At 47.7% G+C, this 140421-nt stretch overlaps 6 protein-coding genes and 1 long non-coding RNA gene across 14 annotated transcripts; 3 read left to right on the top strand and 4 right to left on the bottom strand.

Annotated features, from left to right (window-relative positions):
• Nucleotides 1-7625: 7625 nt before the first annotated feature.
• GARIN1B (golgi associated RAB2 interactor 1B) lies at nt 7626-20535 on the bottom strand. The gene is made up of 7 exons (XM_055307358.1): nt 20287-20535; nt 18672-18856; nt 17175-17427; nt 13324-13445; nt 10834-10871; nt 7843-8010; nt 7626-7663 (listed from the first exon to the last, which is right to left on the bottom strand). Exons 1-7 carry the CDS (start codon nt 20533-20535, stop codon nt 7626-7628), a joined length of 1053 nt encoding a protein of 350 aa, XP_055163333.1.
• Nucleotides 20536-37180: 16645 nt separating this feature from the next.
• On the bottom strand, nt 37181-80342 carry GARIN1A (golgi associated RAB2 interactor 1A). 4 transcript variants are annotated; one of them, XM_055307470.1, is made up of 7 exons: nt 80225-80342; nt 79702-79892; nt 76663-76754; nt 44929-45113; nt 43747-43996; nt 41936-42054; nt 37181-37528 (listed from the first exon to the last, which is right to left on the bottom strand). In XM_055307470.1, exons 4-7 carry the CDS (start codon nt 45090-45092, stop codon nt 37333-37335), a joined length of 729 nt encoding a protein of 242 aa, XP_055163445.1. In that variant the 5' UTR covers nt 45093-45113; nt 76663-76754; nt 79702-79892; nt 80225-80342; the 3' UTR covers nt 37181-37332. The 4 variants fall into 4 exon arrangements, 3 of the variants coding, with proteins under 3 accessions (XP_055163445.1, XP_055163443.1, XP_055163444.1); XM_055307468.1 differs by having other exon boundaries at nt 76663-76736; nt 79702-80319; XM_055307469.1 differs by lacking the exon at nt 76663-76754 and having other exon boundaries at nt 79702-80318.
• HILPDA (hypoxia inducible lipid droplet associated) lies at nt 58570-60491 on the bottom strand. Its single transcript, XM_055307471.1, is given in 3 exon segments — nt 58570-59276; nt 59279-59493; nt 60318-60491. Coding segments are annotated over 2 exon segments (189 nt in total). The 5' UTR covers nt 59430-59493; nt 60318-60491; the 3' UTR covers nt 58570-59238.
• Nucleotides 60593-66610, top strand: LOC129498208 (uncharacterized). Its single transcript, XR_008662088.1, has 2 exons — nt 60593-60744; nt 66336-66610. It is a non-coding gene; the product is annotated as an uncharacterized LOC129498208 (long non-coding RNA).
• A 3094-nt stretch (nt 80343-83436) lies between the features above and the next one.
• Nucleotides 83437-84703, bottom strand: LOC129498222 (malate dehydrogenase, mitochondrial-like). Its single transcript, XM_055307503.1, has one exon. It carries the CDS (start codon nt 84639-84641, stop codon nt 83625-83627), a length of 1017 nt encoding a protein of 338 aa, XP_055163478.1. The 5' UTR covers nt 84642-84703; the 3' UTR covers nt 83437-83624.
• Nucleotides 84704-97505: 12802 nt separating this feature from the next.
• On the top strand, nt 97506-113917 carry IMPDH1 (inosine monophosphate dehydrogenase 1). 4 transcript variants are annotated; one of them, XM_055307596.1, is made up of 15 exons: nt 97507-97754; nt 101994-102092; nt 104193-104241; nt 106434-106535; nt 106668-106742; nt 106984-107190; nt 107344-107431; nt 108254-108453; nt 109092-109182; nt 109432-109527; nt 110887-111030; nt 111137-111281; nt 111604-111747; nt 111853-111936; nt 113148-113917. In XM_055307596.1, exons 1-15 carry the CDS (start codon nt 97573-97575, stop codon nt 113167-113169), a joined length of 1728 nt encoding a protein of 575 aa, XP_055163571.1. In that variant the 5' UTR covers nt 97507-97572; the 3' UTR covers nt 113170-113917. The 4 variants fall into 4 exon arrangements, with proteins under 4 accessions (XP_055163573.1, XP_055163571.1, XP_055163574.1 ...); XM_055307599.1 differs by lacking the exon at nt 97507-97754 and adding an exon at nt 102541-102584 and having other exon boundaries at nt 101931-102092; XM_055307598.1 differs by lacking the exon at nt 101994-102092 and having other exon boundaries at nt 97506-97754.
• A 15612-nt stretch (nt 113918-129529) lies between these two features.
• On the top strand, nt 129530-138509 carry PRRT4 (proline rich transmembrane protein 4). 2 transcript variants are annotated; one of them, XM_055307477.1, is made up of 4 exons: nt 129530-130384; nt 130470-130574; nt 130928-131047; nt 136159-138509. In XM_055307477.1, exons 1-4 carry the CDS (start codon nt 129733-129735, stop codon nt 137988-137990), a joined length of 2709 nt encoding a protein of 902 aa, XP_055163452.1. In that variant the 5' UTR covers nt 129530-129732; the 3' UTR covers nt 137991-138509. The 2 variants fall into 2 exon arrangements, with proteins under 2 accessions (XP_055163452.1, XP_055163453.1); XM_055307478.1 differs by having other exon boundaries at nt 137426-138509.
• The last annotated feature ends 1912 nt before the right edge of the window (nt 138510-140421 follow it).

Raw genomic sequence — 140421 nt, forward strand, 5'->3', positions numbered from 1 at the left:
GTCCCGCTGCACAGCGCGTGACTCGGCCGCCACAGCGCTTCTTGGATTACCCTGCTAGTTGTGCCCATGCCCACGAACACACAGGGCCGAATTACTGCCCCTGCCTCAGCCGCCGGCTGTATTGAACAATCCCTCCCAGCTTCTTTCCCTTGGGCGCTATCGCCCTGATGGAGGCTGCCGGAGGCTCTTTACTCGTTGGCTCCAGAGTATCTTTGAGCTTTATCTCCCACCACTCCCTCCGCCTGTCCTGTGCTCTGGCCATTACCACCTCGGTGATTGCTAACAGCCTGCCCTTTCACATCTCTTTTATCCGTCTTCATCAAGTGACCTCCTCTGCCTGGGCTAAGTGCATTTTCCTGATTCTCTGCCTTATGGTTGCCAATAATAGTCCCGCTTTCAGTCCCAGTCAACTTTAGTAGTCTTTCCTGACCCTACTAGGCATAATGATAATTCTTTTATTTGCCTTCCTAACACTTTGTATCTTCAATGCGCTGTGCCAAATTTTGCTATATAGAAAGCTTTTTCTCCACATGTCCTCCTCTAGGCTAAGCTCCAGGCTAGAGATCTGCCTTATTCGTCTCTTTATGTAACAGCTGACCTTGCTGTCCAGTTCAGAGTAAATGCTTAACCATGTTAAGTGAACCGAATGGGTGGAGCCAATTGCATGTCCCTGATTTAAGAGGCATAGGGGAAATGTTTCACTTACTCATTTTCAGGTCATGAAATTCAAAGAAACATGAAATGAGGACTACTATGTTTCCAACACAAATGGAACATAAACCTACTATCTTCTTAGCACACAAAGCCTCGATTCTTTAATATCCGGTTCAGATGTAAGTGATATGCTGATGAAAGAGTTAAATACAAAGCCATTTAATGCACTTTTAAGTGCCAAGATGAAAGGTTGAGGATGAATGCTGTGAAAATTCAGACAAAGGAGTGACAGTGACCCTTGGTGCTAGCCTGAGAGGTCTTCCTAAGAAAGTGTGACTCAGACTGGACTAAGGAATTCCTGAATGCAATTATTCAATTGCAACAGTAGTAACAGGAACTAAAGCAAGTAGGGGTCAGAGAGGGGAGGTAAATTCTTAGGCCAGGTAGGGGATGAGGGAGGTAAAAAAAAGAAAGAAAAAAAAAGTAGAGGGGGCATGAATACAAAGCAGAGATATGTTTCTCTAAATAATACAAAGTCTTAATCTGAGGAGCCTGAGCTTGAAGGCAGTGGGAATTGTGAATCTTTTTTCTGAAGGTTTCTAAACTTGCATCTGTGTGGGTGGTACAATGAAATTGAAGGAGGTTCTTTCTAGGAGGAACATCTCCTAATAGGGATTAACTATAAAATAGACTGCATCAGGAAGTATTTTCAAAACTTTAAAAAATGCCTCTTGAAGTCAAGCACTGTGCCAAGTGCTGATAAACCCACAATGAATAGGACATGGTCCTCACCCTCAAGGAACTGTAGCCCAGTGGGAGAGCCACCCATCTCGAAAGTGTCCTAGAGGAAGCTGGATAAAGTAGTGCGACTCTGCCAAAGATGTAGCCCTCCAACCCTGAGATTCCCTGTGGTTAAGGGCTTGGACTGGGCAGAGCAAGGAAAATGGAAAAAAAAAACTCTTATATATGAGAAAAATTTAAAACATAAAGTGAAAATAACAAATCCTGGACTTAGTGATTGCACGCATGAAAGAAATGAAGGAGCTCTCAAAAATTTAAAGTTTTAATCATAGGAAACTGAGAGAATTAACTAAATGGGTGTAAGAAAAGGGGAATGAGTTCAAGATATGGAAAGTCTAAAAGGAGTCAATAGGGGCATCTGGGTGGCTCAGTCGGTTATGCATCTGCCCTTGGCTTAGGTTATGATCTCAGGGTCCTGGGATCAAGCCCCAAGTGGGGAATCCCTGCTCAGGGAGGTGTCTGCTTCTCCCTCTCCCTCTGCCTTTCCCCCCTACTCGTGCTCTCTTTCTCTCTCTCAAATAAATGAATAAAATCTTTAAAATAAAAATGAAAATAAAGGGATCCCTGGGTGGCGCAGCGGTTTGGCGCCTGCCTTTGGCCCAGGGCGCGATCCTGGAGACCCGGGATCGAATCCCACGTCGGGCTCCCGGTGCATGGAGCCTGCTTCTCCCTCTGCCTGTGTCTCTGCCTCTCTCTCTCTCTCTCTCACTGTGTGACTATCATAAAAAAAAAAATAAAAAAATAAAAAAAAAATAAAAAAAAAAGATTTTAAAAAAAAATGAAAATAAAGAGAGTTAATAGGATGGAGGAGATACTTAGAAGCATCATTGGACAAGGCAGCCATGAGAATAAGTGAGCTTTCTGAGGAGAGAAAAGCACATTATGCCTCAAGGGAGCCCCAGAGTTAGAAAGTAGGTGGTGAAGGAAGAGGACTTGAAGGGTGACACATGAGAAATGTCACCTTAGCTGCCCCCAAAGCCCATTAGTCCTGGATTCTGTCAGAGAAGTACTGAAGTACTGTTTATGGCAAGTATGTCAACCTCAAAAGGCTGATGTTCTTCAAGCATTCCCTACTCTGCCATATGGTACTACTGAACAGTTACTCTACAAATAAATGTGCCAGACACTGTTTCCCATGTGCCAGACACTCTTCTAGGCATATGCCAGACACTGTTCTAGGCATTGGGGAGACAGCAATAAACACAATGGACCAAATTCTCTCATGGTGCTTTTATTCTGGTCTGTAGCCAATAGTCCAGATAAAAAAGCAAAACCTATAGAATGTGAAGTAATGATAGGTACCAAGGAATAAAATAAGGCAGGGAAGGAGAGAAAAGAGTGCTGGGACTATCCAGAGTGATGATGCTGCAATCTTAGAGTGGCCAGGGAAGACTTATAAAGAGGATGACATATAAGTGAACATCTGAAGGTAGTGAAGAACATATGGGGGCGGGGGTGGGGGGTGGGAGAGAACAACAAGAAGAAAGACCCTGACCTGAAGCATGCTTGGAATGTTTGAGAGGCAGCAGGGAGCCCATGTGGCTGGACTGTGGTAATTGAGGAGAGTAGAGAAAATGAGGTCAGAGAGGAGGTAGCAGAGATTTCTGCAAGGAGCAAAGGAACAGCATGTAGAGCCTTTAGACTATTGTAAGGACTTTCGGTTTTACTATGACTGAGAAGACATGGAAGAGACTGGCTATTTACCAGACTGTTTCCTCTTCCTTCTATGAACATAGCTAGACTACAGTTCTAGTTACAGGATGGGTAACTGAGCCCTGGCCAAAGGAAAAATAGCAGAAACGTCTACTACTTCTAGTACTTGCCTTACAAACTTGCCATGTGCCTTTGTTCAAGATCTTTCTCTTACTGTGGTAGCCCTAGAACCCATGGTACATCACAAGATGGAAGGAGCCCAGGTTCCTGTTAAAAAAACTGTTCACTGAACAGAAACACCTTTTTTGGACTTTTTCTGAGAAATGAATTTCTATTGGCTCTTTAATGCCACTGATATATTGCGATTTATCTCTTTCAGAGCCAGCTTTACCTTAATAAGATGGGAAGACATTGGAAGGTTTTTTTTTTTTTTTCCATTGGAAGGTTTTGAGTGGAAAAGTGACATGATCTAAGATTTTTAAAGGGTTACATGTGACCAAAGAGGGTGAGATCAGAAACCACCCACCCACTTAGGAGGCTTTTGCAACAATCCAGGTGATGACAATCATGATGATGACTTGGTCCAGAGTGGTAGCAGTGTCAGATCCTGCATATATCTTGAAAGTGGTTTAAAAGGATTTCCTGGTGGGTTGGAAATGGGGAAGAGAGAAAGAGAGGAGTCAAGGATGACTCCAAAGTTTTGAGAAAGTAGAAAAATGGAGCTGCCATTTACTTGGATAGAGATGACCTTGGGAGGAGCAGGTCTTGAGGTATAATACTGAAAGGTTAGTTTTGGACGTGTTGAGAGCCTATTAGATATTCAACTAGAAATGTCAAGTAGGCAGTTGGATATGTGTCTATGGAGTTCACAGTGTTCTGGACTAGAGATATAAATGTGAGAGTAATTGGTTTATGTGTGGTATGTAACCATGAGTTTTGATTTGGAGATGGTAGAGAGTATTGATGAGAATGAAAACTGAGAAGAAAAGTCAGTGAAGGAGGAAAGCCAGGAGAGTGTAGTACTCTAGAAGCCAAGCGAAGAAAGCATTTCCAGGAGGAAGGAGTAGTCACATATGTCACGTGCTGGTAACAGTGAGATGAGGAATGATTAGCCATTGGGTTTAGCAATGTGGGGGATCAGCTTTGGTGGGGTGGTGGGTGCCAAAACATACCAGAGGGGTTCAGGAGAGAATAGGAAGCAAGATTGGAAACCTATTCAAGGAGTTTACTTCAAAAGGGTGGAGAAAAGAAAAAAAAAAGGTGGAGAAAATTGGAGCAGAGATATAGCAGGGCCAAGAGAAGTTTTATTTTCTTCTATTTTTAAATGGAAGAAATTGGTTTAGAAGAAATACCAGTGTATTGCTGATGACAGGGGTCTAAGAGTGAGGAAAAAAAATGATGTAGGAAAAAGGGGGAATTTCTGGAGCAATGTCCTTGGGTAGAAGAGATGGGATGGGATCTAGTACAAAAGGGGAAGAGTTGGACTTTGCTTAGAACTGAGACAGTTCTTCCATAGTAGCAAGGAGAGAAGGTAGATCTATGGGTCTCGATTCAGGTAAGTGGTGGACATGGTGGAGAGAGCTTGAAGTTTCCTTTCTGTTGCTGATGTTCTCAGTGAAAAAGGAAGCTGGGTCATCAGCAGGCACTGGGGGTTTGAGGCGAGAGGAGGTGTGAAGCAGCCATTCAGCAGAGAGGACAGATGAGGTGGGCATAGTATGATCTCCAGGCAATATTGAGGACCCTCCTGAGGCTGGAGACTTTGAGATAAGACTGGGAAGTACATCACATGGTTTTCTCCAGGCAAGTTTAGTAGCATGACGCAGGCATTGGAGCTGGTGGAGAGTCGAACTTGGCCAAGTAAATAGAACCAAGTGAAGGAGACACAAAGGTGTTGAAGGTGCATGCGAGAGAATGATAATAATAATAACTGATCCTAGAATGTAGGCTGAAGGGGAGGGAAATGAGGACATGAGGAGAGTGAGGGACAGTGAAAATTCAGCAGGAACAATAGGTTGTGGGATTAGTGGGTGGAAGGATTATTGGGCTCAGGGAAAGACAGGAGGTGGTAGAGCTGGAAAGTGAGAGTCATGGGGTGGGGTGCAGTTATTAACAAACTCCAGGGTAAAATCACAATGGCTGATGAGTATAGTGGGCAGGATTTTGGGGCAGCGGCTCAAAGAATAGCGACCCGGGGTGTGGGAGAGATCATCTAGGTAAATATCGAAATCACCAAGAATCAGGACAAAACTCATCCTTGGGAAAAGTGATGGTGATCCAGGAGCTTACTTTTTAGCCCTCCAACCACTTAAATTAACTCCAGTGAAGGAAAAAAAACCCTCGTAGGATATCTTAAATCAGAGCAGGACATCTAAGAAGGCTTTCCAGGGCAGCCTGGGTGGCTCAGCGGTTTAAGTGCCTGCCTTTGGCCCAGGGCGTGATCCTGGAGACCGAGGATCGAGTCCCATGTCGGGCTCCCTGCCTGCTCCTCCCTCTGCCTGTGTCTCTGCTTCTCTCTCTGTGTGTGTCTATCATGTATAAATAAATAAAACTCTTTCAAAAAAATAAAAAATAAAAAAGCTTTCCAATGAGAAGGTTGGTTGAAATGCTCATAGTCTTTTTTTACTGAATGTGAAATATTATATATTGTAAACAAAGAGGCTAGACACTCCTTTGTGACTCCCTTGATCTATAATCTGTGAACGGCTGATTTTACCTTTACTTTGAGCCTGGAACCTCTGACTTACCTGTTTTGAGACTGTACCTCCTCTCTGTGAAATCTCTGGTTTAATAAGCACTAACAAGTTATGTCAACATTTAAAGGGGGTGTCAATGCGAATTGAGCAAGTGTCAGTAGAACTGAGACAAAAGAGAAAGTTTGACCATAAAAGTCCCCCTACCTCACCCGCCTTGTCTTACACTGCCTCCTGCAGGAACCTTTCTGCTGCCTCAAACCCAATCCTTCATTCCACACACCAGGGTCAGGCTAGCAAGTCCAAGTTAGGGAATGTGCTAAGGAAGAGGGTGCAAAACTTGAAGCAGAAGAGGGGGGAACCTAGGTGGTTCAGTCAGTTGGACATTGCCTTCACCTCGGGTCATGATCTCAGGGTCCTAGGATCATATCAGGGTCCTGGGATGGAGCCCCACATCGGGCTTCCTCTCCCTCTGTTCCTCCCCCTGCTTGTGCTCATGCTCTTTCTCTGTCAAATAAATAAAATCTTTTTTTTCAAATAAATAAAATCTTAAAAAATAAAATAAAATAAAACAAGGGACTAATAACACAAAACTGGCAAAAAAAAAAAAAGAAGAAGAAGCTTCAGGAGAGGCCATGGGGTGGAATTGGTTTTTAGCCTTCTCATAGTTATCCAGAGTACTTGGCACAGAGAAGAAAACACATCTGTTTTGATATATGGCCTTACTTTCAAGTTTTAAATTAGATAAATAGAAGCTTAGGGAGGCATCTGTCAATGGTCTATTTCTTCTCTTGTCCTCCTCAGCTTCTCCTTCAGGGCTGTTCTGTTTTCTTCTGTCACCACCTCTCCGTGAGATCTCCCCTCTTGTCTTACTTCCTCCCTCTACCTCCTCTTCATTCCGCTTTTTCTCTCCCACCTGTCCTCCGGTCCTACGTTCATTTCCTTCCTTCTCTCCATCTCTTGGCCATAGCCCTTCTGAGAGCACATCTTCTCATGCTCACCCTGCGGTGGTAACGGAGGCGAGGTGTGATGGGTGGTGGCGTGGACCTGGAGTTATATGCTGGAATAATGCTTCTTACCCAGAGCCATGCTCCCAAATGGTTTTCCAAGGAAAGGCTATGCTGTCAGCGTGAGATGATTCTGGTTTTTCCTTAGTTGTAGCTTTCTCCTCCTCCACATCCAGAGTCCCTCAGAAAGCTGAATGCTGCAGAGTGGTATTGGTGAGGGCTGCATAGATTATCCCCAGTGCAAAAGGGTGGCTCAAATAGAATTTCCTGTTAGTGTAGGAGAAAAAGGTGTCCCATGAGATATAGCTTGCCTCAAAAGCTCTGGACACATAGACACTTAAGGTAATTTTTTTATTGTCTACTATTAATAACAGGTATTCTGTAAGAGTTGGTAATTTATTATTATTATTTAACTTGAGAAAACACAAACCACTCCTACTTTCTTTAGGGATCTATCTCTGGTCAAACAGAGGCACATATTGGCACTAATGAATGGTTGCCAAATGAATATATGGATGGATGGATGAACCTTTGGAACATGCAAAGATAAGGGCTGGGCTCCAGAGAAGTATCACTTCCACCCCACTCTTTCTGTCCTAGTTCCTTCTCACTCTCTGCAATAGAAGGTTGGGGCTCCCCCAAGAGCTCTGGAAAGGAAAAGGGAGAGCCAGCATTCCACTCCCTCAAAGGAAGAGCCCAGAGGCACTCTGTGGAGTCAGCGCCCCCCATCCCCCCACCAGGGAGAAAGCAGGTCTAGCCACAACAGTGTTGTCCAGGTCTCTGTGGCTTCAGGGCCACTTGCAAGAACTCCCAGGGGCCTCTAGGGAGCTGCCACATTTAGGATTTCACTCAACTCAGCTGGAGGTAGAGAAGAACAGAGCAGGAGCAAAGAGGATTGAGGTGGCTTTGGTAGGCACCCCTTCACTCCCACCCACATCCTCCTGGAATCACCCCCAGGACTAGGACCTGAACCCAGGCCTGAGATGGGACTCCAGGCCTGTCCCAGGAAGGCAATCAGATTATTCCCATCACGATACCTATGAGTGAGGTCAGCTGTGGCCTGGTGGAGGCTGCCAGGGTGCTGAGGAGTGAAAGGGGCTGGGGCCCAGAGGGGTTCTCTCTTTCCCACTCTCCATAAGTGAATGAATCTCTCCAACTGAGGTCACGCGTGCAAGGGATGCTGTCTTCGCTGGGAGTGTCTTTCTCTAGGTCAAAAAGGGAATGCATTTGTTTGTAATTTAATTCACAGGCAGTCTCACAGGTCATAGCCAACACTTATGGGGTGCTTATTATGAGCCAGGCACCATTCCAAACAATCACATGCATGAATACTCTTTTAATCCTCACAATGAGCCCGAGAGGTCAGCCGTTTTACTAGTATTCTGAGACACAGGGAGGTTAAGTCACTTACCCATGGTCACATAATGAGGAGTCAGAGCCAGAATTCAAAGCCAGGCGGCTAGGCAATAGAGCCCATGTTTTAACTATTATATCATTTGAACAAGGCAGTGCCAGTAAAAGAAGAGAAACAACATGGCTTGGAGAGGATCACTGAGTGAATTTCCTGAGATTCAGCTAGCCGAACTGGCAATGGCCTTGAACCCGGATGGCCTTAAGCCAGAGCCCATTCTTGGTCCAGTTGGCTTCAGCTACTCAGAGGGTGGCTTGCAGCCCAACAGCTTTGGCATCACCTGGGAACACATTAGAAATGCACAGTCTTGGATCCATCCAGAACTACTGACTCAGAATGTGCATCCCCCACTGATGGGGGAGTTGAATGGTTCAGCTTCCCCTGAATGGGGAAGTTGAATGGTTCAGATTCCCCTGAATCTTTTCCAAATATAGCTCTTTCTTACTTTTCATCCAGAAGTTCCCAGAGGCTGGGGTACAGCTGTCCTTCCAAAGTCAAAGAAGAAAAGGGTGTTCTGGGATGCCTGGGTGGCTCAGTGGTTGAGCGTCTGCCTTTGGCTCAGGGCGTGATCCCGGGGTCCTGGGATGGAGTCCTGCAGTGAGCTCCCTGCAGGGGGCCTGCTTCTCCCTTTGCCTATGCCTCTGCCTCTTTATGTTTGTCTCTCATGAATAAATAAATAAAATCTTAAAAAAAAAAAAAAAGGAAAGAAAAGGGAGTTCTTTCGGTTCCAAGGAAAGTGAAGGGTTCTGAGGACATACTGGGATAATTCGTTCAATCAGCCTCAGGACAGTTTGGGAGTGGTGGTAGTTTCCATGACACCACATGTCTTGTGACTCTGAAAATCAAGCTGTTCTCCCAAATCCTAGAAATAAGCTTGACATATTCTCTTTGTCTTCTTCAGCATAATTTCATGGGATATGTTTTGAGTATGTGTGTGATTGAATGTATGTGTGAAAACATTAATGAATCATCATTGTATTTAGTGGTCACATGACATGAGAAAGCACTCCTAGGTTTGGAAAAATGTGGGCCAGCTCTACTTACCATTTAGAACAGGGGCTAAATGAACTGGCAGCCTCCAGGCTGAATTTGGCCTGCAGATACGTTTTGTTTGCCCACTAAGTGTCAGCCTAGACTGTGTTTTAGTTTTTATGGGGCAGGGGGGTATGTCACATAAAAATCCAGATTTTTGCCTTTGTTGAAAAATCAGAGTATCTGGCAGCATCAGGCCTGTGTTCCAGCATGGTGACAATTGAAGTCTTCATGGAAACTTTCCATTTTCTTGTTGTGACCGTCCCCACCACTTCCTACTGCCTTTTCAGTGCTGCAACCAAGTGTCAGCCCAGCTATTTTTTAACTTACAATGGAGATGAAAGAAAGGTCAACCTTTCTTATATGATGTCTAGGCTCTCTATCTGTTTATACCACTTGCGAATGTTTGAGTTGTAATCCGTGGTTTGGACGAAAGTTGGCAGAGCTTCTCCAGGATCTACACATTCCCCTAAATTCCTAAATATAACATGATATTCTCATTGCCTTCTGAACCAATAATTTATCAGTAGTGTGATGCACGGATGTTTATTGAATTCCCATTGTGCTCCTAGCCCTGTGCTTGCCACTGCTGATAATTCAGAGGCATGAAAAGAATGAATATTGGTTGAAGACATAAGACTTAAGCCCATGAAACAATTAGGGAATAATTTAAAAGAAGTTATGACCAAGGAAAGATTCATCTAGAAGGATGGGTAGGATTTAGGGTGGAGCATCAAGGGGAAGGGAGCAGATGGGATGAATAAGGCATGGGGAAGAAGAGCTAAGGTTGACCAGAGCAGTTTAGGCCTGCAGAAGAGGAGGCACAGGGCTTCTGCTTGAGGGTGAGATGGTAAGAGGGTCATGCATGCCGAAATGAGTAGATTTGGGGTAAACTAGAACCTGTCAATAAATGGGGAACTGGCTGCTGTGTCCAGAATATGTCATGCTCCCTCATACAGATCCCCTCTGCCTCCTGTGTTTCGGCCAGCCTTGCCTGTGCTCCCCCTCTATGACTTGACTCAGATGCCCGGCCTTCCCCAACAGCCTCCTGGGAGTGGGGATGGGCCTCTGTCTTTGTGCTCCTGAGGCATCCCAGGCACGAATTTTGAATGTTGCCTAGAAAGAGAGGTTTTGTGATTTTAGGATCTACCCATCTGACTCCACCAAATTATAAACCCTTTCAAAGGGTTCATACAATGTCTTTCTTTCATTGTGACTCCAAAGCCTTCAACCGTGTTGGACACTTACCAAGGGCTCACTGCATGTTTTTGAATGAGTAAATGAAGAATGAACTAGTGGAAGAGTATTGGAGCAGGCCGGGCATGCGGCAGTAAGGTGGACTAGGGTAGAATCTGTGGGAGTAGAACTGAGGAAAAATATAAGAAATATTTCAAAGAAAGAAATTGGTAAGATATTTGCTGCCAAATTGACTATGGTGGCCAAAGAGCCTAGAGGCCTGGAAACCAAGGCCTGGAAAGACAACAGAGATCCAGGAAAGCTGGGCTGGGGAGCTGGAGGGGGACATATTCCTACACTGTGGTGCAGAAAGTTCTCCGAGAAACGGGTGCCCTGTGCCCTCTATTACCTGAGCTGTCCCATTTGGTCTGTGTCTTTTTGCTGCTCCTGGAGCTCCAGCCATTTCAGGATCAAGGAAACGAAGGTCGAAAGGAAAAGAACAGAGCATGAAACTCTCATTTCAAGTCTTGTTTCTAGTTATATTTTTCTCAATGCAAACACTTTAGAGGCAGATATAAATATGAAAAAGGCCAGCTGTGGCTATACTGGGTGGGTGTGACACATATTAAAGTACCAGAAGAAAAAAATAGGGAAGGGGGAAGGGAGGTGGGGAGAGCAGAGCCCATGCTGCTGTTTTTGCTGAGGAGGAGTGGGTGTGACTCCATCTGTTTGGTCCTTTGTCTCAGCCTTTTATTTTATTTGCTGTAAGTTGCTTGTTGTTGCTAATGTGCAAAAAAATGGATATAACTGCAACCAGAACCAGACTAGAACCTGCCTGAATGAAGAGAAACACCATCACTCAGGGCTTCGTTCTGGGAAATTAAAGAGAAGAAACCAAAGTCCATACAAAGCAATTACTGAGATAACAGTGAAGCAGAAATTCACTTCCTCCGATTTCTCACAACCCTCTGATCCATTTGGGACATGACAGCCCAGACTCGGTGGCCCTAGATTGCTGACTGGTCTCTCCATTCTCCATGCCTATACTCCCTTTCTCTTCAAATCAACTGTCACTGCAACAGAGGGGGTGGGGTGGGGTGGGAGGGGCGTGGGGGTGGCACGGGACCTTTCCAAAAAGTAGATTGGATCGTGTCACTTCTCAGTTTAAAATGAGGCTAAGGCTCCTGCGACACTAAAGTCTGAATTCATTCCCATGGCTCCCTGGACCCTGGCACAGCCCTCGGCCCCTGCCCACTTCAACTTCTGTCCATTTGTCCATCACCATCACTTCCCCATTGGCCTTCCCTCCTTCTTTCTAAAGTCACCAAATCTTTTCCTCAGGATGCGGTCTCATCTGGTCCCTCAACCTGTACAGCCTTCTCTACCCTTCATCTATTTAGTGGCTATTTTCCCTTCTGGTCTTAGCCTCCTCTGACCTTCCAGAAATATTATAAACTGTCTGTGCCAGATATTGCCAACGGGTCCCCAACATCCCTTCTTCCCTCTTTCCTTGGGAACAGAGGTCTAATTTTGTGTTGGGCCCATGGCCATGCACAATGATGAGTGTATTTCCCAGCTCCCTTGTAGCTGGGTGTGGCCATGTGACTGAATTTTGGCCATTGACATAAACAGAAGTTATCCTTCAAACAGTAATAATATTTTTTAAAAAAATCCATGATTTAACATTTTGAGACAGTCAAGAAGTTGCTTCACTATATCTTGCTCTATTAGAGTCCAGGGGTCTCCAGCTCCGCAATGTGACATCTTACCTAGAAATTTCTTAACTACAGATCTCTGTGAGTAAGGTTCTGATATACAGAGTGACAATCTCCAGTATAAATTCTCAGGCAGTGGGCAACTGAGTCTTTTTCTTGTGTTAATACTTTTCTACTTCCAGCCCACGTTTGAGTTAATAAGATAAGTTAATACTTATTGAGGCTTTCCTTATGTCTGCCTCTAAATCTGCTGAGAAGCATGCCAAGTAGTGATATGTATGAGGTCATTTACTCTTACAATATCTGGGTGAGGTTGGCATTACCATAATTTCCATTTTGCCCATCTGAAAATGTAGGACTAGAAAAAAATGAAGCAATGTGCCTTAGGGCTCATAGAGCAGTGACCAGGACTGTGTGAGCTCTTAACCACTCTAAGAGACGACCCCCTCCAACTCTACTTTTTGTCTTTCTTTTCTTTCTTTCCTTTCTTTCTTCTTTCTTTTCTTTCTTTCCTTTCTTTCTTTCCTTTCTTTCTTTTCTTCTTTCTTTTCTTTCTTTCTTTTCTTTCTTTCTTTCTTTCTTTTTTGTTTTTTCTTTGCATTTCTGGTCCCTGTTGTGTTCTCAATGCCTGTCTCATACTGTCTGACTTAAGACTCAACCCTAGGTCACCTACACATCTAGGGACATTTCCTCAGGCATGGAGAAAATGGGACTGTACAATGGAGCTTTCCAGAACATGTTACACGTTTAGAAAGCAACCACAGAAGCTCCGTAAAGTCCAAGCAGAGGCCAGGCGAGTAGGTAAATGAACTCAATCAGTAGACAATATTTTAGTTGTTTCTCTGTAAGGACTAGGAACTGGACTAGAAATTAGGTTTTACTTTCCCACCTGTGCCACTAATTTATTCTTATTATTGAAGAGTTACTTTTTATTTTTTATTACATTCCTCCTCTGGAGTCAAGTCTACATGCTTGCTGTGTGGAGGAGAATAAGGCAAAGAGAATGAGGGAAAAGTTTACTCTGAATCAAAGAAAAAAAAAAAAAACGTGGATACTGAGTGTCAGCATTTCATGCTCCTCCCTCTGCTCCTTTTACAAGTGACTAGGTTTCTGGATTGTATGGCCCAGACCATCTGGGCTGCAGAAGGGACGGCAGGCTGGCCTGATTTAAGGCATGTATGTACCTGAACTCATCGTGCTGGTGCAAGTCGGCAAAAATCTGAGAGAGTGCCTCACTCTCCCCCTTGGCCATCAGCTGCATGAGGCTCTCACTGGGCTGGGAGGCTTGGGGTTTCTTCTGTACTAACTAGATGGAGAGAAAAAGCAAAGCCAGGTGGTTAAGGACTCAGGGTCTCTGCATTTTCCTAATCATGGTCCCGACCTGAAAGTGCTGGAACTTGGAACTATTCCTCTGGGCTGCCATGTCAGCTGCTCAGAGAGGCCATTCTGGGGCCATTTCTGTTTGTTTATATCTCCTGTATTGTTACAAATATCCTTTGGTGCCTCAAGGTGTCATTGAAAACTTTAGACATAATTTAGTAGATAATCTATTCTTATTAACATACCTTCATACTTTCCTGAGTAGTCTATTCATAAAACTTTAATAAGGTTTTTGCTACTTGGTTTTATATTTAAATGTAAGGGGATCAAATATCTATTGTAGGAACTTAATGGATGCTTAAAAAAGTAATTTCTCTAAGAAAATCCTACATTGAGCTGCTTTTTACACCTGGGTAAAATTGCTTTCTTTCCTGTTGCCTGTGATACCCCCATAAGTACTCCAGCTGCTAATTCATTCATTTGATCATTCATTCAATATTTATTGAATGTCAACTATGTGCCAGGCACTAGGGATGTAGCAGCTAAGAAGACAGGGAAAACCCACTGCCTTTATGGAGTTTACATTGCAGCTCAAATTGGTCTTAGGGCTTGGGGCAAAAGTGCCCAGGTGGTTCTATTGGTAAATTCTACCAAATATTTAAAGAAATGGTAATACCAATTCTTCAAAAATTCAGAAAACAGAGGAGAGAACACTTCCCAAATCAGTCAATGAGGCTAATACTACTCTGAGACCAAAGCGAGGGTATCACAAAGATTTCTCAGGAAAACTACAGACTAATATCACTGATGAACATAGAAGCAAAAAATCCTTAACAAAATGCTAACACACTGAACCCAGCAACATATAGAAAGAAAGAATCACATATACCATGACCAGGTGGAATTTTTACTGCAGAAACACAAGGTTGTTTTAACATCTAAAACTCAATTAATGCAAGACACTATATTAATAAAGGACAAACCACATGATCATCTAAATAGGTGCAGAAAAAAATATTTGACATAATCCAATACCCAGTCATGATAAAAACTCTGAATAAACAAAGAATAGAAGGCAACATCCTCAACCTGATAAAGGACATCTACAAAAATCTCTCGGTTACATCATATTTAATGAAAGACTGAATGTATTTTTCCTAAGATTGGAAACAAGGTGAGGATATCTGCTTTTGCCACTTCTAATAAATATAGTATGGTGCTAAAGGTTCTGGTTAAGGCAATAGACAATAAACAAACAAAGAGATCCTGACTGGAAATGAAGTAAAATTGTCTTTATTTGCAGATGATATTTACATACATATATATGTAGAAAATCCCAAGGAATTTGCAAGAACTACTGTAATGAACAGGGTTATATACAAAAATCAATTGTGTATCTATATACCATCAATGAGTGATGCAAACATGAAGTTAAGAAAACATAATTCAGTTCACAATAGTATCGACAATAATAAAATACTTAGGAATAAGCTTAATAAAAGAAATTCAGAACATGTTTACTGAAATGTACAAAAATATTATTAAGATAAATGAAAGATCAAAATAGATGGAAAGATAATCTCATTTTCATGTACTGGAAGACTCAGTACTGTTAGGATGGCAATTCTCTCCAAATTAATGTGTGAATTCAACAGATTCTTGTCAAAATTCCAGCAGGCTATTTTGTAGAAATTGACAAGCTGATTCTGAAATTGGTATGGAAATGCAAAGGATCTAGAATAGTCAAAATAATTTGAAAAAGGATCAAACTGGAAAATGCACATCACCCAATTTCAAAACATAGTATAAGACTATACTAATCAAGACAATGTGATATTGGCACAAGAATAAGCAAGAGATCAATGGAACTCTCGATTGAGAATCCAGAGATAAATCCTTAATTTATGGTCAATTTAGTTTTGACAAAGATGCCGGGACAATTTATTGGAGAAAGAATAGTCTTTTCAACAAATGGAAAATCCTTTATTATATATAGGACAATTGTATATCCACATGTAAAAAAAAAGTACTTAAACTCTTACTTCCCATCATATACAAGTAGTAACTCAAAATAGATTATAGACCTAAATATAAGAGCTAAATCTATAAAACTTCTATAAGAAAACATAGGATAAAATCTTTGTGACTTCCAGTTGAACAAAAGTCTTAGCTACAACCCCAAAAGCCTGATCCAAAGAAGAAAAGAAAAAAATCGATAAAGTGAACTTCATCAAACTTAAAAACTTGCTACCCAAAAACACCATTAAGAAAATGAAAAGGAAACTTACAGACTGGTAGAAAATATTTGCAAAACATATATCTGATAAAGGATGTGTATCTAGAATATACAAAGAACTTTCACAATTCAATAAAAAGACAAAACTCAATTTATTTTTTTTGAAACTCAATTTAAAAGTAGGCAAAGAGTTGAATAGATATTTCACCAAAGAAGATATATAAGTGACTAGTAAGCCCATGAAAACTTTCTCAACATCATTAGATATTCAGGAAACAAAAATTAAATCCACTATGCATCCATTAGAATGGCTTTACTAAAAACCATAAATAATACCAGTGTTGGTAAGGATATGGAGAAAGTGAAACCCTCATGTACTGCTGACAGGAATGTAAAATGGTGTAGCCACTTTGGAAAATGCTTTGTCAGTTTCTTTAAAAGTTAAATCTAGGAGTGCCTAGAAGCACCTGCCTTCAGCTCCGGTCATGATCCCAGAGTCTTGGGATTGAGTCCCGTGTCAGGCTCCCTGCTAAGCAGGAAGTCTGCTTCTCCCTCTCTCTCTCTCTGCCCTTCCCCTCTGCCCATGCTCCCTTTCTCCCTCTCACTCTCTCAAAATAAATAAAATCCTTAAAAGTTAAATCTAAACTTACTCTATGACCCAGCTATTGCATTTTTTGGAGTCTACCCAAGACAAATGAAACATATGTCTGCACAAAAACTTGTACACAAATGTTCATACCAGCATTATTCATAATAGTCAAAAACTGGAAACAATCCAAATGTTCACCAATGGACAAACAAAATGTGGTATATCTATACAATGGAATGCTATTCAGTAATTTTCAAAAAAGATTTTATTTATTTATTCATGAGAGACACAGCAAGAGAGAGAGGCAGAGAGAGAAGCAGGCTCCCTGCAGGCAGCCTGGTGTGAGACTCAATCCCAGGACGCCGGGATCATGACCTGAGCCACCCAGGCACCCCTGTCACTCAGCAATATGGAGAGTTTGTGACTCTGCCACGGAGTTGACCTCATGCTACAATATGGGTGAGCCTGAAAAACATTATGCTAACTGAAAGAAGCCAGGCACAGAAGGCTATATATTGTAGGATTTAATTTATATGAAATGTCTAAGAAATATGAATTTATAGAGACTGAACATATATCAATGGCTGCCAAGGGCAGAGAAATAGGAACAATTGAATGACTGCAAATGGGCACAGGGGAATTTGTAGGGTGACAGAAGTGTTCTAAAACTGGTTTGTGGTGATGGTTGGACAATTCTCCGTGGTTACTGAGAATGTTGAACTGTGCTCTTCAAAGGGTTGGGTTTTATGGTTGTAAATTATACCTCAATAAAGCTGATTAGCAAAGGCCTAAGGCAGGGATCACCTTCCCAGGTTGCTCGCATACCAGCTCACCTAAACTCCATAGTTCAGCTCTGGACTTTACTGGAGGTGGCAATGGTGCCCACTTACGTTAGAGTCTCCCGAGGGGCTGCAGCTCTTCTTGGGTACCAGACAGTGAGTGACAAGAATCCTAGGGTCTTTGGTGGTGATAGACAGGCCCTTATGCAGAATTTGAACCAGTCGGATCCAGAAGTGGAAGACAGTTTCAGGATGGTCAGGGTGGAGCCTGAGATAGTAGATCTTCTCAGTGACTGTCCTCAACCGCAGGATGCGCTGAAGCTGGTCGTAGACTTGGAGCTCCACAAACTTCAATGGGAGAATCCTGGAGCCACAAGGGAGGACACAAGGCGGCAACCCTATCGCTTCTGATTTAACCCTGTCTTTGTTAAAATGAGAAAGGTCTTCTACAGGGCTGAGGCTTTTGGAGTAGGAGAGAGAATGCTTAGCACAGTGATACTCAAACTTTGGGGAGACCAGATTCACCTGGGGGCACCTGGGTGGGTCAGTCAGTTAAGCATCTGCCTTCAGCTCAGGTGATCATCTCAGGGTCCTGGGCTCAAGCCCAACATTGGCCTCCCTTCTCAGCGGGGAGTCTGCTTCTCCCTCTCCCTCTACTCCCTGCTCTCTCTCTCTCACTCTATATTAAATAAATAAAAATCTTTTTAAAAACCCTATTAAAATAAATACATAAATAAAGTGCAGACACCTGAAGATATCCCCTACAACTCAGATTCAGTAGGTCTGGGGGCTTGCCCTGACATCTGCCATGATTCTCATGTTGGTGCTCCCTGGGATCCTGTTTGAGAGAGGTAGCCCTAGAGTAAGGTGCCTGGGGTCAATTTTCTTCTTGATAGCATAAAGGGAACTGCCCTTCCCAGCCACAGAGTGGCATTGTCCAGCCTGTCCATTTGTTGACCCTAATGCTTTACTCTTTGAAAAGAGGCTAAAGTTCAAGAATTTGAGCTGTACTTCCCAGCCAACATGGAGAAATGAAGCGTTTCCCTGGATTTCTGGGACTCTCTAGAGATTCTTGAGATATCCTACAGATTACTTGAAGAAGCTCAAATATCCAAAAGAACCCTTTCATCCCAGAGAGGTCTGATGTCATTGTATGTCACAGTTCTGAGATGCAGTTCCACTCATTCTACCAGTAGGAAAACTGAGATGAGGCAAATAACTTGAGACTAAAAACTTTTTGGAGTCATTGGGATACCAGAGACTAGAACCTATGTCTCCCACCAGTGCTCCATTTGCCAGACCTCATTGCTTCCTTGCCCCTCGGCCCAAGTCGGAGAGATGTTCTATGTTCAATGGGGTGAGTGCAGCAAGAAGGGGCGTGTTGACTAGCTTCACACTGTGGACCACATAACTCTTCCCTTGGCCCTTCCCCACCCTGGCCTTGATGCTTCTGGTGCACCTTGTCTTGGGCTACTGTTGTCTAAAAAAATAATGTCTCTGCCAGTGACTTCTCTGCTTCTCACTACTTGGAGTTTAGTCACAAAGCAGCCTCTGCTTTGGGTCCACCCTTCATGCTACTCGTCCTCTGTTCCCATCTGCAATACTTACCTCTTCAGCTTGATGTTTGGGGCTGTAGATGGTCTGTTCCATGTCTGGCTCTGTCCCTGGTGCCATTTGACACTAGCCATGAGGAGGATATTGGGAAGGGGCAGGCAGGGCACAGAGGAGGTTACCCCAAGGGCCATGGTGTTGGAGGCTTTGTAGATGTCTATCCAGCTCCTGCCCTTTCTGACCTGCAAAGCAGCCCCACGGACACAGCCTGAGCATTTGGCAGAAGCAGCAGTGTATTCTAGCAGAGGGTTTCTCAACCTCAGGCCTATTCACCTTTGGGGCTGGGTAATTCTTTGTTTGAGGGAGGGAGCTCTCCCATGCATTGCCCAATTGTTAGCAGCAGCCTCGGTCTCTACCCACAAGACACTAGTAGCAATCCCTTCCCCCGCAGAGTTGTGGCCATCAAAAATATCTCCATTTGAGAAAAAAAAAAAAAAAATATATATATATATATATATATCCATCTGGGATTGCCAAATGCCCCCTGGCGGCGGTGGGCAAAATCAACGCTTGTTGAGAAGCACTGTTGAAACCTGTATTGGTTAAATACCTGTAACGTATTTATACTACCTCCTCTTAACAATTCCTCTCAAGAACCATAACCCAGGAGTTCCCTGACCTGTGTCACATTCCTGTGGCTCCTCCCCACACTGTTTCCTGGCTTTTCTTGGAAAAACTTGTCCTTAAGGTCATTCTTTGAGGGGCCCAATTATCTCCTGCACTTTCGCTGCACTGTAAGATCCCTTGCAACTCCCAAGGTCTGTTTATTTGGGGTTCCCCCAACCCCAGCCCCAGGAAAAGAAGTGCAGGCAAGGAAACAAAGATACGCTAAGGGGCCCAGGGTGGCACAGGTGGTTAAGTGGCTGACTCTTGATATGTCGGCTCAGGTCGTGATCTCAGGGTCCTAGAATTGAGCCCGGGGATGGGCTCATGCTCAGCAGGGAGTCTGCTTGACATTCTGTCTCCCTCTCTCTCTGCCCCTCCCTCTGTGCTGTCCCTGTGTGCGAGCATGCTCTCTCTCTCTAATAAATAAATATTTTTTATTAAAAAATCTTTTTTATTGCATCATTAAAAAATGCAAGAAGTGCCCATTGTACTTAGGCCTTTGCCTCCCATGTTTGCCTGTAACAACCAGGCCCAACTCCTTTTATAATAGAAGAAACTGGGATTTGGGGCACTCAGGTCACTTGCACAATGACACCTCCTGATAAGAAAGCAGAGACTCTTGAGCCTGGGGCCCTTTTGGTACCCAGCTCCTCTTTTACCAATCAGCATTTCTGTTACAAGCCCTCAAAGGGCAACCCATTTCACTGCCTCTTTGTTCATCTCTTTGGGCTGACAGCCTGGAGGAGGAAACAAATTGAGGGATTCAGAGACCAAATCTACTGAGAGCAGAAAACCCCTGACCTCTGTCCCCATGATGACAAATGCCTGCAGAAGAAGCCCTGTCTGAGGCTCTGCAAAGTCAGGGTCAGATGCATTTCAGGCCCACTGACTCCTCCTTGCCTCAGTTCTCACTCCACTCCAGTCCCAGGGGCAGATGCTCCCAGTCACATCTTGGGAACAGGGTTAGGAGAATCAAGGAATGCCATTCTGAGCCACCCAAGTGTACCTGGACAAAGTTGCTTTCAAATACCACTGAGTCAGGAAATAGGTTGAATTCTGGAGAATGAAGCATCTGGCAGAGCAGTCCCTCCTCTACACCCAGGCCCACTCCAGGGTTTGGCTCCCCATCCACAGGCAAGAGGCCCCTGACTTCTTCCCAGGCATTTAGGGGAGGGAAGGTTGGAAAAGATCTTGTGACTTTTACTGTCTTCTTTGATTTCCACCGAGTCTTTCTCTGTGGAACCGACGACAACATTTCTGCACATGCTCAGGGGCCTGCTGCAAGTTTGTCCTGGTATCTCTCTCTTCCCTCGTGGCCTTGGGCAGCTGGCCAAGGCCTGGGACCGCCAATCAGCTCACAATGATGAATGGATGACATCATGAAAAAAGCAGGGCAGGCCTGCAGGAAAGGGAAATGCAGAGGAGCCTCCCTTTTCCTCCAGAGTGCTTTTAGGGCTTGTTTATGCCCTGATGGTCCCCAGGCCCTGTCAGAACTCCGGGACTCGGTGCCCCCAGAGCTTGCTGAGAAAGTGGTGAGCCAGGCAGAAAACAAGGAAGGAAGGTTTCTGGGAGGCGATCTTCCTCCCTGCCTTTCAACCTTCCCTTACTTTTAGTGCAACCTACCTCAAACAGTTTGAAGGGCTGTTCTCTATTTAAAACCCAGCCCTACTGAGACTTGCATGATATGGGAACACGCGTGACCTGGTTTATCTGCAGGACGCTTTTCTGTTTTGGAAGAAATTGCTGGGCCCTGCTCCGTGCTCTGTGCTCTGCTATGCCTGGGTGGTTACTCCTGCAGGCCTATTTCCCTTAGCAGGTCAAACTGAAGGAGGAGTACAAGTAATTAGTTTCTTACCCAGAGGCTGGCTTTTGAGGGTGCCAGCTGAGAGGAATAGAACTGGGATGGGCAGTTCTGCTACATCAACAAGATATTCTCCCTCTCAGAGAGTGACAGCATTCCTCATTCTGGAGTCAGAAGAAGCAAGACCCCAAATCCTGCTGTGGCTAGGTCAGGGGCAAAGAACAAAGCAGGCTGACCACCGCTCAAGTCCCCTTTTTGGGGAAATTGTAATTCTAATTTGAACAAAATTCTGGAATTTACCAAATGATGTATTATCCATCAAAATCAAATGTGATCTCTTTGGAAAAGTGAGTTGACAACTCATATATGCAATGTACAAGCATGAAGATATATTTTTGTATTTCATTATCAAGTCAGAGAGGCAGCTGAAAGGTCACAAGACTCTTCTGATCCGATTCCATCTGCTCCTCACCTGGTTACTTCTAGTTTGCCCCTGGTCAAGTACCTGAAACTGCTTCCTGGTTGGCAAAGCAACTTCTGCATTCCTGTTCCTCATTTTCTTCTGTTTATCATGTGGGACAAATGTCTTCCATGGAATACTCTCTAAGGCTAGGGTCAAGAGACCACATTCTCAGATTTACATTTCTCTAGAAACAACACACAGTACAAACAAGATGGCAGTTAACACGCTGGTATAAGTTAAGCTTGTCTACCACAGTCAAACTTATTGGTCTGGGAATATGGTTTGGATGTATTTGGCCACTGAGATATCCAAAGGTCTCCTTTAGTGGGGAAGATGACTTTTTCTGTTTTCTGTACTCTCCTGCTGTTCAGCCCACTTCTGTGGTATGTGAAAGAGGCTTTAGTGCCTGGTTTAGAAAGCTAATTGTGAGGAAGTGAGCTTTCAGCTCTAAGCAAAATGCCAAGCAATAATCAAATGTCTTCAAGATGCCTACCCTTCCTACTTGCCCCCAATCAAACCTCAAAAACTAGCACACTTAATATTTTTTAAAACCACTTGATGGATACTTGCCTTTCTCAATATCCATTCTCTCCATTTCTTTATTAATGGAATGCCTGATTTTTAGTTGGGCACAAGTTTCTGGAATCAAAATTACATTTCCTGGCCTCCCTTACAGCTAGATAAGGCCATGTGACAGAGATGTAAGCCCAACGTGCAAAGTGCTGAGGAAACATTGTGGGAAGGGGCATACTTTTTTCACTCCTTATTTTTTTCCTTCTGACTGGAATAGAGACTTGACAGTTGGAGCCTGAGCAGTCCCATTGGGCCATGAAGTGGCATTCTACGGGTGGTAGCATAGCAAGATAAAAGGGCTCCAGCTCCTTGATGATCATAAAACTGTCATACTAGTCCTACGTGGACTATGTACATACAGACTTCCTGTATGTATGAAAGAAATAAATTTGAGTTTTCTGTTATATTGAATCAGACTTAAAACTTGCTAATACAACTATATAAAACTGTCTATTCTTCCAGACTGATTTTACAGGATATAATGAGGCTATTTACCAATAATTCTAAGCAATGAAGAAAATAAGGTTAATTTATAGGTAGTTAGGACCTTAAGACTGACAAACTTGTGACTTCTGGGGAGGAAAGTTGTGTAAATATATGTCCCCATAATATGAGAAACTCGTTGCAACTTTTATCATTCTGTGCATGCAGAGATGTTGATGCTGCTACAATTATTGCTTTGGGCACATTTGGCAATCACTCCAGTGATGGTCTGTGGTTTGAGGCTAAAATCACTCAGTACAGTGTCAAATATCATTTCAAAGCTTGCTCAGGAATGGCCAAGTATCTGATTGTCAGTTGGGGCTGGACCTGGGTCCTGTGGAGCTTAAAGTTTATACAACTTTGGAGATACTTAAAAATACTGGAGGGATGGGGCAATAGGAAGTTATTGTTTGATGGGTACAGTTTTAGTTCAGGAAGATGACAAAGTTCTGAAGATGGACGTTGGTGATGGCTGCACAGCAATGTGAGTGTACATTATTCCACTAAACTGTACACTTAAAATGGTAAATTTTATGTATATTTTACTACAGTAAAAGATTTCTAAAACATAAAAAATAAAATAAAAAATCCCACAAAAGTATGATACAAAATTGTTAGAAGCCCTCATCGGGGCTTGGAAGTTTCCATGTGAACAAAGGTCCCTAAAGTATAAGCTTTATTATATTCATGGTAAATCTGTCCCATTTAAATCTGTGTCACTACTTAAAAAAAAAACTATTACGTAAGCAGTACATGTGCTTGTAGAACATCAGAAAATAGAGACAAGTTTAAAAAACAAGCAGCATATTCTTACCTCCAACATCACTGCAACAACCATGGGTATGGGTATGTGTGTGTGTGTGTGTGCGTGTGTGTGTGTGTGTTTGTGAGAGAGAGAGAGAGAGAGAGATACTATTCTAAAAATTGTTTATAACTTTTTTATAACATAAATGATTTAGTCAACACTTTCTACCTTTGTACTTTGGTATACTTTTATCTCATCTCATCTAATTTCTGAGGCATATCAAAATTTCAATTAACTCCAATTATTCTTTTTTAAAAATTTATTTATTTATATATATATATTTATTTATTTATGATAGTCACAGAGAGAGAGACAGAGAGAGGCAGAGACACAGGCAGAGGGAGAAGCAGGCTCCATGCACTGAGAGCCCGATGTAGGATTCGATCCCGGGTCTCCAGGATCGCGCCCTGGGCCAAAGGCAGGCGCTAAACCGCTGAGCCACCCAGGGATCCCCTTAACTCCAATTATTCTTAAAACTGATTTATCCAAATCAGTATTCAATCTAGGACTTCACATTCCCCTTAAGTTTATTTTAATCTAATACAGTCCCGTTTTTAGGACACTTACTAGTGGAACAATTGAAGTAGTTGTCCTACAGAATATCTCACCTTCTGGATTTGTCTGGTTACTTCCTCATGTTATTTAGTTCACTTGCCTAGCTATTATTTTTCTTGTGAAATAGAATTTATATCTAAAGGGCTGATGGTTTCAGGTAATTTTTTTTTATTAAAATAGTCACTATTTCTTCGTAAAGAGCTACCATGGGATCTATGTAAGATATTACTCTTCTCTCCCAAAGAATGACCATAGGAAAATATGTTGAAAGAATATATATGTATCGGGAGAAAAATGATTCTAGGAAATAGAATAAAGTCCTTTACAAGAATCTTCTCTGCACTCAAGGGACCTTCGAGTTCCCATGAAGCAAGCAAGCAAACAAACATAATCAGACACCAGAATAAAATGAAAAGGAGACCTGATGACGTAAGGGGAGGGGGGAAGAAGAAAAACCCACTCAGTATCTGACAGTCACATTAGAAACCACAAGGAATGGAGGTAACATGGTAGCAAATGGAGTCAATGTCATAGTTAGCAGGTCAGAGACTATCACATGGAACACGATAAAGAAGAGCAAGAGATGAGGAGACTAGAAAGAAAATGACATGGGAGACATTTATATTGACCCAACATACAGCTAGAGTCCCTAATCAAGAGGGAACAAATGGAATTGAAAAAGTCATCAAACACATGAAAGAAAAAGCCATTTCTGAAACAAAAGACCCAATTAGGCAAACAATGGGATTTACTTTATTCCAGGTAAACTAAGTAAAGAAACCATTGAGACAAGAATAGCTCTTGTCAAGTTCCTTAATCTTAGGCCTAACAAAAGCATCCTACTACAAATGTCTGGATAGAAGAAGCAGAGAATCTGCCAAGGGGAATAAAATGAGACTAGTTTCAGACTTCAGCAACTTTAGATGCTATGAGACAATGGAACAATGTAAAAGAATGTTGGAGAAAAAGGCTGTGACCCATAATTCCATAGATGGGATTTACATCGAATGACATTCATTCAACTGTAAAGGAAGCAAAAATAATCTTCAAATACTAAGCATGCTGGAATAAATAAATTTATAGGCTGGTTCTTTGAAAAAAAATTAGACCACTGGCTAACAGTTTAATTTTTTTTATAAAAGGAAGACACAGAATATACAATTTGAAATAAGAAATCACAAATAAGTACAAATAACTACAGGTTCCTGGATAAAGGAGATGTGCAACCTACAATATACTTTAGTCTAGGTATGTTCAAAAGACTTCAAAATATAGTGACTTAAAATAGAATGTTGGTTCTCTCTTACACAGTAGTCCAAAGATAGGCAGTCCTGAGCTGGTGGAGTACCTCTGCCATAGTCAATATGTCACTATCTGTCTCTGTGTTTCAAAGTGGCTGCTTCAGCTCCTGCCATCATATTTGCATACTGGCCAGAGAGAAGGGGAAGGGGGAAGGGGAGGGCACACTCATTCCTTTTAAGGGCATGACCTAGAAATGGCATAATCACTTTTGCTCACATCCCATTGGTCGGAATTCAGTCATACGGCCACACCCAGGCACAAGGGAAGCTGGAAAGTGTAGCTTTAGCTGGATGCCCATGAGCCCACCTAGAATTGGGGTGTTATTATTAAAGGGTGAAGGATATCAGTGTATAATCAGCAGCCTCTGCAAAGAAGCCATACAGAATTATTCCCTCTGACATCCATAGTAAATACACAATAATCTTTTAAATGGCAAAAGTTTAACTTGTGGCAACCTAACAAGAGGTTAAGTGGTGGCCAAAGAATAGAACAGAAAATCTGGGTATGGCCTGATAACAGAGCAAGAAAGCTAGTTAATATAATTGTGGTGTGTGTTCTCACAAATCACCTATATCCACTCCTACCCCCCTAAATTGGTGAGAGGCAGTCTGAGGGAGTGAGTAATCAGCTCAGGGAAAACAAGAGACAAATGTTCAAGAGGAGGAGGCCCTGTTGATCACAGCACTGTCTCAGCAGAAGCAGAAAAGCTCGGCTCTGCCCTCTGTTTTTCAGATCTTCTGACTGAATCGACACAGATCACCCCATGAGAACAGGATATACCCCCACTTAGAGAAGAGGATGTTTTAAACACCACCAGGAGAGAGCATAGCCAGGTCCTCCTCACTGGACAGATCTTCTGGAGGAGGTTGGAGATGAGAAGTGAGTTGGGGTGAAGATCGACTAGGCAGGATGTTGCTGTGGGCCTGGAGCAGGGCCAGGAGAGAGCCTGAGGAGAGGGTGACGCATGGCTGGGACGGTCCTGGGGCCCAAGTGATGCTGTTGGGAGCTTGCTTCCCTGAGAGCTAAGAAGAAGTGGAACCAGCAGAGCAAAGCAGCTTCGAGGAGCAGCCACAGTGTGAGGTGGGGGAAAAAAAGTGGAGAGAGTGAAGTAGGCTAAATGTTGCTGTTAAACTATCATCAAAGTCAAGAGGGCAATGTAGACGACAAGGTCAGTGCTCCAATATAGTGCTTCTCAGCCTTGTCAGACCCAAGTGCCTTTTCCATGACAAACTCTAACACCCCCTTTACCATTCTGAAATAAAATTCAGTGATTATAACCTATCTATATATATTATTTTTAAAAGTCAATATGCTAGCCTAGCTGTAATATAAAAGAAAAAAGCTATGATAAAATCATATATGTTCCAATATGTAAATGCTGGTGCAGGACTCTGTCCGAGGTGGAAATGAAATATGATCAGAAACTTGTACCCAGGGGATCCCTGGGTGGCTCAGCGGTTTGGCGCCTGTCTTTGGCTCAGGGCAGGATCCTGGAGACCCGGGATCGAGTCCCACGTCGGGCTCCCGGCATGGAGTCTGTCTCTCCCTCTGCCTCTCTCTCTCTCTATGTCTATCATAAATAAATAAAATATAAAAAAAAAAAAAAAGAAAAAGAAACTTGTACCCAGAACGCAGTAGTCACACACACACACACACACACACACACACACACAACCCCCAAAAAACAAACAAAACACCCACAACAACCCCAAAATAAAAGAGGAACCGGTAAAGGTATATTGAATCGGCTACTCAGTAAAACAGTAAAACTACACTATAAATTGATAAGTGGGGTCCCAAGCAGTCAATGCGGATGGCAGGATGTTCCGGTGAGACCGGCCTGCTCAGCCTCCTGAGCCAACCGGCGGGTCCCAGCGGCCGTGGCGCGCCACCTGGTGGCAGTCATCCGCTCAGCTTCCACAGTCCTGTGAAGGAATGCGCGTTCTCGGGCTGCCTGGGCGTCTGGGTTTAGCAGCCAGGCTGGCCTGAGCCTGCAACCAAAGGTCTCTGATAACCCTGACGGCAATGGGCACGCTGGGGACTGACGCCTGCGAGAAGAGGCCCAGAGGCCATTGTCCTTCTGCCCTCTGGACTTTGAGACTCATGCGCTGCCTGAAGCGCGTGCCAAGCTGTTCTGGGTTTTACTTTTCCCATCTGTGAAGTACATAGTTCATAAAAACAGCTATCTCATACAATTATGAGAATCACATTAGATTGTTGATGTGGCGACACTTTCAAAAATGCAAAGCGTTTACAAGTGGAACGTCCTGAGGGCGCGTGGGTGACAATCACATACCACTAGTTGTCACATTCTTCTTGCGTCTAGATATGTCCCTTGCATGGGGGTGAAGGGAGGGAATGGTTGTGACAGAAATTCCTTTCCTTCTTTGTGCAAGGCAAAGTGCTTAACTGGTGACTTTAGGAGGCTGTAAAACCATTTTAGAATAAACCATCTGTGACTATTTCTTTGTACGCATGGGCACATGGTATGTTTCCTATTGCAACTATTAACATTCAAAACCAGTGTTTTGTTTGGGCATAATTAGAATTTTAGTGATATTTTAATTTTAAAAAATATTATCCACATCCCCAGTGGGGAAATTCATTTACCCTAAATCAGGCAGGAGTCAGAGACAGAGCAAAAGCCACAACAACCCCTTCTCAAAATGTCTCTAGATTGCTGTATTTCTGGTTGTTTCCATTCAAGTTATAGCTTCTGTAAGTGGCCTTAGCTTTAATAATTCTAAATGTTCATTCGTAAATGCCTGTTTTATGAAGCTTTACCACTCTAAGTTGTTTCCCAGTATTGAAACCACAGAACTTGGATTTCATTGAACCCTTGTGGGCTTTATGTTTTTTTTTGTTGTTCTCTTTTTTGTTTTTGTTTGGTTTTTAAGCAGGACTTTATGGTGGGGGCAGGGCAGGGGGAGCTTTCACAATTGGTATAGGGACCATTATGATGGAATTTTGCAGTGAGGGGACAGGCGTTGGGCTCAACTCCCAATGTACCTGGGCAAGTGGGGATGTATAGCTAAGGGACAGGTGGGAGTTGGTAGATGAAAAATATTGAGGAGTAAGGGAGATTCTGGTGAATTTGACTTAATAGGATTCTTGGTGAAAATAAGACCTCTGTGTTTTGTTTTCTAAATCAAAGGCCCTTGATTCTGAGAGCTTGGTGAATTCCTTGGTATCCTCAGGATGCACTTCGAGACCACTCATTTCTACACTTTTGGTGTCCCTGGGATCTCTGCTTCCTCTACCTGCTGTCTCATCAATAACACTAGACTCTTAATTGACCAGCTGTTATTTTTTGTAAGATGCCATTTGTGAGGCTTTAATCTCATTCCATCGCACATTTCAAATGAGTCTGTCTTGATATTATTCCTTGAGGACATTTCTCTGAATTCCACTTCAGAAACTTCAAGATGCATTCTTGCATTGTTTTGACAATTGTTTTTGCAAATGTCATATCCTGGTGGGCTCTAATTGACACTGGATCACGATGTTTTGTTTCTTTTCTCCTTTAAATTATGTGTTTATTGGCTATTAAAAGCTTTACTAATCCCTCATGTGGTATTATTTTCTTTTTTTTTAAGGTTTTATTTATTTATTCATGAGAGACACAGAGAGAGAAAAAGAGGCAGAGACATAGGCAGAGGGAGAAGCAGGCTTCATGCAAGGAGCCCCACGTGGGACTTGATCCCAGGACTCCAGGATCACACCCTGGGCCGAAGGCAGGTACCAAACCACTGAGCCATCCAGGGATCCCCTGGTGTTATTTTCTTTCTTTCTTTCTTTCTTTTTTTTTTTTACCCCATAGGTCAAGAGTTTTTAATTAATTAATTAATTATGATAGTCACACACACACACAGAGAGAGAGAGAGAGGCAGAGACATAGGCAGAGGGAGAAGCAGGCTCCATGCACCGGGAGCCGGATGTGGGATTCGATCTGGATCTCCAGGATCGCGCTCTGGGCCAAAGGCAGGTGCTAAACCGCTGCGCCACCCAGGGTTCCCCCCTGGTGTTATTTTCATCTAAGAAATAGTTTGAGGAATCATTTTAATGATGAAGTCCATTCAGCAAAGGCCATAGTTTCTTCCTTTGTTGGGGGGTGTTGGGGTTGGGAAGAATGATGTGGGGCACCAGAGCTGACTCTGGCAGAAACGGGTTTATTTAACAAGCTTTAATTGGGTGTCTAGCAGGAACCAGTTATTGGAGGATACACAAACGGGTAAGATACCAATGGTTGACATATTTGCCTACACAGCATCCATTTTTCTGGGAACACTGTCACAGTTACACTTCAGGGCTGTAAGCAGAAAATTGACAGGTCAACCCAAGCCAAAGGGAATTCATTGGAAAACTATTGGCAGGTCTTTACCACAAATGAATGTTAAGGGAACCAGGTTTGGGGGATAGGAGGGAACCAGAAGAGAAGCAATAGACTAGCCCAGCCATTGTCCTGTAGCCAGGGCCGCTTGGTCATAGCTCTGGAACAGGGTGAGGTCGGTGGAGGGAAGCTTACCAAGAGGAAACTTCAGGAGGAAGGGGATGACATTCCTGCTCAGTATAGAAAATTCAGCTTAAGTATTTACAATGGACCTGAAGAGTTAGCAGCGTGAGTGACTCCTGGAACTAGTGTTATAGGATTTTTTTTCTCCGTTGATACCTGTGGTTCTTGGTCACACTGCTTTGAAGAAGGAAGAGGTAGACCAGATAGAGTGGTAGGTGGCAAAACCAAGTTTGTTGAGCAGTAGCAAAGTGATAATACGAAGCTCTGGAGGAAGGAGGGGACCTGAGACGGTTGCGCTGGAGTTCTAAATCTAGGGGTTTTAATGGGCTTGCTAGTGGGTCGTTTTAATCTGATGACCCCTCCCTGAGCCTGTCATTCAATCAGGGTTTTGTCATCTATCTATCAGGTGGGAAAGGGTAGAGGGCTCCTTCCAGAGTGGTATAAAATCCTTTTAAGGGTGGTTTCTTCTTAGGGTGGGGGCCGTTTGTCCCAGCCTGCCTGCCTTCCACCTATCCATCACTAGGAAAGTGTTGAGAAGAAGAGGCCACCATGAAATGAGCAGTCTCTTTCTGTTCAGGGACACAGCCCATCTTGATGTGCAAAACAAAAGGCAAAAGAAAAATGACATTTCCTTACTACCTATAGCCATTGACAAGTCCTTGAGACCGGCAGAGTGACATTCCTCTAGGGATTCACCTGCCTCGATGTTAATGCTTTGTTAAGGGCAAAAGGCAATCTTAGTCCAACCGCCAGCATCCTGTATGTCTACTTTAACATATAAAAATTCCTTTGGATACTTCCTTTATCTCTACCCCCTAAGGTACACGTTAACAATCTTTCCCCAAGCATATGACCCATCAATATACATCTGAAGGGTCTCATGACTAAGGTTTTATTAGACAGTAATAAATGACCTTTTCCTAACAATAGCTAGTCCCCTCAAGTCCTGGAAACTTTGCTTCCAAAATTCCTCAGGGACTCACACTAACCCTAACCCCCTCCCAACTTGAAAATATATAATGGGCCACTCCTCGTGATCCGAGTGCAGCTCTGTCTGCCCAAGGGTCCTGTCCCTGGACTTTAATAAAACCACCTTTTTGCACCAAAGACATCTCAAGAATTCTTTCTGGGCCATTGGCTCTGAACCCTAACATCTTTCCTACATCGTACCTTATGTGACTACAAGGGAGGGAGGAATTGTCTCGACCTCATTCTCCTCCCTCCCTCTCACCTCCTACCTGGACTTCCCACTAGCCAAACCCACCTGGGCTCCAGAGGCAAAGGGCCCTTGGGTGTAGCCTATACAGATCAGCAAGGAGAAGAGGCAGGAACCAATGGAGAAGGGGGAGAAAGGAGGACTGGATTTGGAGGGAGGAGAGAAGTAACTGGCACATGGAGTCACAAGGCCCAAGCTAGGATTCCTGGGACACTGAATGTTAAATGAATAAACACAAGGACAGAGAACACGCTGAAGACTTATTCATCCCATCGAGTGTCCCAACAGAGCATAGATTAAATCCAAGTCCTGGGTGCTGCCCTGGGTCTGCCCCTTCCAGCCATTCCAGTTTCTTCGATGGCCTCTTTGATTATCTGAGCCATTCTCAAATGGACAAGAGGACACCAAACCCAAGCTCTTTCTGCCTCAGAGTCACTCCTGTTGCTTGCACCTGAAGAACTCTGATATACAGATTGGTACTAGAGAGTGGATTGCTGGTCATAGGTCCCCAGGGAGTTTAGTAGCCCAACAAGATGGCATAGAATGTGGCAAGATTCCAACAATATTCTGGGGTGAGAACTTACCTGTCAATGGTCCCCAGCTCATTAAATGACCAGTTGTTGATAGCTAGGGCCACTTGACGGCAGAAGGTATCTGCTGCAAGTAGGTGCTTGCTGCTAGGAGCATAGTAAGGGTATGAAGAATTCCAGGACACTGGGGTACAATAGATGCTTCTAATGACACCGAATAACTTAAAAAGAACAAAAGTTAAAAGAAAACAGATTTGGGTCTCTCAGTTGTTGCATTATGAAGGCTGTCAAGATCACAGCTTCCATCTGGTGTCTTGTGTAAAAGAGGCACAATGTAACAGCGAGATTCCATCAGCTGGAGCAGGGATAACAGAGAAGACCTGGATGACCCAAACCCTCAGGTCTTTCTCAACACTCCCTGCTGCCCATCCCATGGGAGAGGAAGTCCATCTCTCCTTACAGGAGGGTATTGAACAATCCCCTCCATGGTACTCCGCCAGCAACCAGAATTCAGTGCCATGATGCCCCAGCAGGTGTGGGTAGGTAAGTATGGGAATCAGCAAAGGGAAGAGAATATTTACCCAGGAAAACAGATTGAAGTCAAGTGTGTGAATACTGATTAGGAGAACTTTTAAGGCACTCCGTCAAGGAGGGAGAGCAGAGTTTTCGATAAGGCTGATTTTACTGATATGGATGCTCTTACCAGAGATTACATCATAATTGTGCTATTTCTCACAGCTCTGTATATTTCTTAGTTTGCTGTGTTGGCTGAAGCAAAGCTAGATTCAACCTGGTTTACATTAGAGAATGAGAGGCCAGAAATTCCTTGATGTGATGTAGAAAAAGGAATTCAAAGCCTTTGGGAGACAAGAAAGTTGAGTTGGATCACGTACTTGCCATTGCCCTTGCCTGACCCCGTCCCTTTTAGAAGGCCCTGAATACTTGCACATCTCCAAGGTTTTTTTTTTTTTCTAATTTTTATTTATTTATGATAGTCAGAGAGAGAAGCAGGCTCCATGCACCGGGAGCCCGATGTGGGATTCAATCCCAGGTCTCCAGGATTGTGCCCTGGGCCAAAGGCAGGCGCCAAACCGCTGCACCACCCAGGGATCCCACATCGCTAAGGTTTTGAGAGAGCATTAGAATGTTTAAGAGGCTGTCTCTAAGCTAGTGAACGGGATCTATAATCTCAGTGGGAAAAAAGAGAATTCTGGGGCACTCAAGGACCGGAAGCATAGTTACGCATGATAATGAGAGCTGAGAATGGTTTGACTTTTTGAGATTCTGTGTCTGTACGTAATCAAGGGTGTTTTGGGGACATTTTTCATGCCTTCTGGCTGCCTGTGCTTCTTTTTTGGGATTTACACATTATGAGTTTCATCTCCTCAAAGGGACCAGACCTTACTTTTTCAGCCCCCCTTTCAGCTCAGGTGCATCCTGTAAACTGAATTCCGCCAAGCAGACTAACTTGCACGAGGCCTCGACTTGGGTATGAGCAACATAAGGAGGTTAGCCCTGCACAGAGAGGTCTCCCTGGGAGGCAGGGGGAAGTAGAAGTATCTGATTTTAGAACTCAGGGATGACGGACTCCAGGCCAGGGCTACGGGGGAGCTGGTGTGTGTGTGCAATAGTGGGGCACGAGGTCTTTGTTGGAGCCATCCTGCAGCCTGGCTGGGCTATCATTCCTTGTCCTAACTGGAAGCCTTAAGCATTTCTCTCCTGCCTTTCCAGAGAGTCTGTCAGCTACTCGATATCCTTTCAGCTGTTCCTTTTATGCTTGAACTAGCTAGATTTGGCTGTTGACAACTAAAAGATCAGGACTGAGTTAGGGTCTCTAGGAATAAAATGGAGAGGCAATGAAGTGAAAGCTGGCTCTCATGGATACAGTTAGGGAACCACAGCTGCTCACAGCCCATCTCCTTGAATAAAGGGAAGCCTGGGATCCTTAACTAGGAACACTATTACTAATACTGTAAACTGCCTACCATGAGTGTTCCTCTTAGGCATCTCTGAAGAGACCTTGGGCCATTTACACTGATAATGTGCCCTCATAAAAGGGAAACACAGAAACTTTAAAGAACCGTGGACCACTGACTCTGAGTTAACACCAAAGGGGGACCCAAAATGCTACTGTGTAGTCTGCCCATCAAAATGGAATCCTTCAAAAAAAAATGGAATCCTTCATAGTGTTGAGTAAAACATGGTTTCAAAGGAAAACACAAAGAGTAAGACAATTTGTCTAAAACTCTTCAATCTGGGACACCTGGGTAGCTCAGCGGTTGAGCTACCTTCAGTGCAGGTTGTGATCCCAGGTCCAGGGATTGAGTCCTGCATTGGGCTTCCCACAGGGAGCCTGCTTCTCCCTTTGCCTATGTCTCTGCCCCTCTCTGTGTCTCATGAATAAATAAAATCTTTTTAAAAATAAAAAAAAAAATAAAACTCTTCATCCCTATCCAGAAACATGCAAGTGAGCAAAACAACCCATTTAGGTCCTGAAATCTGGCTTACATAGCAAGGATGAGCAGAGATGCTTGAGGCCCATGGCAGAGTGCCTCTCTGAACAGAGCAGAGAGTCACATTGTGCTGCACATTTGTTATTATTGGCTACCAGTCATCCATTCTCCAAGTTGTTCTCTTGTGAAACCCCTCAATTTCTCCTAAGAAACCACCCAGCCTGCTGCAGCATTTGATGAGATGTTCAGTTGGCCGCCCTTACCTGAATCCATGGAGCTATTCTGATGGCAGTGCATTCAACTCTGGCTCTGGCTCTGGCTTTTCAGCTGCCCCTTTGAATCTGTGAGCTAACCCATATCCTTCCAATAAATTCCCTTTGGTTTAAATTAGAGTCAGCTCCTTTTCTTGGCAAAGAACTCTAATAGCAAGTGACATCTGTTCTTAAAGAGTTCCTAGTCCCACCAAGGAAATGGCCGTGTAAACAACCATAATGGTGTGAGAAAGGCTATAAACAGGCACACGCAGGATGTGATAGGAGCATAGAGCTCCATTGATAAGGTCAAGTATCAAGAGAACAATAGGAAGAAACACAAGGAAAGTGATGTGGGCAGAGTGAAGGACATGCCACACCCTTGCAGGATGTAAATGCACTGTGCATTTAGGAAACTGCACTAAGTTTAACATGGTGGGAACTTGAGATGGGAGGGAAGCAGCCTCTGGAGAAGTGGAAAGGCTGGAGAAATACGCCTGGTCATTTCCTATCAAAGGGTTTGGCTTTTATCAAGGGTGAAGCTGTAATCAGATTTGTGTTTCAAACAGATTGCTCTTTATTTTTTTTAAATTTTATTTATTTATGATAGGCACACAGTGAGAGAGAGAGAGAGAGAGGCAGAGACATAGGCAGAGGGAGAAGCAGGCTCCATGCACCGGGAGCCCGACGTGGGATTTGATCCCGGGTCTCCAGGATCGTGCCCTGGGCCAAAGGCAGGCGCTAAACCGCTGCACCACCCAGGGATCCCCCAGATTGCTCTTTAGAAGTGTAGAAGGGAAGTGGATTGGAAAGAAATCAGAGTTATTGGCTTTTGGAGTTAGACTGGGCTCAGATCCTGGCCCCACTGCTTACTCCCTCTATGACCTTAAGCAAATTCTTGAACCCCTCTGTGGCTCACATTCACCCTCTGTGAAATGTGTTAACAAGAGTATCTACTCCTGGGGCACCTGGGTGGCTCAGCCAGTTGGGCATCCATCTGCCTTCAGCTCAGGTCATGATCCCAGGGGCCTGGGGTCGAGCCCCTTGTTGGGCTACCTGCTCAGCAGGGAGCCTGCTGTACTCTCTCTCTCTTTCTCTCAAACAAATAATATTTTAAAGAGTATCTACCTCCCAATGAGTTGTAAGGATTAAGTGGTCTGTATAAAGTCTTAGCATAGGGTTTGGCACATGGTCAGTTGCTAATGAAGTTAGCTAGTGGGGCACCTGGGTGGCTCAGTGGTTGAGTGTCTGCCTTTGGCTCAGGTCATGATCCCAGGGTCCTGGAATCAAGTCCCACATCAGGCTCCCTGCATGGAGCCTGCTTCTCCCTCTTCTTGTGTCTCTGCCTCTCTCTCTTTATCTCTTATGAATAAATACATAAAATCTTTTATAATAAAATAAAATAAAACTAAAAAAAAATAAAGTTAGCTAGTATTGTTGTAATGAGGAGAGGTTGGGAGACCAGCTGGAGTTATCACAGTAATCTAGGTGAGAGCCGATGGAGTTTTAAACCAAGGCAATAGGGATCCCTGGGTGGCGCAGCGGTTTGGCGCCTGCCTTTGGCCCGGGGCGCGATCCTGGAGACCCGGGATCGAATCCCACGTCGGGCTCCCGGTGCATGGAGCCTGCTTCTCTCTCTGCCTGTGTCTCCGCCTCTCTCTCTCTCTCTCTCTGTGACTATCATAAATAAATAAAAAAAAAATTAAACCAAGGCAATAGAAATGAAGGTGCAGATCCCCTAAATGTTTGTAAAACACACTGTATCAGTGGAGTGATTGACCCTTCATGCAGGGACACTTTAAGAGCAGCATGGATATGTCACTAGTGATACTAGGACCACAGGCATAAGCTGGGAAGCAAGGTTACCCTTCACATCACCCTCCAAGTTCTGCTCTCAGACTACTCTCAGTCCCTCATCAGCACTTGCTCAGCTTCACTGTAACATGCTGGAAGGAAATTTGTTTTGTTTTTCTTTTTATGGGAGACAAGAAGAAACCCACAAACATTAGACATCCTCTCAGCTCATGTCTTTGCTGACCCAGTCAGGCCAGGATTTACCACTCAGCCCACCCAAGTGTGCTCAAGGGGAGGATGGCTGTGTTCTTTTTCCCTCCATCACTCTATTTCCACTCATGTGAACTCTAGAAAAGAAGTGCCCCTGGCCTTGATTTGCAGGCCAGTGGCTTAACCACCATGTCGACCTTAATGGCTTTTTTGTGTCTCCAGAATAGGGCTCAGTATCTCTCCCGCATCCTCCCTCAAGGCAGGTAGCTTGTCCACCTCCTTCTCTCTAATATACCCAGCATCAAGCTCAGTGTCTGACATCTAGCAGGAGCTTGATGAATATTTCTGGAATCTTGTGGTAATATTTTCCAAGTAAAGATCTGCCATTGGTCCAGAGGTTGGCCCAAGCTCCTGCTGTGTCCCTGATATACAGTTACTGTGTCTTCCAGGTTGCTTTCATTAGGTCCAGGGTAGGAAGCACCAAAACAAGTAGGACTTCCAGTGACAGGTGGTCCTCATCATCCCTACCAGAAGCCACATCTTTATTAGCAACCAAGCTTTGCATGGCCCAGGGTGAGCCTTCATAGCTATACACTAACATGGCAGTTGGGGTGGTAAAGGCTCGCTTTGTTGCTTGAGGTAAGTGGGGCAATGCAAAGTTATCTCCCAGTTGGTCAGCATCACTCTCAGGATTTCTTTCACTTTGGGCTTGTAGCAGTTCTGCCTCTGATTCCCCTGCCCTTTTGAAAGGGGAAGTTGAGTTTCTCCCCCTGGCCCTTTCCTCCAGACTAGATTTTTTGGCTTTGCTTGGCTGCTCTGGGGTTTCAACTTAGCAGACGGAACATTTTCCCCACTTACCTCCCTAGAGGGTGAGATTCTGCTCCTAATAAGTCCATCCCCAGCCTGAAGCCCCACAGAGCACAACCTCTAACAATTAGGAACTCACTTGGAGGTTTATTGGTGGAAGTACAGAAGCACTTTGTTATAAGCACCATTATACCTCTCCCATGGTCTTTTGCCCACAGTGGGAAAACAGCATTAAAGGACGTTGTAGCTAGTGCACTGAATGAAGCTAGGGAAGATCACCCTGTTTTGGCCAGGTATCAGGGTCGTAAAAGGTTCTCTCCTAGGGAACTGGCAACAGGAGCCTGCAGGAAGTGTTCATCTGGATTCTCTTGTTCCCAGAGACTGTGGCTCAAGGCAGCTCTCATGGGTATGTTCAAATTGACTGGAGATACCACTCTCGCGGGTGTCTTATAGCTGTCCAAATTGTCTATTTTGATGGCAACATTGGTGTTACTGTTGGAGCCCAGAAATTGAGGTCGTTGGAAGCAATAAAAGAAAAAAAAAGCATTGTTAGGAATTTAATTTAAAAACTGTTTTAGGGGGATCCCTGGGTGGCGCAGTGGTTTGGCGCCTGCCTTTGGCCCAGGGCGCGATCCTGGAGACCCGGGATCGAGTCCCACGTCAGGCTCCCGGTGCATGGAGCCTGCTTATGTCTCTGCCTCTCTCTCTCTCTCTCTCTCTGACTATCATAAATTAAAAAAATTAAAAACTGTTTTAAAATTATGTTATTTCCTATACATGTGCCTTGAACATAGATGTGAATGTGGCAATGATCGGCAGTGACACATGCATATATGGTATGATATATCAAGAGTGACTTGAGCAGAGAAAGCCCAGCAGGCGGGAGGCTCAAGCTAAGGCCTGCTCTGCTGGAGTGGAACAGACACCCCTCCAAACCTTAGGTGTCACATATATGTGTTGTGAACCTAATGTGTTAAGACTCAAAGGTGAGATCTGAGCCCACTGGGATCTGCCTGATGCCTACTATAAACTGCCAGGCAGCAGCCTAAGCCAAAGAAAACCTTAAGACAATTCTCTGAAACATTAACAACTTAAAAAAAGTCACAGCCACTTAATGTGTCTAGAAAAACAGTGTAGCCAAATTTTTTAAAATTTTGATTCTAAGTGAGATACATGCTTATTTTAAATAAAAAAGGGGGGGGGAACCATAGAAAAGCACCAGAAAAATAAAAAATAAAAATCACTCACACTGTAACTATTCAAAGAGGAGTGCACTGAGTTTTTTTTTTTAAGTGAAACTAATTTTAGAGTTATGTAGCTAGCACTTGGCAAAATGGCCGAATAATCTAAAAAAATCTTCGTATAAAACACCTAGAAATGCTAGATAAAATATAGTCACATAATTTTTTTAAAGATTTTATTCATTTATTCATAGACACAGAGAGAGAGGGGCAGAGACACAGGCTGAGGGAGAAGCAGGCTCCATGCAGGGAGCCCGATGTGGGACTCGATCCTGGGTCTCCAGGATCACACCCCAGGCTGCAGGCAGCACCAAACCGCTGAACCACCGGGGCTGACCCTAATCACATAATTTTAAAGGCATTGTTAAACCCACAAAAAGCAAAGAAAAATCCCAGGGGCCAAATATTAAAGACAGGCAAAGTGCGGGCTGAAGCTAGGGGTGCCCGAGGGACTTGTCAGTCTTAGTGACCCTGGGTATTTTCATGGCCATAAGACACAGGAGGTAAAGTCTTGGGCCCAAGCAAGGCAGGGACTTGACTGAGGTATTTGCATAAATCAGAACTCTCAAAGCCACCTTCTCTGTGAAAGGATGCACCAGAAGAAAATGCATCTGGTGCCACATCTATATCCACCTGGATTCTGAGTCAAAAGGTAAGTCTCTCCTGAAAATTCTTATGCTCTTCTGAGATCTGAAATGGCATATGGTCCAAGAACTCCCAAGTTGAAAAACTAATATAAAAAAAATTTTCCTGAGCCAGTAATATCTCTGAGGCACCTGACGGAAGCAAACTTATCATGGTTGGGGATGGGGGTGGGGGTCAACTACCTCCTACTTCTATTCAGGCTCACAGATAAAGACCTGCTGGAGAAAAAGCTCGTGATAAACAATTTCAGCTACAGAGGGCATCAAGACGCACTTGGTGTCCACATCTGTGTATGAGGGAGCAAAGAGAAGTAACAGGGCATCTGATGTATCTGAAAACAGGAGAGCTCCCAACCTCCCACAGGTTCTCAGTGGAAGTGCAGCAGGACAGTTTGAGAAGGAGGAAACTGGGAGGAAGTGCAAGGGGTCTGGCTGTGGTAAAGGCGGAAGGGGTTGGCACAATACGTGCCTTTTGAACTTTCAAAGCCATCTAACATTCTCTGTTGCAAGACACAGCCTCATACTAAGGAAAAACCATTGGAAACGGGGTCTAAATTGAGGAAGCAAAGAAAAGAGAGAGATCAGCTAAAGACAGGAAGAGGGGGATCCCTGGGTGGCGCAGTGGTTTGGCACCTGCCTTTGGCCCAGGGCGCGATCCTGGAGACCCGGGATCGAATCCCACATCGGGCTCCCGGTGCATGGAGCCTGCTTCTCCCTCTGCCTATGTCTCTGCCTCTCTCTCTTTCTCTCTCTGTGACTATCATAAATAAATAAAAATTAAAAAAAAAAAGACAGGAAGAGGAACGCAGTCCCAGGAGGCCTAGAAAGCACAAGGCCATAAACACTTCACAAAGACAACCTAGAGCCCAGACCAGAAAGCTTGACCCACCCTCGTTTCCCAAAGTTCAGAAAAATCATTTCACATCAGAAGTAACCATCAGAAAAGGAGAGTAATCAAACCCTGTGCAAAATTATATAAGGAAAAAAAAGAGTATATGAAGCATAATAAATGCTTACAGACAATGAAAGCACACTAAAAAGATGAGCCGGCAAAACAAGTGAAAACCACAACCCAGAATTTCAAAATGAGCTGAAAGAAATTAAGAAAGTGATAGAATATATGAAAGAACAACACAACTCAGAATTTAAAAGATTTATAAACATGGTGATAAAACTGAAGAAAGAATTAGACATTTTTAAAGAAATGAAGATTTCCAAAATGAAGCCTAAACCAGAAAGAATACAAGAGCATACAAAGCAGATAATGCCTTAAGAGAAATAAAGGGACAAAAGTAGAAATTAAAGAAAGAAAAAAAGAGAAAGTGACAGCTCTATTAGATAAGCAAAGGTGATCCAATATATAGAGAGTATCCAAAGAAGATTTTATATAATTCAATAAAACTACCTTGAAATTAAAAACAAAACCAAAAACAAGCCTGGAAAGCACACATAAAGGCACACAGTGACCTGGGAGACCAACCCAGCATGACCGTCATTGGCATTGGGACGGTGCCCCAGAGGGAGGCTAAGGTAGCATGGAAAGTCCTTTGTCTAAAGCTGCTGCCTTTTCCCCTCAATCTGAGAGAGAGGGGCTTCCCGGGACCACCCAGGAACCTTGAGCCATGGCCCCAGAGGTCCTGGGAGGCCCAGTAGGGAGGGGCAGAGCTCCCACCCAGGAAATCTGAAGGGTGGGAAAGATGGAAGGCAGGGTCTCTTAGGTGGCAGAGTGAAGAGGAGTTGCTTCTGTGTCCAGTGGTTTGTCAAATCTAAGAGGACATTTCCTGAGGGTCAAATGTGGACCATACCAGAAAGAGAGAGTGGGAGCCAGCCTGGAGTCATGACAAGTCCTGCCCAAGGGGACTCCCTTAAAGGGCAAAGGGGCTATGACCGCTGTGTCTGGGTGGTGTGGACGGCGGCAGAGTCAGGGTCCAAGAGGTGGTGGCCAGATGAAAGGAAGGTGTCAGAGCATCACCAGAGTTGCAGTGGGGCATGAGAGGGGTATCAGGTATGGGACTTCAAAGAACCCAAGAAAGCTCCTAAGAGAAAAAGTGAGCTTTCAAATTAAGAAAGAGAACAAGAAGAGTGACAACCCAGTGCCCACTATGAAGGACCATCTGAACATGAGGCCAGGCTGAGGGAAGGTGCAAACAGTTCAGAGTTTTTGATCATTATCAGGCACCAGACATTTTAATTTCAGAATTGAGAACCAGCTTTTATCTAGGGGCAGGAAGAAAACTTCTTCCACTGAAGAAATTATAAAGGGAAAGCAATGGGACGCCTGGGTGGGTCAGCTGTTTAGCACCGCCTTCAGCCCAGGGTGTGATCCTGGAGTCCTGGGATCGAGTCCCACATTGGGATCTCTGTGTGGAGCCTGCTTCTCCCTCTGCCTGTGTCTCTGCCTCTAATGAATGAATAAATAAAATTTTAAAAAAGGGGGGAAACAAAAATACATTTACATTTTGATTACACCCTTCAAGTAGTAATTGTTCAATGTATTAGTTGCATGTTTTTGCTTTTGTTTTCCATCACTTGTTGCATAGAGTCCCATATAATTACTTAGCAAATTAGTAAATGGTGTCGGAGCCATCTCCATTTTGGCTTACTGTTTATTCTGTCCATCTTACAGAACAGATAAGTGAGGTAAAGAGAACTCAGAACTGTCTTACCCAGGGAATCCTGATGAGCTGGGACTGGAGATAGTGAATATCTAACTCCTTGAGCCTGTTTTATTAGCTTAACTTTCTTCGAATTAATTTACTCATCTCTCGTTCCTTTTATTGAGCACTGTCTATATGAAAGCACTACAATTTGCCTAGGATATATTCAGACCAATCAGCCACAAACCCTGTTTTCAAGGACAGGCTTATAATAAAACTAAGGGGAGAAGTCATTCACATAATTATCTAGAATAAAAAGAAGGAACTGAGATAATTTGGCAGAGGGTGTCACTGACACCACCCATGGCTCAGTGCTGCGGGAAGGGATATTGGAGCAACCGGTGTGGAGGACCCCACCTGTCTGCTGTGAGCTGGCGTCTTCCTGAGATATTCGAGAAACTGCCACTGGTCTGCTCAGCTGCCAATAGCATGAAGTTTTCGCTGGGCTGAGTGGATGACGGGAGGCTGCTTTCAGGCTGGGTGGAGAAATTTACAGTCAGATAACCAGGTCTGCCCTCAGACAGTTCTTGACCTCCTCAGGCCAGAACCTTGAAGGAACTCACTTGAATCTTCCGGCCTACACCTGGGAAACTGTCCCTTAAACATTAAACCTCAGAATCCTCAGACCACAATTGAGCCATGGCAGGATCACCTCCTCTCTCTGATGGGCTACTATGGCTCCTGCTCCCAAACATTAAGAGGCCATAGGATACCTAATTCCACAAGAGGAACGAGTTTAGATACTAAAATCTGAAAGTCTTAGGCAATCTAGCCTATCAAGTTCTTTCTTTCTGTGCCTCTTCCCTAAGCAGGTCCAGGAAAAGCCTTCTGTGTGTCGGAAGGCATTGCAGAGAGTATACTTCTGCATGAGCTTGCTTCCTGGAAATAATCTGGCCATATATATCAAGAGCCTTAAAAATGTTCATACCCTTTGAATTCTACTTCTAATAATCTATTCTGAGAAACAATCAGAAATGTGGACCATACACATAAATGCTTGTTTTAACATCACTTACAATAATGAAAAGTTAGAAACAATTCGAAGTGGCTGATAATAGGAGAATGGCAAAGTGAATTTTAATTCATTCATACAACTACTGAACAGCATGAAATTATCAAAATGATGTGCATAAAGAGCTTTAAAAAGAAATGGGAAAATGCTTCTGATGTATTCTAAGTCGAAAAAAGCAACATTCAGAAACATTATATATTTAATATCCTCAAATCTATAAAGTAAAAATTAATTTAAAATGGAAAACTGTTTAAGAAACAAAATGAATGAACATAGAGGGAAAGAAAGAGGCAAAACCAGGAAACAGACTCTTAACAATAGACAACAAATTGAGGGTTGCTGGAGGGGTGGGTGGGGATGGGTTAAAAAGTTGATGGGGATTAAGGAGGACACTTGTGATGAGCACCAGGTGCTGTAGGTGTGTGATGCATTACTGAATTCTACACTTGAAACTAGTAGAAACCAGTATTACACTGTATGCCAACTAACTGGAATTTAAATAAAAACTTGGAGAAGATAGGTAGATAGATAGATAGATAGATAGATAGATAGATAGATAGATAGATAGATGACAGATAGATAGAACCTGGATGACATGGACTCTTAGCAAATTCAATCTAGCCTCTAGCCTTTAAAGAATAAATGTTTTCAAAGTTTTGAAATACTCAATGATGTGAAAGCACATGCAAAATTCTTCAGTTGATGTTAAGAAGACAGCATAACTTTAATGCCAAAATCTAATAAAAAATCAAACAATAAAAAAGAAGAAGAAGAATAAATAAAATGGAAGACTAGAAAGAAAAAGAAATATGCAGAATGTTCCAAGTGATTTGCGTGGGGCTGGGAAGAAGTGGGGGAAATTGTTCTATAATTTTCTAATTTTCTTCAGTGAGTATTATCTCTTTATAATATTGGGAGGGGAAAACCCGACGAAACTGTTTTTAAGTGAGTTAAGCACTTTATAGCTCTTTTTTAGGAGCAGTAAATGAATTTGCTTTTCATGTTTGTAGACCTCAGTTCAGGGTGTGTGCCTCATTGGCCATGGAAAATGGAGTTGGTCCCTACAACACTAGACTCTAATATCCATCATCCTCTGAGGTGCCGTGCGCCCTGTGCCCCCGACTCGCTGTAGGTCTTGGCTGGAGGCCCCACTTACTGTTGTTGAAGTGGAGCTGTTGGACATTTTGGGCACCAGGCAGTGAGTGAATTGGATTCTCGGGTCTTTGGTGGTGATGGACAGACCTTTCTGCAGAATTTTCACCAAGCGGATCCAGAATTGAAACACAGCCTCTGGATGTTTTTCGTGGAGCCTCAGGTAGTAGATCTTTTCAGTCACGGTCCTAACCCTCAGGATGCGTTGGAGCCGGTCACAGATTTGTAGCTCCACAAACTTCAGGGGAAGAATCCTAGACACAACCAGGAACTTCCCATAGCAAGAAGCTCACCAGTTCAATCAATCATGCGGTGCCTACCTCACACTTGGCCCATCCTCATTAGACTCCCTCCTATCTCTGCTTGAGTGGGTTGGGGGACATGCCCCTGGGAGAAAGCTCGAAGCCTACAAGGGGGAATGATTACCAAGAACAACTCTTCTCTGACTTCCAGGGCCTTTGTCACTAAAGTACCTGCCCACATCAATAATAATGGCTGATAGTCGTTGCATAACATCTCATTCAATCCTTACAACAACTCTTTGATGAAAGAAAGATATTATTAATTCCATTTTATAGATGTTGAAACTGAGGGCCAGAACAGCTAACTGATCTGCGAAAGTTTAGATCTTCATTAGTAGGACCCACAACTGAGGTGTTCTGACTCCATTTCCAGATCTCTCCCCCAAATCCTAGTTAGCTGTGTTGAGAGTAAGAAGAATGAATGTTCTATACATTCGGTAGGTTTTTTTTCAATTTTAACATTCCATTATCCCATCTGATTTTCATACCCCTCACCTTTTGGGGGGAGGGGAACCCTCTAAGTCTATAAATATACATAGATTTATATATCTATAAAGACAATATACAAATAAAAATATAAGGAATATATAAATATAGAGATAAATAAATATTAAATAAATCAATAGCAATAAATCTAAATAAATAAATAAATGGGAGCCAAGATCCTCAAAGACCAGGCTGAGACAGGGACTAGTACTCTATACCCATAGCACCAAGCACAGTGCCTAGTACACTCAGACACTAAATAAACATTTGTTAAATTAATGAATGAATTCTACATAGTTTATACATGAACACACTGTCCTTTCTTTTATCTAAAATCCAACTGCAAAACAATGTGGTCATCCCACCTCTTCTGGCTCCTCCCTCAAGCCTTACTTTACCTGCTGAGGGTGACCACTGGAGCACAATCAGGCGTGCTCCAGGAGGAAAGCTGACCCTGGGGCCAGGTGACGTTGGCCATCAGGAGGACGTTGGGAAGTGGCAAGGAGGGCACCGAGGAGGTCACCCCGAGGATCACAGTGGTAGACCCTTCATAGACATCCATCCAATTCCCGGGCTTAGTGACCTAGAAATCAGCCCCAGGTACATAGGTCAGAGAGAAGCAGAAGACAGGGTGGACAAATACAAGTGCTGCAGCACTTCAACTTGGTGACATGCTTAGAGCACCTGGGTTTCTTGCTGGTGTGCAGTATATTGGGCTGGGCCATGATCAGCATCCATCTTTGTGTGGGTTTCCCCAGACAGATCAGTTTACTGGTAACAGGAAACTGTGTTACCCTTCTTTGTGTCCTCTGTTTTATCTAGCTTTAAAGATTTTTATTTATTTATTTATTTGAAATGGGGAGGGGGGCAAAGGAGAAAGGGGAGGGACAAGCAGACTCCCACACTGATCAGGGAGCCCTTTGTGGGGCTGGATCCCACAACCCTGAGATCACAACCTGACCAAAATCAAAAGTCTACCTCATGCTTGGCCCAACCTCATTAGGTATAACATTTATTTAATGTTAAAAGGATGCATTAGTAAGAAAAAGCTGAGAGACATCGACATTTTACTCCTTCATCCTTGGGTAGAAGAAGCCAGCCAGGTTTCTAATGATCTGGAAGGGAGATTGTGTAAAGAAAGTTCTAGAAGAGGAGGAGAGTGAGGTAAGAGCTTTGAATGGGGAAGACTCAGGCAGCCCAGCATCAGGGAGGGCCCAGGTTGTTGCCGGATCTTGAATAAACTTAAGAACCTGTTTTCTTGCAGCATCTGAGGCTGTGGAAAGACAGGGAGACTGGATGCTTGGCACTGGACACAGCGTTTCAGCTAAGACACCCCCACCTCACTGTCCAGAGTGGGCAGAGAAGCCTCCAAGGAACCACAGGGATCAGGGTAAGGAACATTTGAAGGGTGACCCCTATGTTCCCAAGACCAGAGGACCTAGTCCCAATGTTCTAGACTTTGTAGGACCATCAGAACCATTTCACAGCCATGTTCACTGGGGACAAGAGGAAAGCCACAGGAAGGACTGAAATTTAAGTTCCTGCAAACCTAACTAGAGGGTGCTCCTAGAAAACTCTATTTTTATTTTGAAGGAAGAAAAAAATATTTCTTGGAGCCCATGTTGTGGAATGAGAGTCATATATGTATTATAAAACACAGGGCTGCACATATTAAAAGTAAGTGCTAAATAAATGTTCTTGGATGATGCTTCTTAGCGGTGATAGCAGAGGGGTGATTCTGAGGAGAGGGGAGAAAGAGCCACCTAATTGTGTAACTTGGATCCTTTCAAGTAAACATTTTTAAAAAGATTTATTTAATCTATTTAATATACAGTGACCATGAGTGAGGGGGGCAGAGGGAGAGGGAGAGAGAATCTTAGACTCTGTGCTGAGCATGGAGCCCAATGCTGCGCTGGATCCCATGACCCCAAGATCACAACCAGGGGGCAGTCGGGTGGCTCAGCGGTTTAGCGCCGCCTTCAGCCCAGGGCATGATCCTGGAGACCTGGGATGAGTCCCACATTAGGCTCCCTAATGGAGCCTGCTTCTCCCTCTGCCTGTGTCTCTGCCTCTCTCTCTCTCTCCTCTCTCTGTGTTTCTCATGAATAAATAAATAAAATCTTTAATGAAAAAAAAAAAAGATTACAACCAGGGCAGAAACCAAGAATACAACGCTCAACTGACTGTGTCACCCAGGCGCCCCTCAAACTTTTAATTCCCCCATGGGGCAGCTTCAGCAGGCAGGCTTTCCTCCTCCCTAGTACAGTCTGAGTTTTCTGCTGCCCGATTTGCTACGTGTCCATCCAGAGAATATAAACAATTTTAATATCAGGTCAAAGGGAACATATTAAGAGAGTAAACCTCCTGTCAAAATATCACACCTAAATAGAAAGGACTGGAATTTGGTATCCTGAGTCTGAATTTCCTTCTCCACCGAGACTGTGTTAGGAAGGAGCACCCCTTCTACTAGGTTGCCAGCTAATGGCCCCACTGTGCAGCCCCCTGGAGTAGTGCAGGAACCAGGGAGCACCAGGAGCCATGAACTGGCTCTCTGAAATCTGGGGGACTTTGTAAGGGAGGAGCTTGCTGTTGTGTGAATGCGTCTCCAAGCTAAGCTCAAATTGTCTCCACCCTCTCCTGTAACTCCTCACTGCTTTATGACTCCATCACAGGGATTCCTGACTGCAGACCCTCCCTGTGCATTCCAGCCTCCTGCCTTTACCCAGGTGCTCGAAGTACCTTGGCCTGAATGTCCTCCCCCTGCTCTTCCACTTACCAAAGTCTCAGCAATACCTCAAAGAATGGTGTAACCCCCTCTTTGGGGGAGCCTTCTTCAACTGCCAAAGTCCAAAGAGGGCTCTGAACTCCCTAGACACTGGCGCCCCTCTCTCTGCTCATGCTTTAGGGATCAGCAGTTCCAAACCACCCGACAGAGCTTTCTTAGCAGTTACCATTTTATAACATGCCCTCTAAATTGACAAATTCATAAGCTCCTTGGCCAGGGACACTGTCTAATCTCTCTTTACATCTTCTGCCCCCCCCCCCCCCACAGCACACAGTTTGCTGACTGAGGAGCTGGTTATGCCACACCTGCAAAGCAACACAGGTGTGCAGGTCCCAGCTAGATCTCTAGAGGGAGGCGGGCAGCCCCTCAGTGAGATGTAATGCATTTTTTAAAAGTAAAATTTACCCCCAATGTGGGGCTTGAACTCACGACCCCAAGACCAAGAGTCACATGTTCCACCATGTGCCATGTGCCAAAAGCTAAAATGACCACCCCATACTCTCAATGGCCCCATGCTTCCCAGGCCCAAAATGGTCACTTCCATTGGCCATATCACTATCCTTTAGGAGATTTAGAATTTGGGCAAGGCCAATTCTAGGGGCTTGGCTCTCCAACAAGGCTATTTCCAAACCATCCCAGAGAGAGGAAGTTGGATTTCAGAGCAGACATTCTGAGAGGGTGCGTATGGACCCTGCTTGGAGACTGAGCTCTAATGTACCCTTTTGCAGGGTATAATTCTATTTCCTGAAAGCCTATGACTTGCGGGGAGCCCCATGATATTGTAGGCATAAACTGAGCTGAATTTGGGATCCAGACCCTCTGGTGGTCTCTAGCCATAGCGGCTTCCTTCTCCTCCCCAGGGCTTTCCAAGGCCATAGCTCCTTTGGACCAACCTTCAGGAACAAATTTTGGAAAGGGAAAGAGAGTGGGCTCTGAGCTGCACACGGGTACCTGGATAAAGTTGCTTTCAAACACCACTGAGTCAGAGAACAAGTTGAATTCTGGAGAATGAATCAGTTGACAAAGAAGGCCATCTTCCACCCCAAGTTCCACTCCAGGGCCTGGTTCCCTGACCTCAGGTGGGAGGCCCCTAATTTTACTCATTGGTTCTTGGGAAGAATGGGCTGGGGAACATCTCTGGGGCTCCACGCAGACCCAGCCCAATTTCAAGATGTTGATGTGACCACTGCTCCCCCCACCTCCACAGTTCCACTTCCCCTCCTGACTTACAGGCTGTCCACCAGGCCAGGGAGGGCCTGTCGGCTCACAATGGCAGGCATGACATCAAGGAATGTGATAGGTAACAAACAAGGAAGTCAAGGAAAGATTGGGGGTGAGCAGGGCCTTTTATCTCCCCTTTCCTTCGCACTACACACTGGCAGTCATGTAGTCTTATTCCATTTTTCACTCATTCTCTCTGTATACATGAGGAAAATGACTGCACTATGGTTATGCCAAGACAGCAGTGTGCTGGCCAGAACAGCAAGGCAGGCTCCCAGGAAACCCACAGCCCTCAATCCTCTCCCCCGACAGTGAAGGCCCTCGCAAAAACTTTCTCTGAGTGAACTGATCACCTAAAGTCAGGCCCTCACCTTGCCAAAGAAGCTTAGGACAGAGGCAAGCAATTCACCCCCATCTCTCCTACCCCATTTCATGGGATAAAATGATTATATATATATACATTTATTTAATATAAATATAATATATTATAATTTTATAATATAAAATATAATTTTATAATAAAGTATTTTATAATATTTTAATTTAATTAAATATAGTATTTTAATTTAATATTTATATTTTAATTTGATTTAATTTAATTTAATATTTTAATTTATAATAAAATATTATAATTTTATAATATATATTTATTTAATATATATATATATTTAAACACCAGGTTGTTCACAAAGCAAAGAGGCTTATTTATTCGGAAACAGTAGGCAAATGAGAAAGTGTGGCATAGTAGTATGCTCGAGCCAGTGCAAAACAGAGATCATGAAAACTTAAACTTTCAGGATTTTGACAAAGCAGTTATTAAACACAGCCATTATTAAAAAATTAATTATATAAGCTTACACTTAAACAAATCATACAAAAACAAAGGTAATGGCCCAAACTCGGAAACAGTAGGCAAATGAGAAAGTGTGGCATAGTAGTATGCTCGAGCCAGTGCAAAACAGAGATCATGAAAACTTAAACTTTCAGGATTTTGACAAAGCAGTTATTAAACACAGCCATTATTAAAAAATTAATTATATAAGCTTACACTTAAACAAATCATACAAAAACAAAGGTAATGGCCCAAACTCACCTTCTGAATTATTCTTAATTATTTTACTACTCTCCAGAGGTTATTTATATCTATTGTACCTACGTGGTAAAAATACTCTATAAAGGTGTGCTACTACTGCCTATCTCTTCTCCATGTGTGTTCAAGGAACCTCCTGTTGGTCACTGCCTTCAAACCAGCCATGTTGAGAGTTATTTACACCACAGAAACCAGTAAATTCGGGGCACTGGGGTGACTGAGTTGGTTAAGCGTCTGCCTGGGCTCAGGTGGTTATCCCGAAGTCCTGGGATTGAGTCTGCATTAGGCTCCCTGCTCCGTGGGGAGCCTGCTTCTCCCTCTGCCTCTCCCTCTGTCTCTCATGAATAAATAGATAAAATCTTAAAAAGAAAAAAAAGAAAGAAACCAGTAAATCAAGCCTTGATTTATTATTTTGTTGGCTATCCAAAGGGATAGAGAAAGTGTTAATGATGGAAATTAAACTTAAAAGTGTGTCTGTAGCTGTTACATTGTAGCCACAAAATAACTCTGAGGAGTCTTCCAGTATATGAAAGCTGTCATCTGATTTAGGAAATATGTTGCTTAAGTCATTGGTGAACGTGTAAAGCTCCAACATACAACTTGGTTACTTCATTTTCAGCTTATTAATATAAGTGAAAATATCATCCAATATTCATGTCAGAACTACACTTGTCTGTTAGTTGCATAGGTTGGCCATGGAATGATTACTGAGACCTACAAAGTTAGAAAAAGATGAAGAACAGTATATATAAAATGCTATCACTTGGGTCAAAGGTATTTAACAAAAGGATACATACTCATGCATGCTTGAACATGCCCAGAAAAATTCTGGGAAGATAAAAACGTCATTGGCTTAGGAAGCATAGGGCATTGGTAATGGTGATGAAAAAAAGGACTTATTTTTCACCGTATACTTTTTTTTTTACTATTTGAATTATTTACCATGAACAAGTATTTTTTAAAAATATTTTATTTATTTATTCATGAGAGACAGAGACACACAGAGAGAGGCAGAGACATTGGTAGAGGGAGAAGTAGGCTCCATGCAGGGAGTCTGATGTGAGACTCGATCCCAGGACTCCGGGATCATGCCCTGGGCCCAAGGCAGGCACTAAAACCCTGGCCACCCAGGTGTCCTCATGGATTTCTTTAAATTTTTTTAAAATTTTTATTTATTTATGATAGTCACACAGAGAGAGAGAGAGAGAGAGGCAGAGACATAGGCAGAGGGAGAAGCAGGCTCCATGCACCGGGAGCCCGACGTGGGACTCGATCCCGGGTCTCCAGGATCATGCCCTGGGCCAAAGGCAGGCGCTAAAACCGCTGCGCCACCCAGGGATCCCCTCCTCATGGATTTCTTTTAAATAAATTTTAAAATAAAAAGTGTTAAAGAAACTTCCTACATATGGCTCTACAAATATTTGCTGAGAAGCAACTATGTACAAGGTACATTATATATTGGAAGAATCATTACTAGCTCTATAAGTAGTCTGTTCAGAGTTGTATACATGTGGTCAGGGCTGTATTGGACATAACTGTTTACTTCCTGAGTTAAAGATATGTATTTGAAGAAATAAGGGCTGGAAGATTTACAAATGTAGTAAAAATTATAAACCTACATCTACACAAAGAGTAAGTAATTACTAGGGTAACAATTTTTACATTAATAAAAATTTTTAAATATATATACACACAAATTTTAAAGTTCCTTAACAATTGACTAAAAATTATAACAATGTAATATGTAACATTACGTGTAGAACATATGTAGAAGTAAAATATATGACAAGATGGCACAGAGGGGGTGCCTGGGTGGCTCCGTCAGTTAAGCATCTGCCTTCAGCTTGGGTCATGATCTTGGGGTCCTGAGATCAAGCCCTGCATTGGGCTCCTTGCTCAGCAGGGAGTCTGCCAGGGAGCCCCGCCCCTCCCCCAGCTCATGCTCTCTCGCTCGCTCACTCTCTCTCAAATAAATAAAATCTTAAACAAACAAACCAAGAATGACACTGAGGATGAGAGGGGAAAATAAAGGTGTAGTATTGCGTGGTTCTGACATTATACATGAGGTGGTAAAATACTATTTGAAGTTAGACTGTAATAAGTTAGAAGATGGCTACTGTAAATCCTAGAATAGAGGAACCATTAAAAAATTAAATAGATGTATAGCTAATAAATCAATAGTAAAGATAAAACAGAACATTGAAAAACTCACAATTAATCCAGAAGAAGGTAAGAAAAAAGGAAAAATGGAACAAAAAACAAATGGGAAACAGAAAATAACAAGTTAGAACATTTAAACAACCCAATCTTATTCATAATTACACTAAATGTAAATGGTCTAAACATTCCAATTAAAAATGAGATATTGCCAGTCTGTATAAAAAGAAAGGCACAGGGAAGCCTGGGTGGCTCAGCGGTTTAGCGCCTGCCTTCGGCTCAGGGCATGATCCTGGAGTCCCGGGATCGAGTCCTACATCGGGCTCCCTGCATGGAGCCTGCTTCTCCCTCTGCCTATGTCTCTGCCTCTCTCTCTGTGTCTCTCATGAATAAATAAACAGAATCTTAAAAAAAAAAAGGCACAACTATATGCTTATCTACAAGAAATCACAATATATAAAGACACATAAGTTAAAGGGACAGAGTAAGATAAACTTTGCAGCCACTAATCATAAGTCAGCTAGAGTGGCTATATTAATATCATACAAAGAAGACTTCATGACAAGGAATAATACAAGTGATAAAGAGGGACATTTTTTTCTAAAGATTTTATTTATTTTGAGAGAGAGAGTGCATATGCAAGCAGGGGAGGGGTAGAAGGAGAGAGAGAATCTCAAGCAGTCTCCATGTCAAGCTCAGAGGTTTACATGGGGCTTGATCCCATGACTCTGAGATCATGACCAGAGCGGAAATCAAGAGTCAGACACTTAATCAACTGAGCCACCCAGGCACCCCAGAGGGACATTTTAAAATTTTAAATTCAATTAATTAGCATATAGTATATTATTAGTTTCAGCGGTAGAGGTCAGTGATTCAACAGTTGTATATAACATCCAGTGCTTATTACATCACATAATTTCTTTAATGCTTGTCACTCAGTTTCCTGATCCCCCCTTCCTCCACTCCAGCAACCTTCAGTTTGTTTCCTATGATTAAGAATCTCTTATGGTTTGTATCCCCCAAAGACAGACATTTGTAAAAGATAAGAGGGTCAATTTAAAAAGACATAACAATCCTAAATGTATATGTAGCCAATAACAGAGTTTCAAAAAACATGAAGTAAAACCTGATGAAACTAAAAAGAGAAATAGACAAATAGATATTTAGAGTTGGATGTCTCATCATTTCTTTCTCAGAAATTCACAGAACAAGTAAATAGGAGGAAATCAATAAGGGTACAGAAGACTTGAACTATCAACTAACTTTATGTAAAAATTTTTAAAGATGTATTTATTCATGGGAGACACACAGAGAGAAAGAGACAGGCAGAGGGAGAAGCAGGCCCCGTGCAAGGAGCCCGATGTGGGACTCAATCCCAGATCCCAGGATCGCGCCCTGAGCAGAAGGCAGACGTTCAACTGCTGAGCCACCCAGGTGTCCCTATCCATCTATCTATCTATCTATCTATCTATCTATCTATCTATCTATCTATCATTTATTTATAGTGAGTGCACGCTCCAGCTGGGGGTAAAGGAGCAGAGGGAGAGAGAGTGAACCTTAAGCAGGCTCCTCAGCACAGAGCCCAATGCAGGTCTCCATCTCATGATCCTGAGTTCATGACCTAAGCCAAAATCAAGAGTTGGATGCTCAAGCAACTGAGACACCCAGGTACCCCCTTCTATATAATTTTTATTAAAATTTTGTATTTTGTATATTTTCTATAGGAAATATTTTGTACACTTTCTGTAAAACACAGAACACTCACTCAGAATCCACAGAATCCACTTTCTTTTCAAATGCACATGGAATATTCACCAAGATACACCATGCGCTGAGCCATAAAACAAGTCTCAGTGATATGGGGTATGTTCCCTGACCATAATCAATGAAATTAGAAGCCAATGAAATTAATGAAAGAAAAATATTTGGAGGAACACCTGGGTTGCTCAGTTGGTTAAGCATCCACCTTCAGGTCAGGTCCTGATCTCAGGGTCCTGGGATCTAGCCCCATTTGGGCTCTCTGCTCGGAGGGGTGTCTGCTTCTCCCTCTCCTTCTGCCCTTCTGCACTTGCCCCAACTCATGCTCTCTCATGCTCTCCCTCTCAAATAAATAAAATCTTTTTAAAAAGAAAAAATATTTGGAAAATATCAAGGGATTTGATGGTCTAAGGGCAAAGCAGGGTGTAAATATTGTAAGTCACAATCATTTCATAATTTTGATTTGTTACAATAGGTTTTCTTAAGAAAAAAATCTTACATGTCCACACAAGAATAACCTGGGAGTGAAAAAGCACATTATTGAACTATTTTGCTATCCTGCCTTTTGAAGTGGTCCTTGGAAAAAAAAAAATCACGTTGTAGAAAAAAGAGCTGTAGACTAGCAATCGAGCACCCATTAATTCAATGATATTATCTAAGTTACTTACCTTTCTTCTGTTTCCTCTGTAGTAAAATGAAAAGATCTATGTGTGCAATACAGTGGCCACTAGCCACATGTGACTACTGAGCACCTGAGATGTGGTTAATCCAAATGAGATATTTTTTTTAAAAAAAAGACTTTATTATTTATTTATGAGAGACACACAGAGAGAGGCAGAGACATAGGCAGAGGAAGAAGTAGGCTTGATGTGGGACTCAATCCTGGGACTTGTTCCTGGGACTCTGAGATCATGTCCTGAACCAAAGGCAGCTGCTCAACCATGAGCCACCTAGGCGTCCCAAATGAGGTATGTTCTAAGTATAAAATACCAATAAAAATACATACTTAGTACCAAAAAAAAAAGTAAAATATTGATCTCATAAATAACTTCTTAGGTTGATTACATGCAGAGATAGTATTTTTAGTACATTAGGTTAAATGTGTTTATTTATTTATTTTTTAATTTAAAGATTTATTTTTATTTATTTATGATAGACATAGAGAGAGAAAGAGGCAGAGACACAGGCAGAGGGAGAAGCAGGCTCCATGCCGGGAGCCTGACGCGGGACTTGATCCCAGGACTCCAGGATAGCGCCTTGGGCCAAAGGCAGGCGCGAAACTGCTGCGCCACCCAGGGATCCCCAGGTTAAATGTGTTTAAAATATATTTTTGTTTCTTGGGATCCCTGGGTGGCGCAGCGGTTTGGCGCCTGCCTTTGGCCCAGGGCGCGATCCTGCAGACCCAGGATCGAATCCTACATCAGGCTCCCGGTGCATGGAGCCTGCTTCTCCCTCTGCCTATGTCTCTGCGCCTCTCTCTCTCTCTCTCTCTCTCTGTGACTATCATAAAAAAAAATTAAAAAAATAAAATATAAAATATATTTTTGTTTCTTTTTTGTGTAACCACTAGAAAAAAATTAAATTAAGTATGTGGCTTGCATTATATATTTATTGGGCACTGTTAGACTAGAGCCTATCTTCCAGCCTTAATATTCTGGTATCTATCATTAACTTTAGAGGCAGAGTCCTTAAATCTGGAAAGCATTACACAGCCTATAGTTACTGTTTCCTTCTTCCTTAGACTCCAGTAGATGGCACTAGAGCTAAGGCCTCAAGCTAATGAGATAGGATTTCTACTTCCAACTTTCTAAATATGCTGTGCTTAAGCTCCCCTCCTGTCCTTGCTCACAGTTCCCTCTAGAAGGAAAAGTTTCTAAACGTGGCTACCTATTCATTTCTTAAAATTCAGATGCTCTAAAAGCTTTTCCTTTTAATATCTGCCTCCGGCCAGTAGGTAACTTTATGTACCCACGTCCCATACATGCTCCTATCACAGAACCATGAAACATTATTGGTTTACATGTTTCTTCCCCCCGCCCTGCTACTGTTTATGCATGTTATTGGAGGTAGGTAGTAATGAATCTTAGTCTATGCGCAATAGCCAGCAGGTGCTGAAGGCAGTTTATCAGTCGGGATAGGCCAAGTTATGCTGCAGTAGCTTAACACAATAGAGGTTTATTTTTTATTTACACTACATGTTCATCAGGTATTGTAAAGGGCTCCTCTCCATGGTATCCTCACTCCGGGACCTACGTTAATGGAGCAGTTTCATTTGGACCACTGCTGGTTACTGTAGTGGATGAGGTAAGGTTAAAGTTTTTGAACTAGTGGTTAAGTGTTCTGATCTAGAATTGACACAAGTCACTTCTACTCACAACTCATCGGCCAAAACTAATTCATGGCCTTGTCCAACCACAAAGGTGTCCCGAAGTGCACTTCTATCGTATGCTTGAAAGGCAAGGGCAGAAGTATTTGAAGACCGTTAATGACAACCACTAGTGACTCTTCTGGTCAATAATCATTCAGCGCACTATCCCTCCTGCAGGTGATATACATTCACCATACCTCCCCAAAGAAGACAACCCAGTAATTCCCTTCAGCTACAACATCAAGTTCAAATTCAAGAATCTCTGAGTGATGCACAATAATCTCTACACCAGTTTCTGATGTGGCTTGAGATGGAGACCTATAAATTAAAAAGATAAGCCCCCTCACATTTAATAAATATTGGTGGAACAGGGACAAGATGAATGCACTAAGGGAGGAGGAGGAATAGGAAACATAGCAGCCTAGTGATCATAATGTGCCACTGAGCAGAAGCAGTGAAGGTCCCTTACCCCAGGGAAAGGGAATAGTTTCTGATTAGGCCCCAATTCTGCTTCCTGGGAACACAGCCTTAGGCAACTGTTCTGCTTTATGCTACTGAGAATTCAGAGTTGTTGCTGCAGCATAACCTAACCTAACCTAACCTAACCCGCCCTAGACTGATAAAGGAGACAGGACTATAGAAGGGCGTGTTGCATATTTGAAACAACAAACTTTAGTATGTGTGACATTTACTTACTTGGAGGGCAGCAAAGTGATCTTATTGAAAGTTGGGAAGCCAGCAACTCATGTTATACAGTAGCAAAGTATTGGTAAAACTGTTGCCTGCAGTAACTGAGAAGACATACCTGATCTAATCTAAGAAGTAAGGGAAAGTCTAGAACCGTATGTTAGCAGCCTGAATTGGATACTATTGGTTACCACTGACAAAGCACAAGATTAGCTCAGACAAGAACTGAACTGGCCAGCCTGCAAGTAGATAAAAGGGCTGTAAAGAGATTACAGAAATCAGAGGGCTTGCAGGGTTCACAGCAACAACTATTTCTCATCCCTAACAGTTAACAGATAAAACTGAGAAATGTTTACAATGACAAATGCTATTTCAAACTCAGCTGTGTAGGCAGGATGACTGATGGGCTATCTTGGTTTACCCAGACCTGTCCTAGTTTTAACCCTTAAAGTACTACATCCCAGAAAAATCCCTCTGCCAGGCAAACAGAGACAGCAGGTCACCCTATTCATGGGAAAGATTAAAACAGGGGTATGGCCATCACATCTGTTGTTAAAATCTCCAAGTAGATTAAGTTGTCATAGAGTGAAGACTTCACAGAGGTTGTGGCACTCTATAAACCATTTCAATTAAACTGCTTGGGGAAGTGACTTTCATGGGCAGCTCTCCCACTTAAAAACACCCCAAATGAGTTGAAGGTATGAGAATGAGAAAATACATCAAATTTAATATGTTTAGGATAGCTACTGGCATGTGTCAGTGCCTGAAATCTGAGACCAAAAAAAAAAAAAAGTCAGCTATATTTTTTATTTGTACTCTGCTACTGAGAGGTGAGCCACATAACCCCAGCTATCCACTAAGGATCATGGAGGAGGACGGTACCATGTGCCCATGGGTGGGAAGCTGGAAATTCTTGCTAAACAGCACTAATGACTACCATAGTACAATAAACAGAAGTGATGCCCAAACCACTGGCTTCTGGAGTAGAGGCATTTAAGCTCAAGAACGCCTCAGGAAGCAAAAGTGGGTTAGCAGAGGCACCATACTCCTTTCTTACTCTTTGGCAAAAGTAAATCAAACTCACCATACATGAAATGACAAACGTCAAGAGAGTGTGAATGGATATATTACCATGGGCAGAGGAGTGAATGAATGCACTTGAACATGGAGCAGCAGATGTAGTGGATAAGGGCAAGAAAAAAAAACCCACCCAAATCCCTCCATTTCTGTGTAAAGACCAAGCTGTATAGATCCAGGAGTGAGCAGAAACAATTGTCTGTGAAGTGTGGACGTTTAACCAGCTGACCTAGAGATCAAAATTGAGCCCTTATTCCTATGGATAACAGCAGCACAGGAGGAAAAATACAAAGCCTACTGGACTGATAGTCCTCTTTCCCCCAGAGACTGAAGGTGAGGGTGCTAGAAGAAATCATTTTTCTTTAGAAATGGAGAATCAAGAGAAGACTAGAATATTCTTGGTCTAGGCTCAGAAAACTGGTTGATACAGGGCAGACCCAACTGCCCTTGCCTCTGAATTCAGGTCTATTTACATTGTTTTATGGTTTTCTAAGTAGGTTCTATGCTCAGTGTGGAGCTCAACGAGGGCCTTGAACTCACAACCCTGAGATGCTTTTTTTTTTAATTTAATAAAATTTTTTATTTTTTAGATTTTATTTATTCGTGAGAGACACAGAGAGAGAGGCAAAGACACAGGCAGAGAAGGAAGCAGGTCCCTGCAGGGAGCCCGATGTGGGACTCGATCCCAGAACCCTGGGATCATGATCTGAGCATAAGGCAGATGCTCAACCACTGAGCCACCCAGGCACCCCTACATTATGTTTTAAGCAAAGTATTCTAAGTACTAAGTACTTTTTCTCCTCCGGAGTTTTTAAGATGTCAAACCCCAAATCTAGGAATGAAGACCCTTCCCTACCATTAACTTCAAGGGCAGAAGTCAACATGACACATAGAAATATATATTCAACTTTTATTTCATTAGAAAAATTAATTTAAGCCACATGGTGGCCATAATGCCATTCTTGAGCAGGCTTTGTCATCCCACTGCCCCCTTCAGACCAATATACATGCATACATGCTTTGTTAGAGAAAGGACTTTACTATATGAAACAATGAGAGGTGGACACTGACTATTTCATCATCCCCCTCCCTATGCCAACTCATACACCACTTCAACTGCTGTCCACACACAGACAAGGTCTCATGGAAGAGAAGCTGAACACCACATAAACTGACCATAACACCCAAACCCAAAGGAACTCTTGGAAAAAGCTAACAAAGCAGGGATGAAAATCACACCATCTCCCAACGGCTGAACATGAAGCACAAGCCCCTAAGAGACATCAGAGCGATGGTGCAAAGGACACCAGAATGTATACAGCAGACCCTGGGGAGAGCAGTGACATCATTCCATCGCAGTTATAGGCAACCCACTCACACCGGTATATTAGACAGGCTCTTTTTCCAGGGCAAGGAGCATCCAGATGGAGAAGCCCTTCAAGGGCCTGGTAACAGTTTGTTCTGGTAACACTGATGTTCTGAGCTTGCCTGCCCAGGAACTGGACACCTGCCTGGATCTGTTTAGGCCAGTGGTCCAAGGTTATAACTGGTGGAGGGAGGTCTTATCACACCTCTCTGGATGGATGGTCTGGAATGCCCTTGGGGGCTCTGCACTGGCTGGATGACCTCTGGTGGTCCAAGAGCTCCCCAGCAATGGGCTCTCCAGTATGCCTCCCAGGGACTCCATCAGTCTAACGAAGATGGAGAGCAGGGTCAGCACCACACCTAAGAGATAGAGGTTCAACATAGGCTTCATGGCTGAAAGGACTCCACTTCTCTGTAGAGCGGTAGAGCGGTCACTTCTTGAAGGCCTCTGGATACTGAGGAAAGAGAGATGAGATTAATCGACAGCCTTTTGGGATACGCATGTATCTAGTCCTGACCTCTGTCTTCCTGTGGAGCTAAGAGTGAGGCTTAGCCCGTCAAAGAGACAGGGACCAGTAGATGTTCTCTGCAACAGAATCTCCAAGCATAGTTATGCTGTAGACTCCATGGCTGCAGAGCTAGCCTTGCTTCTTGGACTAATTCAAGAGCACTCCTTAAAACTTTTACTTCTCCTAAAGTAAAACCTTTTATTTCTCCTGCCAGGTGCAATGCACAACCCCTATGCCACAGTCTAGGGACCAAAAATCTTCCCGAAAGGAGTCTTTTTTTTTGGGGGGGGGGGTTAAGGATAGGAGAAAGCAATCTGCCTAGGGGTTCTCCTCACACCTCAGTCAGGTTCCAGTTAATCATCAACTTTTTGGTAAAGCCAAAATAATTACAAGACAGTCACATCTATCAAGTTCACTTATTCAACAAACACACCCTGGATACCTACAACGTGTTAGGCACCCTGGAAGGTACCGCACGGGGCCCGGTAGTCATGAACCCTGCCCTCAAGGGCCCTACAATCTAGGCAAGAAATTAGGCAGCGAGCACCCACACAACACGCCAAGTGCTAACAAGGGTGCTGTGGGACCAGGGCCGGACGGGGACGCCTACCCTGGCGCTAGAGAGCACGAAGAGAGACACATGGAACGCAAGGCCATCTCTGAAGCCAAGGCCGGAGCGGCTGACTCCGCACCCAGGTGGAGGCGGAGGGAGGACGAGTGCAGCCGGGGGCGCGGGGCGGAAAGCCGGGGAAGCCCACAGGGCCGCTCACCTCCAGGAGGAAGGGCCAGGAGGGCCCGCTCGCCCAGACAGCGGGTCTCGCAGGAGTCCGCAGGCAAGTCACGTCCCGAGAGCGCCAAAGCGCAGCGCGCAGCCCAGACGACTCTCCGACGCAAAGGCGCAGCCGTAGGCGCGAAGCTGAGCGAGGCTGCCCACGCCGCCCACTTATAGCCGCGGCCCCGCCCCGAGCCCGCGCACGCGCACTCGGGCCGCACGCACCGGCCCCGACGCACGTCCGTGGCCCCGCCCCCGCCCCGGGCCCGCGCGCCGCGCTTCCCGTCCGACGGGTTTCAGAAAGCGTCCGCCTGGGGTCTGTGAGTCACTGAGGTCGGCAGTGGGACTGCGTGCGTGTGAACTCAGACTGCCTTTTTCCTGCTGCAGGAAGCCGGAGGGAATCAGCCCATTTACGCCCGTACCAGGTGGACTGGAAGACATACCTGGAGTGCCCAGACCCAGAGGCCCTCGGGGCGGGGCGGGGCGGGGCGGACGGGTGAGACCCGCGTCTTCCCCAGACACTCGGCAAAGCACGGATCGCCGGAAGGCAGCAGGTCCCGCCCCTACCCCTACTCCTAGTATTTAAATTCCAGCGACTGTAGAGCTGACTTTCACTTTCTAGGAGAACTGAGATTCCTCAACCATTCCAGACCCTGACATTTAGTTTACCGTCGATACACTGGAATGATGAGAGGCCCTTTTACAACGTATTAAGTTCCGCTCTCCAGGAATGTCTGTCATATGTGAGAAAATGTGAAATACTCAGCTGGCCCTGGCGTCTGTGCCTGAATGCACACGGACAAGTCACTTTGTACTCACTGGGCCTCAGTTTTAAAGATTTTATTTATTTATTTATTTGAGAGAGAGAAGAGAGCATGAGCTGGGGGAGAGGCAGACGCCCCGCTGGGCAGGGACCAGGGAGCCAGATGCCAGGAACCCTGGGATCATGGACCTGAGCCTAAGGCAGACACACAATGTACTGCGCCACTCAGGAACCCCCACTAGATAATTTTTTAAAGGTACTTTCAGATTGAAACAAAGAGCTAGGAGGTGACAATCCAGCCTCATCCCCAGATCTGCGGGCTGAGAAACCTTACAAAGCACCTCTCCACCCCCCAATCCCACCCCCCAGGAAACCGGAGAAATGTAGACCTTCTGCTGTGAGAGCAGATCTCAGAAAATAAGAGTCCTAGGGAGACGCCAGGAAGGCCCCTGGGAAGAGCCTCCACACTGAAGGGCTGTCAGTGGTTTCACGGCTTTCCTCCTGGGGATGGCAGTTTGGCCACAGCGCGGGGGGAAGGTGACTCTAAGCAGGGCCACAGAGCTGTGGGACTGGCCGTCCCATGTGCCAGGGGCAAGTGCGGGGGCTGGATGCGTAAGAAAGAACCCGGAGCCTTCTGCATAGGCTCTGCGATTTTGCAAAAAAGGATGAACGAACAAATGAGCAGGAAGGGAGGAGCCAAATCCCAACTGCGACCTTTCCCCTACTTTCTGTGCTTGTGGTCTTGTTTTCTGGGAGGAGTGAGTTGGAAAAGGAGAAAGTTGGGGATGGAGACGTGCTGGCAGGCAGGCAGGCACTTACTTATAAACTAACTTCTCTACTTAGACCGCAGGAATTTTTGGTCTTTCCTTAGAGTTTTGACTGTTTTTGTGCTGGACTCAGCAACTCTTGCACTGTTGTGAGGAGACGCTAGAGCTCTGAAATCACACTGCCAGATGTCCCAACTTGCTAGTTGGGTGCTTTGGGCAAATTCTTTAACCTTGCTGTACTTCAGTTTCCTCAGATGTTAAATGAGAATAATAGCAGCCCTTAACTGGAAGTTAAATGAATTCATCCTTGTAAAGCACAAAGAAAACATTCCACGAGTGTTAACATTATCTGTATTATCCATTACAAAACTCCCAAAGAGGGGCTTTGGTCATAGTAGCTTATGTTTGGCACGTGAATCCAGGAATTCCACAATAATCCTTTGGGCTCTGCTTATTGTGAGCTCTCAATTTTTATGTTTACACAGCTAGAAGTAAGACATGGGCACCTCTCAACAATTCCTTCTTTCCCCATAGTCACTGTCATTGCCTGAATGTCCTACCAGCTGAAGTTAACCAGGGTTTAGGTGAATGTAGTCCTGTGCTTCCCTTGTACCAGGTATGAATATTATTGGCTGTCATCTTTGGATAGGAACTGGGCATCTCTAAATCGGGACTCTTGTCCCATCTCCATCACCTTGGCCAAGTTAATTAATCTATTGGAGCCTTAGTTTCCTAATCTATAAAATGGGGGAAATAATATATAGATAAATAGGAGATGCTCCATAAGGAGTGGCTATTATTGGGATCCCTGGGTGGCGCAGCGGTTTGGCGCCTGCCTTTGGCCCAGGGCGCGATCCTGGAGACCAGGGATTGAATCCCACGTCGGGCTCCCAGTGCATGGAGCCTGCTTCTCTCTCTCTGCCTCTCTCTCTCTCTCTGTGTGACTATCATAAAAAAAAAAAGGAGTGGCTATTTTTTACTAAACCACTTGAATGTGTATGTATATGTGTGTGTGTATATATATATATATATATATATATAATTTTTTTTAAGTATTCTCTATGTCCAGTGCAGGGCTGGAATTTACAAACCTGAGATCAAGAGTCACATTCTGAACCAACTGAATCACCCAGTTGCCCCTAGGGGCAAATTCTTATCTTAAATCAGGTTGTTATCTAGTTGGATAAATAAGACCTGCAAAAGATAACTGCCAACCCAAGGCACTATAGGGGTCATGGTTAAAAATGAATTGGACTTGGATCATGATCCACGGGTCCTGGGATTGAGCGCAGCATGGGGCTCTCTCTGCCTCTGCAGCTCCCCACTGCTTGTGCTCTCTCACACTCTGTCAAATGAGTAAATAAAATCTTTAAAAATAAATAAATCCTTTAAATTAAAAAAAAAATAGACTTGAGCATGAGTCCTGCTCTGCAATTTACAACCTATTGTCCTTGGGCTCTGCTTGCCTCAGTTTCTTCCTTTATAAAATGGGAGTAATGAGATACTTGGGTGGCTCAGTGGTTGAACGTCTGCCTTCATGATCCCTGAGTCCCAGGATCCTGTCCCACGTTGGGCTCCTGACAGGGAGCCTGCTGTTCCTTCTGCCTGTATCTCTGCCTCTCTCTCTGTATCTGTATCTCTCTGTGTGTCTCTCGTGAATAAGTAAATAAAAACTTTTTTAAGAATAGTTCTAACCTTAGTAGGTTAGACTGTTAGGAAGTTTAAATAATGGATGTAACGTACTTAGTATAGATTAAGGGCAAAGTAAATGGTGGTTACTAATCTGATTAGCTCCAAGGGTAGACTATTGTGAACATACGGCAGTGCTTGGGAGCCCCGAAATAGAGGAAGAGAGGGAACTGGGTGGGAGAGAAATATGAAGGAAGAGCATGGCTAGGGTGGCAGTGGTCCGCTTGGGGATCGTTTAACAAATTCACCATGAGTGAGTGGAAGACTGGAAGCAAAGTAAGCATTTTCCAAATAATTGGCACCTGCCATGCATTTTGTTGAATGTCTTACATAATATGATTTAACTGAACTCCCATAACAACCCTGTGTGGCAGGTATGAGTGCCTTCCCACTTTGTTAGCCACACCAGCTAGTCTTTTACTCATCCTTCATATCTCAATTCAAATATGTTTCCGTGGGCTGCCTGGGGGACTCAGCTGTTCTCTCTCTCTCTTAAATAAGTAAATAAAATCTTTAAAACAAAACAAAAACCATATTTCCTCTGAGACCCCTTTGCTGACCCCTCAGATCCTTGCTACAGGCTGCAGTAGCATGACATACATTTCCATCACTGTTAGTTACCTTACCCTTGATTGTAGTAATGTCTGCTTCCCCCTTAAAAGCCTGAAAACATCAGTGAAAGGAGTATCTGGTCTAATTTTGCCTTCATTTCATCCTAGCACCTAGCACCACACAGTAGGCTTTCAATAAATATTTGTTGATTGGAGAAATACATAAATAAATGATCTTACCCGCATCTTCAGTGAGTCCCCATTATTCTACCAAAGAAAGAGACAGGGCCTCAAGATAAACCCTTTATAAGTTCTATCTTCTCCTTGGGAACTGCTAATCAAGGAAAGCTCCTTAATGAACCATATCCTTACCCCAAGCCCCTCAAAAAAAGTGCTTCCATAGTCAGCCCACACAGGAGTACCATACTAAGAATATAATATCTTCACAAATCTGGTCTTATGATCTGGGGTCCATTTAAAGAACATGTCTTTGCCAAGGTGGTGAGTATAAATTGGTACACTCTCTATGGAAATCAATTACATAGTAGCTATAAAAACAAAAGAATGCATATGCCCTTTAACCTAGAATTTCATATCTAGAAATGATCATTACAGACAAATTCCTGCATATAGAAAATGGAGTATATAGAGGCAGTCATTACAGCACTGTTTGTAATATTAAAGATTGGAAAGAAACAGAGCAGCCTATTAATAGGAACTGGTTAAGTGAGTGACCAGTACCAGGACTGCATGATCATACAGTGGGTTACTATAAAGCCAGCCAAAAGAATAAAGGGTTTTGCACAGACTGACGTGATCTCCACAATACAATAAGTGGAAAAGCTAACGTATAGTGTGTGTATAATATGCTACAGTTTGTGTTAAAACAGACTCCCAAGAAAGAACGTACAAAATGAGATACCAACAAGACGCCTGGGTGACTCAGTTCATTAAGCATCCTACTCTTGATGGCAGGGTCTTGGGGTCAGGTCCCGCATCAGCCTCCATGCTGAGCATGGAGTCTGCTTGAGATTTTTTTTTCTCTCTCTCTCTCTCAAATAAAGAAGTAAAATAGTTTTTAAAAACAAGATACCGGGGTGCCTGGGTGGCTCACCCAGTCAAGCATCTGTCTTTGACTTGGGTTCTGATCCTGGGGTCTTGGGATTGAGCCCCATAACTGGCTCCCTGCTCAGTGAGGAGTCTGCTTCTCCCTCTTGCCATTGCTCATGATCTGTTTCACTCTCTCTCTCTCTGTCAAATAAATAAATAAAATCTTAGCAAAAATGAGATACCACCTCCTACCCACTAGGAAAGATCTATATCTATCTATATCTATATCTATATTTATATCTAACTATCTATCTAATATATATATCTAGAGAGAGAGAGAGAAAATTATATAGAGAATTATATAGAGAATTTAAAAGAAAAAAAAATAAGCAGTGGATGTGGAACCCTTATACATTGTGGTTGGGAATGTAAAACAGCTGTTGTGGAAAACAGTTTAACAATTCCTCAAAAAATTAAACATAGAATCACCGTATTATCAACAATTCTACTCTGAAGTAAATATCCAAGAGAACTGAAGATATATGTTCACCCAGAAACTTATATATAGATATTCACAACAGCACTGTATTTAATAGCCAAAAAAGTGGAAACAACTCAAATGTCCACTAACTGTAAACAAAATGTGACACAACGGAATATTATCCAACCATAAAATTTAAGTATTATACATGTTTTAGTATGAGTGAACCTTGAGCATATTATGTTAAGTGAAAGAGGTCAGACACAAAAGGACACACAGTGAATGACTCCATTTATATGACATGTCCAGAATAGGCAAGTCTATAGAGATAGGAAGTAGGTTAGTGGTTGCCAGGGCCTGGAGGGAGAGAGGAATGAGGGGTGACAGCTAATGGGTACAGGATTTCTTCCTGGGATGATGAAAATGTTCTAAAATTAGGCAGTGGTGCTAGTTGCACAACTCTGTAAATGAACTGTACATTTTGAAAGGGTGAATTTGGGCATGTGAATGAGATCTTAATAAAGCTGTTATTCTCTAAAAAGAAAGGCCAATTAAAGACATCATCCACTGACAACGACAGAATTAATCACTACAGACCCTTACTAAGGAACTTTTCAAGTGCTTAAAAAGAAACCTGAACCCAGAAGCAAATAGTGAGATTCAAGAAAAAATGGTGAGAAAACAAATTATGACTACTCAAAACTATTTTTTCCAGACTAGAAGAGAGCAGAAAAGTGGCAGCAGAGCACAGCACGTGAGATTGGAGCAGTCCTCTCCTGGGAGAGACAGCACCAGAACTTTGCATGGAACCTGAATGAGCTGGTGGTTCGTGAACAGAGCTGTATCAATGCCAATGCCCTGGCTTCACCATCACAACATAAAGACCCTAGATACTAACCCTGGAGAAATACTTGGGAATTGTTTCTACTGCTTCGCTTTGCAACTTTAAGTCCAAAGTCATTTCAAAATAAAAAGTTTTTTTTAAAGGTGTATTTATTTATTTATTTATTCATAGAGACACAGAGAGAGAGAGAGGCAGAGACACAGGCAGAGGGGGAAGCAGGCTCCATGCAGGGAGCCTGATGTGGGACTCGATCCTGGGACTCCAGAATCACGCCCTGGACCGAAGGTTGAGCTAAACCACACTGAGCCATCCGGGCTGCCCCAAAATAAAAAGTTTTAAGAGTTAAAAAAAAGTAAACCCCTTTTTAGTAGTAATGATTACTTTGGCAAAGTAACAATAACAAACTAAAAAATAAGGGTAAACCTTTAAGTTGGAAACAGTGAGTAGAGAAAGCTGAACAAGTCTTATTGAGAGGAAGGTAGATATTGATTAATTTTAGGCATTTTAAGTCCATATTAAAATGTTAAGGGCAGCTCTTCCTGTTACCTTTTGAACGATTCAGGCTTCAAGCCATTGGGTGGAGCAGATCACATATTAGCCATGAAGGAGTGGACTAGCGGCCCAGAGTGGAATATTTCTTTTATTCTCTACTCTATCCTCAGTGTCTGATACATGTTCAGTAAATATTTGTGGAATAGATGGATGCATAAATGAATGGCTTACTCTCTCACTCCCTTCTGGACTCTGATCAAATGTCATTTCTCAGGGAGGCCTTCCTATCCACCCTATATAAAATACACCCCCATTCTGTCCATCTCCCCTACTCTGCTTCATCTTTTCTTCACACTACTTGACACCACCAAACCTATCTTATACTTAAATGTTAATCATCTGTCTTCCCCCACTAGAAGGTAGCTCCTTGAAGATAAGGATTTGAACTATTTTATCAATAACTACATACTTAAACCCATAGCGTTACCTGGCATTAGGTGCTCAACAAATACTTACTGAATGATTAAATATTTTTTAAGAAAAAGAGCAGTTCCTCAATGATTGGTTTTATTTATTAGTAATTGTGCAACATTTTAACAATGATTATTTCTGGGTGATGTAGCTATGCAATTTTTCCTCCAAAATTTTCTTGCAGGTGCATGTGTTACTTTTATAATTACAGAAAAAAACTTTAAAAATGTAAACTAACATTTTGTAAATTAATTGCTTGTGCAACATTGTGACAACAGGAGATATGCAATGAGGGGAAAACAGCCAAGGGAGTTTGGATGGAGAAACTGGGTCAAGAGCAGGGCGGCTGTGGGGGTGGGGGTGAGTGTGGGAGGGCTAGGGCAGTGCAGGGCACCAGAGAAAGATGCCCATGGAAGGTAGAGTCAGTTCCAAAAGATGGGCAAAGGGCACCCAATGCAAACAGAGGCTTCTACACCCCCTACCTGGGCCAGGGGCCAAAATTCTGAGTGTGGTTCTGGTGCTAACTACCTACCAACCTGGGACAAGTTGCTTTTCCAGGCCTCAGTTTTCTTTTCTGTGAAACACAGGGCTGAGGGAAATGAGCTGCCTCTAAGTGTTTCTACCTCAGAGGTGTGTGGTTCTAGAACCTGTGCTAAGAAACTACAGCATGGGCGGGAGAGAGTCCCAAAGGCACAATAGACTCCTGTCCCCAAGCCCCATTTGGGAAATCCCGGATAAACAATGCAGAGTTAGAAAAAATAGTATTTAGACACCTGGATGGCTCAGTGGTGGAGCATCTGCCTTTGGCTCAGGGCGTGATCCTGGGGTCCTGAGATGGAGTCCTGCATTGGGTTCCCCACAGGGAACCTGCTTCTTCCTCTGCCTATGTCTCTGCCTCTCTGTATCTCTCTAACTATCATGAATGAATAAATAAAATCTTGTGAAAAAATAGTATTCAAAACTATATGGCCCATCTACATTAACCATGATATATATAAATATCATATATAAAGATCATATATAAATGTCATATTATATATATATATATATATATATATATATATAGAGAGAGAGAGAGAGAGAGAGAGAGAGACTGATAGGATATACTCTGAAATATTAACCTTGACATTAGTTTTCACTGGGCAAGCCCTTTTAATTCATTAGTCACAAAAGAGTGCCAGGGGCCTACAGACTTTTCAAGGACTCTCAAAAATATTTGAGATATAGAAGAGAAAATACATTGCTTCAAAATTTTTTGAAAAGCAAAATTAAAATGAATGAACAGTTAATCAAAGGTCCCTCAAATATGACATTATGTCAACTAGACAATTTTACTCCACTCAATAACTTTAAATGTGGGATATGAGTATATTTTAATGGGCTGGAGTCATGTCTAGGGCCTATGGAAGTTCTTAAAATGAGTGAGTGGTAGATTATGAATTAGTTTTATAGTTTCCTATAGTTTCAGATCTTCTACTATAAGCATATATGGTAAGAAGAAAAATTCAATGAATTTTGAGAAAGCATGTGAATGAAAAAGCCTAGGAAAATTTAGGGTGAAGAAACTGTTTCCCCATCTCAACAAAGGCTGAGTCTCTCTAGTCCTCTGATTTCTATAGATAATAATAAAAAGGAAACTAACTCAAAACATATATTTTAAAAGTTTTCTCTTTCTGTTATTACTAAGTTATGCCCCTCCAACAACTGGAATAAATCCACATGTGGACATTCTTCTCCCTCTTTCCTTCATGGAATCTTAAAATTATTAAATGTTAAGACCTAGGAGAAGCCTTTCTTCTTCCTGTCTTGGTGTTCACAGTGTGTTGAGAGTGGGGCACCCGGGTCAGCCATGACCCAGCCAGGCATGGAGTGGAGAGAGCTTCGTGCTTCTTGGCAAGTGGCTGCAGGAGCTCCAGGAGGGGGCAGGTGGGTGTCTGGCTGTCATATCAGGGAGATGGAAGTTGGGGTGAAAGCCTGGAAAGCAATGGGTTTCTCCCGATTTCTGTGCTATTTTCATTCATCATTGCAACATCTACATCCCCTCTTCTGTTTGTGGCTACATGCACACATACCCTGTGTTTACATATATAGGTACACACGGGTACATTCTCTGTCTTCCTGTCAGGCTGACACCTTTCCCCCAGACACAGACGCCCAGACATTTCTGCTGCCAGCTGACTAACTGCATAGCTCTGTTCCCAGTCAGCTAGTGGAGGGCAAGGGGGTTGCCCTGGTGCTTCTCATCCCAGCCAAGAAGGGCAGAAGCTGCTGCCGGGCATGACAATCTGGTCAGAATTCTCTTCTTTCCCCTCAATGGTGATGGCCCAGGTCCTCCTGAGTCCTTCCCCCAACTCAACTCCAACCTCCCAACCCTCCCGACCCTCTCCCTGAAAGGCAGCTAAATCCACCCAGTCTGTCAGGCTCCCAGCTCTTTCTTTTCTTTTCTTTTTTTTTTTAAGATTTTATTTATTTATTCATGAAAGACACACACACACACACACACACACACACACACACACACAGAGGCAGAGACTCAGGCAGAGGGAGAAGCAGGCTCCATGCAGGGAGCCCAATATGGGACTCGATCCCAGGTCTCCAGGATCAGACCCTAGGCTGAAGGCGGCGCTAAACCACTGAGCCATCGGAGCTGCCCTCCCAGCTCTTTCTTTAGGCCCTATGATCCTCCCCAGGCCCCCAACTCTGGTTCTTTTGCTTACTGAAGTATCAGTTCCTGATGTCATAGCATTCAATGTTTTGCCTCTCAGCTGATAAGCATGTTCTATCTAGAGAACCTCCTGTACTGTTCTTAAGAATTATTACAAATGAAAAAAAATATTATAAACGTTTTACTTATTCATTTATTTTCACTGTTAGATTGTAATTACTTCGAGAGGAAGGGTTATTTTAAGATTTAAAAATATATTATCTTTTTTTAAAAAAGTATTCTCTATACCCAGTGTGGAGCCCAATGAGGGGCTTGAACTCATGACCCTGAGATCAAGACCTGAGCCAATATCGAAAGTTTGATGCTTAACTGACTTAACCGAGCCACCCGAACACCCCCCAAAATATATTCTTTTTAATCTGTGCCTTGTACAAACCAGGTGTTCAGTAGTTATCTGATCAATCTCTTTTAAAAAAAAGATTTTATTTATTTATTTGAGAAAGGGAGAATGATCAGGGGAGGGGCAGAAGGAGAAGCAGACTACCTACCAAGCAGAGAGCCAAACAGGGGGACTCCATCTTGGGAGTCCGGGTTCATCACTTGAGCCAAAAGCAGCCGCTTAACTGAGCCACTCAGGTCCCCTGATCAATCTCTTATCACACACAGGCAATACAGATCACTGAGCCCCCTGAGCTCACTAAATCCTTTAGGTAGACTAAACTCATACTTTCTCTGCCCATCCCACCCATATCATCAAATTGAGGCTCAGCCACTGCCCAGCCGGAGCAATGGGAAAATCTTTTCCTCTCTCCAGCCTACGGTCCTCTCTGTTGAAACAAACAGACTGAGCTCCATATGCTCTAACTTTCCTTCTAGCAGATTAGATTCTCTAACTCAGTGCTGTTACAGCATCATGGCAGCCTCTTGTCCTCTGACTTTGGAATAAATTTATAGTTGTCCCCTGCCTCTTCTGCAAAGCAGGAAGAAGTCAAGGAAAAAGAAAAAGAAAGGGATGTGGAGAATCTTTCACAGTGAAGGAAACGTCAACTTAGGGACTCATGCAAAATGAGGGCCACCCAGAAGATTGTGCTTGGTGTGTAATGGGACATGCAGAGCCCAGGTGTTCTGGGTGTGTGCATCAGGACAGGTGTGTGCACACTTAGGAACCTTTACTCTGGCAATGGCTCTCAGACAGTTGATGTTCTCGTTGTTGATGTGAACTCCTGCTGCCCTAGAGTGCGTGGGTGTGTGGCTTTCAAAACCTCCTGGTTCAGGTCACTTGGTCAAGAGGCATGTGACTATTGTTATTTTTGTGTGCCTGAAACTGTGCTAGGCTCATCACTCCAGGAAGTTCAAGTTCTTTGGTTGGATTAGTGAATCACCCCATAGATAGACATGGGCTGCCTGCAGTTCCCAGTTCCCTTACCTCTTGCAAGCCAGGCAATGAGAGCAGTCTCCCCATGGTCCCAGAGGCCAGCACACCTGAACAGCCCTTTCCCATTGAGGGAATGCATTGTGAAATTATACCCTGAGGAAGAGACATCATCAATGGGAAGGGCACGAAGTCAAAGTCATTCCACAATCTGGAGACAAGACAATGGTCTGGAAACAAGCTCAGTAACCAACATTGCCTTGCTCAGCTCCCGAGTTGCATTGCCTGATTGACCAAGGAAAGGACATATTCCTATGCCCACAGAATGAGAAGTTACCACTCTGATCAGAGCCCAGATTTCAATAAACCCTACACCCGAGGTTGGGCTCCTCTGACCTGTCAGGGCAAGACAGAGGGGGTCCTAGCTTCAGGGAGGATACTGTCTACCATCAGAGCTAGATTTCCTCCCCAGAGGATGGGCTCACCTTCTAACCCCTTCCCGGTAAAGTCATTCCCAACCCCACAACGAGAAGCTCATCGATATATGTACTTCTGATTCTTCTGGCTGCTTTTCCCAACCTGGGACATCTGATCATCCTGTCAGAACACACAGCAATCCCTCTCCTGCCCTCTTGCTTGTCTGATAAAGGTCAAACCCAGCTCTGCTGCTAGGCTTCTTGCATTTTCTGATTAAGTCCCCTTTCTCACATAACTGTGGTTCACTTATCCTCATGTGGTCCCCATGCTTTCTTATAAATTTATATGCTGATTTCCAGAAAGGGCATGTATTTGACAATGCCATTTTTCTATTAAAGATATCTTGTTGGGGCACCAGCTAGCTCAGTCAGAAGAGCATGCTACTAGATTTTGGGGTTGGAAGTTCAAGCCCTACATTGGGTATAGAGATGACTTAAATAAATAAAACTTAAAATAAGTTTCTGTTCCTCTTATCAGTTTTCCAAGTTCTTGCTGTATTAAGTTGAGACCTTATCTATTGTATTTATGAAAAAATATTTCCCTATTTGCTTTTAATTTTATGACTATTTTCCTCTTTTTTTTTAAAAAAAAGAAAAGACTTTATTTATTTATTTGACAGAGAGAGAAAGAGAGAGAGAGCCCAAGCAGTGGAGCAGGAGAGGGAGAAGCAGATTCCCTACCGAGCAGGGAGCCTGATGTGGGGCTTGATCTCAGGACCTCAGGATCATGACCTGAGCCGAAGGCAGATGCTTAACCAACATAGCCACCCAGGCACCTCTATTTTCCTCAGCCGTATTAACATTCATTTATTCCACAACTATTTATTATGTGTCTCTAGGAATAAGCACTGAGCAAGACATTTTGGAGGCTGGACTATTTGCCTTTAGGATCCTTCCTCCCTCCTACCCTCCGATTGTTCAACTTACAGGCCTAGAAGCTTGATAGTATAGTCATACTTTTGGGTTATAAGGCTCTGGGCCTTATCACTTAAATTTGTATATAGCTCACATAAGTAATAAAAAGGTAAACATGAATTTAAAATGTATAATATATGGTTAATATAATAACTCACTGCAAATAAAATTCACATGAAATTGACCTATCAACAACTTATTAACTTCCATTTATTAGATCACAATGAGGAATAAATCCTCCAGGTGCTGTGCTGAATGGTCAATGAGTACTTTGTTATGTATAAATGTCCACTTGGGGACCCAAACACAACAGAAAGTAGCTGAAGGTGGTAGAATCAGAGCTGGCTAGGGGATCTCAAAGGTGAACATCACTAAGTCCATGGGCTCGCTATCCCCACTGTCCCTATGGGAGGAGTTAGAGCCCTGGGACTGGATTTCTTGTGTTGGTATTTCTGGGTTAAGAGCAGCAGCCATCAGGTCAATGGAACCTGAGTTGAAGCTCAACTCCACTACTTATTGACAGTGTCACTTTGGATAAGCTACTTAATCTCCCTGGGGCCCAGTTCTCTCATTAATTATCTCTCAGTGGGAGTGACGATACCCCTCCCCATAAGATCATTTTGAAGATTAAATGACATTATGTAGACAAAGGTTTTGGCAGTGTTTGTACTGACGCGCTCAATAGATGTTGGTTATATTTTATTATTATTATCACCACTGTTATTATTCTCCTTATGTTATGTGGCAGAGGCTGGCTGTATTTGGGTGCTGAGGATGAAACAATGAACAAGACAAACACGGTTCTTGCCCCATTCCACCTCCAGAGATCTGATACCCGGATTCAGCTCCTCACACTCATACTCAATCCAACAAGGCTGAATTTTGCAGATAGCCTTAATCATACACACAGCCTCGCATCCCTTCTTGCACTGCCTTGTTGAGAAAGTCACTTTAAATCAAGGACAATCTCAGACTATAAGTTCTTTGAGGGCAAAAAATTAACTTATTTCTCATTCCACTGAAGAACACAATACATGTTTGGAAAATGACTGGTGTCCTTCTGTGAAGTGGAAAATCTGGACACAGACAGAGTGAAGAGGGCCATATGAAGACAGGGACAGAGATTGGATTAGGCTGTCACAAGTCCAGGAATGCATGGGTTACCAGATGCTGGAAGAAGCAAGGAAGAATTCTACTCCAGAGACTTCAGAGGGAGCACAGCTCTTCTGCTACCTTTGGACTTCTGGCCTCCAGAACTGTGAGAGAATAAATACCTGTTATTTTAGTGGTATTTTGTTATGGTGGCCCTAGGAAAATCATACAGATGAGGTGGAGTGGTATGTAGACAGGGGATGAAAAGGATTCTAACACAAATCAATACCATTTATACATCTGCAGGAATGTCAGATTAACTCATTTTAGGACACCAGAAAGCCATGTTAGATCATGGGGAGGGGAGGGGGAACAAGGCAGCGTGGTAGGGGGAGAAGGATTAGTGCTATGGGACACTAGGCATCTAGAGGTTGAGCATCTCTGGGGCCAGATCAAGGGTGCATGGAGAACAGAGGTCTAGGGGAAAGCAAAGGCAAAGAGGAGCTTTCCCATCAGTCTTACCCAAGGAGCAACTCTGGGGACAGGCCATACATCTGGGTTCCCGAAAGGTAGGGTAGTGTTCCCACACTTCTGACACTTAAGGACTCTAGCCTCATCCATAAATCCATGTTTCAATTTTGTTGATCCCCCAACAATTTACCAATTAGAGGTTCTGATTAATAAGTGAGAACTAATAATAATACGTTCGTTCACTTCAACATTTACTATATGCCAGGTTTGTGCTCTTTGGTGATGTTACAACCCGAAGAGTGTGCATTCTCTATTCTTCAACAGCTTAAACAATTCTAGTCAAAATCAAACCACTTGACATTTCAGTTCGCCTAGGAACCCTAATGAAAGGGAGTGTATGGGTTATATCAGGATTTTTGAAATACTGAAAATAGTCCTGGGGAGCTTTTTAGTGGCAATACGGCTGATTTCCTAATTCTGAAGGGTGAACAGAGAGCAAAGTCGTTTGTTTTCCAACTCTATAAAACCCATATAAAGATCATAGAGCCTGCAATACAAATAAAATAAAAGCAAAAAAATTTTTTGTTAAGATTTTATTTATTTATTCATGAGAGACACAGAGAGAGATAGAGAGAGAGAGAGGCAGAGACAGAAGCAGGCTCCCTGCAAGAATCCCGATGTGGGACTCAATCCCGGATCCCAGGATCATGCACTGAGCCGAAGGCAGATGCTCAACCGCTGAGCCGCCCAGGCGTCTCAAATAAAAGGAAAATTTAATGCCACTCCCCATAGACCTTCAGACGCAGAGGCAATAATAAAACAAAACAAAACAATACAGGTTAACAAGTGTTGACAAGGATGTAGAGAAATTGGAACCTTAGAAATGGGGCTGTGGATGTAAATGATGTTGCCGTTTGGGGAAAAAAAAAGTGTGCTGCTTCCTCCAGAAGTTGCACATGGAATTACTATATGACCCAGTTACTATATATATACTCTAAATGGGTGGATTTTACTGTGTGTGAATTGTACCTTCACAGTAAAACAAACAAAAAGTCTCAAGCCCTAATGACTAATGATACTGGACATCTTTTCATATGTATATTGGCTACTTATATATCTTCTCTGGAGAAATGTCTTTCCACTCCTTTAGTCAATCTCTAAATTGGATTGTCTTTTTTGTTGTTAAGTTGTAAGAGTTCTTACATGTTTTGGATATAAGTCCCCTATCAGATACATGGTTTGCAAATGCTTTCTCTTATTCCATGGGTGCTCTCACTTTTGTTTTCATTTTTTAAAATGTATATGTGGGAGAGTGCTCTCACTTTTAAATTCTAGTTTGGCTAAGTATAAATTTTAGTTTGCTAGTTATTTGTTCTTAGACATTTATAATATTATTCCTTTGTCATCCAGCTTATATTAATGATAGAAAATGAGGACTCCTGTCATTTGTTGCTTCTGGACAATTCTCAGCCACTGTCTCTAAGAGTATTTCCTCATTTTATTCTATTTTCTCCTTATAGAACACCAGTTCCACAAATGTTAGCCCTGGCATTAGTCATTCTGGTCACCATGTCTCTTAACTTTTCCTTCATGTTTTCAATCTTTTGTCCAGCTCTGCTGCATTCTGTGTAATTTTTAAGTTTTTTTTTTCAGTTCACTAGTTTTGTCTTCCATTCTATCTAATCTGTGGTTTAACTTGCTTATGTAGTTTTAAATTTTGATTATTAAGGCTTTCATCTCTCCATGTTCAATTTGACTTGCTTTTCAAATCTCCTTTAACTTTTTTGAGAGCCTATGATCCTTTTCTCAGGTTTTCAAGTTCTTGTTTTCCTCCAAACATTTAAAACATTCTTCTTTTTTAGTCTGTACCTAATAATTCCATTATCAGAGGATGGGAAGGATCTTACATAGCTGTTTACTGAGTATGATGATATTTGTTCACAGAGGATTTTTTTCTCTGTTTTGTTTTGTTTTGTATTTGAGCTTTACTTGTCCAAACTTTTTTTGAGGGAATCCTATGGAACCTGGAGTGAGGGGTGGCTCCTCCAGAGAAGCTTTTCGAAAAGCTTCTTTAAAGAATTACTAATTGTGGGGCACCCAGGTGGCTTAGTTGGTGAAGCTGTTAATCATGCAACCCTTGGCTTCAGCTCAGGTTATGAGGTCAAACGTCTGACTCTTGGTTTCAGCTCAGGTCATTACCTCATAGGTCCTGAAATCAAGCCCGGTGAGGGGCTCCTCACTTACCCAGGAGTCTGCTTGAAGATTCTTTCTCTGCCCCTGGCTCACTAGGGCATGCTCAAGTGCACATGTGCAACGCTCTGTCAAATAAATAAAATCTTAAAAAAATAGAAAAAGAACCACCACTGATTCTGAATTTTTGTTAATGTTTTGTCTTATGTTTTCCCAGACCAGACATAATATACATTTTATTCTCAAATTCATCTGAAACACATGATCAAAAATTCCCACAGGAAAACCTTTTTCATGTCTGAAATGCACATAGAGATAAGTACATAACTCTGATCCCTCCCTTTGCTAATGGCCAGATTTCTCCTGGCCCACCCTTCCTTGAGAGCACAGCCCAGAGGATGCCAACTCTTTGCCAGGTTTTGGTTATTGAGATTAGCCAACTCCCACAGGACAGCTCCCACTTCTTGGTCCACTTAAAATAACTCTATTTTTCAGATTTCTCTATTCTTTGCTCTGTATATTTGTCTTCTTTTAAAAAAAATTGTATTTATTTATTCATGAGAGATACAGAGAGAGGCAGAGGCATGGTCCGAGAGAGAAGCAGACTCCCCTCAAGGAGGCGGATGCGGGAATGGATCCCATAACCCCCGGACCACACCCCCAGCCAAAAGCAGATTCTCAACCACTGAGCCACCCAGGTGTCCCTGTATATTTGTCTTCTGCCTCAGTAGATTTCTCTTTCTTTTCTTTTCCTTCAAGCTCTCCTATGCACTTAAAAGAACGTTTATATCTTTGGTGTTTTGCATCTGGAAGATCGTCTTAGTACCTAGTTCTTATATTGCCTGAAATAGAACTCCCAGGGGGGAAAATGCACAAATAAACACAAGATTTCTAGTGTTCACAGCCCCACTGAAGACTTTAGACATGTGCTTCAGAAGATGAGTTCATCAGACAGTGGAATTCCTATTACTGTTAGATGTTAAATGTTAGATGTATGGGTAACCTAGAACATTGACCCAACTAGAATGCATCACCCTTAAGAAGGGTTTGAAAAAGTGAAATCTGTGCTAAATCTTTTGAGTAGTCAGCAGGAGCAAGATTAGAGAAAAAGGCTGGTCTTTCTGAGACCCTAAAATCAATCCCCTTCCATCAAACTCTCCTATGTGGTGCCCTAGAGGAAGGTACGGGAAGCATAGTACCTGGCACTTAGTAAGTGCCCAATAAATACTTGCTGACTAACACTGAATGTATAAGTGAGTCATTGTGTCACAAGACAACTCCTTGGTTTTCTGCAGTAAATTTCTCTATTAATCCTACCAGTCCTCAGGCCAGTGTTGGAGAATGAGTTTGTTAAAACACTGCTACAGAGCAATAAGGTACATTGGGGTAGTATGTAACAGATAGTCATTTCCGACTAATCAAAGTAAAACATGTACTTGGGGTTGAATGATGGAAAAAAAGGGGGGACCAAAGCCCACATATGAATTATGAAGTATTACCTAACACGCATGGAGCACTTGTTATATACCACTGTTGTTCTAAGTTCTCTCCATGTATCAATTTGTTTAATCTTGCCAACCACCTGAGGAGCTCAGTGTTGTTACAATCCTATTTTATAGGTGAGAAACTAAGGCACAGAGAAATTAAGTAATTTGCTATTGAAAGATGGAGCTGGAATTCAAACCAGGCTGTTCAGCCCAGGTGTTCATGTGCTGAGCCATTAGGCCATCATGCCTCAGCTGGGACCTGGGTTCCTTCACACAGATCTGCATACTGTTTCAAACAACACGTCTTGTGAAGCCTCTGGCCTTTGCCTGTGCTCTTCTTAATACTTGAAATGACCTGTTCTTATTTACTCCAAAGATACAAATGCAGTAACCGAAGGGGCACCTGCACCCCAATGTTTATAGCAGCAAAGTCTACAAAAGCCAAACAATGGAAAGCCCAGATGTCCATCGACAGAAAAATGGGTAAAGAAGATGTGGTATATATACATGGAATATTACTCAGCCACCAAAAAGGAAAAAAAAGGAAAAGAAAATTTGCCATTTGTAATGACATGGATGGAGCTAGAGGGTGTTATGCTAAGTGAAATACGTCAGTCAGAGAAAGACACCTATCATATGATCCCACTCGTATGTGGAATTTAAGAAACAAGATAGAGGAGCATAGGGGAAGGGGAGGAAAAAAAAAACAAGACAAAATCAGAGAGAGAGAAATCATAAGAGACTCTTAATCATAGGAAACAAACTGAGGGTTGCTGGAGGGGCCGGGTGGGAGGATGGGGTGTCTGGGTGATGTAATGAGCTCTGGGTGTAACTTAAGACTGATAAATCACTGAATTCTATCTCTGAAACTAATACACTACATATTAATTAATTGAATTTAAAATTTTTTAAAAGAAAAAAAATGACCTGTTCTTTCTTTATCTGGGGAAACTTTTTTCGTCTTTTCAGACTCAGCTGAGATTTTTGGTGCCTCCAGAAACTGGCTCTACTTTGGACAAGGGCAACAAGGACAAAGGGGAAGGGAAAAATCTATACTCCATGATTGAGAAGATAAAAAACCAATAGATTTCACTTATATGAAGCCAAGAGGGAGACATCCATGTTGCCTCCTGGCCTAGGGCTCTGGGGGGCTGGGCTGAAACCTTGTGTGTAGAGGGACGCGTACAGATGGGAGAATCCATTAAGCCATGTTGTAAGAGTTTCAGGAGGCACTCTGTGTCCAGCTTGCCTTTCATTAGGACGGCTTAATTCAGAAGGGAAACCAGAGTGGTTGGTGGGAAGCACGCCTCCTCTGTTCCATGTGATTTGGGTGGTGATACAAAACCCCTCTGCCCAAATGTATTTTCCCTTATGCATGAAATCTCCACCCTTTGGGGTACAGTATTGTCTCCTGAAAGTCACATTTACAACCATATACTGAGTTGCAATCACGTGCCAGGCAGGGAGCTAGGCGATCTCTCTTCACAGCCATCCTAAGAAGCAGGTGCAATGGTAATCCTACGTTTTTCGTTCGAGGACGCTGGCTTCTGAGAAACGACCCTCATGTGCGGTAACACCGCTCGAAAATGGCAAGATAGGGACTCACCTCCAGTTAGGAATCGCGCTCTCAGCTATTCACGTGCCTCTCCGTGACGCCCGGGGTCCGTGCATCCTTCCCGGGGTTTCCCGAGAGCGCCCGGCGGTGGGGGGCGGCGCCTTCTCCGCCCTCCTCCGAGCTGCGGGGCTGCTCTTCGGGGAAGTCCGGAGGGGGAGCGTGTCCCTCGCGGATGCCGGCGCCTGGAGGCAAGGGAAGTCTCAGCGAGGCGTTCGGACTTGCTGCGCCCCCGGGAGCAGACCCACGTCCAGGCAGGCAGAGGCGCGAGCCCGAGTCCCCGCTTTCCCCGCAGCGAGGCTGGCAGGCGGCCCTGGGGGGCTTTGGGTGCCGACGACTCCCAGTCACCTCGGACGCCACCGCTTCTTAGCCCGCGCCTGTCCCGGGCAGTCCCGCGGTCCCCGAACTCGGTGAGGCAGCTGCTCCGCCTTCCCCAGGATGGCCACACATCGCCTCGGCCTCCGAGGAGAAGCCGGGCGGCATTTAAAGCCCCGCAGGGTGGCCCCCTTCCCCTAACCTGAGGAGTCCGCCTTTGTGTGACAGGTGCCTGCCTGCGCTCCAGGGACCGAGCTGCGGCAGGGAAGTGAGTGGGCGGAAGGAGGTGAAAGGTCCCGGGTCACCTAAGCCTCCACCTGCACCCATGAGGTCAGCAAACCTGGGCTGGGCAGGGAGGGTCCGAGTGACTGGGTCTTTCCCAAAAGCTGGGAAGAGCATAGGTCCTGCCCTAGTCACAAGCAGGTCAAGGGCTGAGCAGCCAGCTGGAAGCCAGTAGCTTCTCAGAAGCAGTGTCTGCTTGGAGGCCATTTCTATCCTCACTGGTGTTTGCTTCTACTAATTTTTTAAGATGATGAGGTTGGTGTTTTACAAAAGTAGTGAGGTTGGTATTTTAGGTATTAGGTAACTCAGAGTCCCAGAGTCGGGATGGGTTGGGCATCAGGATGGGCCTGGGACATCATGACCAGAATGCACTCTGTGCTAGCATGTGGAGATTGGCTGTCCTAGCACCACCCACCCCAACCTCTTGTCTTGCACAACCTGGAGCTCCAGTGGTTTAAATAGAATAAGCCAAATCATCTTCTTAGCTATGGCCAGAATTCTGGTGTTCAACTCTTAGCTAAAAAGTAAATAGTATCTTTGCCACCATTCCCTATGCTTAAGTTTCTGATGGAGCAATGAGATGTCTCCAGGGCCCTCAAACTCAGAATGGGTGCAGTACCACCTTGCTATGTCACCTCACTTCTGACCCACGACCCCTGGAGGCTGAAGGGTTAATGTAAGCTCTGCCTAATTCTGGAAATTTCTCACTAGGGCTGCTAGAATCCAAGGCATGACTAGAGCTAGGATGCATGAGAACCGAGACTCAAATCAGGCCTGCCATTTAAACAGGACACTAGGGCAGCCCCGGTGGCGCAGAGGTTTAGCACCAGCTGTGGTCCAGGGCGTGATCTTGGAGACCTGGGATGGAGTCCCACGTCAGACTCCCGGCATGGAGCCTGCTTCTCCCTCTGCCTGTGTCTCTGCCTCTCTCTCTCTCTCTCTCTCTCTCTCTCTCTCTCTCTCTCTGAATAAATAAATAAATCTTTAAAAAAATAAAAAATAAACAAGACACTAGCCTGGGATCACAAGAGTCTTAAGAAGGTAGTGGGTGTGAGGTATCTGGGTGGCTCAGCAGTTGAGCATCTGTCTTTGGCTCAGGTCATGATTCCAGGGTTCTGGGATCGAGTCCCACATCAGGCCCCCAATGGGGAGCCTGCTTCTCCCTCTGCCTGTGCCTCTACCTCTCTCTGTGCGTCTCTCATGAATAAATAAATAAAGTCTTAAAAAAAAAAAACAAAAGAAGAAGGTAGTGAGTGTCTGGATGTGGCAAGAGAGGAAGGATGAAGTGGGGCTCACACTGTATTGGTGTGCAGGTCCCCTCACACACACAGGCCCTACATCAGTGAAGAGTCCTTACATGTGGTAGGAGCTCAGTAAATAGTGGTTAAACAAACAAAAAAAATGGCAAAGTTTTAGACTCAAAAAGACTGAGAAGTTGTCATAACCATGTCCCAATCCTTTGCACAATTGTGAGGTGCACCTGATTTCCATCCACCATGCTTTTGCATCCCAGACCCTTACCTGTGGCACCCTGTTTTCCCTGGAGCCCCCCCACCCAACTTTCACTCACCTCACTCCTTCCCGTCCTTTCAGTGTCAGGCTAGGACTCTTCCAGGAGGTCTGGATTATGTGCCCCTCTTCTGTGCTCCCATATACTGACACTGCCTTCCTGTGCTCGCAGACGTCACGTGGGATTGGAATTACCAGTTTCCCAGCCTGTGCCCTTCATCAGACCACAAGCCTTGAGGCCGGTGATTGCATCTTACTCTGTTCATGCCCCTGTGCCTAGCACATTGTCAATGCTCACTAGATATTTATGAGATGAATGCATTAAACACACTGATTCTCCATCCACTTCCTCCTTGGAAGTTGACCTGAAGTGGAGCCACCTGCCAGGTGAGACATAAATCTACCTCTGGCAGAGAGAGACGTCCGTTTTATAAAAGACTTCAAGCCCAAAGAAACAATATCTAAAGTTGAAGGCTCAGGCATCATGTCTGGTGAGGGTTTCCTCCTGCAAATAACACCTGGGAAAGGCGGTCATCTGTTCTACAACCGATGCTGCTAAGAACCAAAGGTTGGGGTGTTTTTGTGTGTTGAGATGAAGCGGAGGACCCTAGAGTCCTGAGCAGCCCTTTGGTCCAGTGGCGTCACGTACCGTGGTGTGATGGGTGCTGTGATGGGTGCAAGGGCCAAAGGGGAGTGGGGTTGGGTCTGCTGAGTCCGAACCATACCGGAGCTCTGGCAGACGATCTCTACATGGCAGCTGCTAACCGTGAAGGTTATGTGGGGAAAGAGGGGCAACTTTGGGCTGCCTGGGTGGCTCAGGGGTTGAGCATTTGCCTTCGGCTCAGGGTGAGATCCCCGGGTCCTGGGATGGAGTCCTGCATCTGGCTCCCCACAGGGAGCCTGCTTCTCCCTCTGCCCCTGTCTCTGCCTCTCTCTCCATGTCTCTCATGAATATATAAATAAATAAAATCTTAAAAAAAAAAGAGTGAGTTTAAGAACTTAACTGCTACATTGTTTTGTTCTGTCAGGTTTTTTTGTGCTGATTTAATCAGCCAAGACGCTGTGATTACAAGTATGAATATATAAATAATGTGTTTGAGGTTGAGGATTGGGTGTAGACAGATGGTTAGAGGGTGTGTGCGTGTGCATGCACACGTGTGCTTCATACCGCTGTGGACATGGTGTCCCTGTGCTTTCAGTTCAGTCACAGAAATGAGGAGGGAAGAACGGGAAAAAGGAAACACATACAATATGCCAGATGCTTTATGATTTTTACCTTGTTTAATCCTATAACTCTGTACTGTAGATTTTGGCTATCCCCATTTTGCAGTTGAGGAAACTGAGGCTCACAGATGTTTTGTAGGGTGCCGAGGGACACGGAAACAATTTGTGATCTTCATAGTAATGTTCAATTTATGTCTGCTCCATTATTTCCAGGTTGACTCCTAACTCAATGGTTTGGCCATCTAGGTCAGGACACAGAGGTAAAGCACTGATTGAACCCGGTTAAGAAAGGTTAAGCCTTCAGGCCCTGGGGTCAGACTGACCAAATTCCAGTCTGACTTTTACTGTGTGACCCGGGCATTGGTGTGGAGACCTTAATGCATCAGTGCCTTTTTTTTTTTTTTTTTAAAGAAAACGGAAGCATGCTTTTATTGATGCACACACTGACGGACTTGCGATTGGAAGGGGCGGTGACGTTAACATGACACTGCTGGTTAACGCAACGGAAACATGAGGACAGGAGATGGCTTTGCAGGGACATGACGCCTTCATAAGTTAGGGAAACGGACTGCTAGCTGGCTGCCCTTTCATTTCATGTTCTTCACAAACTCCTCTCCCTTTTTGATGGAGGCCTTCAGCTCGGGGATGGCTTCTGCTATCATCTTTTCTTCAAAAGGGGAGATCTTGCCAATGCCTAGATTCTTCTCGATGCCCTTTTTCCCCAGCAGTAATGGTGTGGAGAAATAGGCACAGTCTGCTTCCTGGGATTTAACAAAGGAACATTCGACAACTCCTTCCTTCCCATTCATTGCATCCACAAGGGAGAAGACAAACCGAGCTCCAGTGTATGCCATGGACAGGGTGGCAGAGCCTGCTCCAGCTTTGGCCTTCACCACCTCCGTGCCGGCCTCCTGAATCCGCCCAGTGATGGCTGTCAGCTGGTCCTGGGGAAGGTCCACCTTGGGTGTGCACTGAGAGATCAGGGGGATGATGGTCTTCCCAGCATGACCGCCAATGACAGGAACATTGACTCGCGCGGGATCCAAACCCTTTAGTTCTGCAATGAAAGTGTTGGCCCTGACAATGTCCAGGGTCGTCACCCCGAAGATTTTATTGGGGTTGTAAGCTCCGTGTTTCTTGAAAACCTCCGTTGCAATTGGGATGGTGGAGTTGACCGGATTTGAAATGACGCAGATCATGGCCTCAGGGCAATGCTGGGCGCAGGCAGCAGTCAGGGTGGCCACAATTGAGGCATTGGTGTTGAACAGGTCATCCCGTGTCATGCCTGGTTTTCTTGGGACTCCGGCTGGAATAACCACCACATCGCAGCCTTTGAGGCAATCCGGTAGCTGCTCAGGTCCGAGGTAGCCTTTCACGGTTGCTCTGGTCTCGATGTGGCTCACATCTGCGGCCACTCCGGGTGTATGAGCAATATCGTAGAGGGTCAGGCGGCTCACTAAGGGGCTGTTCTTGAGAAGCAGCGCAAGGGGCTGCCCAGTTCCTCCGGAAGCCCCAAGCACAGCTACTTTAGCATTGTTCTGGGCCGAGGTGCTGAAGCTGCGGCGGAGAGCGGCGCCGGCAGGGCGGGCGAGGGCGGAGAGCATGGTTGGTTGGAGCGGGCAGGGAGCCGAAGAGCAGGCGCAGGAGCCGGCGGCTGGCAGGTGACACCAACCAGTGCCTTTTTTTTAATGCCATAAATTTCCTTTATTAAGTAGTCAGCTCCAAACAGCTTATTAAATATTTATATCCTAACAACATAGACTTTTGAAAAAAATAATACACATAAATTAAAAGCAAAAATATTTTAATTAATTCTTAGATTACCACGATCACTGATGAGATACTGTGACTTGGGTATTGCATTACTTCTCTATCTTTGGAATCAAATTGAACACTACCCTCAATTCCTGCTCCACACCGACTTCAGGTGGAATGTCCAGTTTTGCCGAAATAAGTCATTGAAAGGAATGCAGCGCCACCTACTGTAGAAACAGTGAACTGCCTTGAGCTAGTTCACATAGATGTCAGATGTCGAGTATTTTAACCGCTCCTGAAAATTTTCAAATATTCTGCGGAACCTCCGTGTGGCAACTTGGAGTACGTTGGCACACGGTCTGGGAATTGCGGTATTAGGGACTATTCAGGATCACTTGGGCAATTTACTTATCTTTTTGTGTTTTCCTCACCTGTAACGTGGATAATAATAATACCTAGCTGATGGGTTTGTGATGAGATTTGCATGAAGTGTGTGTAAAGCACCTTTGTAATGGCCCTTGATGCTCTACACTTGAATCATATGGGAAACCTAATAAAAATCGTGGATGCCTGAAACCCTACCTACAGATTCTGATGTACTTGGTTGGGGGAGGGGGTGGGCAAAGGCATAGGAGTTACTTTTTTTAATTTTTTAAAATTTTTTATAGATTTTATTTATTTATTCATGAGAGACACACACAGAGAGAGGCAGAGGGAGAAGCAGGTTCCATTCAGGGAGCCTGATGTGGGTCTCAATCCCAGTACTCTGGGATAACGCCCTGGGCCAAAGCAGACACTCAACCACAGAGCCACCCAGGCATCACAGGAGTTACTTTTTTTAAAGTATCCCCACGAGAAAGGAGAAAAAATGAGTGGGAAATATCAGGGAGGGAGACAGAACATGAGAGACTCCTAACTCTGGGAAATGAACTAGGGGTGGTGGAAGGGGAGGAAGGTGGGGGGTGGGGGTGAATGGGTGATGGGCACTGAGGGGGGCACTTGATGGGATGAGCACGGGGTGTTATTCTATATGTTGGCAAATTGAACACCAATAAAAAATAAATTTATTAACAAATTTAAAAAGTACCCCCACGAGATTTTTTTTTATAAGATTTTATTTATTCCGATCCTAGGTCTCCAGGATCACACCCTGGGCTGAAGGCAGGTGCTAAACTGCTGAGCCACCCAGGCTGTCCCCCCAGCCACACACACACACACAAGATTTTAATGTGTGTCCAGGGCTGTGATCCACTGACCTAGCACATAGTGAGCAGGCTATTTTAAAAATAAAAGTAATATTGTTATTATGGTCAGACAGAGAGAACATAAACCTAGGTATTTGAAGGCCTGGGTTCTAGAACTTTTCTTCCATTTAGGGGCTGTGTAGTCTTGGACAAATCACTTGCTGTCTCTTAACCTCTATTCCTCTATGTAAAATGAGGATAATAACTGTGGTGAGTCCTAAATCACAGAGTTATCATGAAGTAATATGTGTGAAACTGCTCTTTAAATTGTATGGCACTATTGGAAACTAGATGTAATCCCAAAGAGTAACAAAACCCCAGAACACTTGAGGGCCACTGCCCTCTGCCGGTCTGTGCACCGTGAAGAGACCCATAGACCCACAGCCGAGAAGAGGCAAACAAATTGTGGGGTTCACCAGGGCTCCTTCTCAGCAGCGGAAGAGCCCAGCCTATTTTTTGGAGGTACTGCAGTACTGAAGAATCCCAGAAGAGGGCACCCTTGTCCCAGTCCCAGAGGCGGGTTGGCATCTAACCATCCATACCAATTTATTTTGAAAAAGTTTAAGTAAATAAAAGCTTAAACTTCTAGATTTTATTTATTTTATTAGCCATTATACAGTAATATGTAAAATAATTACAAACTCAAGAGTTTAAACAAGAACACAATATAAACACTGTAAAAGAAATGAAAGCTTAGTTTTACTCACTTAAGGCTCTTTGGCAGTAGATCTTAGCAAAAAATTTATCTAGTTTTCGTTTTAACCACCATTTGGACTTTTAATAATTACAGTTTTAAAAAAGATTTTATTTGTTTCTTCATGAGAAACTCGGAGAGAGAGGCAGAGACATAGGCAGAGGGAGAAGCAAGCTCCATGCAGGGAGCCCAATGTGGGACTCCATCCCAGGACCCCAGGATCACAACCTGAGCTGAAGGTAGACACTCAACCACTGAGCCACTCAGGCATCCCATAATTACATTTTTAAAAAATATTTTATTTATTTGAGGGGATCCCTGGGTGGCTCAGCGGTTTAGCGTCTGCCTTTGGCCCAGGGTGTGATCCTGGAGTCCTGGGATCAAGTCCCACATCAGGCTCCCAGCATGGAGCCTGCTTCTCCCTCTGCCTGTGTCTCTGCCTCTCTCTCTCTCTCTCTCTCTCTCTCTATTTCCCATGAATAAATAAATAAATAAATCTTTTTAAAAAGATTTTATTTATTTGAGAAAGCAAATGAGAGAGCACAAGCAGAGGGAGAGGCAGAGGGAGAGGGAGAAGCAGACTCCCTGCTGAGTGCAGACAGCTCCATGAGGGGCTCTATGCAGTGCTCAGGACCTGAGCCAAAGGCAGACACTTAACTGAGTGAGCCACCCAGGAGCCCCCAAAATTACATCTCCTATGAGAAGTAGCAGTTTGTAAAGGAAGCACCTGACACATAGTAGTTATTATATATATATATAATAGTTTTGGTTATTATATATAATATAATAATAGCTATTATTATCATGACACTTGAAGCTAAATGGAAGCCCTATGCATTTTCATACATATCAACAAAGAGTGAGTTCTGGGGTTTGGTTTTCCCTTGACCTTGGGCTTCAGAGTGAAACGATGAGGTATTATTGTTAATTGGTTAAAACTAGTCCTTTGTCTCTTATAGAAATAACTCTTTCATTGTTGTTTTCATTATATGGGCACACCTCTTTTGCATGGCTGAAATATAAGCTTAGTACAAAAAAGATGTAATTATTGGGCTTTACTCATAACTGCCAAATGTGGTTCAGTTGTGAGTGGGTGAACAGCCTGTGACATCCATACTGCGATGGAATGCTCCTGAGAATGAAAAAGAAGGGGCTATGGGCAACGGTGTGGGTGAATCTCAGATGCATCCTGCTAAAGTGAAAGAAGTCAGACTCCGGGAAGACTGGGTGGCTCAGCAGTTGAGCGTTGAGCATCTGCCTTCAGCTTAGGGCCTGTTCCCAGTGCCCTGGGATTGAGTCCTGCTTTGGGCTCCCTGAGGGGAACCCTGCTTCCCCCTCTGCTTGTGTCTCTGCCTCTCTCTGTGTGTCTCTCACGAATAAATAAAAATCTTTAAAAAGAGAGAGAGAGAAGAAGAAAGAAAGAAAGAAAGGAAGAAAGAAAGAAAGAAAGAAAGAAAGAAGTCAGACTCCAAGAGCTACCTACTGTATGATTCCACCTATAGAACATTCTGGAAAGGGCAAAATGATAGGAACAGAAAACAGATTAGGGGCTGCAAGGGATGAGGGGTGGTGGTGGGGAGGGGGACGTTGGCTGCAAAGGGGCAGTGCGAGGTAATGGGAACTGTTCCATATCTGGTATCTGGATTGTGTTGGTGGTTCCATGACTCTAATCATTGTCAAAACTCAGAACTGCATATCAAAAAGAGTGAATTTTACCTTGTGTAAATTAAAATTTTTAAGTGAGTGAAAAGCCAGACATAAACAGCCTTGTATTGTCTAATTCTATTTATATGAAAAGTTTAGAACAGGCACATTTATAGAGACAAAAGTAATTTTGTGGTTGCTAGGGGTTGGGGCGAGGAAAGAATGGGGAGTGACTGCATATGGGTGGGGGCTTTCTCCCTGGGGTGAGAAAAATGTTCTGGAATTAGATGCTGCTGATAGTTGGAGAATCTTGTGGATACACTAAACACATGGAATTGCACATTTTTAAATGGTGGGGTTTTATGCTCTGCAAATTATATCTCAATTTGGAATAGTGATTTTTTTAAAATTTATTTATTTATGATAGTCCCAGAGAGAGAGGGGGGCAGAGACAGAGGCAGAGGGAGAAGCAGGCTCCATGCACCAGGAGCCCGACATGGGATTCGATCCTGGATCTCCAGGATCGCGCCCTGGGCCAAAGGCAGGCGCCAAACCGCTGCGCCACCCAGGGATCCCTGGAATAGTGATTTTTAAAAAAATCTTACTTAGCCGGTTTCCTCATCTATAAAATTAATATTCCTACTTGATAGGTTGTTGTGTTTAATGTCCAAAAGGAGCCACACATCCCGTGTTCCACGGCTGTGCTCCACCTGGATGCCCAATGACAACTGCTTTCCAGGACCCCAGTTCCAGTGTAACCACTCTGTGCGGCCCCAGGAAAACCAGTTCACTTCCCTGAGCCTCACATTTCTCCTCTGCAAAATGAGAAGAGCGGGATGAGATGAACTCTCCAATTCCCCCAATCTGGCGAGGACCTCTACAGCACTCCTTGTTTGATGAAACCACCGAAAACAAGAATTTGTGTCTGTATGGTTCTCGATATTTCTCAAAGCACTTTTAAAAAAAAAAAGATTTTATTCATGTATTCATGAGAGACACAAAGAGAGGCAGAGACAGAGGCAGAGGGAGGAGAAGCAGGCTCCCTGCAGGGAGCCTCATGCAGGACTTGATCCCAGGACCCCAGGATTGCGCGACCGACCCGAGCCAAAGGCAGACACTCAACCTCTGAGCGCCCCCAGATGCCCCCTCAAAGCACTTTCAAGGAACCTACCTCACTTGTTACCTCACCGAGCATCTCGAGCATCTCGAGCATCTCGAGCATCTCATCTCGTGTACTCCATCACAATGATAATCCAGCTTCAGGAGAGCGAGCATGATGAACCTGCAGGAAGCAGAGGCTTGGGGCGGCCAGGAGTGAACGCAGCCTTGGGCAGAGGGGCCCTGGTTCAGTGGCTGCAGAAGCTCCTGCCTGCCCCAAGGTCAGGACCAGGTGCCAGGGCCTCACTGCACCCCCTGTCCAAGCCCGCGCTCAGGGGGTCCAGGGCGGAGCCACCAGTGCTCTGGGTAGCTGGTCCCTCCAGAGCCCTGCCCCAGGAGGCTCAGGTTTCCAGGGGCCCAGAAACCCACTCTGGTGCACGAGTGTTGATGTCAGCTCTCCAAACTGCTTCCTAAATCTGCTCTGTCTCCAGAGAATTCTTGGTTTCATTGGCTAGAAGTTAAACAGAGCAGCATCTCCCAGCATTTCAGGACTACAGGCAGATAAGATGCTCTTTTTCGCTTCTTCAGTGTATATAGAGAGAAGGCAGCCTCTCTCTTGTCTCTTTCTCTCTTTGTCTCTCTGTATATCTCTGTGTCTCTGTCTCTGTCTGTCTCTCTATCTCTTTCTCACGCACACACACACATTCGTGGGACTGTGTCAAGGGTTCCACAGCCCTGGTAGGGGAGAGTGGAGACCGTGTAGGACCTATCATGAAGGGTAATGAGAAGAGAGAAGGGTGCACAGTATTCCAACGAGATCCCACTCTGGCCTGGGCTCACCAGGCTCACCTCTGTACCTTCAAGGGAATAGAGATGTTGCCCCCAGTCTTACCCCCAAGATGGCCCTTGCTGGTAATTTGGTACCCTCACCCTCCCGAGTGGCTCTGGGCTAAGCTTCAGATGCACGCAAGGGATGGGAAGGCAGTGCTGTAGGGCCTACCTATAGGTAACCAGGTGGGGCTGGAGACCTCCATGGGGCCCTGGGGATCTGCCAAGAGGCCTGTCTCCAGCAGGAAACTCTGGGCAGCCCTCACATTCACCCTGAGGACTGAGCTGCTGTCTAAGCTGGAGTCCTCGGAGGAGGGGGCAGGAATAGGAAAACAGGTAATTCCTCTCACACATCCCTCTGAGTGTTGCAGGGGAGTGAGTGGATGGGGCGGGAGAGGATACAGAGTGTGGGAGCCCACAGGGTTTCAAGGCCTGGGAGCAGGGTAGAGAGGTAACACTCCCAGATGTGCCCTTGGACAGATTAGGCAAGGGGGAGGCAATGCTTGCAGGGGGAGGGAGACTTGAGTGGATGAGGTAGGCCTGGGCCCACCACTCCTATGACTGACCTTCTTCCCTGCTAACAGCCAGGTGTCACCCCAAGGCAGAGGCCCCTATCCTCCACTCTCCCTGCTGCCCTCTGTCCTTCTTGCCCACTGTGACCTAGCAGGAGGAGGAGGAGGCTGGGGCTGAGGCAGACCAGGAGGAGGGTAGAGCTCTTTTGAAACTTAGGGCCCAATTGCCCACCCCCCCACCACTGGATGGGAACAACTTCCCCTTCCTGCCCTCATGGCAACGGGGAGCTGAAAACACCCACAGCAGCCACTCCCCAGACCAGCTGGGGACCATGGTGGGGGCCTGCCCCGGTGCTCCAGGCCCACACTTGGCACCACCATCACCCTCCGTCCCTCTGCTTTCCAGTCTTGGGCCAGAGGCAGGAGTGGGTTGGGGTGAAGGCCAGGGTTTGTTGTGGCTGTGATAATGTCAGGGCCTCCCAGGCAAGAGAAAAGTGTGCTTTGCACATTGCTTACATTTTTCTTATGAAGCTAGGCTGAGAAACGCTTGGAAATAAAAAATGAGAGAGGGTGGGCAGACTCCTCAAAGGCAGGCTCTTGTGTCACCTGTGCCCTTGGGGGTGAAGGGAAGGGTGTCTCAGTGGGAATCCAGCAGAGGATGCTGATGGGCACAAGGGGTTCCTGTGGTCTTGGTATAGACCTTTCCTGGTCTGGTGATCTCTACTCACTATCCCTCTCCACTCTCACCCCTGCACCAACCCTGTCTGACTCCAACCTCATCCTCACAGGAGATGCAAAAGCACTCACTATCTGAGCAATGTGCAGCAAAGCTGTCGGGTTATGTAAGCCCTGGAGGCCGGGGCTGGGACAAGGAGGGGTGTGGGAGAAGAATCATGAGGCTGGCACCTGGGTCCTGCTTCCTCCCATCACCCCCGCCCATTGCTTGGATATGGCTGGCTGGCTCGCAGGGGTGAGACTGAGACCCAGCTTTGGGGCTCCACTTCCTGTGATACCTCAAAATGCTAATCTCCACAGGCTGCTCCTTCTCATCTGATCTTACTCACGTCCCCAGTGTCTGGGGCACGGGTGAATGACTCCTTGCCTCTGAGGAGCCTGCGGGCAGCCCCTGGCAATCCACTGGTAACACTCCTCCAAATCCCAGGCTCTGAATCCTGTCCTCCAACCAAAGTACCCTGTTCCGACCCTGCTCCTAGACGTTTTGCCTCTGGTCCCTTCTCCCCTACGTGTAAATTGGACAGGAGAGAAGCACCAGTCAGTCAGGACAGCCTCTGTCCTCACGGCACCTTTGCCCTATGTCTCCTCTGATTGTCTAAGTGGGAAACTCCCGGTACTCTCTTTTCCTCCACCACGTGAGATTTTCCCCCCCATTTCACCTGCTCTGACAACCCTGAGAACCTACCTGTCCTTCCTGACAACCTTGAGAACCCAGCCTTCTCCTTCCCCCACTGTCTCATGCCTGCTGGCTTCTTCATTGACAGTGGCCTGGGGACGACGCCACAGCTGCCAGAGCTGGCCAGAAGCTGTTCCCTTTCTAGTGATCGACTTCTCTTCCATCAGTTAGTCTGTGGATTATTAATTGTGTGTTCTGTGCTCTTTAGAATGTGATTAAAAAAATATTTTACCCATTTATTTGAGAGAGAGAGACAGACAGACCCAATCACAAGCAGAGGGAGCTACAGGCAGAGAGAGAGGGAGCTCGATATGGAGCTCAATATGGGGTTCAATACATGGCTCGATGCGAGGCTCGATCCCAGGTCCCTGAGATCATGACATGATCCGAAGGCAGATGCTTAATCGACTGAGCCACCCAGGTGCCCCTAGAATGTGATTCTATTTCTGGCAGCCTCCTTCTCTTATTTGATAAATGTGTGAGTATGTGTGTTCAGGTTTCTATAGGGTGTCCTTTCAAATAAAGAGACAGTGAAGTTCCAGAAGACCAGCTGGATTCAGGACAGAAAAAAGCTTTGGTTTGGGTGATGTCCCTAAAAATTCCATTTAGCTCCTGACACACCAGTACAAGGTGGGGGTCCTGCCTCAGGGGAGTTGGACTACTGTGAGGAAAGCCCAGGGCCTGGGAACAGGAGGACTTGCCTCTCATTCCAGCTCAGGGAACATCACAGGATCCTCTCTTAAGCTTTCTGTGCTTTGGTTTCCTCGTGTATCACCCAGAGTTGCCATCAGCTACCTGACCCAACCCTCACACTGTGCAGTAGAGACGAGGCTCCCTCCAGGCTGGCCTGGTCACTGTCCCAGCAACCTCCTAGCTCACTCCACCTCAGCAATTTTGCCCATGTCATATCCCCTCCTTGGAATGTCCCCTCCAGTGACCCTCTTTTCATAAATCATAACTTCTTCAAAAACTCAGGCTGATTCTTTCCCTCTGTGAAATCTTCTCTGATTACTCTAGCCAATAGCATTGGGTCTCTCCTTACATCTTCTGTAACACTCATAGTTGGCATTACCAATGAACTTTATATCAGGGATTCTCAACCTCAGCTCAATTGACGTTTTGAGCTGGATAATTATTTGTTATAAAGGGATTATCCTACTCATTTTAGGACATTCATCCGGCCCCTATTCAATAGATGCCAGCAGCATCCCTCCAGATGTGACAACCAAAAACACCTCCAGACATCACCAAATGAACCCTGGGGGCAGGGAGCAAAATCAGCCCCAGTTGAGAACCATTACCTTATATTGTTATTTAGCTTTTAATATTCCATTTTCCCAGCTAGATTCCTTTATAAGCCCTAATGTGCCTGGTGCATGTTTTACATGTCATGTGCTCCATAATTATCTGTTGAACAAATCAAACATGCATTTTCAAATGCAAGAAGTGCAGGTAAAAGTGATTCTTTTAGCTTCCTTTAGGCCTGAGTACAACTATGGGGTAGAGACATTCATGTTTGCCCCTAGAAAGTCCACTTTCTTCCCACAATCAGATCTTAAGGAACAACTGTTAGCAAGGAATTTTGCGATGTCTACTACAGAAATTTTACAATAAATGCGACCCATAACAAAAATATTTCCAAGCTAAACTCTCCTTATTTCAAGTAAAACTTACTCAGATCAAACTCTGAATCACAAAAGAATCTGAACCATCCTTTGAAGTTCACTGCAAGTGGCCATACCTTGTATTAGATTCTCTGCTGATGGTGTCTGGCTCTGTGTGAGAGTAGAGCAGATGAGAGTTATTAGGACAATATTTCAGGACCCAAGTGTTGAAGAAAACAAGCCCTGGGTCTTACAGGGCTCCACCAATCATCACTTTCTGCCTGTGGGCAAACTGCGTCACCTTCCTGAGCCTCAGTTTCCCTGCCTGAGAAACAGACATAAGTCATGGGAGGCAGGATTGCTGAGAAAAGCATAGGTCTATGCTAGTGTCTGATGTGTATATATTCAATGTTGGTCTTCCTCCTTCAAGGGGAAGAGCTGTATCTAATTCCCCCATGAGCCCCTCTACAGCCTAAGCACAGTGCCCTGCCCATAGTAGTACTCTGTACACCTTTTTTATAACAACACTCCATACATTTTTGGTGAATGGACTGTGCACCTAACTTTAGGAAATCCGGGAGATGAAGGAGTACAGATCGACAAGCACCTGGACAGACCATCACCCCTCAATCTATAACCCCATGTTAGTTGCAGGCTAATCCTAAACATGTATTTGACTCATATACTTTGTTTTGAGCTGGAAAGAGCTTTCTACAAGATCTAATCCAATATTCTCCTTTCTCAAGGATACATAGCTCTTTCACATACAAACAACTACAACAGTCCATTGTCCTGCTGGCTTAGGAGGATTAAGTAGTTTTGCTTTAACTAGTTAGGGCTTCTTCAAATAGTTCCTCTAGACAGAACAGTGTTTCTCAACATTGGCACTGCTGACCTCGGGACTGACTCTTTGTTGTGAAGGGCGGTAGGGTGCACTTTAGGATGTATAACAGCACTCTGGCCTCTACCCACTAGATGCCAGCAATATACCCTTTTCTCCCTTTGTCATGACAATAAAAAATGTCCCTACACATTGCCAAACATCTCAGTGAGAATCATTGGTCTAGACATTACTGCAGGTAAAATCCCTTCATGTGAAATGCTGAGGCCCTCGGGTTATCCCATCAAAATGTGATTGTTTTAATGAATAGTTTGCTAGCAAATCTCATTTGTAGCCGGCAAGCTCTGGAGAAAAGACAGAACCGCTCTAGTGAGAGCCAGGTCTCAATCACTGCTCAGGGCCACTTATTCTGTATACGTGTGTCATTTATTTATCATACTGCCTACTTCCAGGGGACTTTGAAATGGAGCCTGTCTCATGTCCTTCTCAGAACAACTGGCTGTGTTCTGTGTGCTGCCCAGGAATCTGGTTGTGGAGAAGGGTCTCCTCCCCATCAGAGCCCCTCTCATATTGTACTCTCCCGGCCCGTTTGTCTGCCCCAGTGGTCTGTAAGAACCACAACTGCAGAGACAATGACCATGTAATTGGCACATGGGAAGTGCCCAATAAACATGTGTGGAAGGAACATGGAATAGAAATTATAATATGTTGCACTTAGCTGTGAGTCAATAGTGCAGAACTTAGCTAGAGCTTGCTTAGTTTACATTAACCATTGCTTCTGTTTATTAAGAGTCTGACTATCGCTCAGGTCATGATCTCAGGGTCCTGGGATCAAATTCCACATTGAGCTCCCTGCTCAGTGGGGAGTCTGCTTCTCCTTCTACCCCTCTCCCTGCTCATGTGCTCTCTCTCAGATAAATACATAAAATAAAATTAAAAAAAAAAGAAAAGAAAAAAGAACCTACCACAAGCCGGGAACTTTGTATGTGTTTTCTCATTAATGGCAAATGAACATTATCAGATAGATACTATTAACCTCATTTGAAAGATGAGGAAATTGAGGCTCAGAGAGTTTATGACTTGAGTGATTATATAGTAAGAGGTCCACATGTGGACCTAGGCTCACCATATAGCCAGTCCTCGTCCTTTCTGATATATTACTGCTCCTGTTTATAGTCATAAAACTGTGTGTTGGTTCTTTCAGTGAAAAGAATGATTAGCTCATGATCAGGGACCAGAAGAATGACCGTATCATTGTGTATAGTTAAGATCAGTCCACCCTTGCCCCTCTGAGAGATCTGCAAGGCCGTGGAAATAATCTTGTTATACAAACTGTCTGAGTTCCTCTGGGCTGCTATAACAAAAATACCATAGATTCAGAGGCTTAAACAGTTTATTTCTCACAGTCTGGAAGCTGGGAAGTCCAAGATCAAGGCACTGGCAGATATGATATCTGGTGAGAACTTTTTTCATAGACGCTATGTCCTTTCATGGCAGAAGGCCTGGAGAAGCTCTCTGGGGTCTCTTTTATAAGGGCACTAATCCCATGACCTAATCATCTCCAGAAGGTCCACCTCCAAATGCCATCACAACGGGGATTGGGTTTCAATATATGACTTTTGAGGGGACACAAACCTTCAGTCAATAGCAAAAATATTGTCTATAACGTTATTCACAGTAACAAGATTTCATGTGTGGCCAAGAGTCAGAGAAAGTGTTTTAATCCAAAATCTGGGGAATGGGTGTGTACACATATAGGAAAAGACACCAGAAAGAATAAAATGCAAGATCCTACCACTGTGGGACGCCTGGGTGGCTCAGCGGTTGAGCATCTGCCTTTGGCTCAGGGTGTGATCCCAGAGTCCCTGAATTGAGTCCCACATTGGAGTCTTTGCATGGAGCCTGCTTCTCCTTCCTCTTCCTATGTCTCTGCCTCTCTCTTTGTGTGTCTCTCATGAATAAATAAATAAAATCTTAAAAAAAAAAGATCCTACCACTGCAAATATTCAATTTCCTTTGTGAAATAGTTGGTGAGGAGTCTGATCCATAACCCTGCCTTCTTGGAATACATCTTAACACCGCCAGTCATTCAGTGTTTACCATTTGCTCTCCCAGATCGTCAGACTTTTTTTTTAAGTATACAGTACAAGAATTGTCAAGTGTTTATTTTCTATCTACTCTGTCTCTTCAAAGAAATTATTGCCTGAGGGCAAGGACTCTGTCGACAAGAATAATAACAATGGTGAAATAGAAAAAGCTATGCCTTTTAGTCAGTAAATGAACAAGTTTGAGCACCTGTAGGCCCAGCCCCGCTGCTTGGTGATGGGGTACCCCAAAAGAGGGCAGAAACGCCCTTTTCTTCAGGAGCTTGCAGCCTTATCCGCTCCTTCCTCAGGTGGTGCCAGTTAAAATCTGACGAAATCTACTTTTCTGCAGTTTAGGGGAATCTATTGAATAGGTGGTAAAGGGGGCAGCGGGCAAAGGGAGATGGATAATCACCCCCGCCTGTCTTGTCCGAGTTGCGGTAGGTCTGCGGCTGGCCCGCAGGAGGCGCTCCAAAGGACCATGCCATCGCTCTTTAGAGCCCCGCTCCTTTCCTCTCTGGTTTTCCTTAGTCCGGACGGTGGGGAAGGTGATGGGGCGCGGGCGTTCCTTGCAGGTCCACCTCCATCTCCCGGTATCCCCTCACCATCCCGGGACGGCAGGGACCGGCCGAGCCCGAACGCCCGCTTCCCCGGCGGGGCGGAGCCGGCGCCAGGGCCACGCCCCCTCCCCTCGGTGCCCCGCCCCCGCCCCGAACCCCGCCCCTTCCCGGCCCCCGACTGGGCTGCGCTCACTCCCCAGCGGGGGCCCGGGGAGCCTCCAGGCGGAGAGGCTCCCGCGCGCCCAAGCAGCGGCCTCCGCATGGAGGGGCCGCTAGCTCCGCTAGCGGGGTTGGGCCCGCTCCCGCCGCCGCCGCCGCCGCCGCCGCTGGGAGGCGGAGCCGCCGCCGTTCCGGAGCCCGGAGCCCGGCAACACCCCGGACACGAGACGGCGGCGCAGCGGTACAGCGCCCGTCTGCTGCAGGCCGGCTACGAGCCCGAGAGGTGACGCCCAGGGCAGAGCGCGGGGCGCATCCGGGGCGGGCGCGGCGGCTCCGGGAACCCGGCGACGCTGCGGGGGAGGGGAAGGGCAGGCCCCAGCACCCTCGCCTTCTAACCTCCTCAACCCCTAAACCCCTGAAGCCGGGCGCAGACGCCACACACCTGGCTTTGGTTGGGGGAAGCGGGCAGGCGCTGTGCAAAGGGTTCGGTGCTGCGCCGAATACGGGAGCAGGTCGGCAAGACGCTCCCTAAAGTCTTAGCCCTATTCGGACCTCGGCTACACACCCGACGATACCTGGTCCAAGTGGCTGCAACTCCTGGGGTGGAAACAGTGCTTGTTGGAGTCCCTGTCCAACTTTGTTTCCTCCTCGAGCTACCTCCAGAGTCTTACTGGCAGGTGTAGGTGTCCAGATGGATGCTTCCTCAGAGCCGGGGGAGGACACTGCCCCCTCCTCACCATTCACTAAAGTCTGATGAGGCTACTAATGCAGCTCGCCTCAGGGTTTCTCCTAAGATTCAGGACCCCTCCTGCCCTTAGCCTGCTGGGGTCTGTAAGAGTCCCTGGAGGAAGAGTGAGGGTGTTGAGCTGGGCCCCAGGGATACTGGCTGAAAAGGAGACAGTGGCTAATCTCTGGTTTGTATCACAGCTTGAAATACAATCCCGCTGTCCTTCCGGTCCAGAGGATTTGGACTTCTTTCTCTGCCCCATCTGTTGGTGCTCAGCAGCTTGGGGAGGTGACCTGGAAGCTGGTTTGGGGGGGGGTGGTCTGGGGGAATTAGCCCTGCAGCTCTGCACAGGGGCTGGTGGCTTATGTAAGAACTTTTAAAGGCTTAAGGGGCTGCTGGGTGAACGCTGGCCCCTCCTGCCCTGGCAGGCTGCCTCTCTAGATTTGACTCAGGTTCCGGCAGCCCTATCCTTCCTCCCATCCTAGAAATTCACCTCCTGGGGCCCAGGGGCCAGGGCGATAGGGAGAGGCCAGATGAGGTGAGGGAGCAGGCTGGGGCACTTGGAGGCTTGATGGAGGCAATGCCTTGGTTACAAGCAGGTACTGCAAAAGGATCATTTCACAGCTCAGACCGGGGCTGCAAAAAAGGAGCATTCTTTCTCCAGACTATACTTCTACACAAAGGGGCCATCCCCACCCCCCACCAGTCTCCGAAGAACCTGTGTAAAACCCAAGCCCCAGCCAGGTGGTGTAATGAGATTCCCAACCTGCTGGCGAGACCTCCATCTGCTATCACTAGCTTAGAGAGCTCTGAGAACAGGACAGGGTTGGATGGGAAGTTCTGTGTCCTGGGTTTGGGGCTAGTGTTCTTGTTCTCTAGCTCCATCTTAGGCAAGCCATGTTCCTCATCCCGGCTCTATAAGGCCAATATTGTTGCTACCTCTTCACCCCACCCCCACCCTCCCCTCAAAAGTGTTTTGAAATCTTGTCCCTTTGAGTGGCTCCAGACCAGACAGAAACCCCTGGCTCCCAGCCTGGGCACTACTCCTCCACTACCCTGGAGAAGGTGCTTCGGCCTGCTTCTCTATCCCACTGCCTTCGCAGCTGCTAGGTGGGAGGCCTCAGGGGACCAACAGCCCTTCCTCAGGCTGAGGAGGCCCACTGGTTGCCTCGGTGTCTCCTCCCCATGGAGGAAGCAGCTGGGGAAGATCAGGAAGAGGGAGGAGGAAAGCCACGGGGATGGATTAACCGTCTCTGGAAAAGGACAGCCTAACCCAGGGCTGAGCCCAGCAGCTTAGAGTAATGAGGAGCTCTGACAGGTCAGAGCAGGCGGGGATGTGGGGCAGCAGAAGAAGGGGAGTAGGGCCCTAAGTTCTGTCATCACTGCAAAAGTGACCCTCCCCATAACTCAGCCTGGCAGCCTTCTCCCCTAGGTCCAATTTCTGGGCTGGGGCAGATGTCCCATTAAGGTCATCTGAGATGTCAGAATCCAGCTGCTGTCCTGCACCCCAGCTCTGGTGGAATCCTGAATAGTACCCTACCCATTCCTAACCCATTCTGTAGGGGATAGTGCCCCAGAGCAGGTCCCTTGGAGACCTAGAGACCACAGACCACCCACCACCTGTGCTCTTGGCCTACAATGCCACTACAGCCCCTATCCTACTGCTGCAGAAGTGGCCCAGGACAGCTTTGATGTGCCAGGGTTCTTTCTCTGGCTGGTCTCACTGCTCTGTCTCCAGGTGGCCAGGGAGAGGTCCTAATGCTATGCCCCTCAGGGCCCCCTCACTCCCCCATATGGCACGGGCCCCCTCAGGCCAAGTCCATGAGTGTTGGGGAACCAGGAGTGCTTCTGAGGCACCCCTGGCAAGCTGGCTCCAGCCCCTACTCAGCAGAGACCTCCAGTAGGCCCACTCCCTTCTTTCCAGTGCCAGAGTGCCCTCAGAAGCCCCCATCAGGAACCCTCCTCAGGGGTCCCCAGGTGGGCAGGGAAGCTTGTGTGTGTGTTGGGGGTGGGGGTGGTCTGTGATATTCCCATCACTCACAGTAAGAGGAAAGAGGACACTGCTCATCTGAGTCTCCTCCAGCACTGTAGCCTCACGGGCTTCATCGCCCAAATTCTGTGGGAAGGTCCCCCTCCCCTCTGCACATAGATGGAACAGTCTGTATTTTCCTGGCAGGGTCCTGGGGCGTCACTGGGGGAGGCTGGGCATCCCAGGGAGCCTCCCCTGGGCCCGGCTGCCACCAAACTGCTGAGAGGTAAACAAACGCAGCCTCCAAGGGCTGAGGCGGGAGGTAGGGAGCACCACAGAAAGCCACCTTGCCAGGAAGAGGACTGTGTCCCTGCCCTGCGTTTCTCTCCCCTAACCAAGAAGTGGGCTGTGGGGCCACAGGAAGAGGAGGGAGGAGGAGACTGTGGAGTTTGGGGTGCAGGATGGGTTCTGCTCTCTAGCTTTTGGTCAGGGAGTAGCATTAGCAGTTCTGGTCTCACAGAGAGAAGGGTTGGCCCCCTGCCATCCCACCTCTCCTCAGGTGAGTCAATTTGCTGCTGCCAAATCTTAATGCCCCCATGTAGAAATCTGGGTCTTATTGGGCCCACAGAGCCACCAAACTTCTGCTTTGGGAAATCCTTAAAACTTCCCCAGCCGGTGTCCTAATTTGTATGCATACTTGCCTAAGCCAGGCCTGTGATCCTCCCTCACCTTCCCAGCATACTACCCTCCCAAATGAAAACAAACTTTCCTCTCTGGGGTTAAAACCCAGATTATATATATATATATATATATATATATATATATATATATATATATATATATATATATATATACACACACACACACATACCACTTTCTGAGCTGGGGATAGGGCTGACAAACTGAAGCATTGGATCAGGAATCAGAGGTAGTACCGGTCCTCCCTTGCTTTGCTCTCCGAAGGGAAGGTTTTGCATCTGTAAAGTGGGGATATCTAATAGTTGGCAGCCAACGGATTGTCAAGTAAATGTGATCATTTATGAAAAATGCCTCGTAAACTGCAGAGGGCTTCAAGGCCGCCCAAAGGTCAGGGAATGTCATTGCCGAGAATGCCCACGCCGCTCCTAGGCATGATGCTGGGGGACACTGGAGCCTTGCTACCGGGAGGGTCCAACCACAAACTCCCGTGTTGGGGAGCTGTGAGCTCAAACCAGTTCCGCAGGGCTCCAGTCCCCATCAGAGGCTGGCCCTTGGTCTTGGGCGAGGGCAAACCGTGTTGGAGGTATCCCTGGGGTGGGGAGTAGGACAAGGGGAGACTCAGGTCAGCGGGGGCCGGGCGGCTGCGGGAAGCCGAGGCTGGGGCCACCCCGGCTGGGAGTGAACGCGGCGCGGGAGCGCGCCGCGGGGGTTGGGGTGCGGGCCGGGGGCTAGGAGGCGGGACGACCGGGGTGGAGGGGGCGTGTTCGCGTGCGCGGGGCGGAGGTGCCCCTGCGGGCGGCGGGCGGCGGGCGGCGGGCGGCGGGAGGCGGGCGGCGGCCGGGCCCGGCTCCACCGGGCCTTTGTGCGGCGCGGGGCGGAGGCGGAGGCGGGAGGCGGGGGCGGAGGCGGAGGCGGAGGCGGCCGTCCCGGGGGAGGGGCGGGAGGAGAGGGCGGCGCCCCGGGCCCGCCTCGCGGCTGCCGCAGCCCCCGCCCCCGGCCCGCCTGGCCCGCGGCGGCAGCGTGGCGGCGGCGGCGGCGGCGGCGGCGGCGGCGGCGGCGCGGCGGCAGCAGCAGCGGCGGGGCGGCCCGCGCGGGTGTTTATGTCGCGCCGCGCTGTCTCCCGGCAGCATGGCGGACTACCTGATCAGCGGCGGCACCGGCTACGTGCCCGAGGACGGGCTCACCGCGCAGCAGCTCTTCGCCAACGCCGACGGCCTCACCTACAAGTAAGCGCCGGCGGCCTCGGCCCAGCCCCGCGCACCCCCGGCCCTGCACGTGCGCCGTGCCCCTGGGTGACGCCCGCGTCCTCCGGCCCGATTCGAGTCACTTGGGGTGGGGTGGCGGGGGCTGGCGGAGGAAGGAAGGCGGCCCGCGCTGAGACGGACGTGGCACAGCGACGTCGCGGGCCCTCGGTGCCATGCCCCGGTACGGTACGGCCTGCCCCCTTGCTCCTCTCCCGGGCGTCCTGGCCCCACGGAGGGGCCCCGGGGCGGTGGGACCTGGAGATGTGGGAGTTATGGAGAGACTTTTTCCAGACCTCGGTCCAGGACACCCTCTCGCTCCCAGCTCACATGAGGGCAGAAGGGACCCCGGAGTCCAGCTAAGGCAGCTGCTTGGGTGTTGCCTCCAGGAGAGGCCCAGCTGGGCAGTTGGGATGGCTCCTTTTTCCCACAGACCTGTCCAGCCTTCCTTCCAAGTGTGCCCCGGCCGGCCCACAGGTTAGCACTAGTGCCCCCCCAGGGCATGAGCATTCTGTGACTGCCACCCCTAGCCCACCCTACGGGGGGTTTTGGAGAAGGATGAGACCTATCTGTTTGCCTCTGGCTTAGTTTGCATTTCCATGGGCCCTGGGCCAGTTGTCCTGCGGGCTGCAGGCCTGGCACTAGCTCTCCTGGCTGCAGGACTGTGTCCATGCCAGGAAGGACCATCAAAACCTGGGACTGGGAAGAGTGGGGATGCTGGCAAGTCAAAAGCATCCCTGCCCTGTCTCCTGCCGGTCCCTGCCCTTGCCTGTAAGCACTCATGCTCAGCAGGCAGTTTCCCTAGTCACCAGGATTCCCAGTCATTTCTAAGTGGTTCGGCTTGCCTGGCCATAGCTGGGGTGTGGGCCAGGTGAGGGGTGTATGTAATACCTACAGAATATTGAGGGACCCAGACTCCAGCGATTCTTCTCCTCCCTCTCAGTGTGCCACAGAGGCCTCTTCACTGTACAGAAAGGTTACCGAGGGGCAGGGGCAGTTAAGGTTCTTTATTTGTTTGGGGGGGTCTTTGATGAAGGGGGAGAAAGGATCTCTTTGATACATTGTTCACTGGAGTCTTCTAGGTAAACTCTCTAGGGAAATTCCTAGCAGTTTCTCTACGACTGGCAGGTTAAAGACCCCACCCCTCCCACCCACCCTGCAGCTTTTCCTTCCTGCACTGGGGTGGCTGCTGCTTTGCTTAGTCCGGTTGGGAGTGTTCCTAAAGTATGGAGCTTTTGCTTTTGGGTGTGTCTGTTAAGGCCATGTGACTTCAGGCAGATTGGGCCCAAGGGGCCCCTGGGTTATGCACAGTGCTTTGCCAAATCCACGCAGGCCCACGGTCTCCTTCAGGGCTTTGCCATGACCATGGCCCACCCTAGTGTTGGCAGCTGCCACGCTTGGTTAGGGCCCCGGCATCCTGGTCCTAACAACTGTAAAGCCCCTTTCTCCCCTTTCCCATCCCAGGTCATGTCTGTTGGTTGCTCCAGTCCAACTGGAGTGGAGTGGCAGCTCTGTCAAAACATTTCCAAGTGCCTGCTCTGTCAGAACATGCCCCATGCTCAGCCCCCCAGGGTCCCTCCATGCTGTTCTGAACCCCATGTGACTCAGCAGCCCCAGTCCTGGGCTGTGCAGCTCGTCCTGTGCCTGGTGGTGCTCATGCCATGCTGCACTACTAAATGGTTTTTGGGTTCATTCTGTGTTTACTTACTGCCTCCATCTATCAAGATTGAGAAGTTTTCAAGGACAGGCGCTGTATCTGCTATGTGTGTCATTACAGGAACTCCTATGTGCCTCAGTGAGCTCTGAGCCCTGAAGGCAATGGACATTTGAGGCCAGCTGCCTTGGTGGCGCCCCAGGTCCACAGACCTTCCACTGGCTTTGGCTCTGGGTCTCTGGGCTAGAGTCAGCAAGACGCTAGTGGGGGGCATGAGGGTGCTTCAGCCCTGGCCAGGGAATGGCAGGGATCAGAGGGCTCTGGTCTCTGCCCCCCTTCTCACCCCTAGACTGCCTCGCCTGGCACGGCAGGCCCTGCCCCTTTTGGGGACCCCTCCTCACCCAGTAACGCTCACTTTTCTGTCTTCACAGCGACTTCCTGATTCTCCCAGGATTCATAGACTTCATAGCTGATGAGGTGGTGAGTACCTCTTCTGCCGACCTGGGGGAGGAGGACCCTGTATGTGGTAGAAGAGGCTGACTTCTTGCTCAAGGGCGGGATGGCGGGGAGACTTTTCTCAGGCATGTAGCCTTTACTGCTGCCAGAGACACTGGCACAGTGCAGTGGGGTAGACTGATGGGGCAGAAGCAGCTGTGGGGACTCAGGGGTGTGCTGAGTGGTGGGCCTGGCACAGGGCAGGAGGGCTGTCACTGCCAGAGCCTGTGGTGAGGTTCCGAAAAACCCTGAGAGGGGATGGGGATGGGTGTGGCAGCTGCATTACTGCGGTCAGGAAGGATTGGATTTTGTCTGAAATGCTGAGCAAGGACATGACAGAAGCCAGTAAAGTTATGGAGACTTTGGATGAGGTGGACAGACTGGTCTGTGGGTCTGTAATGCATAGGAATTGGCAAGACGATTTGTGAGAATTCAGTTCTGGACAAATACAAGGAAACACGATGCCTCACTTTATTGAAGGGGCTCAGCAATGAGCCAAGTGAATGAACAGTGTTCTTTATGCTTTTAACCTATGACAGACTCCTAGAAGCCAAGGGGTGAGTGCTGACGAGTATAAGTCATTTCATGGAGAAGTTAGATTATTTTACATGAATTCATGCATATTAGAGAGTTTCCTTTGTTGCTGTTACTGATACTTATTCGGGTCTGATGCTCACGGAAGACCAAAGGGCCTGAGTGTGCCTGGATCACTCTTCCGTCAGGGAGACTCATGTCCAGCCTTGTAGCCAGTGCTGATGTGGATAGATTTGGGGGGGAAAATTTGGGCTATTCTGGATATGTCCCTTGTGATGGCAACTAGGATATCTTGGTTCAACTGTTCAGTTTAATGAAATTTACCAAGCCCTCTGACTTTACACCAGACCCTGGGCAGGGTGCAAAGAAGAAAGGGATGGAAAAGTACCATCCTGGCTATCCGGGTCTCCCAGTCCTATGGCCTAGGTCAGGAAGGCTGTGTGGCTCTTCTCCTGTGGCATGATGGGAGAGGAGAAGACAGAGTTTTCTAGACTGCAGGGCCATGGTTCCAAACCAGGGTCTCTGGACGGGCTTCAGGGGCCTATGGATCTCCAAAAATTCTATACCAACATCTGTGAGTGCTTTGGGGGCTAAGATCCATGAGCTGTTGGCCTGAATCTCAGAGGCACATCCTCCCAAATGTATATGTGCAGCTCTGACCTCTCCCCTGAGTGGCAGACCCTTAGTTCCTTACTTTCCTGGATGTCCTATAGACTCCTTTCTACACCTTCTCCTGGTCACAGCATTTCCCACCTGGCCCTGTTGGGCAGCCTCCTCTGTTGCCTCCCTGCCTCAGGCCTTGTCACATAGAGTCTATTCTCCACATCAGAGCCTGAGCAACTTCTTTGAAACATAAGTCAGGGACGCCTGGGTGGCTTGGTCGGCTAAGCATCTCCCTTCTGCTCAGGTCATGATCTCAGGGTCCTAGGATCAAGCCCCACATCAGGCTCCCTGCTCGATGAGGAGCCTGCTTCTGCCTCTGCCCTTCCCCCTGGCTTGTGCCCTTTCTTTCTCTCTCAAACAAATAAATAAAATCTTAAAAAAAAAAAAAACCCACATGAATCAGATCATGTCTCTTCTGCCATGAGACCCTCCAGTGGCTTCTCATCTTAGGATCGAATCTAAGCTCCTCTCCATGGCCTCAAGGCTACACATCCTTACTGTTCATCCCCTTAACCCCTGTCTGTCTCTGCCCCTTAGCCCCTGCCCCTCCCCTTTCGCTCTCCTGTGAAAGCCTTCTTCTGTCTTAAATACGCCTGAGGAAGATTGGGAACGGAGGCAGGTTTCGCACACATAGCCCTCTCTGCCTGCAGTGACAGCCCCTCAGACTTGGACTTGATTGGCTCCCACTTGTCATATCCCAAGAAAGAGGCTTCCCCTGACCACCACATCTTCCTTCCCGTGGCCACTTAGCTTTGTTGTCTTTCCTTGGGGCCTTTATCCTGACTGAATAATCTCATAAGTGTTTTACATGTTTGTCATCTTTTTTTCCAAGTAGAATGTAACTTCAGGAGCGATAGCACCTGCCTCATTCACTGTTGTATCTGCAGGCCTGTCCTGGTGCGGGGGACCCATAGGGGCTCTGTACACATTGGTGGAGCGATTGGTAAAACTCTTCACACAGACAATGCCTCTGTTCTCAGGACCTGACCTCAGCCCTGACTCGGAAGATCACCCTGAAGACGCCGCTTATCTCCTCCCCGATGGACACTGTGACAGAAGCCGACATGGCCATTGCTATGGCTGTGAGTCAGGCACCGGTGTTGGGAAGACTCTGGGGGGTAGAGGGGGACCAAATGGGGGCTGGATTCAGGAGTGGGGTTCGCAGAGCAAAATGGTTGGCCCCTGGCTCTGATCACACTTCCCTTTCACTCTAGCTGATGGGCGGTATTGGTTTCATTCACCACAACTGCACTCCGGAGTTCCAGGCCAACGAGGTGCGGAAGGTCAAGGCAAGTACGAGGCCTGTTCCCCAGAAAGAAGATGCGACCTGGCTGCCCCCTGCTTTGCCATGCTCTGGCTGACTGCTGTGGGGTCTTGTCTGCCCTTTCCCACACTGGGGACATGGGGCTCAGCCCTTGTTTGCCCAGTGGCCCTCTCTTCCCATTGAGAGTCCTGGCTCCCGTGGCATGGCTGTAAACCACCTCCAGCCTTCTTTCAGCTTTTCTGAAGGAAGCCTGTCTCTACCCACAGAAATTTGAACAGGGCTTCATCACGGACCCCGTGGTGCTAAGCCCCTCACACACCGTGGGCGATGTGTTGGAAGCCAAGATTCGGCACGGCTTTTCCGGCATCCCCATCACTGAGACAGGCACCATGGGGAGCAAGCTGGTGGGCATCGTAACCTCCCGAGACATTGACTTTCTTGCTGAGAAGGACCACACCACCCTCCTTAGTGAGGTACTTGCAGGGCAGAGACAGTGTGGTGGGGGCAGAGGAAGGGCCTCACATCCTGGGGCCTCAAGCTGGTGCCTGTGACCAGGGACCAGAGGGAGGCCCGGCTCCCTTCTCTCTCACCTGCCAACCTGCAGGCAAATGTTCCTGGCTCCACAGGTGATGACTCCGCGGAATGAGCTAGTGGTGGCTCCGGCGGGTGTAACGTTGAAAGAGGCAAATGAGATCCTGCAGCGCAGCAAGAAAGGTACCCGGGAGTGCGCAGAAAGTGCAATACCCTCCCCCCATCCCAATCTGTCCCGCTGTACCCCAGGCCCCCTGTTCCTTCAGAGCTTTGTAGGCTGTCCCAGCAACCAGACTGCCTGATGCCCAGGCCTTGGGGAAGTTTTGAATAACCCCAGGTTGGAGTATGAATCCTGAGGTCCTTTCCTTGGCTTAGGAAAACCTGTCCCCTATTCAGCATCTTCACACTATGTCTTCCTATAAAGCTAGTCCTGTGTAATGCTCATCACAAAACAAAAACAAAACTGCTGAAACATGCTTTCTATGCCCCATATTCCATAAAAAGAATTGTATGTCAGCTTATCAAAGACCTTGAGAAATCCTGCAGTTAAATGTATTTGACATTGGGGACACTGGCACAATAGGGGAGACACTGGGAAATGCTTCCCGGCTCAGACTGGATTGTTTCCTGGGGGTGGTACTGGAGAGGGTGCATGTTCCTCCCTGCCTCATATTTGTCCCCCGGCTAGGAGTTTTTGACCACTGTGGCCTGTAGCCTAGCAGGTGAAAGGCTGCCAGTGCTCAGGGGCCGCCCACCCAGCTTGGTTAGGCCACAGGGCAGGAAGAGCTCCGGAACCCACTGGGTTGAGTGGTTTCTTTGCTTCCTGTTCTTTGGGAAGAGGGCCAGGTGCCTAGGAGCATTTCCTGGGTGGGTGCTGTCACCTAGTGGCTAGTTTGGGTACTTCAGTGGAATCTTCAGGCTTGGTCTGTTTGGTCCTCACTTTTGGGACTCTCACTCCAGCCCCAGAGGCCTGTTCCTTCACCTAACCTCTGCATTCCTCATCAGGGAAGCTGCCCATTGTCAACGATCGTGATGAGCTGGTGGCCATCATTGCCCGCACTGACTTGAAGAAGAACAGGGATTACCCTCTGGCTTCCAAGGATTCCCACAAGCAGCTGCTGTGTGGGGCAGCTGTGGGTACCCGGGAGGATGACAAATACCGCCTGGACCTGCTCACCCAGGCAGGCGCCGATGTCATAGTGCTGGTATGGGCACCGTCCTGGAGCAGGGTGGTTCGGGAGACGAGAGGCTTAGGAAGACCTGGGTTTGCTTCTAAATAAGCCTGAAATTGGAATTAGGAGGGTCATGGGTACTCTGACAGCTCAGAGAAAATTGTGGGCCTTTTGGGAGGCCCGAGGCACCCTAATACTTAGAGCTCACATTCTTCGAGCACCCCCCACTTGCCTGGTCCTGCACTCAGACCTTTATGTGGATAAACTCATTTGACCCTCACAACAGTTCCCTGAGGTACAATACCACCCACACCTGTCGGATGAAGAAACCAGGGTTGAAAAAATTAAGTAATTTCATCTGTAGTGAGTTGGTGGGAACAGGCTATGGCCCCTGGCAAGATCTTGCTGCAAGGACCAGTCCATACAGTGGGTATGACGGGGCTTTGCTCTGAGACTACAAACTGGTGATGCTCAAACTTTTTGGGGAAAGCAAGCCTCTTCGAGACTCAGTTGGCTGAGAGCTGTCAAGTGTTTTCCCTGGGGAAAGAAAAAGAGCTTTCTCATAACGTTTTTCATACCATATCAGGAGTTTATCTGCTCATAATCCCCTCTTCCCCCATCAAGGACTATTGGCCATGAAAGTCTGAATGTTCCTGTCTCCTTTCTCACAGGACTCCTCCCAAGGGAACTCTGTGTATCAGATCGCCATGGTGCACTACATCAAGCAGAAATACCCCCACCTCCAGGTGATTGGGGGGAATGGTGAGTGCAGGGTCCCCCGTCACCCCCTGTCCTTGGCCCCTCACCGCATAACAAAGGAAACTGTCCTCAGCATTCCTAGGTGATGGCATTACTCCTGTGTGGGGAAGAGGGCTGACTGAATGGGCTTGGTCACTGTGGGTCGAGGAGGCTAGACTGGGGTCCCAGGCAGCCCCAGGGCAAGGAAAGGGCATCCTATCCTCACACTGTTCCTCTTTCCCTGCTCCTCCAAACCCTCTTCCCCACCCCCAGTGGTGACAGCAGCTCAGGCCAAGAACTTGATTGATGCTGGTGTGGACGGGCTGCGTGTGGGCATGGGCTGCGGCTCTATCTGCATCACCCAAGAAGGTAGGTGTCAGGAGAGTAATGCCAACAAGAACACCCCTCTGGGCCTCCACAGGCTCTGGGGCCCCACTCTTGTTCCACAGACGCATGCTGAATGCTCGCTGCACAGTCTCTTTCCCAGGATGATGGGTTAAGGGGTGACCTGGGCTCAAGCTCTGCCTATCTGACCCACTGACTTGGGAAAGGCTGATATAAGGTTACTTTGAATTTTGCATGTATGCCAGCCTACTTCTCAGATTCTGGTCAAGAAGGCCCAATCTGGAGACCCAAGGCTGGTGTGAATACTTCCCTGAGGGGCTTGTTGGAAGCCAGCTCAGAGTTTGGATAAGCTTTGTGACAAGGCAGATACTTAAGATGTGGAGATAGCATGTCCCTGAATGTGTAAGGACATACAACGTTATCACTGTGTGGCAATAGTGAGGGGGGGGGGTCCTCTCAGTCACAAAGCCCTTTTGCAGGGTGCATTCCTGAACATGAAGTGGAGGGGTGGGAGACCCTGGTGTGCATCCTCGTATGCTTGAGGGGTGCTCCCTGGAGGCTGGTGTCTGACTTGTGGGTCCTGGCTTGGCCTGAAGGGACATTTTTGGATCTTCTAGTGGGGGTCATTTCTCCCTCACTAGAGTGACCCATTTGGTCTTCTCTGCCCAAAACATCTCCTCTTTTTGGTCTTCAGAGCCTCTGCTTTTAAATATCTATGGTTCACCTTAGCTGACCACCATGGTAAAACGCGGGCCTTCACTCAGTGACTTACCATATATTAATTGAGCACCTGTTGTGTATCAGGCACTGTTCTAACTCTTGAGAGGCAATAAGGACAAAACAAACCACAGGTACTTCCAGAGAAAGCCTCTTCTCCATTTTATCCAGCTTTCCCTCCATCCCTAGATAAGTGCTAGTTCCTTAGAATTCCCACTTAAAATCTCATACTTAGAAACCTTGAACTATTAAAATAAAGGAAACGCAAACCAGTATCCCAGAGGAGCTATAAGTACCTAACCTTGGTAACAGGCTTTGCAAATAAAAGAGATTGAGAGAGAGGTTGAGTCTGGGGACTGCCACCCCTCCCCCAGACCCAAGTGCACCAGTCTGGGGGTAGGGATGCTATACTCTGATACTCTGAAGGCTAGTACTGACCACACACACACACAGCACCCCCCCCCCCCCCGCTCCGGCAAAATCCTGCATGGTACTGTTCTGGGTGGAGTGGGCCAGGTCCCCGGAGTGACATGCCCCCTAGTGTTATATACTGTTGCCTATCCTGGGCCTCAGAAGTATCATCCAGCCCTGTCCCTTTTCCCAAGAGGAGGTGGGACACAAGGAGACGGGCCTCTCCCCACCTCAGATTTGTGTGCCCTCCTGCAGTGATGGCATGTGGTCGGCCCCAGGGCACTGCTGTGTACAAGGTGGCCGAGTATGCCCGGCGCTTCGGGGTGCCGGTCATAGCTGATGGTGGCATCCAGACCGTGGGGCACGTGGTCAAGGCCCTGGCCCTTGGAGCCTCCACAGGTAAGGGGGTCTGCTTGGGGTGGGGCAGGCTGGAGGGGGTTGGGAGCTGGGTAAGGGCAGTAGGAGGTCTATGGGGCTGGAGGCACTGACCCCTCAACCACCACAGTGATGATGGGCTCCCTGCTCGCCGCCACCACGGAGGCCCCTGGCGAGTACTTCTTCTCGGATGGGGTGAGGCTCAAGAAATACCGGGGCATGGGCTCCTTGGATGCCATGGAGAAGAGCAGCAGCAGCCAGAAACGATACTTCAGGTGCCCTGCTTCTGAACCCCAGCCCCGGGCAGACCAGCCCACAACCCTTCAGCATCCACACAGCCTTTGATTTCCCAAGATGGTGCCTACTCTCCATATGATAGTTCTGGAAACTGAGGCACAGGGTACAAGTAGCAGACATGGGATAGTGCCTGGGCCATCTGACTCCGAACCCGTGCTTTTTTACACTGCAGCCAGGGAGTGGCAGCTTGGGGGATGGGGGGCTCCTGGGTGGTATCCCCTGTGCTGGTACCTTCAAGAGGTGGTGTGGGCTCCCCTGAGCCATGGGCTGCTTGGCTCAATCTCTTTGCCCTCCACGCAGTGAGGGGGATAAGGTGAAGATCGCACAGGGTGTTTCGGGCTCCATCCAGGACAAAGGCTCCATTCAGAAGTTCGTGCCCTACCTCATAGCAGGTATCCAGCATGGCTGCCAGGATATCGGTGCCCGTAGCCTGTCTGTCCTGCGGTGAGTGCTGTGACTGGGGTGGGGGTGGGGGGGCACAGGTGAGGGAAGACCCTGCTTCCCCTCTGTCCTCCATGTCCCTAACATGCTCCACTGACCTGCCTGCAGGTCCATGATGTACTCAGGAGAGCTCAAGTTCGAGAAGCGGACCATGTCGGCCCAGATTGAGGGTGGCGTCCATGGCCTGCACTCGTAAGTGTGGTGGCCTCCTTGCCCCAGCTGGCTGGCACTTGGGTTGGGCAGGTGGGGCCATGGTTCAGAGGCCAAGCCGAGGTTTCAGGGAACCCGTGGACCCTCTGCACCAGGAATGGATGCTTCCGCAGGATGACCCCATCACCCTGCCCTACAGGGCCTAGCCCACCCTTAGACCCTGCCCTTTGGCCCCCATGCAGGCAGGCCCTTCCCCTCCCCTCGGGCAGCTCCCCGAGCAGGGCATGGGAGATGTGGCTGCTAGCCCCTCCTGGGCTCCCAGTCCCTTGCTTGCTCAGAAGCTTGGTGGCTGGTGGCAGGGGCTGGAGGTGCTGGGCTCTTGCTGGTGGCAGCGTCAGGCAGGAGGTGGAGGCTGGGGGCATGAGCCCTCTGGCGGGGAAAAGGGCAGAGAGACAGATGCCAGGGCCAGCGCTGGGGCGACCGTTGGGCGGGGCAGTGCTAGTTGGCAGCAGTAGTTGCAGGCATGCGTCCCCGCCCTGGTCGAGAGGGCCTGTCCCCCCAGGCATAGGCGGGCATCTAACCTGTGTCTCTTTCTGCCCCATCCTCCCATAGCTATACCTTTCTGCCGTGTAAGTAACTGCGCTGCCCGGGCCAAGCGTAGAGTAGAGCAGGGGCAGTCTGGGTGGGACCTGGGCTGGGGGCGGGGGCCGTTGGGTCGGGGGTGGCACTGGGGTGTAATCATGGGATGTGGACCCCAGGACTGGCACCGAGCTGGGGACAGCCAACAACGGCCCCTCGTCCAGTGGAAATGGTCCCTTCTGGGGTGCAGAGAGATGTCCCCGACCACAGGCCTGAGGTCTCCCTGTCTTGGACTGAACCCAATGACCACAAGGGGCCTCGGCCAGTGTGTGTGCAGGACTGGGGTGGAGACATGGCAGCAGAGGTTCAGCTTGGTCTGAGCTTGCTCTGTGAGGATGGACTGTGTCTTCTTTAGCTGCGTCTCCACCCCCAGCATTGGGCACAGCCTACTCAGCTGTGGCTGTGGCCAGAGGGAGCATGGCTATCTCTGCACCTGGCATGGTTCTCTCAGGAGCCATGGCCTGGGGAAGACAGAGGCACGGGGCCTGCTCTTTCCCCCTCTTGCACCCCATGTGGGGATGCCCTGGCATCCTAAGGCCTAAGGGCGAGGGGATCTGGGAAGGGAGCAGGTCCAGACACTCACTCTTGGCTTCCCTCTTGCCTTGTCCCCACAGTTACGAGAAGCGGCTGTACTGAGGATGGAGGTGGAAGCCAGGGCAGTGGAGGGGGTGCGCCGCAGGGTGCCCCTTTGAGCACAGCCTCCCTCCATAACTGAGTGGTCCATAGATTTGCACTACGGATTCCCCAGTTCCTTTCCAGGGAGAGAGGAGGGGCGCCCCTGAGGGTCTGCAGCCCCTCCTGGCCATCCCCTGCAGAGTCAGGACTGCTCCTGGGGCTCGGCTGCCCTGGGGGCAACCTCCCACCCCGGGTTCCCCCTTCTTCAGTCCCCCTGAGCCTAGCCAGCCTGGGCTCTCAGGCCCTGTGCCTGCCTCAGGTCTTTCTCGCTGCAGCCTGCTCCGGCCTGGCGCCCACCCCTGGGGCAGGTGGCCCCTCCTGGCTTCTGTAGGGCACCTTCCTCCCTAACCTCCATCCCAGAAATGGTGCTCTCCTGGCCCTGCCTCTGGCCCCTTCCTGGGCTGTCGCCCCCTCAGCCATGTGGCACTTCTGGGCTCCTGACCTAGGCCAGAGGGAGGTCTCTGCCCCCTTCCCCTGGCCCTGGGCTCCCCGGGCCCTGCTCCTCAGGCCACTCCCCCTGCCCCTGCCCCTGGCCCTGGGGAGGAGGCTGCCCATCATTCCTGACTCACCGCCATCCCCGGGTGTACCATTCCTGCCCTCTCCTCTCAGCTGCAGTCGAAGGCTTTAACTTTGCACACTTTGGGGTCACAGTTACGTCATTGTATATTAAATAATCTGAATAAATCAAGAGGTCTCAATACCTCTGCCATCCTGTCTCTGCCCCTTGTCTGCTGGGCAGTTGGCACCTATCCTGGTGATAAGCTGGAGCCCAGAGCCCCTGTCAGAGCTGGGCTAGGTGCTGGGGGTCACCAGGCCCAGCGTCCCCAGGAAGGTGAGGAGGGCGTTGTGGTATTCTAGGGGGTACTGGCACAAGTGGGCCACATGTTGGGGGGGGTCTCCCAGGCCTGTGCCTACATTGGCATGCTCATGCAGGCAGATGGTGTGGCAGAGGAACCATTGTGGCTGTAGAAGACTACCATCGGAAGCCACACTGGTGACTGCCCCAAAGTCCCCACTGCAGCCTTGTGATACCAGAGGTGGAAGTGGGGCATGGCTATAACCCTGATCACCAGGCCCAGAGCCTGTGGCCTCATCAGCTGAGACACATGTGTGGGTACCAGGTAGAGAGACTTAGCTCCCACTGTTCATATGCAGCTCAGGACCCGTGTCCCAGACTCAAAGCCCTCTTTGTGGGGACAGCACTTACATGTGGGCTGCTGAATATTCTCAGGGTTCGGGGTCCTGGGGTGCTCACATTGCCTTTCTCTGCCTCTGTTATAATTGGGCATTGGGCATGCAGCTGTGCCACCAAGGTACAGGCACCACTCAGGAGTGGAAGCAAAGAAGATGGCCTGAATGCTCTAGTGGCAGGAATGAGGAGAGGGTATAGAAACTAAACCCTAGTGGGTGGGTAGGGAATAGCTGGAAACACTCCCCTGACTCTCACTGAGGCATCTTCCAGCCTTGAGGGATGAGAAAGAAAGACCTGGAGGGCAGGACCGTTGTTTGGGTTCAGAGCTGGTTCAATGACCCCTCCAAGAGTGTTGCAAAGTGATGGGTCAACTGAGAGTTCCCAGAGGCCTCGCACCCTGGAGTCTGTGGCCTCAGTGAGCCCCTAAGAGTCCAAAGAGACTCAGCTGGGTGGGAGAAGGATGCATGGGGGATGGACCAAAATGAGGCCATGTTTCATGTTTGTCTTGCATGTTGGTTTGCGAAAACCATACAGGAATCAGCTTGACCAGCAATTGAGATGGGAAAGATCTAAGGGTTTTTAGAGAAATACAGTTTCACTTGGCAGCAAGGGTGTACATGGTTCAAAGGGAGAATTTTTCTTTTGCACTAGATCTAACTGGGCGATTAGAGCTGACCAGGAGAACAGGTTACCTTGTAACAATGACCTTCCTGTTACTTGAGGTATATTAGCTTTAGTTTGGTGCTTCTTGAGGAAGTTTAAGCACAATGGTCCTGAAATTTTGGTATGTATCCAAACCCCCTGGAGAGCTAAAAACAAATCCAGAAGCCCAGAATCACTGAAGTAGGACAGGGTCTGGGCCTATGAGCTATCCCTCAGGCCCAGGTGATTCTGACACACACCCAAGTTTGAGAATCACTGTTGAAGAAACCCATGAATCCAGTTAATATGATTCTGAGATTTGTCAAAGCACGTGCCATTAAGAGTTTCAGACCACACAGCACCTACCTCATGGCCTCATTGTGAGGTTACATGAAAGAATGTACGGAAGGAAGGTTATGAGTGGTCAGTAAATTAGTCTTGGCATGTCCTATTGGCCCTCCTCTTCTGCAAAGGAATGGAGGCTGGAGATGAACACATGCCAGGCTGGCCCAGACTCACTTGCTCTAGGTTATAGAATTCAGCCACTGAAGGCCCAGGTGGGACAAAGGGATAGTCGCTTTAGGGAGGACGGCCACATCAGATCCAGAGGTAGTCCAGAGCCACATTTGGGGCAGATGCAGATCACAGACCCTGTGATCAGCAGAATATATTCAACTGGAGTCCAGCCTGGTTGGTGTGGCTTAGGCACTCCCCACCCTCACCCTGGCACACTCACCTAGCTGCGTGCAGTCCAGGCTGCCCATTGCCAGGCTGTGGAAGATGTGGCTGCGCAGGCAGCAGGCCACATTGCTGTGTCACTCCAGGTCCTGGCTCATAAGCAGCAGCACCTGTGTAGGGTTTTAGCCACACAGAGAGAGGGCATGCACCACCAGCAGGTGGGCAGCCAGTGTCCTGGTCTCCCACAGTGACACCAGCATGCAGGCAGCCTGCCCCAGGCTCCAGTACGGGCACTCTCCACAACCAGCACACGGAAGCCACAGACCAGGTAGAGCTGCAGGTACCTGTCCCAGCCAGGGGAGAAGCAGCAGCTGGCGGAGGCCCAGCGACCCTGGTGAAAGGAGCCCGAGAGCTGGCAGGCAGCAGTAGGGCAGTGACCAGCCCACCCTGGAGGACAGATTGAGGAGTGGTGGGTAGCGCTCAATTCTGGCCCCACCTTTCCCCCCACATCTGCAGGCGGAGAGCAGGGGCCCTCAGGTGGCTTGACCCAGTAGCTCAGGAGGGGCCAGACTGGTCCTCTGAAGGCTCTTTGAGCTTCTGTGGTTCCAGTGCTGATCAGGAAATGGGTGGGCAGCCAGCCCGGAACGGGGTCAGCACCCCAGCTGTGTACGACTCAGCCACCCTCAGTTCCCCCTCCATGCCACCTCCTTACATCCGGGAGTGGGCTCTAGAGAGGAAGAGGAGCCAGCCACAGGGAAAGGAGGGAGAGGCAGCTCCTTCCTCCACCCTCACACTAAGCTTTTTATTCCTTCAGGATTCCTCCTGGCTTGTAAGGGCCAGACTCTGATGCCAACCTCTCTGGGTCCATGCCTCACCCCCACTTTATACATAGCTCCCCCCTTATTAGGGGGCAATTTTGTGCACATCACCCCACACCCAGCAGTCCTCCACCTCCAGCTGAGCAGGACATCTGCTCAGAGGTAGGGCCAGGGTCAGAGCATGCAGCCCCTGGCAACACCTACCAGGCCCAGCTCCAAAACCCTGCTCCCCATACCTGTTGTCCTTAGGACAGGGCCCCTCATCTACAGGGTGAGCGAATCACCTTCACCAGCCTCCTTTACTTTCCTTCTGCTTCAGTTCCAGAGGGAAGATAGGCAGGATCAGGCACCCAAGAGACCTTGGTCCCAGCCTCCTGCTCCATCCCCTCTTAAGACCATTGGCAACAGTAGTCTCTGGGCTGAGAGCTAGGTGTCTGGCTCCCAAGTGAGCTGCACCCCCTAGCCCAGCTAGAGTCGGAGGGGATGCGTGTAGGTAACAGGGGGCTGTATTAGCCTGGGACAGGTAGAGTCCAGCCTTTCCCTCTCTGGGTGCCTTAGTTTCTCCACTTGTGATCCTCATTAGGGAAAGAAGATTATCTCACCCCCACCTCCACTCCAGCCATCTCAACAGCTTCCTGTCTTTTGACCCTGCACACGAGGTCCACTCCACCCTTCACCTTTCAGGGCAGGATCATCTCAGGGTGACCAAGGGCAGGTAGGGGCAGATGCCCAACCACTGAGACACCCAGGGGTCCCCGGAGCCACCCAGGTGTCCCAGGAGGAAAGCACTTTTTATGGTGGAGATGCTTGGGGGGAGGAGCACGGGCAGAGAGCGTTCTATTGCCTGGGGAAGCCGGAAATCCCAGGTCCGGGGACCTTAGGAGCAGTGTGGCACGGCATCCAGCAGGTGGCGCCAGGACCCGTCGACCTGGGAGACCCCGGGACCCTGGAGCGGGGCAGTTTCCTAGGCAACAGGCAGCCTTTCTGAAAGCCCTGCCCTTGGCAACCGTTCCCTGGTTGCTCGTGTCCACAGTAAAATTTGGCGTCTGAAGGACAGGAGGAGCACGGGAGTAAAATAATCTCTCAGAAAGCAGAGAAGCTGGGTGGGGGTGGGGAAAGGAGTCTAAAAGAGCTGCTTTCCGCAGCCATTTATTTAACCAAGCACCAGTCACTGTGGTAGGTGCATGGTATCCTCAGCAATCCCACAAGGTGGTAGTAGCACAAATTCTTTTATTACAGAGGGAGAAAATGAGTGCCAGAGAGATAGTGACTTCCCAAGTCACCAGATGATAAGAGGTGAGCTCAGTTAGGAAGCAGGGCCTGCCCAGACCTCCTCCCTTCCGTTCCACTTTGCCTCCTGGTGATGGGCATGGTCCCTCAGGGAAGCTGGTGTGAGGGGGTTGGGGTGAGGCCTGTTAGGGGACCAGGAACATTAGGCAGGGGTGAAGAGAGCCAGAGATGGACCTGCCCTTTGCAGCACGGCTACCTTTGCCTCACCTGCATGGGGCACCCCTCTGCTCAGGGTTCCCCTGACCTTGCACGGAGACTCCCCTCTGTTGGAGGACCACAGAGTTGGAGGTTGTGTGGACTTCCTAGGGAAACCAAAGACAGGCAAGCTGTCCAAGAAGGACGAAGCTGGAGCCCAGGACGGTGCAGGAATGGATTCCGTTTCAGCAGTTGTATAAAAAAGGCTGGCTTCCACTGAGTCAAGGGATAGATTTGGAGGATTCAAATTCAGTTCAAATATCTAATGTACTCTCACTCCATTGTGGTCTCGTTTACCTGGTTGCTCCACATGTCCATCAGGACATGAAACAGGATCTCATGATGAACATAACCATAAACATTTACCTATACATACCTAAGAACCAGGAGAGCAATCCAGTCGGAGCCTATGTCCAAAAGCGGGAGAAGACCAATGTCCCAGGTCGAAGACAGTCCGGCAAAGAGAGCAAATTCTCCCTTATTCAGCCTTTCTGTTCTATTCAGACCTTCAATAGATTGGATGAGGCCCACTCACGCTGGGGAAGGGAATCTGCTTTACTCATTCTACAGATTCAAATGTTAATCTCACCCAGAAACACCCTCACAGACACACCCAGAATAATGTTTGACTATCTGGGCACCCCATGGCCCAGTCAGGTAGGCACATAAAATTAACCATCAAACTTCCCCGCCATCATCCCACACCTGGTCCTCCTTCAATCTACCTCATTTCAAAAAATAGCAATTCCCTTCTTCTGGCTGCTGAGAAAAAAACGAAAACAAAAAATCGTGGAGCCCCCGCCTTGACTCCTCTTTCTCTCACATTCACGTTAAATCCATCAGCAAATCCTGTTGGCGAGCTTCCGTAATACATCATTGACACTTCTAGCGTCTCCCCCAGCAAAGGTGGTCCTAACCACCCCTTGTTTGCATCGGCTCCTGCAAGGAGCATCTAGCCCCAAATGTTGCCTCCCTACAGAGTCTTCTCAACATAACTGCCAGGGTCACTCTTTTAAAATGGAGGCCAGAGCATATCCTGCCTCTTCTCAAAACCCTCCAGTGGCTTCCCTGGGGTAAAAGTAAAGTCCAGTCTTTACTGTGGCCTACAAGGCCCTTCACGATCCAGCCACCCTATGTCAGACCTTGTTTTCCATCTGTTTCTCCCCACCAGTTCTGTTCTAGCCACGTCGGCCTCCTTGCTGTCCTCAAATGCTCCCACCAGGCCTGTTCCCTCTACTTCCCCCGGAGATCCACGTGGCTCACTCCTGCACTGCCCTCAGGTCTCTGCTCCAGGAGCACCTGGTTAGACAGACCTTCCCTGACCCCATGTCCAAAACAGCAGGCCTAGCTGTCCATCCCTATCTCTATCCCTAGCACTTTTCCTGTTTTGTTGTTTTCCAGAACACATCACAAACATACTCTCTGCTTATGTGTATATGGTCTGTTTTCCTTTGTGATGTCTTCATCATGGAAAACTGTTGCTCTGAAGTACCTGTTGAATAGATTGAATAAAATTGTAGAACACACATACTGTACGCCGCTGAGTACTGCAAGCAGAGGATGCACAGATCGGGTTTACTCTATGTGGGGCACTGTGTTTCGTGCATTATGTCATTTAATACAGCCCCATGTGGTAGGGACTTACTATCAACCTCATTTCCGGAAGAGAAAGCAGGCTCAGAGAGGCAAAGTGATTTGCCCCAGGCTACCCACCCAGTTACTCGACCACTGAGCCAATTGTGATCCTACCATTTGCTCTCTAGCCCCAAATTCCCTACCCCTCCCTCTCTCTTAGGAGATCCCAAGAGAGCCCAGGGGCACAGAAAGGAAAAAGAGGAGAGGAAAGGAATGCTCATGCCCCTCAGGAGAGAAGTAGAGCAGGATAGAGCTGGTGGGGCCCTGGGTGACAGGGCACCTCGCCAGCCCCTGCTCGCCTCCTCCCTCCACTCGTGTGGCCTCTACAGCCCCAGGGCTGATTGGGCTCCCTCCCCTGGCACCAGCCTTCTTTGCCACACCCCCGCCCTTGCCTGGGGCCTGGCTACACAGGGATCCCTTTCTGGCCCAGTGAGGCATGTAACCCCGGGCTGACAGGCGTCCGGATGCCAGGGCAGCTGTGGCTGGCCAAGGGTGAGGTCACGGGCTGAGCACTCCATGCCCGGCCCTCCTCTCTCATCAGAGGCTCACTCCTTGCCCTGCCCCGCTGCAAAATCCCCCTCCAAACTCCCTCCTGCGCCACAGCTTTGCCCCTGGGGGCTCGGGCCTCTCCTGGCAAGGCTTTAGTGTATTAGTTTACTGTTGCTGCTGTAACAAATTACCACAAACAACAGCAGCTTAAAGCAACACACATTGATTATCTTACATTTCTGGAGGTTGGAAATCTAAACTAGATCTTCCAGTCTGTGCCCCTTCTGGAGAGGGGCTGAAGAGGACAATCCTTTATCTTGTCCAGCAGAATTCTAGAGGCCGCCTGAATTCTTCGGCTGGTGGCAACTTCCTCCATCTTCAAAGCCAGCAGCTCAGCATCTTCTAATCTCCCTGCCTCTCTGACCTCTGCTTCCATTTTCACATCTGCTCTAACTCTGACCCTCCTACCTCCCTCTTATAAGAACTCTAATGATTATAGTGACCCACAAGGATAATCTCCCCACCTCAAACTCTTACCACAGTCACACTTGCAAGGCCCCCTTTGCCGTGAAAGGCATATTCACAGATTCTAGAGATTAGGATGTGGACATGTTTGGAGGGCCATTATTCAACATTCTAGGATCCAGCTAGGATGCTCACTTCCTCCATAACTACGGGGATATTTACAGCACATTTACCATGAGCCTCAATCTACTCCATGCTAAACACCATCAATATTATCTCACACCATTCCTCTGAGGTCGGCATGGGTTCCCACTGTAAAGTGAAGAGCCTGGTCAGCTCCAGATCCTTTGGCTGGCCTCGATCCCAAGGCTGCCTCCTCAGACTGGAAATGAGCCCCTCCCTCCTGGAAGCCCTCTGCTTTGGCTCCAAGTCCCTGGGGTTTGCATCCTGATCTGGCCTGAGGCAGGGGTTGTGTCAGTCCTCAGGGCCCTGGTGTGGGACAGAAGAAAAGGTACCTGGGCAACGTTGAAATAGAAGGAGAGATCATATTTGTGGACTAGGGTTCAGGGATGGGCTCTGGAGGATCTATGACCGCCTCCTCCTGTGTGTGCAAAGTGGTGTGTCTGTCGTTCTTCTGGGCAGAGGGAGCAGAATGTCCCAGATTCTCAGAAGGATCAAGAAGGCCTGCTGGAGGGTCTGCTCCCATCCCCCTTACCTAGGCTTCCTTCTCTGAACCAGCCCGTCACCTGAGTTCACTCAGCACCAGGGGCCATGGCCAGGGGAGGCTGTGATGAGGTGTTGGGATGAAGGGCTTGTCAATGGAGCACACTGAACAGCATGGTTCTAGAGGATCCACCTTCATCCCCTTCTTCTTCATCATCCATTCAATGATTCCACATTTTTTAGTTCTTACAATGTATCATTGTCTGCCCTCCCCCCCATCCTACCAACACTACCCCCACCCCCGCCCCACCTCCCCACACACTGGCTGTGAGGACACTTTCCTGCTCTTGGCAGAGTCTAGTCCTTCAGGGAGGAGCACGGTCTTCCCCAGGGGGCCGGGAGGAAGCAGGCTTTCCTCACCTCTGGTTCTCCATATCACCTTCCAAGCTCCTGCCTGCCTTCAATCTCCCAGTGGCCCCACCTTCCAAGCTTTTCCTGTCATTGCCCTTGCAGACATGACTTCACCCTCCTATCAGCAGTGGTCAGGCCCTGAGAGAAGGGGTGGAACATTCTTCATGGCTCTGCCCAAGACAGGACTGGAACACAGGTCTCCTGGTTCCCAAGTAAGACCGCTTCAGACACATGGTTAGTATTTCAGAATCGGGGATAGAGTGTGATGAATAGCTTATTTCAAACCTTGTAAAACAAGAAGTGTGTTTTGAGCAATCTGCTCCAATAGCGGAAGCAGTAGGATTTCTGGTTTGCCCTCTTCGCCTGCGCCCTTCTTGGAAAGGTTTTAGAGAGGAGTTCTTCCAGTTTTCCTCCCACGGGCAGCTGATCAAGGGCTAAGCTTGCAGAGGGAGCAGGGTGCAGAGTGCAGAAACATGTAGAACACAGCCAGGGTACCCACAGCCTGCATCCCAATAGTGAACTCCCCACTCAGTGTCCAGGAGAAGGTCCCCTCCTTCATTCCCTGCCCAGCCCAGGCCCTCTGGGAGGTGGGGTAGATTTAAGTGTCCCCAGCATCAATGCTGCCATTTAGTGATCCTGCCATTTACATAACCAAGGCATCGAGTCTCAGGAAACAAGGAGGAAGGCTGAGATGAGGAGCAAAGATTGCTTTGGTGGTAGGGAGGAGGGAGGCCCGCCAAGGAGAACTAGGGGAATGGAACCTGTGCTGAGGCAGCCGGCTTCTCCTCTGGCGGAAGGGGGGTGCCCCCTCCATTGACACCCTGACTAGGCCTCACAGGGGTGCCAACGTAGCAGCTCTGTTGTTGTGGTCCATCAGCCCTGCAGGCCCCTCTGGCTGCTCCTCTCTGTTCTCTGAGCCCTGAGAGGGATGGGGAGGGGAGGGTCATGGGCAGAAGCAGCTCAGGCTTGTGGGTATCCATTCCCCTGCTGCGGGGAAACAGCTGAGTTCTCAGGACACTTGTGGGAAGACTTCAAGCTGTCTAAAACCAAAGCCCAGCTGGGTTTGCTCCAACGCATTTGTGTGGGAGGAGGGGCTTGTAACAGAGCCCCCAGAGCCGCCAGTAGCCTTGGACCTGTCCCCCCATCTTGTGCCTGGGTGGTCCAGAGTAGGGGACCTCAGCTCTAAGCAGGGCGTGTGCTTTTTTACAGGGATGTGAGAACCAGGACACTTTTCCCTGGGGCCCGCTCTGCCCTATAAAACTTAAACAGATCAACCTTGCAGATGGCATCGCAGCTCCTACCAGCCCCAACCTCTTTACCTCTACCTGCTGGCTAGCCGCTGGTAGGAATCCTCTTCCCCTAGCCACTCTTGTCCCCCACTTGTCCCCACCATGCTCCTGTTCCCCTAGCCCCCACCAATCACTTCTGTCCACTGCCCCCCAACTTCACCATCTCCTCTATTCCCTGCAGTGCTTTGTCACACCTGGAACCATAACATAGTAACATGGTAGTAAACACTTTTATGGTATTTCTGTGTTCAAAGCACTTCATACATCCTAATTAATTTAGTGGTCTCAGTAAGTCTATGAAGCGAGGATGATTATTACCCCCAATTTACAAATGAGGAATCTGATATGCTGGAAAATGATAAGGTGTGACTTAAGTCTAAGGGCTGCAGAACCAGGGAGATAGAAACCCACCAAGCAGACACTTGGGAACAGCTGTCATTGTCAAAAGATTAAAGCGAGGTTTTTTTTTTTAATTACAAAATAACCTGTGCCAAAGACCTCCCTGACCTCTGCCCTATCCACCCTAAACCCCAAGAACTAAAGACACAAAGAGATGAAATGCAGGGATTCACTGGAGGGACCCTTGGCTAGCCTACCCCAGCGCCCCCCACCCTAGGAGCCAGCAGCAGGAAGGACAAAGGACAGGAGATCAGAGCAAGGTAGGGCTCCTTGGTCCCCATGTCTGTTCCTCAGGCCTCCTTCCCCTTACTACTCTGCTTCTGGCCCACTTCCATTTTTCTTCATCACCTGCAGGCACTGGCCTTCTGGATGCTGGGAGGATGCCCTGACCTCCCCGGGGAGGACTGCCCCACAGAGCTTCTATGTAAGGTTTCACCCCATTTGTGTGCATTCCCAAACAAGGCTGAGGAGCAAGGATAATCTAACTGAGAAAGAAAAGGATGGTCTCATACTTGGCGGAGACTTCCTGGAGAAGGGATGCTGGCTGAGCAGAGCCCCTGGCTCTTGGGTGGCTTTAGCTACTCTGAAAATTTACAAGAACCTTTTCTGGAAATGTCTGTGAGCAAGGTCACAAGGGAGTCCTAGGAAATTCAGAGCCCACTGCAGTGAGGCTGGGGTGTCCACCGTCCCTCGGAGCTCTATGCTCTCTGCTTCCGAGCTCGCTCCTATCTCCTCCCAGGAATATGGCAAAGGGGAACACCTCCCTAGCAGGCAGAGGGGCCCAGAGGGGAGGACAGTAGCTTTATTGCAAGTGGTCAAGACAAGGTCAAGTACATGTAAGAATTGGGGCAGGCTCACCTAGACAATTCCAACCTGCGGTTCCAAAGGAGGTACACTGGCATCAAAAATCTTGGTGATGACAGCTGTCAATGTGTCTTCTGACTTAGTCCCCAGGCTCCAATCTGAAGTGGCATCCCTCTACACATGGTGCACAGCTGACATCTTGGGGTCCCCCTTCACTGTCTTCCAAGGCAGCCCTTTTGCCTCTCTCCTGTGGATCTCCTCTGTTTTGCACCCCACGTTTTCGGCTTTCTTGGTTTACTTCCTGGTTTTGCTAAAATACTTTCTCTAGTACCTTTTCCAGAAACTGTGCAAGGGAGGTAGATATTTTGAAATTTTATACATCTGGAAATGGATATATCCTATCTTTTGACCTGACTGATAGCTTGGAGGGGTATGGATTCTAGTTTGAAGGTACATTTTCTTCAGCATTTTGAAAGCATTGCTTTTGACTTCTGTTGTTGCTGTTGAGAAATCCAAAGCCTTTCTGGTACCTAATCCTTTGTATGTTACTTGGTTTTGGAAAATTCTAGACACTTTTCTTTAATTTGCCTTGATGTGAGTTTGTTGTTGTCTAAAGTGCTGGGTCCTAGTGGACACGCTTTTAATGATCTGACAACTCATGTCCTTCTGTTCTGGAAAATTTCCTCAAATTAGTTCAGTGAGGATTTCTTTCTTTCTTTCTTTTTATTTTCTTTCTTCCTTCCTTTCTTTCTTTTCTTTGGTTCTTTCTTTCTTATTGGAGCTTCTTTTAATTTAGTGTTGAACTCATGCAGCTGTCCTCAAATGTTTTTATCTTTTGTCTTCTATATTTTGTTAGTATGGTTGCTTTATTTCCTAGGGGATTTAATCAGCTTTATTTTCCCATCTTTTTACTGATGTTTTGTTTCTGCTGTCATGATTTTATTTTTCAAGACATTAATTCTTGCTGTTGCTATGTTCTGGTTGTCCCTTTGTATAGCATCTTGCTCTTGTTTTATGGATGCACTGTCTTATCTCTCTAATATTAACAATTTAATAAACAGTGTTTCCCCATTGAGAACGATATTTGCTGTGCTAGTACTATGTGGAATAGGAGTAGTGAGAGTGGACATCCCTGTCATGTAAAAAACACCTTTTTAAACACTTGCTTCTCTCTCTGTATAAACTGTTTCCTGCAAGTGACTTTTCTTATTGTTTGTTTTCTCAATTTGCGTTGAAAATTTCCTGGATGTCTGGTAATCTTTGGCCATGATTAAGGTTGTGGAGGGTGAGAGGGCTAGTCAAAAACCCTGAGCCAATTCACAGGCTGGATTCACCACTGTAGGGTGATCTAGTTGGGTTGTTTGGAAGGAAACCTCTATGTCAGTATCTTTAGGTCTTTCCTCGGGCTAGTGAAATACCCCAGTGTAGAGTCTTCCAGTTTTCTGCCTAAAGGGCAAAGGTCCTACTCCCAGCTCTTTGGGAGCCCAACAGTAGGAGAAGGCTAGGGGCCTCTGGTCTCTTAATCTCCTGGTTTCCAGTATTTTCAGTATGGCATCTCGGTTCACAACGGCGTTCAAAGCTTCTCCAATCCATATACCCTCTATCTTACCTTCCTTCAGAGAAAATCTTCCAGACCCTGGCTGGGATAGGCAAGGGACTTGAAGCCCACTGGCTTGGAGTTAGGGAAGGTCCAGGGATCTAACTGCTTTTCCATCCTGGCCCTTACTTTAGCAAACCTATTCCACAGCTCCAGAGGGACCTTAGCTTGCCAGTTTCTGTGTCTTCTGAGAACCTTGCAATGTAAATCAAATTGGCTCTCCATTTTCCCCACTGCCAGCTGAGATGTCTTTTTCCTCAGGGCTGATAAGTCAGTAACCATATGGCTGTCTGCCATCCTGCTTCAAAAATTCTGTGGCTGTTGTCTGTTTTCCTGTTCTTTCCATCCCTGAGGATTTATCTCGTGATTTAAAAATCTCTTTATTGAAGTTTTAGTGGGGTTTTGGGAGGGACTGAAATTAGATATATGCATTTAATCACCATCTTAACCCAGAACCCTAACTTCCCTTTTCAATATATTTTTTAAAATATAATTCCTGGGAATAACCCTACTTGGTCATGGAAGATTGCTGTTTTAATGTACTGGGGTATGTTTATTTCTGTCTTTCCATTTAGAAGTCTTTAAGTGAACACGATTAGCAGGAAATGAACCTTTCTATGAGGAGGATTCAAGGGAAATGTCTCTAGCAGGATAACTTTTACTAAGTATATGAAAGAAAACCAGAGGCTGGATCCCAGTATGTAGCCTTCAGGAAGCCCCTAATGGATTTGGGGGAATTCCCTACTGGAAGAGGGATCCTATAGTAATCCCAGAGGGTGCATCCAGGGAATGCCCTTTGCAATGTTTTGTTTAGGGACCCAGAATAAAACCAGACTTCATCACTGACATTCCCTGGAGAGGAAGTCAGTTGGTTGCCTGGTTGAAGGAATTCTGTGATTAAAAAAAAAAAAAAAAGGGTGAGTCCTAGACACCTTTCTGTGGGCAACTCATTGCCCACGTGGAGCCCATAATTATTATTATTATTATTATTATTATTATTATTATTATTATTATTGTTATTCACTTAGCTGATATTCACTGAGCACCTACCCAGGGCATCGCTTTATGACTGTGAGCTCTCTGACTGAGACAGAACTTGCCCTCAGTAACTCAATGAGCAGCACCCCCCAACCTTAGAACTCAGCAAGAGAGGGGGAAATGGAAAGGGGGCCAGAGTCACATCCAAGGCCATAACGCAGTGACAGTAATTTTTCTCTCTGTGGCTTGTGATGAAAGAGTAAGAGAGGATATTCCTAAAGTATTTAGCACAATGCTTGGCATACAATAGGATGTCTGATTTTGAGGGACAGCTTTATGTGTTACAGGGAATCTCCTGTTTTATGTTCTCCTGATACTTTTAAATACTAGCATTTTTGGAGGAACAGTTGAAGGGATTTAGAGACTGAAGATAACACAAACGAGCTGGAACTACTGAAATCAGTCACTAGGACACCCTAACAGGGTCCATAAAGTATCCACAGTGACCACCCTGCTCGTTTGTCATCTTTAACACTGGGTTAGCCTTGGCCTGGGCTCTCTTATATTCTTGAAGCTGCACACTCTTTGATTTCGCTGTTCTCTTCTCCTCTGTCATTGGAAATGCCTTTTAATCCACCTCTCACAGGCAGCTTAGGCTCACCATTCATTCTTCCTGGCAGACATTTCTGAAACTCTGAGTATTTTTGAGAGATCAGTTTTAGCCAAAAAAAAAAAAAAAAAAAAAAGTTACGCACCAATTGGCATTCTGCAGTTCACCTGTCAAGTGCTGCAGGCACTCCCGTGTAGCAGTACAACTGTTGAAAGCCACCCGGGTGTGGAGAGGGCAGCAGATAGAGCACAGTCTCTGCCAAGCTGCGGAATCTGTGTAATGGGCAACTTCGATACTTTTCTGAGCCTTAATTTACCTGCCTATGAAATGGGGACACCCACAGGCTTGCGGTGAGGATTGACGAGACATCACACCTCCACTCACGGCTTATACGCGCAGGGGTGGTTCTTGCCTGGGTGCCGGCCCGGGGCAGGCTGCCGTGGGCGCGCGCGGGGCTCCGGCCCGCGGCCGAGTGTTCCCCGGGGAAGCCGGGCGCGCGGCTGCGTGCGGTGGGCCGCCGGGGAGAGCGCGGCCGTCGGCGCGGGGCTGCGAGCGACATGCCCGCCCCCGCGGCCGAGTGGCGGCGCGCGGTGGACGAGCGCGCGTCGGGGCGCGGGGCACAGAGGCGGCGGCGCTGGGCGCTGCGGTGCGCGCCCGCGTGGCGGCCCGGGCGGGGGGCGGGGGCGGGGGCGGGGCGGGGAGGGGAGCGGGCGGGCGGGCGGGAGGGAGGGCGCGCGCGAGGGAGGCGGGCGGGAGGAGGGCGGGCGGGCGGTCAGAGCGCGGCTGCCGCGGAGCCCGGCGCGGGCGGCTCTGCCGGGGAGCGGGGCTCGCAGCCTGGAGGCGGCGCCGCGGGGAGGGAGCGCGGGGCGGCGAGCCGGACCGGGCGGGCCCGGGGGACAGCGCTGCGGGCCGCGGGCCGGGCCACACCGGGGGCAGCGTGGCGGCGTAGCCGCGGTCGCCGGGACGTGCCGAGGGGCGTCGGGCGCGACCCAGAGGACCGGCGAGACTCGGCGCAGCGTGGAGCGGCTGGGCGCCCGGGCCGCCGCGACCTCCGGTCCTCGGGGGACTCGGCAGCGGAGACCCGCCTGCGGGAGGGAGCCGGAGGAGCAGGTCGGCGGGTCCGGGCAGGGGGAGAGGGCGAGGAGAGCCGGCGCCGGCGGGCGGGCGAGCGGGTGGGTGTGTGGAGGGACGAGGTGTGTGATGTCTGTACGGAGTGTGTGGATGTGTGCGTGCCTCTCTGTGTGACTGTATATGCTGTGCGTGTCTGCGAGGGGCGTGTGTGTGTGTGTGTGTGTGTGTGTGTGGAGAGAGGGAAGGTTGGGAGCTCATGGAGCTTGGGTCTGAACCCGTGTAACAGGGAGGGCATTCGGCAGAATCGGGTGTGTGTGTGCGTGTACACGTGTGTGTGCAGGGTGAGTGGGTGAGTGTGTCACGGGAGCTAGGTGTGGCCATGTGTGTGATGTAAGGGTGCCGGGTGCACGTGTGTCCCTGGCGTACCCTCCCCTTCCCCCACCAGATGTGTGTGCGTGGAGGGGGTGTTGGGAGGAAGGTCGGACTCCACTGCAGCAGCCCCTTGCCCGGCTTGCCCGCCTTGCCCGCCTGGCCATCTTCCCCGGGAAGCCAGAGCCGGCCAAGGTGCCCCTCCCCCAAACACTTCTAGGGTTAAGGGAAAGGGAGCAGGCCAAGCCCCTCGAAAGAGGGGACAGGCTGAAGGGATCGCTTCTGCCAGACCAGGGCCCCCTGCTTCTCTGGCGGGAGCCTGGCTGCCTTCCCCAGCTCGCCAGATCATCCAGCCCTGGGCTTTGCCCCTCCCAGGGCCCCGTGTTCTCTGGGCTCTGAGTGAGAGACAGTGCCAACACCTTAGCTTAGGGCCCCAGGTGGGCATGGAAGCAGGTTGAGACTCCTCTGTGAGGGTTTGCTTGTTCCCAATTGTATTAGCAGAAGGGGGCTTGGCACATAGTAGGCCTCAATAAATATCTGAGAGTGGACTGGAGGACAGGAGAGAGGGAGGAAAGGGATCTGAGTCTGGGAATCAGCTATCAGGTGAGGATGAGGGCAGCTGGTTGCCATCAGAGCGCAGTCTGGTAGGGGAGCAGGGCTTTAGGGGGAGGGGGGGGAACCCACAGGAGAGAGATCTGTTCTGGGGCCTGAATGGAGGAAGTAGCTGGCAACTCTCCTTGGGCAGAGCCCTTTGCATCCTGCCCCCCACCACCTGCTTCTCTGTGACCAGCAGCCTCTCTCAGGGGGCATCTGGTCTCAGGCAGCCAGGGCTCATAGCGCACCTCTCCTCTCTCCAGGACCTTCAAGTTCAAAAGGTGCTGAAGAACTGAGCCCCTGCCCACTGAGGCCACCCGAGGCCAGGTGGGGCCATGGCAGGGCATAGCTGTCTGGGGCTGGGGCTGTTCTGCTGGGTCCTGCTTGCTGTTCCAGTGGGGCCCCAGCCCGCCTCCTCCGTCACAGGTGTCCCTCTCACCACTCTGACCCCACCACCTCAGAGTGAGGCCTCTATGCTGTCTCTCAACCTGGGACTTAACTTCAAATTCCACCTTCGGGGACCTGCTGCTGCCTGGGCGCTCCCTGTCACAGAGACCCAGCCGCTCTCTTCTGGGCCCAGCCGGGAGCCTGAGGAAGAGGTGGCCAGTGGGCTGAGGACTGATCCCTTTTGGGAACTGCTAGTGGGCTCCCTTGGGAACTCCCCCCCAGAGTGGGGATCTGCTGAAGGCAGCTCTACTCCCTGGACCTCCTCCCTGTCTCCAGAGTCCACATCCCCCATCTCTGGGCCCACTGACCGGCCCACTGCTCCCTATCAGCCCAGGATGGGCACCGTGACCTGGAACACTGCTCTGACAGCTACGGCACCTCCATCCAGTGCTCCCAGGCTCCGCCAGAGCGAGCTGGAGCTGAAGTTTGACATGGCGCTGAGAGCAGGTGCGGCCCCCACACTGGGGCATCGAACGCTGCCCCTGCTGCCCAGCCTGCGGGCCAGTCTGGCAGAGATTGCCGGGCGCCTGGGACCCTTTGGTGAGTACCCACCCCATCTGGAGGAGAGCCCCTGCTGCAAAGCCTGGCAGGTAGGAGGAAGCTTCAGCCTGGGCTCCTTTTGCAGGGTTCTTTGGCACTACTCTGTCCCCACTGCGGAACCTCTCAGGCCCAAGCCCCTTAGGCCCAACTCCATCCCCAAGCTCTGCCTCTCAGGTTTCAGATTCTCCAGGTGAGTGTTTATTTCATTGCAACCAACACTTAGGGAATACTTCTACGTGCCAGGCACTGTGCTTTGGGCCTAATCAGCAACACCCCCCCCCCTTTTTTTGACTCTTTGTTGCTTCTCCTAGGGCCTGGGACACGGGCCACTGCTCCCGTAGGGGAAATGCCCTGTTTGCCATATGGAGTTTGGTTCGGTCCTAGTAGCTTACCTCCAAGGGTACATGTGGCTACAATTCCTGTTTGGTATATAATGGCTCCCTTAGCATAAGCTCTGGGGGAAGGACAGGATTTTCTCCAAAGTCCCAGAAGCCAAGGCTGGCTGGTAGGATGGCACTTGAACCCTACATGCTCCCTTTGCAGGGTTCTTTGGCACCACTCTGTCCCCACCCCCCATCCCCCTGGAGAGAAAGCTCCCAAGCTCAGGCCCGTTGGACCCAGCCGCTTCCCTAAACTCTGCCACGATGGCAACAGCATCAGTAGGTAAGTGTCCAATTCACTTGAACATGACATTTATTTAGCACTTACTGCATGCTAGCCACTCATCTGCGTTCTGGGACTTTTTTATTTCAATGTCATCATAGTCATCATCACCATTCTCTCCTTCGTCACCGTGGAGATATCTATTAACGGTCTGAGAACCAGTGTTGCTGGGGATAGTCCCACACAGAGTTAAGTAATGGTCCTCTGGGAGTTTTGTCATCCCAGGCAGAGCAGGATGTAGACAGATGTATCAGAGGCAGACAGATACAGGAGCTCCTTCATGGTTCCCACAGTCTCGGTACCAACTCCACCCTTCACGCCAGCCTGCCTGGCCTGCCTCTCCACCCCCTACTCCAACCTTGGGGCTCTCGCCTTTGCTGTGTGATATGACATGACATGTTGTCAACCTGAGCAGAGCTGGGCCCCTCATGGGAAGATGTGGAAGAGAAGACTGTGAGGAGATAGATGCCACCCTTATTCAAGGGAACGCTTCAGAATATGCACATAGACAAGCTGGTGGTGCAGAGGAAAGAGTAGGGGCTCTGGAATCTTGAGACTTGGTTCAGAATCCCAGCTCACTTCCTAACTGGCTGGGTGACCTTGGGCAAGTTATTGAACCTCTCTGACCCTGAATTTTCTCATATATCTAGGGTTTAATGATAGCACCTATTTTGTTATTGTGAAGGTTCCAGATAACACAAGCTCTTGGCAAGAGGCTGGGCATGAAGTTGAAGTTTATTAAAGAGTAGCTGTTAATCGTGGTTTTTTCCCTCCTGCATCCCAAATACACTTCCAGACCCTCCTGCTGGAGCACTGCACCCTTGGCCCCGAGATGTGATGGACATCACAACCCACATGGCAGAGTGCACACTCAGGGAGAGGCTGTGGGAGGGGAGGCCCAGGGAGCCATGGAGAGGGACCTCCAGGCCCAGCTTTAGTTCTGCAAAGCCTTTCCTGTTGCTGTGAATCCTCTTGGCCACTTCACAGTGGGAACCAGCTCCTCTAGCTTCTTCCAGTTCTAGACTTAACACAGAAACTGACTCTGGCTCACTCCCCATCAGTCGCTGCACTTTTGGGTCTGCGGGGATTGGGGAGGGGGGGGCTGCTGATCCCTCCCCATCCAGCCTAGTGTGTAGCAGTGGCAGGGTCTGCTGTAGGGTGGGAAGGGGCAGGCTCTGTGGCCCCAGGGGAAGGATGTTGGCTGGCGGTCTGTCAGCCTGGGTGACAGTGCTGGCCAGGCAGGTTTAATGAGTCTGGACAGTATCAGAGGAAGCCCAGCTTGCTGCCCTACCTCCTCCCCCCTCTCACTGATGGTTGCAGAAACTCAGCCTCTTCCTGGTTATTTCTCTCAGATAAACCCAGGAGGGCCAGAGGCTTCTTGGTGAGGTCAAGGGCCTTGCTCAAGCCAGCAGCGTGTGTAGGGAGTAGTGTTAAGCACTTAGGGGACAAAGTGAGGCTCTGTGTGTCTCCTCTAGGGTCTTTCTAACCTAGGTGTGGTTAAGCTTTGATTCTAGGGCTTCTCTTCTCTTGCATTAGGTTCCTTTCACCTTGGACAGAGCTAGTATTCAGCTGGTATACTCCAGGAGAAGTTGTGCAGGTTATTAACATATTGAAAGACTTTGAAACCAGTTGAGAAGTACCCACTGGCCTTCACCCCCTGAGCACTCCCCTCCACTCCCTGACCACCAGGGCTGATGTCTGTTCTGATTGGCTGCCATCTGTGGCATTTACAGTTGTTAAATATTTTGAATATCTGTTACCCTGACAAAGAGGATCAATCTTCCAGGATCCTAGAGGTGGGGGTTGGGAGAGGAATGGGGCCAGGCAGCTGAATGGGCTATAACTTCTACTGGGAGAGTGGCTTCCCAGGCCTTTGATCTGGGCAGCTGGTAGATAATCAGGCCTGACTTTCCAGAAATCTAGCAGGCCCCCCTCCCTGACTCCTCCCCAGCCAGCTGTGACCTCACCAATTACTAACATTGACATCCTATCTCCTTTCTTGCCCCTGAGGTCAAGAGGGGCCACAGGCCCAGAGTGGGACCACCTTGTAAGAGAAGGCTGCTCAAGAGAGGGATCCTAGGAACTCACTATCATCTGGGCTCTTCTTGGGGAGACTGAGGACTCCTTCTGGGGAAGCCTCAAGTAGGGAGATGGGATGAGGTCAAGCGGATTCTTCCAAGGCAGAAGCTGGGTCTTCTCTGCCTGTTTACACTCACAACATGGCCAGCCCTGGGTACACAGGGCATGCCTGCCTCCCCCCAGAAAGCAATGCTCCTACTTCAGAACTGCCCCCTCCGAGACCTGAGTTGTGCCTGAGGTCTACTTTGTCTATTTTCTGGTTTTAATTTTTTTTTTCTGGCTTAGAAATGTTAAAAATTTGCTCTAGTTGCCATAGTGCTTGGGGAAAGAGGTGAGAGATAATGTGTCTTGTGACCCTCAGGTAAGAAATGGAGCTGGAAGAAGGTAAGGTAGACCAGATCTCTGATAGCTGCAACTTGTCTGCTCAGTGAGCAAAGAGGAGGCTGTGAGGGGTGGCAGTCTGTCTGGCTCAGGCTGTGGAGTTCCTGGGCACGGTCCCATTGCCTTTCTGCAGAGCCTGCCAAAGTGGGGGAAAAGCCAAGCAAACTCATCCACTTTGCAGAAGTGGGTTGGGCAAGAGCATCTGAGGGGACAAAGGAATGAGGTTGATGGAGGGGGTACAAATATTTGATGCTGCTAATGTCAGATTGATACCCACTCCTGATCAACAAGCCATCCCAGCCAAATGATCCTTACTAAACTCATGGCTGTGTGTCTTCATTAGGTGTTCAGGGGTGGTTAGTCCATCCAAATGATGTTTTTTAAATAGGGTTCACAAAGTGAAATAATGTGTTGATGTTCACTCATTTGACTAAGGATATGCTAAGAGACAACAGACTTTTGTTGGTTAAATCAAGAACTAGTTTGAGGCCAGGAATAGTCACACTCACATGAACACAAACTGATGATTGATGGGTGATAAACATTAGCTGATAATGATGATACCAACAACAATCACATATCGAATGCTTATTATGCACCAGGCTCTCTGAAGAGCTTTGGACACATCATCCATTTATCCTCCTAACAGCCTTATGCAGTAGGTACTCTTCCCATTTCAGACTTGAGGAATGTGATGGAACGGGGACCAGGGCACATGCTGCTGTTCGCAGTAGGCAGCGAGCTGTGTATATTTAAATTTTTGGCTGCTCCCTCTCTGCTCTCCCCAGTTGTCTGATTTCTGTCTTCCCCCCTCTCTCTCCTGAGCCCCTTTCTGCCCCCCTCACTCCTTTTCCTTGTTCTTGGGATGGCTGTTTTGCACATTCCCAGTGTGAACTGGCACTAGCTGGGCATGCACCTGGGGTCTTCCTGTATTGTACAGCTGAGGCAAGGCGGGAGCATGGCCAGGCAGTTGGGGCAGGAGTCTGCCTGTCAGGAGACCCTCCCTTCCTCATTGTACATCTGCCTCCTGTGCACCTCCGCATCCTCCCCAGGGTGTCTCCATCCTTCACCACCATCTTCCTCCCTCCATACTTGTTTGCAGCTGCAGTTCTGCTGAGCTTGCTAGGTGGAGTAGGGAGAGGTTCAGCCTGAAACATCTTCCTTTGCTGCCTGGCCAGGGGAAGAATCCTTGGACTCTTTCTAGCTCTTTTCTGGCTCCAAGAAAGTAAATTAGGGATCTTGTTCCTCATCCTCTCTTCCTTGACTCCTCCCCCCCCCTTTTAAAAATATTCATTTATTTATTTTCAAGAGAGAGAGGGAGAGAGAGGGAGCAAGCATGCATGGAGGAGGGCAGAGGGAGAGACTGTCTTAAGCAGATTCCTCACTGAGCAAGAAGCTCAATCCCATGACCCCGAGATCGTGACCCAAGCCAAAACCAAGAGTCAGGCACTCAGCTGACTGAGCCACCCCAAGTGCCCTTTGACTTTACTTTCCCCGAGGGATGTGAGGAAGGTGTTGGAGCACAGAATGGGGCTGGGGGGCCTAAGTTAGCAAATCCTAGAGCACTCAAGGGGCTCACTCACTAAGATGGCATCTTATCCCACTATGCTCTCCCCAGTGGTTCCTTCCTGGGAATTCAAGGGTAGCCTTGAGACCCAGGGGAGTCCATTCCAATGTCACCTTCTGTACAGTGAATTGAGAACTAAAGGGGCATGCACCTTAAGAGCCTTAGACAAATGACTGAGTGACTGAGTCAGCACGGGGACCATGGCCATGGGTAAGCTAAAGGCTGGGGGTGTGGCAGACAGGAAGGCCAGTGAATAGGAAAGATTGTGTTCTCCTCAGATGCTGGGGTCAGGAGTGTCTTACCTCTACCCCCACTGCATGTATGCACATGTATGCAGAGGGGCTTTACCTAAAGAGACAGGGGGCAAGGGGTCCAGATGAAAAAGGGCAGGGGAAGCTTCTCCTACCACCAAGGTGGGAGTTGGGAGTCAGGGTTACAGAATAAGAGATAAGCAAACTAGCATTATGAAAAAGGTCTGGAACCATGAGAAGTGTCTCAGACCAATGCTCAGAGCTGGATTCTAGTGGCAGCTCTGCCAACTTGTGACCTTGGACAAGTCACTTTGTCTCTCTGTAGGGCCTCAGTGTTTTCACTGGGAAAATAAGGGGATTCATTTACTCAACGAGTATCTGCTCGGAGCCTCCTCTGAGCCAGGCACCATTTTAGGCGTGGAGATTCAGATGTGAGCAGAGCAAAAATCTTTGTTCTTAAGAAGCTTTCTTTCTGGTGGGAGGATTGAACTAGAGGGGCCTTCTCCAGTTCCTTCCAGTTGTAAAATTCTGTGGCCTCTTAAGAAAAAACCCTCTTCAGTAGAACCTCAGAGCGATGAAGGGAAATGAACAAAGCAGATAGCTAAGGGTGGGTCAGGGATGCCTCGAGGGATGAGAGCTGAAATTACTGAGGAGTTTGATGGAGTTTGAAGGCCGGCAGAAGGCAAGGGGCTGAGAGACCAGGTGAATCCCATATTTAAGACAAATGTGTCCTAGATGTTATGAAGGCTCTGACTGGCATACAGGCTACTGACCGTGGGGAAGTGAAGGGGAGGGCTGCACAATTGCCTCACACAAACGTTCTTTGCCCGCAGACCCCACCATCTCCACCTCTGGCCTGGATGAAGCCTCTCCTGCCAGCCTTGGGAAGCCTTCGGTGGAGCCAGAGTGCGGGTCAGGGTCCTGCAGCATTGGAGGACTGCCTGAAACCGAGGGGCAGCCTCCTGTGGCCCCGCTACCCCTCTTCTTCCTGACCCTGGAGGCCGACTGGGCGGAGGCCAGAGCTCGCTGGGGGCTGGCCTGGGAGGCCCACGTGTACGGGGTAGGCGCGCTTTTCGGCCTGGTGGCCCTGCTGGCGCTGCTGGCCCTAGCCCTCTTGCCCTGGCGCTGCCCGCCCGGCGCCCCCTGCCTGGCGCTGCTGGACCTGCTCCTGCTGTCGGCCGGGACCACGCGGGCCTTCCCGCTCTTCTACGACGCCTACGGCCACCGCGACCGGCTGCCCCCGCTCGCCTGGCTGCTGCTGCAGGACCTGCCGCTGCCCTGCCTGGCCGCCGGCCTGGGCCTGGCCTGCCTGCTGCTGGCCCGCCCGCGCGCGCCGCGGTGTCCCGCCGGGCTGGCCACGCTGCTGCTCCTGGGGCTGGGGCTGGCGGCCGCCGCCGCCGTGGGGAGCGCCGCCCACCGCCCGCTGCGGCCCCTGCGGCTGGCCTCCCGCGGGCTGCACGCCTTCCTCGCCGCCCTCCTCTCCGGGCTCCTGCTGGCGCTGTCCTGCTGGGGCGGCCGGCGGCGGCGGGCCGGAGCGCCCCTGGGAGGGTCTGGTTTCAAGGGCGCCACCCCCGTCCCGCAGGCGCGCAGCCCCTTCGCCCCGCGCGAGTCCTGGCGGCGCGCGGCCCGCACGGCCCCGGTGGCGGGCACTTTCGGGCTGCTGAGTGGAGCCCTGCAGGGCTACGAGGTGCTGCACGCCTTGGGCTATGGCGGCCAGCCTGGCCTGGAGGGACCCTGGCCCTGGTGGGCCTTCCAGCTAGGCCTGCGCTTGGGCGAGGTGGGCGTCGCGCTCCCGTTGGCGCTGCTGGGCCTCTACCCGGCGCTCAGCAGTCCCCGTGTGCCGCCGCGCTGCTGGGCCAAGCTCTTCCGCTTGTCCCCGGGCCACGCGGCCCCGCTGCTGCCCGGGGGCTGGGTCACCGGGCCTCCAGACAAGGAGCCCCTGGGTGGCGCCATCGCCCGTGGCGACGCGGAGCTGCTGCAGCTGTGCGCCCTGGCTGGGCCAGGCCCCGATCTCCTACTCCAGGGAGGCGGCTGCCGGGGCTTCGAAGGGGCAGGGGCGGCGGGAAACCCGGCCCCTTCTCCGGCCTCCTCCCCCTGCAGCGATTACACCGTGGACTTCCGCCCGCCCTCCCCAATCAACCTGCGGCGCAGCATTGAGGAGGCCCTCTGCAGCGAGGCCCTGCTCACGCCCGGCCTCTTCCAGGGCCCTGCCTTCGGGGAAGCCCTGCCTGGGCTCGGCCTCTACCGCACCACCTCGCTGGGGGCGAAGACGCGGGCTGGGCCCAGTGGGAGGTCTGAGGAGGCCCCTGGCTCCTCTGCGCCCCACGAGCTGCCCTCTCCCGGGGCCTGGCCCGCAGGCAGCAGCGCCTCTTCTGGCTCACTGTGCGGACTTTCGCGGGACAGCTCGTCCATGCTGCTGTGCTCCAGCCCGGACAGGCCTCCACGCTGTCCACTGGTCTGTGTCCTCAGTCCACCGCGGCCCTCAGGGCGCAGCCCTAGCCTCCCGGGCTCAGGCTCCTACCAGGCTCTGTCCCCACCCTCCCGTGACTCCCCAGAGCCCACTCCTGAGCTCCAGGCCGCAGAGGCTTTGCTGCAGGAGCAGTTCCTGGATGCCTGCCGACAGATCGATGAGCTGAGTGTGGGCAGTGACACCATAGACCTGTGAAGAGGCAGCCCCCTGGCTGCCCCAGCCTATGCCCCCTCCTGACGCCTGCTCTGCCCGAGACCTGCACACTGTAACCCTTCCCCAATCCTGCCTGGCTCAGATACCTCCCCCTGCTTCCTTCCCCATCCAGGGGTCCCTGGGTGGGTGGGTCAGCAGCCAGGTTTTGTTGATTGGGAGTCAGTGCCACCTCCTCTGGAGCCCTAGGTGCGGATCCCTCAGCTGCAATGCTAGGCTGGCAGGGGTCCCACTTTCCTTGGCATTCACCAGCAATAAAGTTCCAAGGTGCTCCACTCCTGACCACCACTCCCCATTCTGGTGCTGAGTGAGAGGGGCTGTCCTCAGAGGACCCTCAGACTGGCTTCAGTCCCCACACCCACCTCTGCCATGCCCAGGAATCCCATTACTGTGTGAGTGAGACTCCCTGTCCTCCACAGGGTCCTTCCCCATAGAAGGGTCCCCCATAGAAGGATCCATGGCCCATCGAGGAGACTCTACAGCAGTTGGGTGGGAGGTGAGCGCTTTCAGAGTTAATTTATCAATAAAATATTTTCAGAGAAAGGTCTGATCTTCTTGGAAAGGTTTAGATGAGTTAACAATAGCAGCAGTTCCATCAGAACTGAAAGACAAGCAGTGTTTGGGTGGGATGGCTTCATCTTAGACCCCAGTGACCTTCACTCCTGACTGTAAGAAGCCTTGTCCTACAGCTGGGATGAGCAAGGGCCCTGGGAGTGACCCCTTGAAAACACTCTGACTCTCTGGGAAGTGGCTTGTCAGAGATGAAAGAGGCCCTGAGAAGTGAGGCGGGAATGCTATAGTCTTTGGTGGAAATGTCTGCATCCCTAGGAGCCTGGCCGCAGGCTGGGGTGGATAGCTGGCTAGGGATGTGTTAGTAGTAAAGTCCTTCATGGAAACATTGATACACGTGTCAAGGGCTTGATTGCGTTGAGCTGGGATCCCCAGCAATCTCCCTGCCATGTTCCCCGGAGGAATTCACAGAGGACACTATCTGCTCTACCTACCAACAGGGCCTTTTCAAAAGGTTGGACTTAACAACCCTCTTATCCTGCACTCATCTCCCATAGGTGTAGATCCTCCCTGAAGAAAGGCCCCATCCTACCCACCAAAGCAGAACTGATAGTGCAGAGACCCAGGCACACCAGGCACTCTGTAACCTCTCCCTCGTCCAGAGCATTTGGCTCTGAGCTCTGTAGTGTGCATTTGCCACTTGGCTAAAATGCAGTAAGTTCAGAGAGGCACTAAAACAGGGTCATAGATGAGGTTTGAAAATGAAAATCTGGCAGTGCTCTGGCAGATGTCTTAACACATCACAGGGAAACCTATAGGGGCATAACATACCAGGCTCAAAGTGGAAAAACAGGAATAGGAGTGGTTTTGTCTCCGACTCTGCCGATCAGCTTCTGGGGATTTGAGAAGGGAGGCCGGGGAGTCAAGAGGAAAGCAGGCAGGGAGGCCGGGAGGGGTGGGCCCTCACCAGACCAGGCCCATGTGCCAGTGGGAGAATGAAAGCACCACTCTCCTTGCACCTGAAGATCTGTCTTGCCTGACAGGAATGTGCAGGGTCTCAGACCTCAGAAGGAGGAAGAGTCAGTGATGTTTGGGGAGAGTGAGGGTCATAGTAGGGAAGACCATGAGAAGCAGGTGGGACAGGCGCCGCTGAGGGATAGGATGAGAGTGGTTTTTGACTGTATCTCCATCACCTGGCTCAGCTTGGCTCAGAAATTCTTGCTGCATCGTCACTCTGGGCTGAGGCCCAGAGAGCTGCCAGCCTCCTAATTACAGGCATTTCTCATTGGTGTCGTTGTGGCTGTAGCACACCCAACATTGGAGCTGCTTTATACCATGGAAGGGGTGCTTGCTGCCTGGAAAAATTGCTCTTTTTCTTCCTCACCAAGCCTTCCATCTGCCTCTACTCACACCCAACTTCTTTTGGCCACCTCTTCCTCACTCAGATGCTTGCCAGCTGGCTCATTCATTCACTCTCCCCACCAGGGATCCTGGGGTTCATGCACACAGGCTCCAGCAGAGCAGTCCAAGCCCCACATACCCTCCCGAGTCAGTCTGTCAGTCCGTCTGTCTGTCATTCCTCCCCTCCCCCTCCACAGACACCCATTCACAAACTCCTTTACTGTCTGGAAGCTGTAGATGGGGCTGACGAGATGGGGTTGGGGAGGTGGACTACAGCTCAGTGTTCACCAGCTACAGCACTTTGGTTTTCCTCAGCAAGAGCTACCTCAGCCCTTTGACTTTATAAAGAGGCCAAGACTTTGGTGTGACAAGCCCTCCCTTTCGTCCCGTGCCTCAGCCCTCACCCAAGCAGGTTTCCCAGAAGAACCCAGGTAGATCCTAATGCATACACCCTTCAGTTTCAATTCTGAGTTCCTGCAGGGAACTGAGAGACAAATTCTTTCAT

This window comes from Nyctereutes procyonoides, unplaced genomic scaffold (genome assembly GCF_905146905.1).
Source record: "Nyctereutes procyonoides isolate TBG_1078 unplaced genomic scaffold, NYPRO_anot_genome, whole genome shotgun sequence".
NCBI classification, from domain to species: Eukaryota; Metazoa; Chordata; class Mammalia; order Carnivora; family Canidae; genus Nyctereutes; species Nyctereutes procyonoides.

Bases quoted from the DNA above. Each gene is read 5' to 3' on its own strand.
- GARIN1B (XM_055307358.1), bottom strand. From the start codon at position 20,535: ATGTTGTCGTCGGTTCCACAGAGAAAGACTCGGTGGAAATCAAAGAAG. The intron at 10,872-13,323 runs GTACATACATGC...CTGGAGCTCCAG, and splicing joins CACCAGCACGATGAGTTCAG to GAGCAGCAAAAAGACACAGA. The intron at 7,664-7,842 runs GTATCGTGATGG...CTCTACCTCCAG, and splicing joins ACAGCTGACCTCACTCATAG to CTGAGTTGAGTGAAATCCTA.
- GARIN1A (XM_055307470.1), bottom strand. From the start codon at position 45,092: ATGGATGTCTATGAAGGGTCTACCACTGTGATCCTCGGGGTGACCTCC. The intron at 43,997-44,928 runs GTAAAGTAAGGC...GGTTGTGTCTAG, and splicing joins CCAGTGGTCACCCTCAGCAG to GATTCTTCCCCTGAAGTTTG. The intron at 42,055-43,746 runs GTAAGTGGGGCC...TTCTCCACCCAG, and splicing joins ACAGCTCCACTTCAACAACA to CCTGAAAGCAGCCTCCCGTC.
- LOC129498222 (XM_055307503.1), bottom strand. From the start codon at position 84,641: ATGCTCTCCGCCCTCGCCCGCCCTGCCGGCGCCGCTCTCCGCCGCAGC.
- IMPDH1 (XM_055307596.1), top strand. From the start codon at position 97,573: ATGGAGGGGCCGCTAGCTCCGCTAGCGGGGTTGGGCCCGCTCCCGCCG. The intron at 107,432-108,253 runs GTACCCGGGAGT...ATTCCTCATCAG, and splicing joins CCTGCAGCGCAGCAAGAAAG to GGAAGCTGCCCATTGTCAAC. The intron at 108,454-109,091 runs GTATGGGCACCG...CCTTTCTCACAG, and splicing joins GCGCCGATGTCATAGTGCTG to GACTCCTCCCAAGGGAACTC.
- PRRT4 (XM_055307477.1), top strand. From the start codon at position 129,733: ATGGCAGGGCATAGCTGTCTGGGGCTGGGGCTGTTCTGCTGGGTCCTG. The intron at 130,385-130,469 runs GTGAGTACCCAC...CTCCTTTTGCAG, and splicing joins CGGGCGCCTGGGACCCTTTG to GGTTCTTTGGCACTACTCTG. The intron at 131,048-136,158 runs GTAAGTGTCCAA...CTTTGCCCGCAG, and splicing joins GATGGCAACAGCATCAGTAG to ACCCCACCATCTCCACCTCT.